General features: G+C 36.6%; 9 protein-coding genes, 1 long non-coding RNA gene and 1 other non-coding gene across 14 annotated transcripts; 5 read left to right on the plus strand and 6 right to left on the minus strand.

Moving 5' to 3' along the window:
• Positions 1-746: 746 nt before the first annotated feature.
• Positions 747-10,074, plus strand: LOC108872282. The gene is made up of 2 exons (XR_004451013.1): positions 747-5,129; positions 5,226-10,074. It is a non-coding gene; the product is annotated as an uncharacterized LOC108872282 (long non-coding RNA).
• A 393-nt stretch (positions 10,075-10,467) lies between these two features.
• Positions 10,468-20,700, plus strand: LOC103873706. 3 transcript variants are annotated; one of them, XM_033275218.1, is made up of 2 exons: positions 10,468-20,438; positions 20,509-20,700. In XM_033275218.1, the coding sequence occupies exon 1, from the start codon at positions 11,782-11,784 to the stop codon at positions 12,430-12,432; it is 651 nt and encodes a 216-aa protein (XP_033131109.1). In that variant the 5' UTR covers positions 10,468-11,781; the 3' UTR covers positions 12,433-20,438; positions 20,509-20,700. The 3 variants fall into 3 exon arrangements, with proteins under 3 accessions (XP_033131109.1, XP_033131102.1, XP_033131104.1); XM_033275211.1 differs by having other exon boundaries at positions 10,468-20,209; positions 20,290-20,700; XM_033275213.1 differs by having other exon boundaries at positions 10,468-19,353; positions 19,706-20,700.
• LOC103874390 lies at positions 15,902-16,768 on the minus strand. The gene has a single exon (XM_009152806.1). The coding sequence runs from the start codon at positions 16,766-16,768 to the stop codon at positions 15,902-15,904; it is 867 nt and encodes a 288-aa protein (XP_009151054.1).
• Positions 20,701-21,583: 883 nt separating the features above from the next.
• Positions 21,584-25,857, minus strand: LOC103873698 (actin-12). 2 transcript variants are annotated; one of them, XM_009152092.3, is made up of 5 exons: positions 23,933-25,857; positions 23,392-23,463; positions 22,917-23,310; positions 21,992-22,605; positions 21,584-21,895 (listed from the first exon to the last, which is right to left on the minus strand). In XM_009152092.3, exons 2-5 carry the CDS (start codon positions 23,449-23,451, stop codon positions 21,830-21,832), a joined length of 1,134 nt encoding a protein of 377 aa, XP_009150340.2. In that variant the 5' UTR covers positions 23,452-23,463; positions 23,933-25,857; the 3' UTR covers positions 21,584-21,829. The 2 variants fall into 2 exon arrangements, with proteins under 2 accessions (XP_009150340.2, XP_009150339.2); XM_009152091.3 differs by having other exon boundaries at positions 23,392-23,467; positions 23,933-25,856.
• A 10,131-nt stretch (positions 25,858-35,988) lies between these two features.
• LOC103873693 (U-box domain-containing protein 13) lies at positions 35,989-38,753 on the plus strand. The gene is made up of 4 exons (XM_009152087.3): positions 35,989-36,453; positions 36,594-36,710; positions 36,796-37,236; positions 37,310-38,753. Exons 1-4 carry the CDS (start codon positions 36,184-36,186, stop codon positions 38,456-38,458), a joined length of 1,977 nt encoding a protein of 658 aa, XP_009150335.1. The 5' UTR covers positions 35,989-36,183; the 3' UTR covers positions 38,459-38,753.
• On the minus strand, positions 38,495-59,925 carry LOC103874380. The gene is made up of 5 exons (XM_033275596.1): positions 59,891-59,925; positions 51,913-52,034; positions 51,723-51,820; positions 49,683-49,792; positions 38,495-49,591 (listed from the first exon to the last, which is right to left on the minus strand). Exons 1-5 carry the CDS (start codon positions 59,923-59,925, stop codon positions 49,516-49,518), a joined length of 441 nt encoding a protein of 146 aa, XP_033131487.1. The 3' UTR covers positions 38,495-49,515.
• On the plus strand, positions 53,665-70,226 carry LOC117126712. Its single transcript, XM_033275599.1, has 3 exons — positions 53,665-53,675; positions 68,383-69,887; positions 70,209-70,226. Exons 2-3 carry the CDS (start codon positions 69,111-69,113, stop codon positions 70,224-70,226), a joined length of 795 nt encoding a protein of 264 aa, XP_033131490.1. The 5' UTR covers positions 53,665-53,675; positions 68,383-69,110.
• Positions 60,794-60,900, minus strand: LOC117129083. Its single transcript, XR_004452653.1, has one exon. It is a non-coding gene; the product is annotated as a small nucleolar RNA R71 (small nucleolar RNA).
• A 5,084-nt stretch (positions 70,227-75,310) lies between the features above and the next one.
• Positions 75,311-79,536, minus strand: LOC117128530. Its single transcript, XM_033281177.1, has 4 exons — positions 76,590-79,536; positions 76,411-76,510; positions 75,933-76,316; positions 75,311-75,846 (listed from the first exon to the last, which is right to left on the minus strand). The coding sequence occupies exons 1-4, from the start codon at positions 79,175-79,177 to the stop codon at positions 75,577-75,579; spliced, it is 3,342 nt and encodes a 1,113-aa protein (XP_033137068.1). The 5' UTR covers positions 79,178-79,536; the 3' UTR covers positions 75,311-75,576.
• A 10,449-nt stretch (positions 79,537-89,985) lies between these two features.
• Positions 89,986-92,514, minus strand: LOC103873673 (2-oxoglutarate-Fe(II) type oxidoreductase hxnY). The gene is made up of 11 exons (XM_009152073.2): positions 92,109-92,514; positions 91,835-92,030; positions 91,656-91,754; positions 91,380-91,431; positions 91,136-91,257; positions 90,960-91,057; positions 90,828-90,886; positions 90,668-90,724; positions 90,495-90,540; positions 90,328-90,407; positions 89,986-90,243 (listed from the first exon to the last, which is right to left on the minus strand). The coding sequence occupies exons 1-11, from the start codon at positions 92,274-92,276 to the stop codon at positions 90,156-90,158; spliced, it is 1,065 nt and encodes a 354-aa protein (XP_009150321.1). The 5' UTR covers positions 92,277-92,514; the 3' UTR covers positions 89,986-90,155.
• A 1,392-nt stretch (positions 92,515-93,906) lies between these two features.
• On the plus strand, positions 93,907-95,319 carry LOC103874349. The gene is made up of 3 exons (XM_009152765.1): positions 93,907-94,089; positions 94,163-94,241; positions 94,337-95,319. The coding sequence occupies exons 1-3, from the start codon at positions 93,907-93,909 to the stop codon at positions 95,317-95,319; spliced, it is 1,245 nt and encodes a 414-aa protein (XP_009151013.1).
• Positions 95,320-103,129: the final 7,810 nt, after the last annotated feature.

A 103,129-nucleotide genomic window follows, 5' to 3' on the forward strand; every position in this document is an offset into this window, starting at 1 on the left:
ACTTAACTCCACTGAGCGGTAGAGAAGGCGAGAGCCACCACCGGTCTCCTCTCTCCTCTCTGCCATGCCGGATCTCTCTCTCTCTCTCCCGTGCCTCGCTCTGTCACGGTTACATGTCTCTCTCTCTCTCTCTCTCTGTGAGTTTTGATTTCGATTTGTTTTTGTCTTGGTAATGAAAGTTGGAGGAGGCAGAGAAGCTTGATGTAGGAGGACGGAGAAGAAGCTTCACGAGGTGGAGGAAGCGAGGTGGAGGAAGCTGGACAAACAGACAGCGGAAGAGGCGGGATGAAAAGGCGGAGGAGGAGGCATGACACTCAAGTTTGCCAGCGGTGGAGAGTTCAACAAGAAGATGGCGGCCTCTAGATTAGGTTTAGTGTTGTATTTTTAGTTTTTTAGTTTTTTTTAATTTTGTTTAATGGTATAAACCGGCTCAAATATTTTGTAAACCTGTTTTAATATATACATTCTATGTTTATCTATATTCTAGAGTGATGAGAGGACGAGATCTTTGTAGATGCAGTTTTGAGTGATGAGGTCTGACACGGAGGCCAAGCCGTGGACGTTAATGGCAGCGTAGAAGCTGGAGACAGCTTCAGAGTTCAGACACAGATGTGGGAGCTGTTCGGGACGCAATGTCGATGGCTGTCTCCCACCACACAGCTGCTTTTGCAGATGGACTACAGGATGTGAACAATTGCCACCGAGTGACGATTGTTGGTTTCAAACTATTGCCAGAAAGGTGAGTGAGAAGTTTCATCTCGTTGGTTACATATATTCTGCAAATATATCTTTTTATTCATCCAAGTATGCATCTTTATGGAGTTTTGTAGCTTGTGATTAAGTGTTTAGTGTAGCCAATCTTAAAGCTTCATTCGTGAAGGAGTTTAAATCTGGAGTTTAAGTCTGAACGTTCTTTAAGATTTGAATAGTTTTCATTTTTGAAGGATTTGGTAAAGATCCCAACTTTTTAACGTTAACATGTGTGGATTCACAGGTTTATTCTTTGGACTGGACACCTGAGATGAACCAGATTGTCAGTGCATCTCAACAAGACACGCTCAGTTAGAAGAGAAAAGTGATGGAAAAGGGAAAGACACAACCAAAGGGCCAATTGATAAAGTGCTGAACATGCAATTGTTTAGATCTTGAAAAGGTCAGACTTTAATAATACGATTAGTTAAATTCTATTTTTATATACTAATATATATCTAAATTGGTATATCACTCTGCCCACCTGCACCAAACCAAACTCACACGCTCACAGGTTTATATATACTCTTTATGTATAATTTAGATACTGAAAATGTGGGAGATTGGCACATTTCTCCACTAGAGTTACTCCACAGTGGTCCTTTGATTGATTTTGATCTTCTTCCAGGATGTTGTTCTTCAATGGCTGCCTTGAGTTTACCGTCTCTACCAAATGTCCTTATCTCAGACACTTGTGGAGAAGATTATGGTCTCTGTGAGTAACCAACTTGAACCGTAGATCTACATAGATAGTTCGTTGTTTGTCTCATATAGTTTTGTTCATCAATTTCCAGGTCAAAGCTGCAGAGCCTTTTCCTTCAATCGTTGCAGCATCTAAAAGTATTGCAGTGGTTTCATCTGGATTGTGTGGAGATCACGGAGATGCCATACATTTGACAACAATAATGCTACCGATATCAATGAACATAAATTTTTCTCCAACTCTCTTTTTCATGTTACCACCACTCCATTATAAGAAGCTATCTAGAGATTTTTTTTTTCTGTCAACAGCTATCTAGAGATTTCATACTTCATAATAACTTTAAAAATTGAAAAATAATCTACATTTTCATCTTTTTAGTATCTAGATCAAAATCTATTAACGACACATTTAATAATTGATGAAATATTTCTAATTATTTTCAATCGAACCAAGTTCTTTTCATCAAACTTTCTTTGAACATATAATAATATAGTAAATAAATATAATTCAAAAATATATAGAATTCTGAAAAAAAAAATAAGAGTAAGAGATGTAAAGTTTTTTTTTTAACACGAGATTAAAAGGTGCTTCCTACATTAGAAAAAAAACAATAGTTTGTTCCCCAAAAGTATACATAAATTAACAAGAAATTAAAAAAAAACACAACTAATGACTAATATATAAGCAGAACAGAAATCTAATTAGAAATTCTGGAAAATGAAAAAAAAATATAGAAAATATACAAATGAAACTATAAAACATATAGTGAAAGTGCACAATATAGCTTGAATTTTTAAAATTAGTCAACGATTAATAATTGTGAAAAACATCATATCATTTTCATATATAAATTTCAAGCATACATAGAGAAACTCAAAAAGATTTAAAATGGAAATCCATTTATGATATTGTTTTTAACGTTTATCAAACCAAAGACAGCAAAAATAAAAAATAGTGAATCTTACATAACTTTTTTTTTCTATTTTTAGTAACCAAACTGAAGTTTATAGAAATTAATTAGAAAAAATGATGGATAAACAAAATTTAAAATAAAAAGAAACACTTAGAAAAATAAAAATTCCCAACATGTAAAGGATAAAAATTAAAATTATTCGAACTAAATAATATAATAAAAAATTCACAATATAACCTAAAATATATAACTTCAAATAATACATAGGAAAAATTCATAAAATCAAATATTATTTATGATAATGATTTTCCACGTTAAATCTAACCAAGCGGAGCCAGAGTTTAAAAGGAAAGTAGTGGATCTTTTGGAATTTTCTGTTTCTTATGGTGGCATTTAAGATAATGGAAATTAAAAACAAACTCTTGGAAGACCGCAATCAAGAATTTGTATATAATCAAAACCAAGAGTTAAAAAATAGTAGGAAAAATAAGCAAGAAAAAAATAAAACAATAAACTTGTGCTAAGTGCATAAAAACTGTAGAACAATTGCAAAAGAAATGTGTGACACCAAGCACAATTTTAAGGCTATTACATCCTATCAAATACTGAAAACACATCCAGCTTCCTTACTGAACGAATAAAGAAAACAACGTGTTAAATCAAAACTTTGATAATACTAACATCTTCAGAAACAAACACGATAAAATTTACATGAAGATAAAAGTATAAACATATTTTAGATAAGTCAAATGAAAATGGTTTAAGCAAAAATACACACTACTCTATTTTTACTTGAATATATAGGAAATAATCAATCACATATGAGGTTGTCTTTCTGGTAATCAAATAAACGCAATACTAATGAATTGCGATAATTACAAATGAAACAATATAAGGATATCTATATGATAGAAAATCAAACGTTCCTTGCGCGATGTCCTTATTATGAAGAACAAGACAAATGGAACTAATAGGATCTTTATAATGCCACCAAGAAGTTGCAAGTTCAATGATCTTGAAAATAGATGCAGTGATTGTTTATATTATAAGCAAATAGGGAAATTCTTGGAGACAGTTAACTCTCTATAAGAACAGCCTCCATTTATGGATCCATTTCCGTTCTTTTCAATTTTCCATTCCAATGGTTTCAATTTTTAATAGTTTTGCTTTGTTGATCCCATCACAGACGGTGTTTGAGTTTCCATTACTTTTTTATAAGAAATGCAACATCAATTTGTTAATTATGAACTCTGATTCAATGAACAAATCAATTTGATTGGTATGCTAAAAAATAAGATTATAAACAAAAAAAAAGTAAATGACAACAAAAATTAAAATACGTATTTCAAACAGTGATAGTCTAAAAATACATTTCTTCTTTAATAACACCTACTTATTTTACGGTACACTTCCGTTATTTAACTCAGCTTTTCAATAACATCTTCAGCATACAGATAAACTGTTACTAAATGCAATCATCTAAACCCAATTCCGTCATACAAACGATAATCATGCCAATTACATACTCAGCTTTGAGAGTCCAAAATATAACAAACCACAACTAGCCAGTCAATCATGGCTTAAAAACATACAACTAAAATACCATTTAAACCGCATCTAACCTATATAATATGTTATACGTAGCAACCTATTAATATAAACACAAACAACGAAATCAAACATAATTAACTTTCGTATACATAATCCTTCTACAACCTAACATTCTTACAAACCATAAACATTGTTATACACTTCTCTTGAAAATGCTAATATGAAATACACATAATAAGAATATACAATAATAATATAATTATATATATGACACAAAAAGCATATCCTGCGATAAGCATAAGATCATTTTCTTTCGACGTATTTTCATTTTCATTTCTGTGAACATACTTCTTTTACTAAGACCATAAAATGAATTGTAAATTTAAGTAAGAATAAAACATACGAACCCGGTACGTAGCGCCGGAATACCACTAGTAGTTAATAAATTAGGGTTTCGTATGCCCTTAGTAGTAGAGTATTAACATTGATATCTTATATAATAAAGTAGAGTATAGTCTCTCCTTATCCCTCCACATCATCTAGGAGCATGGGGCAAATTGAGACACGTGGACGCTTTATGTTTTTAGATTTACGCCTATTGCTTCTGCAATCAATTGAAATGGACCTTTCTATAGCCCAGCAGAAATATTCCTCTAATTATACATGTGAATTAAATCAAATAAATAACCTTTCACTTTCTTGCCGGCCATGGAAAAATCAAAACCTTAATTTTCATTCATAAAACTCCACTTTACGCACGTTCTACAAGAGTAAATCCCCTTTCAGTTAAATTAGCAAACAAAATCACTAATCTCTTCAGATTCCCTTGAAGATTCCAAAAACCTGCGTGGTGAAGCAACCATCTCTCTTCTTCGTTTATACGTTTCTGTACCAGGGCGAGATTAACTAAGAAACTGATTATTATTTTATCCTTCCCCAACTCTTTTATGCAAGGTAAATTGTCACTTTTATTCTCTCTTTACAGCCCACTTTCAATTACTGAAGGAAAGCAATTTACAAGCTTTAATCGGTAATTCTCTCTTTTTGGCTTCCATTTAATCAGTTTTCTCGCAACAACTGTAATCGAGAATCAAAAGAACACAATCAACGAAATCAAGCCTAAGAAGAGAAGAAACATTGTATTTCAAACAATACCCTTTATCTAGGCATGCTATATTTTTGACTGCTTATCTTCATCCCTCGAAAGTGGTCGTAAGTATTACTACTAGCTTATCCATGTGTTTTCTTCTTTTTTGTTTCCATGTACTCCTCTGTCTTTTTACTTGATGTTTCCGGTGTTTTAATCAGGTTAGACTGTAGTGGGTCTGGCCAAACTGCACCAGCGGGATAATTAGTTGAACTTCCAACAGAAGTTACATGATCAAAAGTTTTCTTTAAAGAGGTTATATTAAAAGATGGTTTATAAAGAGGATCTACACTGGAAGATACTACGCTAGATCAAAATTTCCCATTATTGGCTACACCGGATGGTTTATGTTACTCAAGAGAGGTGTTACTGGGGAAGAGTATTCAGCAGAGTTGAGCTTTGTTTGCTGTTCTTCAGGAACGCAGTACCTAGAGGTAGCTTCTGGCTTTTTAAGAGTGATGAATAAAGTTTTTTAGTTTGATTTGAGGATTTCATGATTTGCCTTTACCATATCTTATGAAGAAGCTGCAATGGTGCAAGAAGCTGAGGATCGCGCTCATTGGTGAGAAAAAGTCTTAATACTGAATCAAAGCAACTTCGTGAATTAAAATGTTTTTCTTTTAGTATCTAAACCCATGGAATTTTGATTCAGCAGTTTATGGAACTACAGAGGAACTGCTAGAGATGAGGTTTACACTCTCTGTCTCCGATTCTACTGAACAATGAATCCATTTATTAAAAACATGTCGCTAATTATTTGCAGCCTAACATGGACAAATCTAAATTGGATACGAGAGTTTTACAAAGGATAGTCATGCAATTCCACCATCAGGTTATATATCCCTTTTGTAAACTGTTTACAGACATTTTTGAGTCTTCTACAGATATAGCAGTGCACAATGGGATTTACAAAAAGGAATTATAGCCAACCACCCGAGTTAAAGATCAGTTTCAGCATTAGAATTTGGAGTGGACCCACAGTAAGCATCTACTTCTTGGTCGAGAATAATTTCACCATCCTTTTCTCTTTAAATGACCTCCATCATAATATTTGTGGGGGAATTAGAAGATTCCAGTGGAAATAAAAGTCACGTAAATCTCCAAAATTCTACTATATTCTTATAAAGACTCTTTATTGTTGGATTGGAGCAGACTAAAGCAATTTCAGAAAAATGATGCTGGCCTACTCAATATTGGGACACAAACGGTACAATCAGATAAATATAATTTGCAAGTTCATCTCTTTCAATCCTTTTCACTTTTTTGTCTTCTTTGTGATGTAGGCACAAAAATGTTCAAGTGATCATTTGATCTTTAGGTATGAGAAACCGTTTTCTCTTTCAACAAAATGGAGACTCTGTGACCTTTACTATTACTCTTCCACTAACAGCAATAATTCTATCATTAGCTTTCTCCCCGTTTTCACGTCAGGTTTGCAACACCTAACTCACAAACCAAACACAATAAACCAACTCTATCACTTTATGCTTACGAGTTATTTTTTTCTACTACAAACCTGAATATAGCAAACTATTATATTTGGCGGCCAGGAACCGTGTCTAATTTGTAAGCTATTTCGTAAGATTTTATGTTGTCTTCTCAGTTTCTTACAAGTTAACGATTACGGCCATATTTTTGGTATGATGTTGTTGACTAATCGAAGAATGTAATGAAACAGTGTTCTAAACTTATGGGGAGCAGCGTGTTCTCTGGTAGCATCTATTAGCCAAGAAAGTAAGCAAACAAAATGGTTACCCCCATCATAATTAAATTACCAACCAATATCTTTTCTGACAAGATTACAAAGGTAGTCCTACTTATTTCATATTAAATAGCCTTTGTGTTGTTGATGCATGGCTAGGGATTGAGAAGTTGAAGAACACTACATAAGAAAAAATAATACAATAGGAATCGATGCTTCCTACTATCTCTTTGTATTTGTTTAATTACACAGATCCATGTCTAAGTTCTAATCTTTCGACGTTTATATTTTTTTCCTATGCGCAAGATTTAAAGATAGATGGAGTGATGACCAAGAGAAATCCTACGACATGTTCTCCAAAATACTGAGTCGGTTGGTTAAAACTCTTACATTTGTTTCTTCTTGCTGGTTATCTTGCCTACTTGAGTAAATATAGGCGTTTGATCTCTTTGTCTTTGATTTCATTCTTATGGCACACAGATAATACTTCTGTCAGTTTTATATAATTTGTTTCCGACAATTCTTCAATTGTAAGTCATGCCAGCACTTCCTAGAACAATCAGTCCAAAGGAGGGACGCTGAAAGAAAGATGATGGTCTTGGACAGGATAACCTAAAATGTTAACTACAATTCTCGGGTTCTCTTTGGGGATAACCCAAACTCGGAGGGATCATAGATTCATAGTCACATCAATGATTCTCCAAATTTCAGTATTTAAATTTGAACATGCAAACCATACTATTTTGGTGTCATTTAGTCAACATGTGTATCGTATCTTAATTAGTCTCACATGCATATTGTAAAGTCTGTTATGAAAGGATGGTGTAAATACAACACTCAAACTAGCAACTTAATAACAAAAATAAATCAATTTTTCATGTGATTACCTACCATTATAATCACATAACAACCTAATACACATCATTATAATCACCGGGTCCTACCCTATTATTTTTGACATAAATGTAAATTTTCAAATGTTTTTATAAACTAAAATACATTTTAATAAAAAAAATTAGTTTAATTGTAAACTTACTCGCCCGTAGGTTGAGAAACATGTGTTGAAAGAACACAGCTTGAATATGTGTTAGTTGAGAAATATATCTCTAAGAAGTATGTGTCGATTAGGGGTGTCCTTGATTCAATATATAAAGCCTTCACTTATATATGTAAAGATACAAACTCATTTTATTATCCAAATTATATTTAATTTGGTGCAACTGTCACCTATATATTATATTATCCAAATTATATTTAATTCTTACTTCATTCAAATATGAGATACAACTTACGATATTCATTTTTTGCCTGGACAATTACCAAAAAGACAAATATATTACTATCACTAACCAATACCAAATAGATCAACAAATCCTTAACAATTTATTAGCAACAAAACGTACGAACCCGGCGCGTAGCGCCGGAATACCCCTAGTATTTGTATAAAGTCCTACAGTTCTGTCAGACACTTAATACGATAAAGATTTATGGTTAACTATAATTTATTAGCAGCCATCACAGAAACCATATTTAGTGTGTTAAATCTATGTGAAAACGTAAATATTTAATAACAATTTCGTTTACATATTTGGCAACATAATATCGATAATCACTAATTGAAAGGATAGTATCAATGAAAATAAAGGACAAAATCACAGACTTGGTCACAAAATTTCAAATCAAATTAAACTATAAGATATTATAAATTAAATTTAACTTACCATATCAGTCTATCACGATAATTTTTCATAACATATTTAATTATCTTGTAATAATTAGTAAAACTGACCATAAATTTATCCTTCCCGTACAGTTCTATGAAAATCAAATCAACCACAAACCGACTATAAATGATTACAAACCGAAAGTACACAGTGATTCACATTTTTGTTTAATATTCTTGAAATAAATTTGAAATACATACTAATTCATTTTGATATTGAAAGATTGAGCAAAGCTACATACACTAACCTTCTAATTAATAATCATACTTATTCTAAACATAAGAAATTCTTTTGCCCATAAAGATGTAAGAAGGTTAGTGTATATAAACGTAGGAAAATTATTTTGCTCAATAAACATAGAAATTTTCTTGCAATAGAAGTGAACTCATATACACATAAGGATGCATAATAATACACATCTTGAGAATGGCAAAAAAAATAAACAATCGAAAAATTAATATTTCTTAGGAATGAAATGACCCACATAACAACTTAGAGAATATATATATATCAGAGAATAAAGTGAAAGATTTTTTTTTTGAAAAAGGGTTTTTATTAATAATATATATAAATATATATATATATATATTTTACATATATATGATATATATACTGATAATAAAAACCCAACTAAAAATCAAATGGGCATAATTTTACAGACCCAAGAAGAAAGCAAGTCTAAAAACAAAGAAAACCCTAGGACTCCAAACTCTATAGACAAAGCCGCCATAGCCGCTAGAGAGACCACGGCGAGAAGGCCAGATTCCGGCCAATCGAAGCTGCTGCCTGATTTGAGAACATCTCACCGTCAAAGGACTGTCGAGGTATAGGTGAAGACCAGAGGAAAGGGAAGAGAACCCAAGAGGCAAGACCAATGCAGAACCGACAGAATTCGTTGCCGAAGTCAGTCGCCTCAGGGATCCTTGTTCACGCCTGTCCGCCGCCCTCAAACGAAATGCTTACTGATGTACCCGAAAGTTCATGCAACCATTTCACGCCTCTGCCTTGAAAGCCTCCTCTCCACCGAGATCCACCACCCTTGTTCGCCTGATCCATATCGCTCATCACCAAAAAGCGGGCTCGAATTGCAAGATATGTCCACCAAGTAATGAGTTCTCGACTTGCAAAAAAAGATTTTAAAGCAACTGTTGCTATGATATTTAGTAATGGACCAACGTTATATTTTAAAACTATGGTTTATATAAAGTGCTCTAGAATTCTTTTTAAATATGTTTAGAAGACATACAGAACTGCCACATAGGATGTAGTTTTTGTTTATTAATACAAATTTAAGGTTTTAATGTTTTAAAAGATTTTCAATTAATATATAGGGGATTAGCATATTCACCCTTTTGTTGGCCAGTTATATAACTTTTATGTTAATTTCCTTGAATATTATGAGAATATTGTTAAGGTTGTTGGTAAAATTTTTAATTTAACTAGAGATGCAAATATATATGAGTTATTCTTTGGTTTACCCCCTAGGGTGAATCTATAGGTTCACCAACCAATCAGATTTAGTTATTTCAAATTCGATATCTTTTAAAAAAGGAAACAAAATATTGTCAAATTATATTACGTTTTTAAAATTAAAAAAGTATAAATAAATAAAAATAATAGTAGTTGCAAAAAAAAAGTTTTCAAAAAAACATTAATACGATAAACAAACACTAAACTCTAAATCTAAACCCTAAACCTTTTGGTAAACCCTAAACCCTTTGATAAATTTTAAATTCTTGAATTTTTAAAAAAAATATTTTTAACACAATCAACAAAAAACTAAACTCTAAATCCTAATCCTAAACCCTAAATCCTAAACCCTAAACCCTTGGGTAAACCTTAAACCATTGGGTAAACTCTAAACCCTTGGATAAATCTGAAACTCTTGGATCAAATCTTAAACTTTAAGATTTATGATTTATTCAAGAGTTTAGAGTTTACCTAAAGGTTTAGGGTTTAGGGTTTAATAATTGTTGGCAGCGTTAAAAATACTTTTGAAAAACAATTTTTTTTTTTTGCGGTAAAAAAATCTTCTTTTTGTGATTAATACAAATTTTATTTTTAAAATATAGTATAATTCGATAATATTTTGTTTCTTTTTTTAAAAGATACTGAATCTAAAATGACACAATCCTATTGGTTGGTGAACCTGTAGGTTCACCTAGGGGTGAACCCAAGAATAAGTCAATATATATTTAGCGGAAAGAGATAACGAGTGGCAAGAATCAATAGAATAAAATCATTTGGGATACACCATATTAGATGTGTAAATTTTTCTATAAATATTAGTTCATTACAAGGTTACAAATCCACTAAACTTCTTGAGTTTATACTGGAAACATCTTACTAAAATTATAAAATTCGAGCAAAATATTTTAATTTAAGTGATTAAATCTATAACAAACTCAACGATCATTTCAAACATAGCATTAGAAATAACTTATTTCGTCTTATTCAATGATTATCTATTATATAATACATTGATTTTAACCTAACTTTCAAAGATAATTTACAAACATATCATTGTAAATTATATTTTAAATTTACTATGGGTTTGAATCCTAGTTTAATTAAACCAAAGTAAATTATTAAGAAAAAACAAATATTTTTCAGTATGGTAAAGTATAATACTTCTAGTTTATTAAAATTATTTAGAGTTATTCTAGTTAAAAAATCTTTGTAATTATTTGATCAAAATTAGTTTATAATAAAGAAGTATTTATAGTTTCCTTTTCTAATATATATTATCTTGCTCAAAAAAATTCTTTTGAAATTATTTAAAAAATTTAAATTAAATAACAATTTGGGATTTGATATTTAAAAATCAAATAAGTAAAAAAATTAAAAAAATAATAGATATCTTTTATTTTTATAGTCTGATAAGGATGTAAAGAAAGCGTGAATATTTTTTTTGAAGAGGTTTGTTGTGATTGATAAAATTAAATTAATTATTGATTCACAGAATTTTTGCTAGACAATACTTAATTTAATTCTATCAATCACAACACAACTCTTCGAAACAAGGTGCATTTTCTCGGGAATCTGTAACTACATTTGACCTTTTCTAGGAAATATACACATACACTTAATCCTTGGGACATGTATTCACATTCATACTTTCATGGGAACACGCAAACGTTTCTACCGTTGTGTGGTTTCACTGACTCTTCATGGTTATATAGATAGAGTTGTAACCCTAAGTTCCTGTGAAATTCAAATTTGATACTTAATATACACAACTACTGGTCTACTTTTCCCTTTTATTTCTCTTTTAACTTTCATTTTCTTCTGATGGCAAATTCTGCTGCTAAACCCAAGTTTAGTCTGAGACTTCTCATTGACGAGGAGAAAAACAAAGTTGTATTGGCTGAAGTTGGGAAAGATTTTGTCGATGTACTTTGTAGTATTCTTACACTTCCTATGGGTACCATTGTTAGGTTGCTGGAGAAGCATCAAACTCCTCAGTCTCCCATTGTTGGCTGTTTCCACAAGCTTTACAAAAGTGTTTCAGACATGAGCGTTGATCATTTCGAGACACAGGTTTGCAAGAATCAGTTGCTGTATCCACGGAGTGTCAGGGAGAGTTATTGCGGAAATCTAAAGCTGAACATAGATGACACCGCGGCGACAGGGTTCTTTATCTGCCCGCATTTTATGTCCAATGATTCTTGCTGTAAGGTATACAGCAACATTAGTACCTCAAGATGTCGTTATTGTGGAACCTCGATGAATCGGTTCATTCCGGTTCAAGAAGGAGTGCAAGCTGATGGAGTATTCCTTAGTTGCAGAACGTCATTTATCATCACCGATGATCTGAAAGTGTCATTGAACTCGATGGGTCTTGTCCTGAATATCCTCAACGATCTTGGTTATGCGGGTTTTGATAAGCTGCAAGAAATGGTCATTGATGTTGGTTCTGAAGAGGTACTTGAATATCTTTAATTTTACCGTTTTTTTGTATGTTTTTTTCTAACCTGTTTATTTATCTGAATGCAGGTGCTAACTTTCCTGGGTTGTTTATTCACTTCAGAAGCTCCTTTGACTGACACATTCCTGAGGAAACATTGTACAACAAGGAAACATAAAGCGCTGACACCACTGGTGCAAGAAAATGCTGTTGCAGGAGATGCAGACAAATTGGTAGCTATTAAAGTTTATATTAGAAAGACCGACAGGATGATTCTTTATGCGGAGTGCAGAGAAGATTTCATTGATCTTCTATTCACTTTTCTTGCTATACCGCTTGAGTTTGCCTGGGACCTTTCTGTTGACATTGTAAATACGGGATGCATTGGAAATATGAGCAGAAGTGTGAAAAATTTGAGCTTTGAGAAGCAGAAAGAAGCCACAGTTTCCCAATGTGTGCTTCCTTATTATTATAAGTTCAGGGCTCAACTGCTTGATATTGTCATTCAGGAAGAAGATTGAGAATATGAATGTTTGGTCCCCCGCAATGGATATCCGAGTTCAAATTGCAAGTTCTCCAAGAAGATTAAGAAATATGTGTTTTCTAATGGTGAACGGATTGTGAAGTTCACCCAAATGCATTCAAACACAAGTAGTTACGCTGGGGTTGGATTTGTTAAGGGAGAAACAAATTTCATAGTGTCAGATGATCTGCTTATCACACCGATGAGCACATCATCAACAATCTCATTACTAAGCAAGTTGCAGATGAACATGATGAGAAAATGATTAACATTAGAAAGGCAGAGGTATGCTTTTGAATTTTCTTTTTATATACTATTTTCTTTACTTGATAATTTTATTTTTGGTTCTTCTTTTGAATATATACCTTTATTGCAGGCCGTTGGCTTGCTGAGAGCTTCCTTGATCACAACTTCTGCACTAACCAATGTTCTCTCCAACTTCCTCTCAAAGATGAAGCCACAAGAAGCAGCTCAGTCAACATCGAAGATTCAGAAAATCTGAAAAATCTCTTTGAAAGCATGGCTCTTGTTACTTATGGCCATTTGAATCCGCAATTGTTGTTTTTGGCTTCGATTATTATCTCCATCTTTACTTTCCACATAATAATTGAATAATAAGTCAATAACCTTTTATTAAATAATAAGTTTGTTTAATTATTCTAAGTGACTCTCAAAGACTATAACTAGAAACAGAGGCTATTGGAATTTATCATGGTTCTGTCGAAAAATGTTCTCACAAACCTTCTGTCTAATTAATATTTTTTCATTCTCTGATTTGCAATAACCATTTATCACTATAATGGTGAATATAGTTTGGTTTCCAGTTACTAGTATAATAATAGCAGGCTCTTCAACATGTTTGTAGAAGGTGGAAGAACTTTGAAGTTAAACTAACATTGATCTAAAATCCGAAAACACGTCAGATAATCTGCTGTTCAGTCCTATGAACTCATCCTGAATTTTTTTATTATTTAAGCAAGTTGTGTAATGGGAAATTGGGGCACATATACATAAGAAAAATAAAAATTAAGTTTATACACATAGCATCACTTTGGCTGTGATATATTTCATATTGTTAAGAAAATTCCAAAAATATCCATCCCTACGCGTGTAAACGTAAACGAGTGTCTCTCCTAATTTTGAAAATTAAAAAAAAGTTGTTTTTATTTTTCATACTCTTGCTAGCGATGAAGAAGAGAAATTTTAAGAGAGTGCATGGAAATTTGAGTTCGAGAACAGAAAAGTTGAAATTAACGATGAACGGTTCGGTCGTGCGGTGTAAGTAGGATATTGAAAGTTAGGGCCTTTACTATACCACCTGACATGATAGTATAGTGTGATTTATATACATATGCACTTCCATGATTGTCTTGGATGGTGTGAAAACTCACTATGAATCACTTGCAGTTGTAGCGAAGACATACAATGGCAGCCTTCTCGACCTTCGCCCCTGACCAACTCCCGTAATGATATGTTTGATGGAACCCCTTTTTGCTTTCTCTACTCATATGCTACTTATAAGTTTTCGGTTTTACTAAGATTTGCTACTAATATCCCCATTTTTACTGTGGCGGACATCTCAATTTGTTTATTATTTTGGAAGTTATGTATGGTTAAGTACAACGCTAAAAACTTGTTTATCAATTGCCATTCATTTATAACAGTGTTTTTATTCCTCTTCCTATTGTGCGTCTAACTTATGCTTTTCAGCAGCCAAATTAGACTTCTACATAAATGTTTTTGTCTCTTTTCCAATGCTTATTCGAACACCATACCTAATTTTAGGTTTCCTATGTATTATATATCAGTTGTGTCATTTCTATACTATTATCTTTGGTAATATATAATAACTTTCAACTACTTACGCAACAACTAGCTTATATGTGGGTCTGCTATACTAAATTCCACAATTGTAATCCCCTTACGGTTCGAAATAGTTTCTTGTGTTTCTTCTGTCGGCAGATAACACATTCGACCACCTTGTATGACACAATGGCAGTGTCATTTATGTACCCCAGTGAATTAAGTAGGTAGGATGTTAACGTAAATACTATAATACATACTTTTATAGTATAGTATCGGCTAACCTTCTGTCCCGCCTTGGGTTATTATATATCCCAAATTGTGCAACATCATATCTAACTCGCTTATTTTTTTCTTCATTCACCTCGATCCTATTATTATCACTATCACCATTACTGATTGTTTGGTTGCCGCTGCCATCTTCTCTTCGACCATTTTCACCATTTGTCATCTCTTCCACCTCCAGTGTAGGTTATTTTCCTCCTCCCACCACATATTATTCACTTTTACTTTACGTAGCAACAACATCTCTTCATCCGCCGCTCTTATTTATACATTCACTTTTACTGCTTTCAGTTACAAAATGACCTAAGAAGATAAACTAAATTGTATATTTTTTGGTTTCATTCTATTATGATTGGTAGCATAAGAAATTCGGTAGATGCTCTGGTGTATTTCTGCTTCGACTAACCTATACATTGTATAGTCTAGAATGTTATTGCTGGTGTGGTGCTTTTGTTAACGTTTGTAACATGTTTCTCTTTTCACCATGCATATTTGCATTAATACTTCGACTATATTATATGGTTTATAGTATAGTATATTTCAATCATGTTCGCTACACAATATGACGTGCATATACTCACGCGCACGAGAGTGGAATGAGAGAAATGTCAAGGTTTGGTTCTAATTGTCACATCAACTATTCAATGGCTATATTCTTAATTTTTTGAGCTCTTATGAATATTGGGCAAAATCGCCCTTGTGTAATCAATGATCAAACAAGTGATTAATACTAGCAAATGAGATGTCTATATTATTCTTGACTCTATATTATTTTTGATTCGTGAGAAAATCTCATTTTCTCTTCTTTTCTTATTATCTTTTTTTTGTGCGACGAAATTATATTAAAGCAGGAAAAGATATAGGGCCGAAAACGAGGCCCAATATCAATAGGTTCAAACAAGTACAGAAGCAAATGAAAACAAAGCCTGTTTAGCTAACAAGTCGGCTTTTCGGTTCTCAGATTGTGGAACAAAAGAGAAAGAGATAGAGGCAAACGCAGAGGAGATCTGCATGATATCGGAGACGATACCGAAGATTTCCTTAATTTGGTGCCTATTTTGGATTGCTCTGATGAGCGTTTGGCAGTCTGAGCAGACCCTGATACTAGTAATGTCGAGAGCTGCGGCTGCGAGAAGACCCGATCGAAGCGCTAGAGCTTCGGCCATAAGAGGAGAAGTGACGTTTTCTGTGCACAGTGATCCTTCGTGGAGTTGATTTGCTGTCGGTGTTGAGATGATCCACGCTAAGCCTGCTTTCCTCGTGGTCGAGTTCCAAGATGCAACGGAGTTGCATGTCGTGCGTTGATTGCTGCCATCTTCCTTGTGGAACTGGATCCCTTGAGGTTGTCGCTTGTTTTCCTGTGATAAATTGTCTTGCGCTTGAATCCATTCGCGGGCTGAGACTAATCCTCTAAGCATGACTTTGTTAGGGTTAAGATTCTTGTCTTCAAAGATCAGTCTGTTTCTCACCATCCAAAGCGACCAGCAGATCCAAGGAAGGACGGGGGATGAGATACTTGACGGAGGAAGACAAGATATCTTTCGGAACAGCACCAAAGCTGATTGGAAGTCATCAACCGCATCTATGAGGATTGGTGTTGTGAGGGCAACTTTCTGCCACACTTTCTGCGCGAAAGAACAGAGGAAGAAAACGTGCATTGGTGTTTCCACTTCTCCACATCTTGGACAGGCTACATTGGTGAGTAAGCCTCGTCTTTGTAGTTTTTCACCAAGGGGTATTGCTCCTTTGATGATGGCCATAGAAACACTCTTAGCTTTGGGAGACACTTTGCTGACCAGACCTCTTTTACCCAATTTAAACCTCCCAGATTTGCATTAGGTGGGGCTTGACGAGGGGTATTTGCTGCGAGATTATACCCAGACTTCGTGGAGTATATCCTGACGGTAGCGGTTGCCAAATATAAACATCTTCAGCACCTGTTGTGCTGGGTTTTAGTGATTGGATTTACTCACTCAGCTGAGGTAAAATTTCTTCTATCCTCTGTTTGTTCCATCGTAGATCGCTTGTAAGCAGATCAGAAACCCTGAGGTCTAGAGTGTTCTCAATGATAGGTCCATAGGTTTTAGGTTTGAGTCAAGAGAGATCCAGGAGTCTTTCCATACGCTTGTGGTCTGACCATTTCCAATTGCCTTGCGAATATTGTCACGTAGGAGATTTCGGCCATGTAAAATCTCTTTCCACCCGTGGGAACAGGCAGAGGGTAGTTCCACATTGAGAAAGCTCCCCTTATGGCAATATTTACATTTTAAGGCTCTTGCTATGAGGCAGTCTGGAACTGTTATGATTCTCCAAGCCAGCTTTGGGAGTAGAGCTTGGTTGAACAATTGGATGTCTCGTAATCCTAGACCTCCCGCCGCCTTAGGTTGTGCCAAGTTGTCCCAGAGAAACCAACATATACTTCTTTTCTCACTAGAAGAGTCCCACCAAAAACGTGTTAATGCTGATTGTATTCTTTTACAGAGGCTGAGAGGGAGCTCGAAGCAAGACATCGTGTAGGAAGGAATAGCTGTAAGAACAGACTGCATCATTGTAAGCTTTCCTGCTTTGGAGAGGAAGCATGTAGACCAGTTAGCTGCACGCTGTCTTTTTCTGTCAACAATTGAGGTAAATAAGTCCCTCTTCCTTCTGCCAAAATGTTCTGGCAACCCTAGATATTTTCGCACTCCTCCCTCTTTTGTGATTCCTAGGATCTGTTTTGCTGCTGTCTTTACTTCTTGTGGCATCTTACTAGAGAAAGTAATAGCTGATTTAGCCGTGTTAACTTTCTGACCTGGCAATGCTTCATAATCCAGCAGGAGCTTTGATAGTGCGTGGCAGTTTTCAGGGGTAGAGTGGCAAAACATCATTGTATCATCTGTGAAGAACAGATGATTGATACGAGGACTACCCCTTGCAACTCTGATGCCCCTTAAAGTTGCCTCTCCTTCCCGCCTTCCTACAGAGACCAGAGAGGACCTCTCAACACAATATCAATATATAAGGAGAGAGGGGATCTCCTTGTCTTATCTCTCGGTAAGGTTTCACTAACCCGTAGACTGTGTCGTTGATTAGAAAGGAATAGGAGACTGACTGGATGCACTGCAAAATCAGATTAATCCATTTTTCATGGAAACCTAGTCTTTGTAGAACCTTTGAAACAAACACCCACTCAACTCTATCATATGCCTTAGACATGTCCATTTTCACCGTCATAGAACAATTTATCTGAGCCTGAGATGTTTTGAGATAATGGAGCATTTCATGTGTGATTAACACATTGTCGGTTATTGATCTCCCAGGGATGAAGGTCGATTGGTTTTCCGAAATTATTGAGTCCAACACTGTCTTCAGGCGTAGAGAGAGAAGCTTAGAGATGATCTTACAGAAGACATTGCATATGGAAATTGGACGGTAATCCGCTACCTTCTTTGCATATGAGGTCTTTGGTATGAGTCTAATATGAGTTTGATTCATTGTAGGAGGCAAGACACATGTTGTGAAGAAACTCTGAATTTCGAGAACAGGGACCAATCACATCCCAATGGGATTAGAAGAAACTGGCTGAAAAGCCATCAGGGCTAGGAGCCTTGTTAGGGTGAATCGTGAAGAGAGCCTCTTTGATTTCCAACGGTGTTGGATCCTTTATCAGGGCCTCATTGCACTTTGGTGAGATTTGAGGCTCAAGTTCACTGGAGATTAGGGTACTATCCATCCTTTGATTTGCTGTGAATTGCTGCTCATAGTACTTACAGATAAGTTTCCGCTATCTGGTCCTCTTCAAACTTTGGTTCCCCTTCATCAATCTCAATAACTGAAAGACAGTTTTTTGCTTTCCTTCCTTTAGAGATCGCGTGGAAATAACCAGTATTAGAATCTCCAAGGGCGAGCCACACTTGTCGACTCCTCTGCCGCTAGTATTCCTCTTCAGCCTTGCAGGCCTTTAGAAGTTTAGCATTGATATCATGGAGATGGGCCTCATCTGAAATTGGGTTGACCATTGCCTCCTCAAGCTCTTCCCAAATATTATCAATAGCTTTTCTACTGTTTATCTGATATTCTTTGCTCCATTTGCAGATAGCTCTCCTACAAAGGTTGAGGCGAGCTTCAACACAGAGATGAGTGAACGCTTCCCAAACCTCTTTTATAATTGCTTGAACTTCGGTGTTATCTCTGAGTCTCCTGTCATATCTTAAGATCCTCTTTCCTCTTTTCTTTTTTGTATCCAGAAGGAGACTAGAGGACGGTAGTCTGAGCCTTCGAAGTTGAGATACTAGCTTCTGCAGAAAGGGAAGAGCTCAGCCCAGTCGCTGTTACACATAGATCTGTCCAGTCTGCATTGGACTACGTGAGTCCACCTTTTTCCCCTCCAAGATAAGTAGTTTCCAGAGTGCTTTATGTCGAACAGATCTAGTTGTGAGAGAAAGGAACTAAAAGCACATAAAGACCCTTCTGATCTTTCTGGTCCTCCGTTTTTTTCATTGTTTTCCACAATCTCGTTGAAATCTCCCATTAGGAACCATGCTTCATTTGCGTTAGGATGTAGATCTGGTAGGGTGTTCCAAACCACTAGTCTTTTTGAGTGATCAGGTTCTCCATACACGAATGTAGAGTGGAAAGTGATTCCTTTGCTAGTCATTGTAGTGTCAATGAAATTATGGGAGGTTGAGCGGATGGTAATCTCGATGTCTTTTTTCCAGGTTAGTAGAAGCCTCCTCCTCCTGGCTATGTGGAGATACAATGCAGTACTTTTCCTCCATGATGCCTTCCAGTTCTTTCAGTACTACTTCATCGGGGTTTTTTGTGTCTGACAAGAAGATAATATCAGGAGCATTCACCTTACGAATCTCTTTTAAAACGCCGGATTGTTATGGGATTCCCCAAACCACAACAATTCCAGTTTGCCACAACTAAGGAGCCGGGTGTTGAGGTACGTGAAAATCCTTTTTTTCTTTGAGATAGCTGGAATTATTCTGATGTTAGGTTGGTTGGTTAAACTGGAAGGACCTGCAACGTTCCTTTGGTTTCCATCTTGTTGCGTGTTTGTGATAGTTGTATCATTTGCAGGTGATTTGCGGCCTGGTGATCTCTGTCCCCTAGTGAAATCTCTTTTTCTTGAGCAAGCTCCATGAAGGGTTAGTGGACTGGTCCCTGTTGACCTTAGCCTGGCAGGTTTAACTTTTCTCCTATTAGTCCTCTGTAAGGTGGTTTTCTTTTCTGCAGAGTTATTCTCTTCTTGAGCTTCCTCTGGTTGATCTGCTGCTTCATTATTTTCTGCTCTCAGGGAGGCAAGGTTTGACACAGGCTGGGTAGTTCTAATTGCTGCCGCTGTCTCCTGAGGAGGCGGAGAGGAGTGCATTGCCTGATAGCTTGCCACAGCTGCTGATAAGATACGGTCTACTGTCTCTTCCATCTGCCATTGTGTATCGCTATGTAAGACTCTTTGTCTTCTTGCCTCCGCTTCGATAGGGCAGTTCATATACTGACGTGTTACCTCTTGCAGATCTTCCATTATCGCTTCCCTTGAAGGGAGTTGGGCTAGAGGAGTATGGACTTGCTCTTGTAGTTCTTCAGTAGTATATGGGGCTCGCGGTGTTGGTGTCTATCGCATAGCAGGGGAATTGACTTCCTCCTTTAGTGTTTCTCTGGGCTATTTTTCTCTCCACTGCATCATTTCCTTTTATTATCTTCTTTGAGTAGAAAAAGTTGTATTGATGAATCTAATGAAAATTATTGAGTAGACTGATGGCTTGCTTGCTCCATTCAAGAATCGTCTTCTAGTGATTTACCGCATAGCTCTTTATCCTTGAATCTGTTTTTATATACTTTGATTACAGTAAGTTACATTAAGAAATCATTTGATCATTGCCAACGTCAGATATAAAACTAATCATGTAAATCAAGCACAAATAAAACGTTCATACAATTCGTCTCACAGCCGTTGGAATTGTTTGGATAAATGACAATGGTCAATATTTCAGTGTCTTTGCCGGGTAAGTCGATTGTCGGAATGAATGATTTTGGAAGCAATAGATCCCTTAGTATGAGCACTATGAGATAGTGTTTTCATGTGTTAAAATCCTAGTTCGTTTGAATAAATATGGAGGTAAAAGTGGATTGTTTATAAAACATAAAATGGAAAAAATTCTTAAATGTGCCACATTGAAAATATGAGGTTTCGGTACCTTTAGACGCAAGTCTCTATCTATTTCTAAGTCAGAGAATGAATCCTGAGTCTAAAGGAAATGCAATTCCAGCTTCACCAAGTACATTGAGAATAAGAAAGAGATCAACACACTGTTTTCCTTCTAATGAAACTGGCCACTTCCCTCAGCCGTTAAAGATCGACCCAAACGAGGAATCTGGGAGTAGTATGAAAGAAAATATAGGTCCTGAAGATGATGAGAACACAGAGATAAACCCACTTTTGTGTTCTGATAAAAGGAAGGGTCAAGATCTAGCAAAAGAAGATGAGAATCATCCAATGGCAAAAGTAAGCATAACGTCTCATTGCTTGATGAGAACACAAACTAAATACACTTGATATGAAATCGCGGTCAGTATAACACAGCTGAGAGAGAGAAAACTGAGAAGATGATAATGTGTGTATACCAATATGTATACAATATAAATAATAATAAACACTCTGTGAATGGATGATCTGTTTTTGACTTTATTTACTTCAAAAGCAAGATTATATAGTAATAAACAATGAGGAAGAAGAATAACAAAAACTCAGAGGTTAGGAATGATGACAACTGGCTTCAGCATGAAAAGAATGCTATCAAACTTTTTATCGCATTTGTATCACTTGGTGGCTGTGATCAGAAGCACTTTCTGTGGACAATGGACGGTCCAGATTCGTCATACTCAGCCTTGGCAATCCACATCTGCAAATTTAAAACATATTTGTGTAACAATTTATCACAAATTATACACATAAACACAAACAATGGACTATGATGTAAGATTTGTATGTGAATTACCTGCTGGAAAGTGCTGAGGGAAGCCAAGATAGAGCCACCAATCCAGACACTGTACTTCCTTTCAGGTGGAGCCACCACTTTGATCTTCATACTACTCGGAGCCAAGGCAGTGATCTCTTTACTCATCCTATCACCAATCCCACCGAACATTGTGGTTCCACCACTAAGCACAATGTTACCGTAAAGATCCTTCCTGATATCCACATCACATTTCATGATTGAGTTGTAAGTAGTTTCATGGATTCCCGGATTTTCCATTCCGATCATCGATGGCTGGAACAGGACTTCAGGGCACCGGAAACGCTCTGCCCCAATGGTTATCACTTGACCGTCTGGCAGCTCAAAGCTCTTCTCGACCGAGGAACTGGTGTTGGAAGTCTCGAGCTCTTGCTCGTAGTCCAAGGCAATGTAAGAGAGCTTCTCCTTCATGTCTCTAACGATTTCACGCTCAGCAGTTGTGGTGAAGGAGTAACCACGCTCTGTCAGAATTTTCATGAGGTAGTCAGTCAGATCACGACCCGCAAGGTCCAGACGCAGGATTGCATGTGGCAGAGCATAACCCTCGTAGATTGGAACCGTGTGGCTCACACCATCTCCAGAGTCCAAAACAATACCTAAGCAAAAGAAAATGCAAAAGAGGACAAGTCAATAGAAGAATTATAGCTAGTTATAGAAATAATAAATCTAACCAAATAGAGATTTATTTAAATCCAAACTATAACAATCTTTATGTACTCAATAAACCGAACCGAACTCACAGAAAACAGAATGCACAAGGCCTAGTTATCGCAAACAAGCAAGCTATCTCTTGATGTATCATTGAGAACAACGCAAAATATTTGTGATGTGTTGTACGCAAAACAACTTAGACAGAGTCTTGTTCAAGAAAGAAACATAAGGGTTTATGACGTATGAGTGTACTAACCAGTAGTACGGCCACTGGCATAGAGGGATAGAACGGCTTGAATCGCAACATACATAGCAGGAGCGTTGAACGTCTCAAACATGATCTGAGTCATCTTCTCACGATTTGCTTTTGGATTAAGCGGGGCTTCGGTAAGCAGAACCGGGTGTTCTTCAGGAGCGACACGGAGCTCATTGTAGAAAGTGTGATGCCAAATCTTCTCCATGTCATCCCAGTTGTTGACAATACCATGCTCGATTGGATATTTGAGAGTTAAGATACCACGTTTGGACTGAGCCTCGTCTCCAACGTAAGCATCCTTTTGTCCCATTCCAACCATCACTCCCGTGTGACGTGGACGGCCAACGATACTTGGGAATACAGCTCTTGGAGCATCATCACCAGCAAAACCGGCCTACACGCAAGTTGAAAGTTTAATTGATTCACTTTCAACTTAATGACATATGATAAAACATTTAAATCTTGTTTTTGTTACCTTGACCATTCCGGTCCCGTTATCGCAAACGAGGGGCTGAATATCTTCACCATCCGCCATTTTCAAATATATCTAGCTGATCGCATGAACAGAAGAGACAAGAATTATACATCTAAAATATGAAAATATTAAACATCGCGTAATCAAGAAAAGGGATCAGATTATTTTTTTTTTAAAAAGCACCAATGGTTAAAGCCAAATTCGCATAACCAACACTATTAAAAAATCAAACACATTGGCCCAAATCTACAGACCAGAGTTATGCCCAGTTACATATATAAATATTTTGACTTCTTCGATTCTTGAGATGCAAAAAGAGAAAGATACCAACAACATGTTCGCCAAAGTTTTGTCAAAAAAAAAAAAACATGTTCGCCAAAGTTCTCTAATAATCAACACACTAACATTACGATTACTGAAAAAAAAAAAAATTCTTCGACCGGTCATCGAATCCAAATGATCCACGACAAGAATTTTCGAATTCTCTCTCACAATACATATATTTTCCAAACTAATAAACAAAATAAAAAATAACATTTACCTGATGAATTTACGTATAGACGAAGAAGAGGACAAAGAGGCTCTCTGAAATGGGTGCCTATGAATTGTGTTTTTCAAAATGTCTAGAAAACGGAAGGAAATTTTGGCCCTTAATATCGTTTGACAAAAAACGGATCTAAGCCGTTAGTTTTGTACCTGAGCACGATATCTCAGCCTGTAATGACACGTCTTACCTATTTTTGGGTCGAGAAACGCCCCTCTGACCAAAAATACGGTTCCAGGCTCTGGTTACCGGAAGAATAGGGTCAGGGGAAAGCTTTGGGCCTTTTATAATTTAGGCCATTCACTAAATAAAAACCATCGCTTGGAAATTTGTCATTCTTCAACCTAATTATTAACTTTTTTTCCTTGTGTTCTGTTAATGATCTTTTAAAGCTAATATACCGAAAATGTTACATTTCATTTTTTTTTATATTTTAGTGAAATAACAAAAATAGTTCTAAACGGTGAAAATTATAATTGGATGAATATAAAACATGAATATATTTTTCTTGTAATTATACTTTTTTCGAAATTCAAGTGTTTGTATAAAAAATAGCGACCCAAATGAAAGATATTAGGGGGACAAGATACAAACAAATTACTGAAAAGGTTAGGAGTAAATGAGAGTAATGATGTAGGCGCTGCCAGTACTGGAGAAATGTGGTAATTATGATGGGGATATGGGTGGAGCTAAAATAATGAAAGCATGAAATTTTATTATATAAACTTCCCTAGTTGTCACTCAGCTCTTCTTTATTTTCTTGTTTGGAATTATGCTAGCTGTAATGCGTGCGCTTTCGGATTATGCGGTGAATTAACCAGGATGAAGTTCTAAAACCATTATTGCTATATATACGTTATATATGTGTAGAATCAAAATTTTGACCAGTTGAATTGAAACCGAACGGATTTTCCCAACCATATCTGCGAGTTTAAATATCAGTTACGATAACAAAACATATTATAAATCCAGATGCAATACGATAATATATCTGGAAGTTCTAGGTTTGTGTTTGTAATCACTTAGAGATTGTCAAACAGTCTAATTATGATTGTAGATTGATCTTAGGAACAGCCGTGATGACTTCATCAATAATAGTTGGTGAGATGAAACGAATGAAGAATGAATTATCAATTATCTTGTACATGCTTGAGCACCTAGCAACCTCAAAACGATCGACTTTCACAATGGAGCCGACTTTCAAAGATGACATGTAATGATTAGCACGTCCGGCGGGAATAAACTCATGAATCACGGATTCTGTAAATAATATTATTTAACAAAGAATCAGGAAATCAATTAAAAACAATTTTATTAAATAAGTGATAAATTGAAGATTAACTTACCTTTTCATCAAGGAAGAGAACCATGATTCCCATAAACTCATTGTCTTTCTTGAAGTTAAGGGAATCGCATAAGCGAGGAGGTTAGAGGCTATGCTCTGACTACTACGACCAACACGAAGAGACTCGAAGGTTGAGTGATGCATGCCGGGAACGCCGGTTTGAGGAACTGGAGAGGCAGAGAGACATTTTCTAGAAGATCGTTAAAGCTAAGAGGAATCAATGAGTTTTGTGGAGATACAGATTGGGTTCATCAAAGATGAGAATCATATATGTATGTTTTATAGAAAGGCTACAAATCAGGAACATTTAAGATCAAGCGATTTAAGATGGGGAGATGAAGAGTTCACCGGTAAAAAAATAGATTACGAACAGACACACGGCGCAACTTTGTAACTCAGACTTGTCTACGATAATGATGAAAAAAACTCTAACTCATGTTAAACGAAAACAGTTTACAATATGGAAAAACTATAATTGTTTTTTTTCATATAACGTGATGAACCTCATTTAAAAATAAAACTCATAATACACTCATAGGCCCGGGACACAGAAAAAACCAAAAAAACAAAGGTTTCCGACATTCATAAATATATATTAGTTTGGCCATCAATATACAAATTATTCTTTAGTTTGGTGATATAAATGTTTATATTATAGATTATATGGTTATCGGGGTTACTACGTGAACCTAAACAACCAAAACACCGAAGCAAAATCGACCGGAATTGCATAAATATATTAACAGTTTTTGTAAATGTATACTCTTGTTTCTTTTTTACTAATCAAACATCTGTTTTGCACCATAATGTGTTTCACTAATTAAACATAATCATGTACGCATATTATAAAAATCGCAATTATCCTACATAATGTATGTCCGTATAAACAAACACAGGGGCTAATAAATTAGTAATTCTTTTTGGATAATTGAATGTACGGTGGATGAATCGCAATCAAGTTACTAATAAACTGGGTGGATGAATCGCAATCAAGTTACTAATAAACTGGCATTTTTGTATAGGGATTAGAGATATTGGAAGAATTTTGAGATTGAATCTTGACTTTTCAGCGTAATTGGACCTTTAGCCCCCACTCAAAGCAAACATTCATCCATGTTGTCATGTTGATCGCTGCACTTATCTACCAATAATAATTTCCCCTTTCCAGGTAATCACGCTTTTTTTATATAGATTTCTATAAATAAACAAGCATTACAGCATGCATCTTCTAGTACATAGCCTGATATCAAGAAAAATGTATTCTTTGTTTTCTTTTGTCTGTGTACAAACATGTTAAGAAAATTAAAAGTATCTCTTTTTCTATATCAGGGAACATACTCTTTAAATTTTTACGAGTTGACGAATTTCTAACCCAATTGACTTATGAGTTGACGAATTTCTCGAGCGAAATTGGCAACCCAGCAAGGAACAGAACAAGAGTCTGAAACACCTAAATGGCACGTTTTTAGAATTTCAAAGGTGAAAACTGAAAACGTACTGCAAGAGGCACCTAAGCTATATGTTTTTAGGCTAAAAACGGCATGCAGTTTTCTTGTTGTCTTAAGTTCTTGCCCACCAGTCACCGTTTCTACAGTTGACTGAGCTAATGCTGTTGATTGTAATCCAATGGCCACATTTATTCGTAGCCGAGCCATATAAGCCTGCTCGATATTAGGCATGTGAGCTGCTTCTCAATCACTTTGATTGGCCACCCGTAGACTATTCTGGCGGCAGCATTTTCATGTGATATAAATTCCCACGTCCAATTTAAATTTTTAGTCAAAAAGAAAGCATAATGATTTTATATTTAAATATGAGTCATTTTTGGGTTCATCTTCTAAGGTGAACCTAGGTTTCATATTTCACCTACCAATAGGATTTCATTATTTCAAATTCGATATCTTTTAAAAAAAGAAACAAAATATTCTCAAATTATATTATGTTTTTAAAATAAAAAAGTAAAAAAAGATAATAGTTACAGAAAAAAGAATTAAAAAAAATATTTTTTTAATGTTCTCAACAAAACACTAAACCCTAAATCCTAATCCCTAAACCCTAAATCCTAAACCCTAAACCCTTGGATAAACCCTAAACTCTTGGGTAAACCCTAAACCCTTGGGTAAACGCTAAACCCTTAGATAAATCCTAAACTCTAAATAAAAATACTAAAACCATAAACGCTTGAATATTTTAGTGTATAGTGATTCTGATTTAGAGTTTAGAATTTATCCTAGAGTTTAGGATTTATCCTAGAGTTTAGGGTTTATCCAAGGGTTTAGGGTTTAGGGCTAAGGGTTTAGGGATTAGAATTTAGGGTTTAGGGTTTAATGTTATGCTGACGACGTAAAATATTTTTTTTTGTAATTATTACTATTTTTTTTACCTTTTAATTTTAAATATATAATATAATTTGAAAATATTTTGTTTTCTTTTTTAAAAGATATCAAATATAAAATAAAACAATTCTATTGGTTGGTGAACCTAGAAGTTCACCCTAGGGAGTGGACCTAAGAATAAGTCTTTAAATATAAAGTGTTTTTTGGTGACAATATCGAAGTTTTATTACCATTTTCAAGTTTTAGACAGAAATACAAAAAATACAAAGAACATAAGATAAAGGATACAAAGAACATAAGATGCATGAAAATAAACTAAACAACAACTCAATCTAAGCTAAATAATGCCAACAACAACTACAAGCAAAGCAACAGCAAGACCTACACCAAACTCAGCAAAAACTCTTGCCACAAATTGAAACCACAGTTAATTTGAAAACTGAATCTGGTAGATTTGACAGTATCCGATGATCAGTTCTTAAAGATTAACTTTTTAAGAACAACTAGAGAAAGGCCTCCTTTTTATCGGCAATAACCATAGACAGTGAGCAACTCAATAGTGTATGGCGATCTCAGGTGGTTCTTCTCTCTAATTAAATATAAAATTGTAAGACTACAAACTGATGTTGTTAAAAGAAAAACTACAAATTGTAAATTGAGAGACCAAAAAAAAACAGAACAGACAATCTAAATGACCATCGCATAATTTAATATAATTGTGAACTTATATAGTTACAACAAATTTACAATTTACATATGCATTTTATCTATATATGTTATACTTAGTGATTTCTATGCAACAAACGATTGTCATTAATATTATTCAACTTTTTTCAATATACATTATTATTTAAAAACAAGTACAATAAATTAACTTAGAATCTTATGTGACAAATAATATAATTTTCTATTACATCGGTTCCTAATATAAATGAAACTTATACAGCTTAAGTATATTAATTAAATATAAAATAAATACTTAAAATTAAATATACCTTATTTATTTCTGTCATATAATTTACAATAACAACTAATATTTAACTAATTCTGATATTTTAAATTAATATTTTTAACGGTTTACAGCTTGTTTATAGCAATTTATAAAAACATCAATAAAATCTTAAACATGTGTTTTTCAAGAACATAGGAAATATTTAAAAGAGAAATTGCTTGAAACACACTAATTTGGATACCAATTTTCAAAAATACATTCAATCAAAAATCCTCTAAGATTTGAGTTTAGGGCTTATTTATTATTGTTTAGGGATTAGTTTATAGGGATTGGGATTGAGTTCTTAATATATTATAAATAATTTTTTAACTATTTGTAAATGATTTAGAATGATTAATTTTGTATTTTTCATAATAAACTTAAGGTATTTATGAAAATAATTATCATTTTAAACGTCATTTGAAAATGGTATCATGAGGTAAAGCTAGAATTTTTCCTATTTAAAAGATGAAAAATAAGAAATTTTTACCATGTATGTCAAAAGCTAACCACTCATTTTTTTGCTAATTATTTTTGCTAAAATGACACGTGATATATTAACATATATATTACTGTCCAAGTTAAAGTATAATATAGTCTGTTTTGTTTAGTTTTTGTTTTTAATTTAATTTAATAAAAAAATTGTGTTCATATAAATATAATATCAACATAAACAAAAGGAAAGTTACCTTCACAAACCCTCCATTTAATGTATATGTATATACTTTAAGTCTTTAACTATCAACAATCAGATTAAAATATTGTGTTTGGAAATATTTTCTGTTTTTATCATATTAAAATTTTATTTGTCAAGCTTTCTTTTTTCACAATTGTCAGTAGAGATGTCAAAGGAGGGATTGGACCGCGGGCTGGGTTTGTGAAGGCCTGCTGCGGGGCGGGTTTGGGCCGGGGTTTAGTAAGCCCCTTTTTTGCGGGACTTGCGGGCCGGGTATTGTGCGGGATGGGCCAAAATAGGGATGGGCCAAGGATGACCTGTAGGTTTTGTAGAGTCCCGCAACCCTAATTCTCCATTTTCCTTTTGTGCCTCCATCTGAAAAAGAGAGAGAGAGAGAGAGAGAGAGAGAGAGAGAGAGAGAGAGAGAGAGAGAGAGAGAGAGAGAGTGGACAAGAAGGCGATGCGGTGTGAAGTAGCTCCGGTGACCGTGTTGCAAGGTCGATGATGCTTCTGGTTTACCATTCGCCTTCTATCTCCCCCGGTGAAGCTTCTTGGAGCCATCACAAGAAGTTTGCGAAGTAACTTTCCACCGAAGAAGAAGATCCAGCTCCGGCCATGGTTTCTTCATCGACGATGCTACTGGGCTCTCCTGCGGTCCATGCATGTCACATGTAAGGAAAGATTCTTGTTGTTTGTTGTGGATCTATATTGTCGGCACTAAGCAATTATTTCATCTTCTTTTGCAGGCGGGTCTCTTCTGGAGCTTATCTGCTTCGATCCACCACCGGAGCTTCTTATAGATCCACCATCGGAGCTTGTATTCTTCTAAGATCCACCATCAGAGCTTCTCCTTTGCTGCATGCATGTTTGTTTCCTTCTCCATTTCTCCTCTTTATTTACTTGTTTTGTCTCTGATGTAGTTGTATTGCATGTGATGTCTGTTGTTTAGCTTAGGTTGATGTCTTTCGAGTGTGTTATGTCTCTGTCTCGGTTAGGTTGGTTTAATTTGTTTTTAAATTGTGAATGTGTCCGTTGAACTCGTTAGAATATTTAGACCAGATTAAATCCATGTGAATGTGTGTTGTCTCTGATTGTCTTAACAATCTATAGTTTGTGTTAGCTCTTATTAAGAAGACCAGCTAGCGTTTTATCTGATATGGTTACAGAAGTTGAACAAATATGAGAAGTGTTCAGTCTCTGATATGTTTTCTTGTCGTGTTGTCTTTGTTTTGTGTTATGTTTTCAGGCGATTAAGTGATGAAGAACAAGGAGGCGACTGGTTCATCCTCTTCTCCTTTTATAAGATAAGACATTACTTGTTTGCATTGTAGTGCTGATATGTTCCATGAATTGTCTCTGATTTTTTTTTTGTGTGTCATGTGTATGAATATGTGTTGTTTCGAGCTGTTGGAGTGATGGTGAACAAGGAGGCGTCAACACGTCAGCTTCCAGCTTTTCATTCCCAAACAGCTTCAGGAACTCAGGTTAGTCACTCTCTTACGCAAAACTAGTAAAATTTTGTTGAGCTCCAGTAGTAGATGCTTCATGTGTTCATGTATCTTCATTATGTGCACTTTGTTATGTAGTGGAGCAGCCTGCAGTGTCGAGACGTGTCCTGCTGCACTCCTTTTGCGTTCAGCCCGCGGGATGGCTTGTAAGGAACTGTGGGCTTGGGCGGTACAGGATTGGGCCGACCATTTGGAGACCGCATCCTGCGTGGGACAGGCCCGCCTGGGCCCGCGAGATGACGATCCCACCGCGGTACGGGACGGACCAACCTGTTTGACATCTCTAGCTGTCAGGTGTTTTATAATATGCAGTAGCGCTAATTAATAATAATATTATTATTTTTCAGTAACGCTAACTAATGACATCTCCAAAACATAATAAATAGTATCTAAAACACCTATATACCATAGCTCAAAATGGATAAAATCCATGGTATATCAAGGGCCGAAAGAACACAAAGGCTGAGCGAATGGTTACGAGTGTAAGTCGCATCATTTCAGCCCTTGGCCACTGGTGTACCATCGACCATTTCCTCTTGTCTATAATACCCATCGACACTTCCTCCTTTGGCATATGAAATCAAAAGGGAAACCTTACAAATTGAGAGACAAAGAGAGAGAGAGAGAGAGAGAGAGAGAGAGAGAGAGAGAGAGAGAGAGAGAGAGAGAGAGAGAGAGAGAGAGAGAGAGAGAGAGAGAGAGAGAGAGAGAGAGAGAGAGAGAGAGAGAGAGAGAGAGAGATAGAGATAGAGAGAGAGAGAGAGAGGGTTAACCAGTGAACGGTTGTAACTGAGTGGTCTACTTGGTTTAGGAGAGTTGTCCGACGATACTTAGGGGCAGTCCGATGAGCTTTGGGCGGTTGTAAAGGAACTGACCGAAAGAGTGATTTTTGTGTTTGTGATTTCTCTTCTTTTCATTTCTCCTTGATTAGCTAAGGTGAGTGTGTTGACGTAGAGTTAGAACTGATGGTCTATGACTGGACGAGTATTGGTCATGGCTTTTAGGTTGATTATGGATTGATTGAGTGTTGTGTGATCGATACACACGACACTGAGATTGAGTGTGTTACCTTTGATTTGTGCATTCATATAGATTACTCAAACCGATTATAGGAATATAGACCCTAAAAATGGTCGTATGCTTGGGGGAGGCTAATGGGCCGATCGGTTGTATGAAATGCTAGGCGATTGGTTAAGACAGCAGACATATGGGAGAAATTCGCCAAGGCCTTTCCTTGGGAATGAACCATACCTAGCGGACCTAAATGATGAGGCCGACTATGCGTTAGATTGATTTGGTTAGGAAACTTTCATCGCTTATAAGAATAGGATCATTCCTTGTTAGGATTAAGTTTTCAGGACTAACTATGTACGCGGAATGATTTGCCTCACTAAGAAATTGTATAGTTTCTTAAGCCGCACTAAGTAAGAAGGGCGGTCAATGGGTGTGAGTGCTATTTAAGTCATTTGTGTCTAGTTTTGTATAAGATTGATAGTATTCTATTTAAACTACAATGTATCAAATCCTTTATGATTTATTCAATGCGGCCATTTGATTTTTTTTGCTAGTTAAAGAATCGTTGGTTAAGAACTTCATTTGAATATTACACGTAAACTAAAAATAGACTGGTTAGACTTGGGTCACCTATCGGTTCGAGTTGTGCGAGATCGGTTTGGACTGGTGTCCGGGTCGAGTCTTACAAATATAATATCAGTCTAAACAAAAGGAGATGATGAAATATGCATCCAAGACATGACATCAAACCAAACCGAAAATGGATAATTGCAAATGAACAATAAGTAATCTTAAACTCACAATCCAAACCACAAAATATACAATTATTCTCAATATCTAAATCTCATGCATATAAACGGTTCATGGTAGGATTACGATTTATGGTAAATACTCAAGTAGTAATAACATGGTTGGGGGTACCATCTTTGTTCCAAACAAGAAGTCCCCAAGATGTTACCATCTTTGAGATACAAATGACACTACACTGCTTTTGAAGATTGGGTTTTGTAGTTATTACCATTAATGAACCAGATGAACAGTTGTAACTGAGTGGTCTACTCGGTTAGGGAGAGTTGTCCGACGATACTTAGGGGCAGTTCGATGAGCTTTGGGCGGTTGTAAAGGAAATGACCGAAAGAGTGATTTTTGTGTTTGTGATTTCTCTTCTTCTCATTTCTCTTTGATTAGCTAAGCTGAGTGTTTTGACGTAGAGTTAGAACCGATGGTCTATGACTGGACGAGAATTGGTCATGGCCTTTAGGTTGATTATGGATTGTGAGTTGGATTGACTGAGTGTTGTGTGATCGATACACACGGCATTGAGGTTGAGTGTGTTACCTTTATTTTGTGCATTCATATAGATTACTCAAACCGATTATAGGAATATAAACCTAAAAATGGTTGTATGCTTGGGGGAGACTAATGGGCCGATCGGGTGTATGAAATGCTAGGCGATTGGTTAAGACAGCAGACATATGGGAGGAATTCGCCAAGGCCTTTCCTTGGGAATGAACCATACCTAGCAGACCTAAATGATGAGGCCGAGTGTATGTTAGATTGATTTGGTTAGGAAACTTTCGTCGCTTATAAGACTTAGGATCATTTCTTGTTAGGATTAGGTTTTCAGGGCTAACTATGTAGGCGGAATGATTTTCCTCACTAAGAAATTGTATAGTTTCTTAAGCCTCACTAACTAAGAAAGGCGGCCAATGGGTGTGAGTGCTATTTAAGTCATTTGTGTCTAGTTTTGTATAAGATTGATAGTATTCTATTCAAACTACAATGTATCAAATCCTTTATGATTTATTCAATGCGGCCATTTGATTTTTTTTGCTAGTTAAAGAATCGTTGGTTAAGAACTTCATTTGAATATTACACGTAAACTAAAAATAGACTGGTTAGACTTGGGTCACCTATCGGTTCGAGTTGTGCGAGATCGGTTTGGACTGGTGTCCGGGTCGAGTCTTACAAATATAATATCAGTCTAAACAAAAGGAGATGATGAAATATGCATCCAAGACATGACATCAAACCAAACCGAAAATGGATAATTGCAAATGAACAATAAGTAATCTTAAACTCACAATCCAAACCACAAAATATACAATTATTCTCAATATCTAAATCTCATGCATATAAACGGTTCATGGTAGGATTACGATTTATGGTAAATACTCAAGTAGTAATAACATGGTTGGGGGTACCATCTTTGTTCCAAACAAGAAGTCCCCAAGATGTTACCATCTTTGAGATACAAATGACACTACACTGCTTTTGAAGATTGGGTTTTGTAGTTATTACCATTAATGAACCAGATGAACAGTTGTAACTGAGTGGTCTACTCGGTTAGGGAGAGTTGTCCGACGGTACTTAGGGGCAGTCCGATGAGCTTTGGGCGGTTGTAAAGGAAATGACCGAAAGAGTGATTTTTGTGTTTTTGATTTCTCTTCTTCTCATTTCTCTTTGATTAGCTAAGGTGAGTGTTTTGACGTAGAGTTAGAACCGATGGTCTATGACTGGACGAGTATTGGTCATGGCCTTTAGGTTGATTATGGATTGTGAGTTGGATTGATTGAGTGTTGTGTGCTCGATACACACGGCATTGAGGTTGAGTGTGTTACCTTTGTTTTGTGCATTCATATAGATTACTCAAACTGATTATAGGAATATAAACTTAAAAATGGTCGTATGCTTGGGGAAGGCTAATGGGCCGATCGGGTGTATGAAATGCTAGGCGATTGATTAAGACAACATACATATGGGAGGAATTCGCCAAGGCATTTCCTTGGGAATGAACCATACCTAGCAGACCAAAATGATGAGGCCGAGTGTGCGTTAGATTGATTTGGTTAGGAAACTTTCGTCGCTTATAAGACTTAAGATCATTTCTTGTTAGGATTAGGTTTTCAGGGCTAACTATGTAGGCGGAATGATTTGCCTCACTAAGAAATTGTATAGTTTTTTAAGCCTCACTAACTAAGAAAGGCGGCCAATGGGTGTGAGTGTTATTTAAGTCATTTGTGTCTAGTTTTGTATAAGATTAATAGTATTCTATTTAAACTACAATGTATCAAATCCTTTATGATTTATTCAATGCGGCCATTTGATTTTCTTTGCTAGTTAAAGAATCGTTGGTTGAGAACCTCATTTGAATATTACACTTAAACTAAAAATAGACTGGTTAGACTTGGATCACCTATCGGTTCGAGTTGTGCGAAATCGGTTTGGACTGGTGTCCGGGTTGAGGCATAGAAATATAATATCAGTCTAAACAAAAGGAGATGATGAAATATGCAGCCAAGACATGAAAGCAGACCAAACTGAAAATGGATAATTGCAAATGAAGAATAAGTAATCTTAAACTCATTGTCCAAACCACAAAATATACAATTATCTCAGTATCTAAATCTCATGCATATAAACGGTTCATGGTAGGATTACGATTTATGGTAAATACTCAAGTAGTAATAACATGGTTGGGATACCATCTTTGTTCCAAACAAGAAATCCCCAAGATGTTACCGTCTCTGAGATACAAATGACACCACACTGCTTTTGAAGATAGGATTTTGTAGTTATTACCATTAATGAACCAGATATGGTAATTAATTTTTTTTTGTGGGATTATAGTTAGGAAGGATAGAATCTAGAGTTTCTTATCTGACCATGCAGGAAACAGACGCCAACCATTTGGATCCTGAGTATCGGCAACTGTTGATGACGAATGCCCATCTGAGAAGGAGCATGTAGACCCAAAAAAATGATATAGACTGCCAAAGAGAATCCAAGAATTCCACCAAATGCCCATTTGATTTTATTTTTATATCATTTTTAGATTCTAACAAAGGTAAATCTCCAAAATAGCACATTTCTAAGTTTATATCACAAAAATAGCACTCAAAAATTAAAATGAGCAAAATAGCATTTTATCTTTTGAAAAATTTAAATTTTTTTATTTTTCAAAATTTGAAATCTTATCCCCAAAACCTCACTTCTCAACTCTAAACCCTAAAAACTAAACTCTAAACCCTAAACCCTGGACTGGTGTCCGGGTCGAGGCATACGAAAACATCACTTTCCTTTCTACCGTAGATCAAGGAAAAGAAAAATGGTTACAACCACTCCCGGTCTGAAACAAATGGCTTCGTGATTGAGTTAACCAATACTCCGGTTTAGAGGTTAAGCCGATAGAAGAGCAGAGCTTGGTATGAGAGCCGACGACGCCAAGCGAACGCCGTTGGGGAGAAAAGTCCTCGTCTTCTCTCTCTCTCTCTCTTTCGCACTTGTGCAAATGGTTCCGTTCTTTGTTTGGAGCTAAATCTCGGCTCAAACATTTATTCTTTCTTCATCGGATAAAGTTGAACCGGATCCGTAATCGATGGAGGAAGAGAAAGGTGCGGTTGCGCAGAGCTTAATTGATGTAGTGAACGAGATTTCGTCCGTTTCCGAGTACCGTACAACGGTGAAGAAGCTCTGCAGTAATTTGGCGAGGAGGTTGAAGCTGCTTGTTCCGATGTTCGAGGAAATCAGAGAGAGTAACGAGCCGATCAGTGAAGATACGTTGAAGACGTTGGTCTCCTTGAAGGAAGCCATGTCCTCGGCCAAGAATCATCTTAAATTCTGCAGCCAAGGCAGCAAGATTTATCTGGTTCGTCTCTCTCGATTTTAGATCTCTGCTTAGAAGAAACTAGAAGCTGATTGATGAGATATAGTTTGAGGTTGTGGAAGCTTTATGGTCTGTGATCACGTTTGATTTTGATATGAGAGATCTTCTTGCTCTGTCTGTAGGTCATGGAGAGGGAACAAGTGACAAGTAAATTGCTGGAGGTTTCAGTTCAATTAGAGCAATCTTTGAGCAAGATTCCGTATGAGGATCTTGACATCTCCGATGAAGTTAGAGAACAGGTAAGTACTACTATAACAGAGAATAGGATCTTCAGCGGACATGTGCACATTTTGATGGCGTTTTTTTTTTCTTTCTTTTTTGCAGGTTGAGTTAGTTCTCAGCCAGTTTCGGCGAGCCAAAGGAAGAGTAGATGCATCAGACGATGAACTGTATGAAGATCTTCAGTCACTGTGCATCAAAAGCAGTGACGTAGATGATTATCAACCTACCCTGCAGCGGGTTGCTAGGAAGTTACATCTGATGGAGATTCCTGACCTAGCTCAAGAATCAGTGGCTCTGCGCGAAATGGTTGCTTCGAGCGGTGGTGAAAGCATTGAGGAGATGGCAATGGTACTTAAGCTGATTAAGGATTTTGTGCAGATTGACACTGACAATAGCGAGGACCAGAGTGCTGGGGTAAACTCGAGTAGCAATGGGCAAACTTCTACGGCTGCTAGTCAGAAGATACCGGTGATTCCTGATGATTTCCGCTGTCCAATATCTCTGGAAATGATGAGAGATCCAGTTATCGTTTCAACAGGGCAGGTAAAGTTGCAGTTTCTTCAAATTTCTTTAGGTTCTATAATCTTTGAAGCATGTTCTCCTCTGTGTATAATAGACCTACGAACGCACCTGCATCGAGAAGTGGATAGAAGCTGGGCATTCGACATGTCCAAAAACACAGCAGGCGCTAACAAGCACAACCCTCACACCCAACTATGTTCTCCGAAGTCTGATAGCTCAGTGGTGCGAGGCCAATGATATCGAGCCTCCAAAACCTCCGAGCAGTTTAAGGCCCAGGAAAGTATCATCCTTTTCCTCCCCAGCAGAAGCAAACAAGATCGAAGATCTTATGTGGAGGCTGGCTTACGGAAACCCTGAGGACCAACGATCTGCAGCTGGAGAAATCCGCCTCCTTGCAAAACGAAATGCAGACAACCGTGTGGCCATAGCTGAAGCTGGAGCCATACCTCTTCTCGTTGGCCTCCTCGCAACTCCTGATTCTCGTATCCAAGAACATTCGGTAACAGCTCTTCTAAACCTCTCCATATGTGAGAACAACAAAGGAGCCATTGTCTCTGCTGGAGCTATCCCTGGTATAGTTCAAGTGCTCAAGAAAGGAAGCATGGAGGCTAGAGAGAATGCAGCGGCCACACTCTTCAGTCTCTCCGTGATTGACGAGAACAAAGTGACTATTGGTGCCTTGGGAGCAATCCCACCGCTCGTTGTACTGCTCAATGAAGGTACACAAAGAGGCAAGAAAGACGCGGCTACTGCACTTTTCAACCTCTGCATATATCAAGGAAACAAAGGAAAGGCCATACGCGCAGGAGTGATTCCCACATTGACGAGACTCTTAACAGAGCCCGGAAGCGGAATGGTCGATGAGGCGCTTGCCATTCTGGCGATTCTCTCGAGCCATCCCGAAGGGAAAGCAATCATAGGATCATCCGACGCTGTCCCGAGTCTAGTGGAGTTTATCAGAACTGGATCTCCTAGAAACAGAGAGAACGCTGCTGCGGTTCTAGTCCACCTCTGTTCTGTTGACCCACAACATCTGGTCGAAGCACAGAAACTCGGTCTTATGGGTCCATTGATTGATTTAGCCGGAAACGGGACAGATAGAGGGAAAAGAAAAGCAGCTCAATTGCTTGAACGTATAAGCCGTCTAGCTGAACAGCAGAAGGAGACGGCAGCACAAGCACAAAACACAGAAGAAGCTGAACCAACACATTCAGCATCCACCACAGAAGCTGCTGATACTTAAAAGAGTTGTTTTTGCTTTGGTCCCTATGGTCTTTTATTATTCCCACTTTTCTTTTCTTTTCTTGTCTCCTACTCGGTCTTCCTTCGAGGTAGGCTCCAATGTAGATGGCAAAAGCAGCAAATGGCTTCCTTGTCTGTCCGACATGTTTTAACTTTATGGTGTTACCTCTGCAAGGACGGAGCTATCCGGTCCTGAGGAGAGAACAGCAAATATGCATACATACACGTCAACTTGTATCATTGTAACACTTCAATGTTTGTAATCGTTTCCACCAGCTTTATTGGTTTTAATACAAGAAATGGGAATTTAATTAGAATAGGGTTCGGATCAGTAAGCTCAAGCTTATATTATATGGCCCGAAGCAAATGTTTCTTTGCATTATAGAAGGGACGTGCCTGGTCATAACCTTCCTGTACATACGCATACACACGTAATTCTATTTTATCTTGAACATATGCACAACATTTGTGTTTTTTTTTTCACTGAAAGTTCATTGCTGGTATTAAAAGAAACGGTCTTGAGTCTTACAAAGCCAAGGAAACAAAGACAAAAACAGAACCCAAGCAAACACATAGCTTACTTGTGACTCTGTCCATAACAATTCCACTAAAAAAACGATAGAACCCCATAACTGTACGAACTACGCGATCAAAGCTCTACATCTGTCCACTTCAATCACTTCCTTCAGCCAAAATGGAGCACCAGAGGCCACATATGATTATACTCTCTGCTCTGATGTTACACTCTTTGCAATCAGGAAAGCACATTTATTTGCCACTCTAGACACAGCTGACCGCTCCCAATCTTTACATCTGCTCAGAGCCTCACGAATTTCCACACCAAAAGCTCTAAAAGAGGGTCAAGCTTTCGGTCTTTTCGCTGCACCTACCATCTCAGAAGCCTCAGTTTCAAAAATTACCTTCTCCAAGTGATGAGACCCAATGCTCTCTGCTGCCTACACTATTCCAACAGCTTTTGCCTCTGCAGATGATCTAATCCGGCTAAACCTCTTCTACTATGTACCACAACCTCTCCTCTGCAGTTTCTTACTATCCACGATGCCCCAGACATTTGATTTTTTCTTGACCACGACACACCGGTATTACATTTCATAAAACCAGTTGCCGGAGCTCTCCAAGGTTCCTTTCTTTGTCTACTACTCAAACTTCGTTCCTCTTTTAACCCTTTTTGCGCCTCAAACCATTGTCTCGCATCATCTTGGGCTTTAGCAACTGTCTCATCAGCTGAGAACTCTCTCCCTTTAACACAGAAAACATTTTTGTTTTTCCAAATTATCCATAAGATCCAAGGGAACACACGAGTTAACTCCTCCCTGATGGATTTGTTTTTTCCCATTGATCTAAAAAAGGTGTTTATGTTGGTGTTGTTTGTTGGAATCATACAATAAAAAAATCTAAGGATAAAGATTAGATTATTGAGGCTTAGAAGAAATCTTCATAGAATCAAATGAGAAAAAGAACATCCAAAAGATTTTATTGATCAAAGATTGCATCACAAGAATAATTTCTATTGTAAAGTGAATCAAATAATGTATAAAATCCTTGTAGGATGTGTTCTAGGTCTAAAATGGAAGAAGAGAGGATTAAGCTCCCTTGCTAAACAGAGGTGTCTCTTTATCTATATAAGGAAGAAGCTAGGACTTCAGAGTAAAACATGCCTAGTTTATTGTCTAATAGGCCTTCAGAGCGGATGTAAATCCACCCCCAACACCCATCCTCATCAAATAGTCAAAATTCTCAAAACAAATTTCTGTTCTCAAATCCACTGCGTGGAAAGGGAAATCCCGACTGTGCCCAAACCAGCCGAGCTACTGGACACTCGAAAAGAACGTGGTTAATTGATTCATCTTCTCTCCCACACCTTTGGCATCTAGAATCTGTTTTCATTCCTCGTGCTATCAGCTTTTCACCCACAGCTAAGGCATTGGATAAAGCTTTCCACATAAATTTTTTTATCTTCGGAACAGTGTTACCTTTGCAGACCTCACTCCTCAAACCGTTCACTGATGGCTGTGTTAACGCTTCTCTCATCACCTCTGACTGATCAATGTTACAAGCCAACTAGTATCCGATCTGACTGTGTAGGCTCCACATCTATTATTGACCCATTCAAAAGAGTCCTCCCCATTAACAGATGGTTTCAGTTTCAAAATTAACTCTATGTCCTTTGGAAAGACATTTTCTTCTAACTTCTCACGATCCCATGTCCTTGTTTGAGGATTAAGGAGGTCACATACTCTTAGATCAATGTTGAACAAAATCGGCTACCTCATAGGTGCTCTTGGTTCACTATCAAAAATCCAAGTATCCAACCACACATTAATGCTTTCACCCGAGCCTACTGATCTGCTTAACCCCTTAGACAGAAGCTCGCGACCGAACAATATGCTTCTCCATGCATAGGATGGCCTTGACCCTAGATTTGCTGATATAAAAACACCATTTGGATATTATCGACTACGCAAATCCCGAGCACAGAGAGCGTCTGGTTCCATCAATAGTCTCCAACCTTGTTTAGCGAGTAGAGCCTGATTAAATTTTTCAAGATCCCGAAAACCCAAGCCGCCATTCTTCTTTTCCAGACACATTCTCTCCCATGAGACCCAATGTATCTTTTTTATTTCCTTCCTAGGTGATATCAATCAAATTACCCTAAGGAGTGATTTATAGTCTCTGAAATAAGAGGTCGAGTTGTAGTACTTAGAATTCACAGGGAGCTAGGGAACCAAATAAATCTAATTAGATTGATTAAGCTATGTTGATTTAATGATTAAATATAAAGTTGCATGTTTTGTGAGCAAGTTAATTGCTCGATTGATTGATTTGAGGTTTGATGGAAGGGTGGTTGCTAGATCTAGGGTTTGTATTCAGGTAATCAGGATTGTAATCCTAAAGATGCCTAACAAGTTGTATGCATGATATTATAGAGCTCAACACTTATAAACAAACCATTAGACTTTCGCTTTCTAGGTTTGTCTATTGACCAATGTCGATCGATTATTCTATAGGAATATCGATCGATATACATGTTGAAACGTCGACCGATTATTCGATTGGAATATCTGTCAACGCTCTTGGTCAAGCGTTAATGCGCGGATTGAATGTGCTCACTAAGCTCACTAGATCAGCTCTCGCCTTACTCTAGCAAGATCTTAGCTCAATTAGAATGGTTTTAGGATGAGATGAAAACTATTGCTTATATCTAACAATCATAGGGCAAGTTCTAGGTAGCTAATCTAGAATCAGGCATTAATGACAATTCTAAAGATTAATATCACAACTTAGCAATCTATAGTTGGGGCTAATCCCTCATAACCTATTTGAACCTTAAACCAAATAGGTGGATATGTTCAGACATGAAGTTTGTCACATAAATCATAGATGAATAGATAAGAAATTGCAATAGATATTATAAAACTAATGGAGTTCCAAGAGGACTCTCAAGGAGTTTCTCCCTTCTCTCCTAACTTAGAACTATGAATAAAATAAAGCTTAGCCGTCAACAATGGCTTAGAAAACACATAAATAGGGGTTTAGGTCGTCCACGAGTATTATGGTAATTTGTGGTTGCTTCTGAGCTTCTGTCAGTCAAAAAATATGCTCAGCCCATATTCTGGCATCACTGTCGACCGACACCAATGCTGTTTCATCGATCGACAGTCCTTCATCTCCTCGACAGCTTCCTCTCGCGAGGCAGACTTACCACGCTTCAGTAAAATATGCATAACTTCTGCTACAGGATGTTGATTGACCGCAAACCGGTGACATTAGAAAGCTAACTCAAAGCTATGTCATGTGCCAAAATATGGGCTCAATCTAACGGTGGAAAATTCTTCATCCATAGCTAAATATCTGACGAGTATGTGCAGCTCTGCACTCAAAAAGGCTCCAAAAGACACCAAAATCACAACATTCCTCCAAATCGTCCTTGAACCTGTAAATAATCTAAATAGAATCTATATAGTAGTAAATATATATATTAAAACACTTATAGACCATGGCTAAAAATGGGTAAAATCCATGGCCTATCACTGGGCATTCCACCAAAAGTTGGTCATTGCACTGGTTAGATTTTTACAGGTCATCTTCAAAAGCTTAAAACATGACATTGCAAAAACATGCATCGCCATAGCCACAGATTTCAGCAGAACCTCCTTCCCTACAGCCGATAGGAACCTTTCATACCATCCATTGAACCACCCTACCATCTTTTCTTTGATATAGTTAAGCATTTCAACCTTGGACCTACTAAAATATTCGGGTAGTCCAAGATATTTTCCAGTTCCTCCTTCACCAATAATGCCAGTGATCTCCTTAATCTTTAAAATCATGGGTTATGCTACCTTCTTTCCAAAAGTTATGGCTGATTTGTTGAAGTTTATCATCTGTCCTGACGCTTCCTCATACGTTTTCAAGATCTTAAACATCGCTCGGGCTTGAGCTTCATTGGCTTTAAGCAGAAGAAGAGGACTATCTGCGAACAACAAATGATGAACAGAGGGTCCATTCTCAGAGAAACTGATCCCGCTAATCTCTCCATCATGTTCTGCTTTCTGTAACAAATGTGAAAGCCCTTCCGTACACAGATCAAACAAAAAGGGCGACAAAGGGTCTCCCTGTCGTAGTCCACGCTTTGGAGCGATGAGACCTTGGGCTTCACCATTGATCAGAACCGAGTAGGTGACTGACTTTACACAAAACATGACCCAATCACAAAATTTTGCATGAAACCCCAAAGACTTCAATAATGACTCAAGATAATTCCACTCTATGCGATCATATGCTTTAGACATATCAGTCTTAATAGCCATGAAATCTCTTGAAACCCGATCATGAGTTCGCAGTCCATGCACCATTTCATGTGCAGTAATAATGTTATCAGAAATTAAACGCTCAGGGACGAAAGCCGACTGAGTTGGTGACACAATAACCTCCAGTAATGGCTTCAGTCTTGCTACCAAGATTTCTGAGACAATTTTATACGAAACAGAGCATTAACTTATGGGTCTCAGGTCCACCATATCAGTAGGCTCTATTATCTTCGGTATCAGGCTTATAAGAGTGAAGTTCCATTCTGGCTAGAAAGAACCGGTTTTAAAAAAATCCATTACTTCCCTTGTTACCTCCTTCCCTAAGATGCCCCAATACTGTTGAAAAAAACGGCCATTCAAGCCATCATTCCCTGGAGCGCTTGAAGCTTTAATGGCAAAGACGGATTCTCTGACTTCCTTCTCTGTTGCATCCCGAATGAGTTTCTGATTCATCTCCTCTGTAATTTTTGATTCGAAACCCTGAAAAAATCTATCCAGATTTGCTGGTTCCGTAGATACAAACAGCTTGTCAAAATACAAGGTAGCAACCTTTCCCATCTGCTCATTGGAAGAAACCACACGTCCTTCTTCATCAGTTAATTTGGAGAGTTGGTTCTTCTGTCTAGTTGACTTCACTGAGGCGTGAAAAAAACTCGTATTGTTATCACCAACCACTAAACATTTATCACGGGATTTTTGCTGCCAAAATTCTTCTTCCTCTCTAAATGCCTTGCCATCTCTGCCTTCAGATCACGAATGTGATCAACACAGTCAGCTACATTCTTATCTCCAAACTTCACTTCCACCTTAACCTCTTTTTTCCAAAGAAGGGCCAAACCTCCACTGTAGCCATCAGGCTCCACCGCAAATACTTTATCATAACCTAAAGAATCTTGTAAATCAGTAACCGAAACTCTCTCTTTCTTTGTCTCCATCAAAAACAAAATCTCTGGGAAATATTTTTTACGTATTTCCTTAAGACGGGGAATTGTCAAGTCTTGAGACCGTCCCAAGCCTTGGAAATTCCAGCTCAGAATCCGCATTATTGATTCGACAGTCCCCCATTTGGGACCACCTCTGATTTTGTTTGCCTTACAATTCTCGAAAAACTCCCGCCACATCTTCTGCCCGTCTTTTTGATGCCCTGATCTTGTTTTCTTTGCCATCCTCCACTACATCTTGAGCAGGATGGCCCAAAGGCTTTGTCTTGAACTTTCTCATCTTCTTTGAAGGCCTTTTACGTCCTCCCATTCCCTTAGAAAAAGATATCCCGGAAGATTTAGCACTGACCATCCCAGTGCTAAAACCCATCGGACATTCAAAAAAGGACTGAGAAGATGAACCACTGTAACCAGATTCTGCCACTTGAAACTCTCTGACTCCTCCTGGCGTGGATCTACTTGTGTTTCTCGTACCATCAATTGAGTCATTTTTCTCTGTTTTCTTTTGCTCTTCCTCGTACCATCAATTGAGTCAGTCGGGATCGTGACCACCAGTCTCTGTTTTTCGTTCTGTATTCTCTGTTTCCACTCTGCTGCCTTTTCTCGTCTCGCCTGAATTAGCAGGGGGCATTTTTCCTTCTCGTGTGTTAACCTCTGGAAATTATAGCACCGCTTTTGCAGACGTTCAAAGTCATACCAGATTGTTACTGATCCACCACTAGGTAGATTGACCACTTAGGATCTCCTCACAGGCCTCGATACATCAAAGAAAACCCTAACCCTTACATAATCATGACTTTTGGGTTTGTCTGGATCAAAAGCAACTTCATCAACTTCCTCAACTAGATCTCCTAGGGCAGTAATAGATTCTTTGGTATAATGGTTTACTGGAATGTAACGAATCCGAACCCATACCAGCAGATACTTCAAATAATCTTCTGGAGGTTGCTCCATCCACCTATCAATGATGATGCTCCACTCATTAAAAATCTACACTCTTCTCCTCATAACTTCTTCCAAATCTTGTTTGTACTTAAAAACAGACTGGAACGTTGTCTTGCATAAAGATATCCCACAAACCCTATCGTACACTTGCCACTTCCTAGGCATATCCAGAATAAGATCACTGATCTTCTGTTTCTCGGGGTTTAGAACTCTTCCCATAATGCTCATCTTGTTTCTCTCAATAGCGCTAAACTGTGGGAGATCAGGGAGGTTAAAAGGAACCTCTTCCTCTTCTAAAGACATGGATTCAAACACCTTGTCAATATTCATCTTCAAAAACACTCAATAACCACTCCAGCGCCAAACTTTGTTCTTCGTGTTCTTCAGAGGAAAAGACGGCTACACATGAAAGCCCTAGTCAAAGCCTCTAAAAACAAAATAAACTCAAATATTTCCACCCAAAACGAAATATTTCCTGTTTATTTTCAAACAGAAGAGGAAAAAAATCCCAAAACTCAAGCCCTACTTTCCTTAAAGACAGAATTCCTTTAAGCGATAGAGAGAAAACAATCGCCCAAAAAAGGGAGCCCAGCGCTAGGTGTTGAAATGATACATAAGGTTATACTTGCACAACCTTTGTGTTTATCAGGATATAAACACACAAACAAACAAAAATATAAAGACTTACCCGAATTAGGTTTTAATCTTGATTTTAGACATAAGTCCTTCTCTTTCTCCTACCACCAGAGTTTCTTATGCCCCATTTGTTGATTTCTAACTATCACAATATTTTTCCCTTCTTCTTTGGGTACTTCTCAAGTACACTTTGGGGCCATGTATTATCACCAAAACAAATAAACTTGTTCCAGAAAATTGATAACTAGTTTAGTCCATTATGAAAATGTTATAAATTTTTAATAACATAATAAAAGAAATTAAATAAACAATATCAGTGACTCTTTTTCTTCTTCTTTGAAATGCTAAAATGGATAAAATGGCAAAGCTAGTACTTTTCTAAAATAAAACCATAGAAACAGATTTGTAAACTACCCGTTTTTGTATAATAGACTTGAGTGATTACTATTACATTTACTGCTGACAAAGCTTTTGCCATCATTTATCGAAGAATCAAGCTTTGAAACATGAGTACATTCCATTTACTACTTGAACTCTGTGAAAATGATTATTAACTGAAAATAAGAGCAAACGGAATCTAAAGTAAGAGTAATCATAAACCATAAGTCTCATACACTCTTCAAGACAAAAAAAGTAATCTCTCATACTCTTAATGAATTTACCATATTCTTCATTAAATAGATACTCTTGAGAGGGATGGTAAAAGTCAAAAATAAAACCATAGAAATCAACCAATCAAATGAGAGAATTCACATGCGGGCCCGCTTTCTCCTTTTTCTTCTTTCTCTCTCCCCGACAATCGAAATTGGGTTATTCGAATTTGAGCAATTCCGACTCTTGACCTCCATTGTTTGAAATCAGCGTCCCTATTCTTCAGGTATTCCCATTCTTTGCAATCAAATTGAAGATTTTAATTCAAACCCATCATCACAATGAAGGCATTGGCGAAGAATAAGAAGTGTAATCTTCAAATTTAGGTAAGTTATGGTTTGTAATATATGGTTTGTTAATTGGATTTGAAATTATTTCATATAGGTTTAGTAATTTAGTACTTGAGGATTCGGGAACTACGTTTAGTGGATCCATCGAAGAATTTAGTTTAATAATAAGTCTAACACTGGTTGAATCAAAATACATCGTGTCAGATTAGTGTTTTGGTGTCTTAATAGGAGGAAGAAGGGATGAAGAAGGTTGAACTAGTGACACTTAGTATAACTTTGTTAAACTATAATCATACAACCTGTAGAACTAAGTAAAACAGTAACCGTAAAACCGTATAAATTTGTCTAAACTGATTGGTAAAACTATATAACTTGGAATAACTTTGTTTGTAAAAATGTGAAACTTGGTATAACGTGATAAAAATTTATTGGTGGAAATGTAAAACTTGGAATAACTTTATTCTTAAAAACGTATAACTTGGCATAACTTAATTTTTGTCATTTTAATTTGTCCATGAGATGATGAATTCTTATTCTATAACATACACTTTGATTATTAAAGATACTATTCAAAGAACAGCAATGATTATGAATGAACTCCAAGCAACGGTCGATTGTATGCTTTATTGTTTAGGACATCATCGATGGAATAGATTACTTATTTGGCATTAGTGGATAAAATATGCAGGAAGATGACCATATATCCATGCAGGAAGAAGATGAACCTAAGAGGAAATTATATTGTAATGACCCGGAACCGGTCTGGTTTGTGTATTAATTATTTTGCAAACCATTAAATAATCAAGTGCATCCTCTCCATAAACCTAAAATAAAAAGAACGTGACATGATTAGCCGCTACCAACCAGACCATGTCCTTCTCCTCTCTTAGTTGCTTCAACTCCTTAATCCTTCAACTGATCGTAAGTAACGGAGGCATAGAGAAATAGCCACGACCTCATCTTTGACCTTCATCTTCTGGGAGAAAGTAGTCAACTCTTTTCTCTACGTACTAGGGAAAACGGATCTTCAATTGGAGTTGTAGTTTGCAAGTTATGTGTGTTTTCTCTAGGGATATTTTTGCAAAACGCATCTGAAATCAGTAGAGATAAAAGGCAGGGACGGATGATAAAATCATTGAATTTTGACACCAAACTTTCATGGTAAGTTCTCCACTCATGGATATATCTATAGCAGAAATTGGATCGTCATTTGAAATTATGGTTTAAGAATTAAGGCGAGACTGGTCTCTGCAGATCGAATCCATGAGCAGCAACTTCATCAGTATTTTCCAGTTGATCTAGAATGAACCAGAGAAGGAGTAAGATATCATTGGAAATATTTTGATGTCAGGTTTCCCACGGGAAATCCGGGCCCAAATATGATCCCATGATCCAGAACCTACAGGTTCCAAACAAGATCTCAGGATCTAAAGGAGAACCTCCGGGTTCTAAACGAGATCTCAGTATCTAAAGGAGAACTTCCTGGTTCCCACACGAACCTCCGGGTTCTAAATGAGATCTCGGGATTTAAAGGAGAACCTCCGGGTTCTTGATAAGATCTCAGGATCTAAAGAAGAACCTCCAGGTTCTCATACAAACCTCTGAGTTCTAAACAAGATCTCAGGATCATAAGAGCAACCTCCGGGTTCTAAGTCCATATTTTAGAAATCTTAAACCTCCGGGTTCAAAGTTAATCTTGCAGGTTCCAGCTACAATCTCTGAGCCCAGGGCCACCCCAAAAAATCCTGGAGAAGTCTGCTAGTTCTAAGGCAGCGCTTGGGTTCGATCCACTCCCAGAACCCTGATACCTAACCTTTGAAGAGGGTAAGAAGCGATCTTATCCTACAAGTCCTACCACGACAAGAAGAGTCCACTAACAGAGGCTACCTCGTCCAAGAAGCAAACATGGAGGGTCCTCATTAAAGATTCGAGTTGCTACCATTAGAGCGTGCAAAACGGTTCGATGGAAAAAGAGTGCATAAAAAGAAAAATCGTAAAGAGCCATTATTTCAAAAAATCAAGAGGAGCTACAAGGAGCCATTATTCAAAAGAAAGAGAAATTCAGCAAAAAAGTAGCGTTTCAAAAACAAAAACAGGGAAGAATCATTCAAAAGGAAGGCTCCTGTGTGAATCGCGACCCCACAACAGACTTCAGTGGAGCCACGACATGGCCATGGGAATAACCCCAGATGGTCTGTGGCTTATGCTTTACGTACAACCAAATTTCACATAATGATTTCGAAGTCATCTCAAACGACCGTTTCTAAATTATACTCCCTCTGTTCCTGAAAGTAGGATTTTCTAGATTTATTTTTTGTTCCAAAATTATAGATTTTCTAAATATTAAGGTACTTTTAGTAGTTAATGTTCAAAAGTTGTATACTTTTAAGAAATATTAATTGAAAATATTTGAATTAGTTGAATACTATTGGTTTGATATTTATTGGAAAATGTATAGTAAAATAAATAATAAATTCAATTGTAAAAAATTAATTATTTCTTTAATATACGTGAATACTCTAGAAAATCCTTCTTTTGGGAACTGAGGGAGTACTATTTTGTAAATCGGATTAACAAGCAGTTCTGATTCGAGAAACACAAGTTCTTTTTTTTCCTTAATGATCTTCATTAATCCAATTAATTAGGTATAAACTTTGGCGAGAGAAAACAGAAAGGAAGTTTCGGCAACACATACAACCAGTAAACCAAATAATTTATATAATGGGAATTATGGGTGTGGTCCGGGTGGATGATAAACTTCGCCTAGGTCTGCTTGTGGTGTGCATGTGCGGCTTTGTAATGTTGGGAGAGGTACGTTGAGCATTTGATCGCAGGATATATATATACAATTGAACACAACACAACATCTTTTAAGACACTGAAACGGTAAAAGGTCGTAATGTAACAAGGTGAAGATGCTAAAGTCTTACTTGGGTGGGTTGTTTTCGGACTGGCAGGTAGGAAGACACTCTATTATACAGTCGTGGCTCGGTTTTACGAAGAAAGGAATCTGCGACGAGAACACTTTGACTTTGATTAAATAAAAAGGTATAGTTTTCCGAATTCATTTACGAACATGTTCAATAAAACCTAGATTTTGAAGAAACAGTATCAATTAAATGCAGCATGTGACTGATTTGTTTTCCAATATTAACACAAGAGACTTACTGAATATCGGTCCTGCCCATTCCCAAGTACCCGATGCAATGTCGATCTGTATGATACAAGAAAATGTGAAATTCATGACCAAAACGAAAACCTTAAGAAATTATGCTAAAATAATATATTACTTGAAAAAGCCGTTACTCCAACGCTCCAACAAATTACCAAGATTCACAATATAGGCTCTGTAGAAGAAAAAAAACAAAACATATAACAGTGCCAAAACCAAAACTAATATAATGGAATATAAAAAATGGTAACGGGAGTCAATGTAGCATGGACCCAATAAACAGAAGATATCTCATTATAATACCCCCTTTAATCGATGGTACATATTTCCATTTTTGAGGCTTCAAGTCTTTATCCTACATATCTACAGTTAGATATTGCAAGTTTTCATAACTTGACCGGTCTCATCATCAGAAGTTATATGAGACTAGCAAAAACTTTACCGTATCCAGGGTCGGCCATGACCTAAAACCCGTAAAGCAAGGGCTTTAGACGCCAAATAAATGTAGTTTTCTTTAGTGTAGTGGTCTCTGCACCAAATTTTTTGACTTTTTGTCTATAGGTAGTAAGTTCGAGAACTCACTTCAGTGTTTTGACTTCTTTCCTTTTTCCTTTTCTTCCTTGTCTTTTGATAATGATAACAAAAAATTTAGTATTATTCTTTCTCATCCGCAAGTTGATCTTAGTTTATTCTTTTTTAGTTTTTAACTATTGTTGTTTTTTTTTAATAACAACAATGTTTATAAAATATTTCTGCCTTCATATTTTATTGATTGATTATTGTTCTATCTTGTACATTTTATCTTCTATAATTTTGTGCGATGATTATTTGTTTTTCAAAATTTTAAAATATTGGACGATAAAAAATTCTTAAAAGGGCAATTGTCAATAATAGCACATTTTGAAGTTTATGTCTCAAAAATGTCACTAGAAGGAGAAAGTCACAAAAATGACATTCATTAAAGGGCAAAATATCCATAATACCCTTGGTTTAAAATTAAATAAACAAACAAAAATAAATAAAAATAAATAAAATAAAAATAAATAAAATAAAAAATAGAATTTTTTTTTATAGTTTCAGATTATATGCTTTCAGATTCAAAATTTTTATAATTTTTTTTTTGAAATTTTTTTTATTTTTTTTTCAAATTGTTTTTTTATAATTTAAAAATACTTTTTGAAACTGTTTTTAAATTTTTTATTTTTTATTTTAGTATTTATTTTTTATAAAATTTTAAATCATAATTCCAAAACCCCACCCCTTAACTCTAAACCCTAAGGTTTGGATTAATTATCCCAAGGGGTATAAGTGTATATTTACCTCTTTAACAAAACATATTTTTGTGACTTTGAACCCTGAGTGCTACTTTGAGAACAAAAACTTGGTTTGGTGCTATCTTAGTCTTTTTCTCTTCTTTCTTAAAATCTAAACAAACATTAAATTATTATGAATTGGGTTCAGCTTTCTCAAATTTTTTCGAAACAAATCAATGAAATTTTCCAAGTTGAATAAATGATTGTTATCCAAATATATAATAGATATATCCCATCGTATATAGTAGTTCCAACTTTAGTTACTGCTTGCAAACCTCATAAAATAACTATGTTCAAGTATGAAGTATGTATCATACACAACAAAATGAGTTATTAATGATATCAAAAGAATATGAACTGGATAAAAAAATTAAATTTTGTATGATTTTGATTCCATATTGAATATTCAAGAAAATTATAATGGGGGCAGATTTGTTTTGTTCGCTTTAGGCACCATTCGGATCCGGACCAATACTCATTCGTACCTGAAGTCCCATCACATCATCAGTTGCTAAGAGAGACAACATTCCGAAATCACAATGTGCTCCACAAGCATATATTCCTTTTGAGGGATTAAACACCCCTAAAAGGGTACAGAAAAAACGAAGATAATTGAAAAGGGTGAACGTAGAGAGCACTGACATACAAAGCTAATGTGATTAGAAAACGAATCACCTTCATAGTGAAACAATATCATATCTGCAATTGGATTTCCCAGCATATCAGGTGTATCAAAGTAATTCACATCCAAGTCCAGTGCCAAAGCCATTATTCTCGCGATAGACTTACAAACCCTCCTGATCACGCAGAACGGCTCATCGAAACGTTACCGTTTGAAAAAATTTCTCCATTAATGGTTCCACGTAAAATAATACAAGTCAACTTGTATACTTAAGTAATTACAGAATCGTCAATTTTTCATTATTTATTGTGAATTGATTTTAAGATGTACATTAATAAATTTTGACATGATGTTAGATTTCGAAATATCAAATATGTACAGAAACTTAATTTATTTTCATGATTATTAATCTATTACACCCAACATATATATATATATATATATATATATATATATATATATATATATATATATATATATATATATATATATACTAGGGTCGGTCCGTGTTACACGCGGGATATGGTGTATTTTTTTTTTTTGAGGTATACTATATTTTGTTAGCTAATTTTATTTTTATCTGTACGTTGAGTTTGCATTTGGATGTAATAGTTGTGTAAATGTTCTAAGATTTTGAAAACGTTGTTCGTGAGAAGGTGATTGCCATTGAACAAATGTAGGAGAAATTTATGTGGGTGTGAGTTCGACAGATTGTGAGGGTGGTTTATTTTTAAAATACTGGTGGCCTTAGTAGCAAAAATCGGTAATGAAATTTGTTATTGTCACCGACAATTTAATAGTATGAGATGTGTATGAAATGGTTTGATTATTGGGGTAATTTCATGTTTACCAATTTATGATATCACTTTTCATCTTTACTATTAATAAATGGACATTTTCAAAAATATCTTCTTCATTAAGTGGCAAAAGACTCTTATATCCTTGTTTTCTGTATATATATATAATAAATCATTATTTAAATAAAAAAATTTATGTTTTCGAATTATATTTTTTCAAATTCGAACTTTTTATAAATTCTTTTTTTTTTCTATAAATTCTTTTTTAAATTTTGTTGTTTTGAAATTTATTTGAATTTTTTTTCAAATTTTCATTTTGAAAATCAAAAATTATATTTAAAACTATTTTAAAAAAAAAATTTATATATTTTTTAGGTATTTATTTATATATTTATTGGAATCTTAAATTTTATATTCCAAAAATCCTACCTCGCTTCACTCCTCAACGATAAACACTAAGTCTAGATTAGTTAACTCTATAGGTTTTCCCTTGATTATTTGTGGAAAATCATGATCAGTAAATTCACATATATGATTTACTTTATAGTTATTTATTACGAAGAAAGCAGTAGACTAAATTATTAAGTTACATACATGGCCAAGGATATTTGTTAGTCAACCAGGTAATTATAAAATGTCATACGCTAAATGAATGGCTCGTTAATCAGTGGGAAATATTTGAAGGAAATTCAACCCGGTAATTAGCACCAATATGGATACCTACATATTACACATAACATATCAGGTGCAATATTCATTTCCTTAACGATATTTATTTATAGTTATTTTGATACTGATTTTCATATTTTTAATATATGGAAGTTTGGTATTTTAAGATTTATTAAATTTTAAAAATATATTTTGAGAATTTTAACTAAGATGTCAACCTAATTTTTCTGATAGTTTTTAGTTTTTATATTAATTTATTTTATTTTGATAAATGCAAAATTTTGAAGTTCTATATTTTAAAAACAAATAAATATGTTGTGCTGATAAGGTTGAGAATTTAATGTAAAATCGTTATATGTGTTTATACGTTTTAAGTATATGTGTTTTGATAATTGTTAGCAGTCTGTAATTATTTTCTATGAACAGCATATATAACATTTCCTCGTAAAAACTTAAACCTTAATGTAAACATTATAATTGTATCTACAATTTTTTGGGGGTCAAGAAGAGGATCTCCTCTATTCGAATCTCCCTCCGCTAGCTAAGCAATTGACTCAGAAGACTTGATAATCTTGAGAGCCGAGCTGTTTCGTCTCCTCACTTTCCTTCTAACTTATCGGCTTTCCATGCAAAGGCCCAACCTTCACTAACGGTCCGGTTATGGATCAGAGAATCAATCCAGAAATGATTTATGTCGGTGGTTTGCAGGTCTTGCAATGAAGTCTAGCTTCCCTGTTTTCTGTACCCTGTTGCTCTTGCTTGCTTGTTTTTGTCTAGCTTGCTTTGTCACCTTTTCCTTTGTCTTACTTTTGCATGCTTATAGATTCTTTCACTGTGATCGGGAAGGTATCTGATTATAGGAACATAGATGGATCTCTTGCCATTGATTTCTATATTTTCATTCAAGCCATTGTAAATCCTAGATTTACTGTATTGTTTTATAGAGGCATGACCACGAAGACCAACATAATCTGTCTGATCCTCTCCAGGACTTGAGCAGCATTGAGTTCTTAAGGGATCTCAAATTCGTCTAAGTCCCAGAAGACTCATGATTCATTCACTGACAAAGACAGGGTCAGACAAAGATGCAGTTACTATACGTACGGAGACAACAACAACAACAAACACACTCTCGAGACAGAAAAGAGAAACCTTTAGATATGTGTATACATTATCTGTAACATATGAAGTTCCAAACTAATGACCAATGAATCATATCAAGTATAATTATATGTGAGGTGGAGATTTTTCTTCACGTCTATCGCTCTTGTTGTTGTTAAGAGGTTCTTGTTCATCTTCCCATGACAGAATATCTCCCAGATTTTTAGATTCATTTAGACAATTCTCCGATGTAGCCACTTCGTAATTTGAAATCTCATCAGATTTATATTATGAAGAATTTCAGATGGAGTGAATGCAGTTGGCAAGTCCTTGGCTTCTCTTGTCACAATCAAGTCCTCTTGATTGCAATGGCTAGAACATTCAGCATCATCTAAATATTCTCTTGGAGATTCCTCGACATCTCTGTTTATCTTAAGATCACTACAAAGCCCACCATCATCAACCTTACCGTTTCTGTCTTATGAGGACTTAGTTTATAATTCCTTTGTCTGCTTTCATATACCGACTCACAATGGTTGAGTTTGACATATATTTCACAGACCTTTCACACCAAGAAGAACTTCTCCTGGACCGGCATGCCTTTATTGACATATATGTCCTTCAAGACATGATAATAGTTATCCTTGTAACAAACTACAATCTCAAAAAATTCACAGACTCATTCTTGTCCATATAAAACACATGATAATCTGTCTAAGAGAACCACTGTTAGCATTGATGTTATCAACCCATAGCTTCTTTCCAGCCTCATTAGAATCTCCATGAGAATGGTTTCCATCATTCTCTTGAGCCCATTAGTTGCCGGTTCTTGTATCATAGAATAACTCACACCAGTTGTTATCGTTCTTTCTAATTTCTGGGATCTTTTGCTCTTCATCTTCCGGATCTCTATCGAGCTTCCAACGGTATGATCATTGTCTGAAAATTGAAACTGCAAGATCTAAAAACATGTAACGACCATCAAAAACAGTTTGAAAGCTACAAAGCAGAAACCAGTAAAGGATTCACCAACTAAAAAAATTCAAAAGCTAAAGAATTTAGTTACCTGCTTTCATCCTTTTAGAAGAGTAAATTTTGATAAAAGAGAAGTCAGTATACCAGAGGTATATCTTCAAGGCTTGAAGCACCAGTCAAAAAACCAATCTACATGTCCAAGCAGAACATTTATATCAATTAGATTTACACAAAAAGAAACAGAAAACAAAGAGAAGAAAAGTATAAGATAACATCTTAGCTAAAGCAATCAGTTATACAACTTACATAAGCGTGGCAAGGTATACAAAGAATGAAGAACCTTTTGCAGTTACAGAAAGAAGAAAAATCACACAAAAAAAATAATAATAAAGCTTTAAACTTTATTTGCAAAGCTTTAGTTCAACCCAAAAAAATACCAACCAGTCGCGTGTTCACAGGTATATCAATAAACGATATGAATTTGCAGGGTATATGAATCTAGAACTCGGAATCCAGGGTATATATATAGGTTCATGGTTTCTGCAATTTTGATGCAGTTTTTAGAGTGATATGGTTAGAAAGGCAGATTAAGAAACGATGAGCTGCGGCGAGGATTCACTATGGATGCATAGATGCATATATAACTGAATGAAATTGTTAATGAAGCAATGGAAGATGAAAGGATGAGCAAGCAGTGAGCTGCTCAGATTGAATGAAATCATTAACATGTACTTAATCGCGTGAAAGTGAAGTATAAGTTTAACGTTGACGGTTTCGCACAGGCAACTCTAGCAGATTCGAACCGACACAGAGCATCTGAGAACCGACTTAGTAACGTCTCAGGCTAGAATTCAATCAATGTAATTAATGACCCTTTTACATTACTTAATTCTTGATGCATTCACTTAAACCAAGAAGAACGATTGGCTTCCACTACCATGCATTCAATACCCCTTCTTCCTCCATGGTTACAGAAGAAATCTTCTCCTATAAATAAGACCTTCGATGGATCACATCACTCATCCCTATGATTAGAAAGTGTTGGGTTTCATCCAGGGATATTAACGTGTCTTTGATATTGATAAGTTTTTTTCCTTCTTTTTTATTTATTCATATTTCCCAACTATGATTTATTGATTCTTTGTGTTTGATTTGATTCGCTAGCTTGCATTGATCACAGAGGTACACCAGAACCTCCTGCAAGGACTTTCACAATCAAGAAAGATTGATAAGCCAACTAAAGTGTCTATATGATTCAAGGATCTTAAAGTCTGTTCATGAGGCCTGTTATCACACATCACTAACAGTCTAATACTTTGAACGGTGGGGTGCTGCACATTGTGTCCGTCGAGGACCAGAAGAAGAATGTTTGGCTATGGAGGTATGTTTCAGCATCTAAAAACTAAATGATTTATCTTTCACGGCTCTCACACTTCGGAAGCTCCAAATCTCTCTTACTCTCTCTGATATTAATCAGACCTTTTTAGGGTTATCATCTTATTAAGATTCTTGATTTTTGTTTCAAATCTATCTATCATTTTCAAGGTTGTACTTAGTCTCGAGGTGTTAATAGTCTAGTTGAATTTGCTTTATTCTTCCTGCTATTGAGTAGTACAAAATAATAAGATTTTTTTATTTTGTTGTTTTAATTTCTCTGTGAATGTGACACTGTAAATGTCTTCATTTGGTATCAAGGTTGGTGACAGAATGCTTATACGAGCTTCTTGTGGAAGTGACCAAAGCCAACACTCCTGGGATACAAAAATGTTATAATCTCTACACACTCAGTCAGACTGATATTGGACTCTCTCCTAACACCTTTGATGTATCAGATTAGCTAGCTGTCAAATGAATCTCAGCCAATTGTTTCTTAAATAGGGTGCACATTCGGATGCAAGGCAAGTTTAATTAACAATCAATGGAATTGGCCAAAGAGCTGGAAACCCTCGGTAGAAGAGGTTAGATCAGAAGAAGTTTAATACTAAGTATAGCATTCAAGACTTGAGATTTCTTTGAGAAACAGTGTATGCAAACATAGATGCAAACAACAATGAACCAATCACATATGACGACCTAAACTAAGGATTGGCCATATTTCTACTAAGCTCTTTTCTTCTTTACCATCACATATATATAAGCAAGAGTCTGAAACCTTTGCTTTTGACCAGAACGTTTGTGCAAATACATTCCGATAGAGAATTATAAGATTCTTTGAATAAATATGGAATGAGAGATGATGCAACAATCAAGAGGTTCCCTCAGACGACGATTCACATAACGTAAGCAAAAACGATTTATCATCTCATATCAGGCTGCCGTTTTTTAACAGTGTCTTTCCTATTTAAGAGTTCCTCTCGCAGTAGTGCGTTACTTTGATTGAAGACATATCATCCATTTTTTAACCTATTGTTGGCATATTATTGGCAGACAGAAGAAAACAACATGATTAAAATCAAGTTTCATGTTAATCTGTGATACAAAAATCATTGACTCATTATTATATCAATGGAAGAAACATGTCTAACAATAAAAACCTTTTTAGATAATGTTTCAAAATATAATGTTGATTATTTAGGAGTAAGAGGACAAGGAATTAAGAGATATCTAAGATTTGGTTTTAGGTTTAGGTATAATGCAAATTGTTATTGAATAAAATAGTTGGTAATAATAATATAAACAAAAACTAACATTATATATATATATATATATATATATATATATATATAATTTCTTTTATTTATTTGTAGCTTGATTCAAGTTAAGTGATGAATGTTGATAATACTATCAGAAAAGCTGTTAACTGATTATAAAACTTGATCAAATATTTGAAATAGAATGTGGTCATTTAACTTAGTAACATTATGAGTTGAAACTATAATATTTGAAATATGGTTACTATTGTATGTGATACTTCTTCAGATTCTTTTGTGATATGTGATACTTCTTCAGATTTTTTTTGTGATGTTGTAGAATTCAGAATTCTCGAATATTATTACAGATAGAAAGATCAGTCACATAGCTTAATATAGTATTTAGTAAACATAAAATACAATTAAAGTATTGATCAGAATTATATAAATGATTGTTTGAGATATTTGTTAAAATAAATCAAGTTTATCTTAGAATTTACACAATTTTATTCTAGATTTCAAATTAGTTAATCTTTTAAGTAAAACAATTATAAATATTATTGTAATACCATATTTTATACAAAACAACTAAATTTATAAAGATTATTCGAACTTTGTTAACAAATACTAATCTCGGATTACAACTTAGGTGTTGTCAAAGAAAGAAGATTACAACTTAGACATAAAAGGTTAATGGTTATGAATTTTGGACAAATGTTGTGAAAGTAACAATGTCATGCCTACGATAACAATGTCAAAAATAACAATTTCATGCCTACAATCTCCGGTACGAAAACTTGCAATTACATCCATCGCAAAAGCATCATGTTAAATACTGGTTGCAACCAAACATTCACAACCCGATAAAATTTAGAAACTAACTTCAAAAATAATGTTGCTTAATTAAAACATAAGAATCCTGAACAAATTTTAAATAATATTTATTTTATTAATAAAATGCAAAGTCAATATAAAGAACATATTATGATGCTCTCTTACAAATCCACACAAAATATAAAATATTATCGATAATCTTGATAAAACTTAACGAAGAAATAGCCTCGATAAAAATTAACGAATAAATATTTTAGATTCCAACTAAATTAACTTTGTTACGACTATCGGCTTTTTATTCTACTTTTATTGAATCGATTATTCACAACTACTTATGCTATTCCACTTTGAACTAAACAACTTCAAAAAATATTAATACAATACGATCGATAACTACTATCAAATGGATCGTAAAAAAAAAATCATTCTCTTTCAACATATTTTAATCTTCATATTTTTTAACATATTTTCATCATCCTGAACCCTTTGTTTCTTATTCTATTTCTTATGCAGTATTATTCAGAAATCATGTTTTTGATGTCTTGCATCATGATTGAGTAGTCGGCTAGCTCACTTAAGGTATTAGGGTGTTTATTACATGAGCTAAACATATATAAGTGATTTCCTTGTGTCTTCATTCATATAACTATTATTGCTTGCATTAAATTGATCACCTAATGTTCGAACTTAAGTTTAATCAACTCACTAACCGTGTGGAAGATAACTTGACATCATATGAATGAGCTTAGCAACCCTAGATAGAGAAAGTAGATATTAGGGTGTTGAGTGAACTTATCGGACGTGATCTCTAAGCCTTGCCATCGCATCTTGTTCCAAGCGAAAGCTGAGGTAGCAAGATCGATTCGCAAAGGGAACAGCACCACGACATTGGGCTGTCCCAGTTGAGTGATCCGAGTTCTAGATTGTATCCTAACGCGCTTGAATAATTGTTTGGCTCAATATCAGCACCCAATGAATTACCCTAGGCTGGCTTCTTGTTTAAATCGAATACAACCTCTTGTTACTTGTTTCCTATGTCATCATTGAAATCAAAACCCATAATTGTTTTTAACTTAGTATTGAACTCATAGGAATAAATTTTGAACTGGTCCTCTGGATTGAATCTCAAATATTACAATTACAATTGTTAAGCTTGACAGTAGCAAGGATTCATTTTCAGCGTATCAAGTTTTGGCGCCATTGCGGTGGGGATCAGATCTTTTACCTTTATTTTTATGTTCAATATTCAGTCTAAGATATCTAACTTGCTCTAATCTTCCTGTTGCAGCTAATGATCAAGGTGTATGACCAGTAGACATAATGGGAGAAACGCACAAGGACCATTACATACGCTCAGCATTGAAGAACTCGCAAGATTAGAACGAACGAACAGACAACAACCAAGACCGATGAACACCACAATGGGTGATCACGATACTCAAGACGATCTCGCTGCAGATATGGCACTCATGCAGCAGCAAATGCAGCAAACAATGAACGCACGCGAACAAGCCGCTCAGGCTGCAGCTGAACTCGCCGCACAGCAGCAACAACAACAAGGCGTTCCGATAGGAGAAGTCAACCTACCTCGAAAATTCCCTACTACTCGCTCTACCATGAACCTTCCTCCATGTCAGATGCAAGACTTCGAGATTAAACCCGCTTTCATCACCTTAGTGCAGAGGAAGATGTTCAATGGTCTCCCGTCTGAAATACCAGTGGACCATATTGAGAACTTTGAAAGGGTTTGCGGATTTACTCAAGCGAATGGTGTGCCACCAGACTACATTAAGTGCACATTTTTCCCATTTTCACTTGACGGGAAGGCCGCTAGATGGTTTGATTCTCTCCCGACTGGCTCTCTGACTACATGGGAGAAGGTCCGATCAGCCTTTCTGAGAAACTTGTACACGAAGGCAAAGACTGCTGCCTTGAGGAACAAGATCTCCACGTTTAAACAGATCCATGATGAACCGTTCTATGATGCATGGGAGCGCTTCAACACCTACCGTAGGGAATGATCTCACCATGGGTTCGACAACGAATACCTTTTGGGAGTATTCTATGATGGAGAAATCTTAGAAGCGCAAAATTAACTCGACTCCTCGAGTAATGGAGATTTCATGACTCTGACGACTGAAGGAGCTTTCGCACTAATCGAGAATATGGCTGCAAGCTCAGCTAATAAGAACACAGACACTGACCGCTCCATGAAGGTCAGCAGTGTCGGCACTTCAAGGATGGATGAGCTATCAGCCAAGATGGACCAGTTGATTATGAGCAATCAGAATCTGATTTTCGTCATGGAAGATTCATTATTAGAGCAGAGCGTCAAGGACACTGCATTGGATACTGATAAGCCCGCAGAGGACCATCAAGATGTGAGTTTTGTCAATGGGCGAGGATGGCAGTTTAACAACTATCACCCAAACCCTAACGTCAGGAACAATCCACATTTGTTTGGTCACAACACCAAAGCAGACAATCCTGACAGGGCATAAAACATGGGATATCAGAAGTCCTACCCTCAAAACTTCTCAGGACGAACATTTGTACTCAGCAACTCAGGAAATCAACGTCAGAACTTCAAAGTGTAAAAAACCCGCAGACTGCTCCGCAGGATGAGCTGAAAAGCCTAGCCATGATGATGCAGCAGCGCTTGCAAGGTCAGCAGGTTCAAGGCATGGCACTGAATCAAGTAACAACGGACATCAACGCCAGGATGAATAACATGTTCAACGACCTGAGTACCAAGTACGACAATGTCGCCAGCCACATGAGGTGGATGGATGTTCAGATTGCTCAAACTGCCAAGAGTGTTAAGAGGCAGCAAGGCAGGCTTCCTGGAAAGATAGACAAAAAGCCTAAGGAGTGCAATAAAGTTGGGTTGAGGAGTGGGAGACAACTGACTGATCCAGTACCGAAGAAGTTCACAGCAGCCGAATAAGGGAAACATAAAGAGTCAGAGCAATCGCCTTCAGATGCTCCAGACGCTGATAACGATACGGAACAGTCTGTCGAGGTTGATCCTTCTAAAACAGAACAGCCTGCTGAGGTTGTTCAACCACGCACTGAGCCTGTTCCTGTTTGCAAATACACACCCAAGGTGCCATATCCTGTTCCGGCAAAAGCTACTCGTAAGGATCGAGAGGAGATGAAATGCAAGAAGATGCTGGAAGACTTGACCATCAAGCTTCCCTTGATTGATGCGATCCAAATGATGCTTTATATGCGCAGCCTGATGAAGGGATTGATCTTCGTGAAAATATCGGAGGACAGTGATTTCATGATCGTTTCTAAGAAATGCAGCGCAGTGCTTCAGAACAAGACAATCAGGAAACTGGGTGATCCGGGCAAGTTTGTTCTCTCGTTGCAGATTGGGAGAACAGTCTTCTTGTGCTCTCTGGTTGATCTTGGATTGAGCGTAAATCTCATACCATACTCTATAGCAAGACGTTATGTTCCAATCTCATACCATACTCTGTGGAACGTTATCATAAACTTGACAGTAGCAAGGATTCATATTTATATTTGTTACGGTTTATCTTTTATTCTTCATCTTGATTGTTTTCAATGCTAGATTTGGATTAACAACCTTGATAATCTAGAACATAGGATAATTGGTAGACACGACAATGTTATTGATTGCCTTAAATAATCTTTATGAGCTAAATAACAATTCGCCAAAAATTTTTGTTTAGGGATTTAGTGAACATATCAAACATGATCTTAATTATTTTCTTAATTGTTTGAATTCGCAGAGAAATTTAGGATTCTAGAATCTATACATAAATAGTTTCTACTGCTAAAACTGATTGATTGATTGCGGTGATTTGAGTTACACAACTATTCTTCATAAACCTTGGAATCTGTTAACTACAATTCTAAATTACCTGATTGATTTTCCTAGATATAGTGCTTTTATTCCATAGTTTTACTGTCTTTCATGCATTCTATTTGTTGCCTAGCTTTAATCTGATAGCCTATAGTCTATTGTGTAATCAAGTCCATGTGGATTCGATCTCTAATTATTACAGCTGACGCTATGAAAGGCTTAATTGGAGCATATCAACCAGCATTGTGTCATATCGGTCAGCGCAAGAAGGAAGAAAATGATGTCCCAACAGCTTAAGGAGATAATATATTGGCTCTTCCGTGGGAACCAAAATTCGCACTGTCAATTTTAGTTAATAGAGAAAAGTAAAGAAATCTCAACTTTTTCTTGAGGATCCAAATTTCTACGAAGCCAACGACAAGTGATCAAATTATGAATGAAAAAGAAAGCAAAGACGAAATCGAGAGAAAAGCGAGGATGATGTTATTTCTAATCTGTGTAAGAGCGTAGTGATTGTTATAACATCTTGTAAAAGCTTCGGCCGAAAGAGCTGTCAGTGAGTTCTCTAGTTCTAACCACCTAGAACCTTAAACCTAGTTGAGTCTTAGTTCGATAACAAAAACGAAAGTGCTAAAGTTGCTAAAAAAATTCTGTCCCCTTGTCCTCTTCACCCAGGTTCTCTTTATATATGCCCCCAAGGCCGGCGGTCTATTATTTTTTTGCCATGATTATAGTTTATCTGTTTGGGGAAATCTTTCCAAAATCCATGTTTATCTTGGAAACTTTACATTATACTACAGGCCTGTTCGGGGCCAGTTACGGGCCCATTCTTATTTTAATTCAAGTCAAGTAAACCGTCATTATATTCCGGGCCTGTTCTTATTTCAATTCATAAATGGTCATTTGTCATGTTTTAGGTTGCTACGAACCGTTTCACGACTAATGTGTTTTTACGACTTTTCCGGAAAATCGTTGATTTCTCCAAAGTATGTTTTTATAATGTTGGTCTTACGAAATGAAGAGTTCAATTTATTTTGTTGAAAATTTGATGGTTTTGGGTAAACCCTTTTTGACACGGCGTTTAACTCTAAGTTTTATAAGAAAACAACTCCTTACTTGTTTTCTTCATAAAAACTTAACGGAAACTGCGATTGCAACGAAACGAAAGACATTTCGAACGAGATTCAAAGGAGAACATGATGAGAGCCTCATGGGCTATGAAGATACTTGAAGGGCGACATGTAATGAGGAGAGAGAGAGAGAGAGAGAGAGAGAGAGAGAGAGAGAGAGAGAGAGAGAGTTGCAACTTTACCTCAAAGTTTTCCTTATTTACAAAAGTCCCCAGTACATGACCTAATCCTATATAATATATATATATATATATGTTTTCTAAGCCATTGTTGACGGATACGCTTTCTTTTATTCTTTGTTTTAGAGTTAGGAGAGAAGAGAGGAGCTCCTTTGGAGTTCTCTTGGAACTCCATTGTTTTTGGTTTGATTATATGATATCTATTCTTTCTTTGATTATGTCTTCTCTAATCATGTCTCAGTAGATCACCTGTTAGATTTATGGATTTTCTATGGCTTTGATGAACTTTCGATTTATAGAACTGCTAGGGTAATCATATTGAATCATTCACATGATTGTTATTATTGCTTGTTTCTAGAGTAATTAACTAGAAACATGACGATAGGATAGTTAGGCGCCCGCCATAGGATGGTCTATTCCTAGAACTGAATCCGGCTGAGCTAAGTTGTTAGGCGCATGCAAGAGCTGGTTTAGCTAACTTAGTGAAAAATCGAATTAGATCTTAACGCTCGTCTGAAAGAAGCATCGATCGACACTTTTTCTGAATTCGCATACAAGAGTTAGAATCACATGATTTAGACATCAGATTAGTAAATGCATGTGAGAGCTAGATTACTTGCTTATTGAATTTGATTTCTAGGATTGATCTTCAAAAAAAGCTTAGCATCTTTAGATTTGAGTTCTGATAATCTGAATGAAACCCTAAGTCTAGAAGCCTTCTTCCATTGTTTACAAATCCTATGTACTTTCTTATTATTTACTGCCTCATATTATTTATTGTCTAGCTTAATCTTATAGACATAAGTCTATTCAGTGAATCATAGAATCTATGTGGATTCAATCCACAAGTATAGTAATTTGAGCGTATAATTGACCAATACACAAGGAGTATCGATCAACACTACTTTAAAATATCGACTAAGACTTCAACACTTCGGGTTTTCTTCACTTAAAACTCCAAATGGCTCCATAATCTCTATAATGCTCCAAAACATACCTAGACCTGAAAAGACATTAAAACAGACTCGAAACATAATGTAAAGACCAAAGTATATCACAACCGGTAAAAACCAAGGTATAAAGATAAATAGTGTAGAGATAAATAGACTTATACCATGGTTAAAACCGATAAAACCCAAAGTATATCACAACTACAAGATTAGTTGCGACAATCAAATCAAAGATTCCAATAACATAGGCGTGGAAATTTGATTGTGGTGATAAATTCTGGGTATTCAGAAGGGGAAAGAGTTTGGTGTTAGGGGAAATAAACTGAATTTATAAACACAAAAGATAAGTGAATTGTCACTAATAAACTAATTCAGTTTTACTCTTTGTTCATATTAATGAAGACGAACTAGCACATTGAAAAGGTGATAAAATGTGTTTGTAAGTGTTTCTAACCTTTTTGAGTCTTTATTAAGTTTTTTTCTCATCAAACGGTTATTCTATTACTCAAACTCGAACTGGTCTGGAGCACCAGACATGAACAAAATAACTAATGTAGTATAGGTCACTAGGAAAGGATCTTACTATCTTAGCTAATGAATCAGACGATACATTTCAGTACGAGAAATAAATACAATCGAGAACTAAGGGAATCTATTCTTTAGCTTCATCAACTCCTTTAGCTCAGTGGAAAATTTAGGCCATGCCCCGGGATCTTGAGTCATCGAGACTAGATCCTTACAATCAATGCCAAAAACCTGACAAGTCGATAGATGTAGCATGCACTCCATTCACCATGAATGGGCATCGAGCTCCAAGTGAAGTGGTGAGATTCTTCGCCGTTGGTTCCTTGCTCCAAATAACTGAGTTTGTCCTCTAGAGTTTATCCATGTTCATCCATAGCCATTGAAGAGTGTCTCATGTGTTCATGATCCATATATCATACATCTCTCAAAGATTGTTACTTGTTCATGATGTTGTATTTCTACTGGTTCTTCCTGTTTACAATTACGTGTTTTATCAAGTTAAATTATGTTTTTAGACTATTTCAGATATTTATCAAGTTTACATGTTTTAGGTGCAAGTGAGAAATTAGGGATGCAGAACTGTGCAGATGTGTCATAAGTTTAGTAATGACTGTAAAACTTTCCTTCCATGGATTGAGATCAGCTCTGTACACAAGATAAAAAATTGAGTGCGATTAACTTTCAAGAGGAGTATATGTTCCACAGAAAATTTGTGAGAGAATATTCCCTAGCAAATTTGCGAGGGAAAATATTCTCTCCCTTGCAAGAAAGTTGTGAGCTTTTTTTTTGCGAGTACTGATTAGCGAGAAAAAGGTATTTTTTTGTAATTTTCTTGCAAATCGTATTTTTTCTTGTAGTGAGACTTCTGATGCCATCTGTAAAATCTGAACATTTTACTGAAGCTTGGTCTGTGTACCTATTCAGTACGAGAAAAAGGGCAGTTGTCCTTATTTTCAATTTAGTTGGCTCTAAAATTCGATTCTCACGTGATTTTGACATATATATATGCTGCTTTCAGCCATCCTCTATGATGTGTTTTTTTAATTAGATTTTACATTCTTCTCGAGATTTGTAAGTTTTGACTAAGACCATTTCATATTATGCCTCCATAGAAGCTTTTTGAACCCCCTTATTTATAGATATTTTTTTGCTGTGATGATTTAGTCAAGGATTTTCTGTGTTGGTGGTTTTACGCCTGAGTAATCTACAAGTTAGGCTTAGTGTTACAGAGGAATAATGGATTTATGAAATTGATTTGTTAGATTGGAAAATTATGAACTCGGTTTTTCTTAACGCTTGAACTTGGTTGTACACCATTTTCATGATATCTAGGCTGTTTAATGCACCAAATGGATTATGTAAATGTCTGAAACAAACCTATATGAGAGAGATAATCTTAGCCAAGGGGAGTTGATTTCTAAGAGTTTCATGAACCTCTAAAACTCGATCGTATTGAATGTCTAGAATCCAAAATTCAACGTAAGTTAGTCTCTAGGATTCTATTACATAGGGTTTATCACTTCAGGAGAAAGTTAATATAATCACGTTGTTTGAATTCAAGAATGATATTTAATGAATATTCTCTAGCAGTTGTTTCATGATATTTGTTTACAAAGAATCACCCGATGCATGCCGCTTTTAATTCATAAGTTTTAGTCGTTTTATTTAGAGAAATTATTTATAATGACTCGGATCATACTTGAAACTAGGAGTTTTGCCTGCACATACGGGCATAATCATCTTAGGACTGCTTATTATTTTATGTCTTATTAATCCAAAAATTGGCATTATAAAACTCTAACCGGTGAACATGTTGAAGGAAAAAAATTATGGTGAATTCTTTATTCCTCAAAATTTATACCAGTTATGTTGAAATTTTAGTCAAATTATTGAAAAGTAGTTTCCACTTTTTTATTCTAAATTTCCCATGGAGAATGAATTTGTAAGAAAAAAAATTTCCCTATGCAATTTTGATAATGAACAAATTGAACAAAAATTCATATTTTTATATTTTTTCAATTCTTCAAATGAAATTTATTTTTTTATTTTGTTTATTTTTTCATTTTTCTAGTGGCGACCAACTGAAGCTATAGTGTTTCACGGATTAAACCTACACTGGTTTAAATTAAAAGCAAGAAAACTTGTTTTAAACACAGTCACAAGTTAAGTAATTATTTATGATTTTAAATAGTTAAATCAAACATGAAATTATTTATATATGTCCAAAAAACTTTCATCAAACTATGTATTTATTACTGTGTTAAAAGTTTTAAAACACTCATATTTATAGAAATAGTTTAGAAAATATCTTTATATAAATATTTTTGTTTGACTGATATTTAATTATAAACTGTTTCATATCTTAGTTTTGTAACTTTATAATAAAAATATTTTTTTCAGATAGCAACACAATATATATAAGAATTCTCTTAATTTTTAAATATATTTTCACAATTTTATTATATTAGTTTATAATTAATTATTTAATATAACATATAAATTTAATATTATTAAAATAAAATGCGTGCTTTATTATATATAAAATTCATTACGGGTTCTGTGAAAATTAATAAATACTCAGTTAAAAACTAATAATAAGTCAATGACCTAAATAAAAGTTTAAAACCTAATAAAATATGACAAGTAAGAAAATAAGAAAATAAGAATTTTAATATAACATACATATTTAAAAATTATTAAATAAATTTCGTTTTTAATTATATATAAATTTTATTACGGATATTTTTTAAAATTAATAAATTAGTGATTCAGCTAAAAAATATTAATAAATAAACGACTAAGCTAAAAACTAATAAAAACATGACAAATAAACAAAATTACCTAAAATCATGGAAATCATGACAAATAAGCTATATCACTTCATAAATAATAGTATAGACACTATAAGAAAACAGTGTAATTCTGACGGACATTCTGACGGAAAATGAGATCTTCGGAATATTCCGACAAATTTTCGAGGAAATACCGAGGAAATCCAAGTTTTGGGTTTCCTCGGAATTTCCGAGGAATATACCGATGAAATACCAAGGAAATCATATTCCTCGGAAAACACCGACGAATATCCGAGGATATATTATAGCCGTTAGAGAGCCGTTGGGAGATTTTAAAAATTCCAAGGAAATTCCGAGGAAAGAGCCGTTGCCGTCGGTATTCCATCGGAATTTCCTCGGTACTGTCGGCAGCATTTCATCTATAAATACCCGCACCCCCTCCCCCATCCTCTTCATTCACGCCATTTCTTCATCCTCTCTCACATATTATATTTACACACGAATTTGATTGAAAAAAGCATGTCTTCTTCAAATTATTATCACCGCATTTGGATCCGAACACGTGATTGCTTACGGAAGAATACCAACGAGGTATAACCGAATTCATGGGGTTAGTTCAGCGATAACCGGAAGCAAAAACGGGTATGTTTAAATGTCCTTGCTCTAATTGTAAAAATAGAAAGATTATTAAAGAGTGGGATGTTTGGACTCATCTATATTTGAATGGGTTTACCCGAAGTTACAAAATTTGGTATCATCATGGAAAAACTGATTATGAATATGGTAGTACTAGCAAACCTCAACCTGCGGTTAGGTTAGAAAGAACCAATTAGAATGGATGTAGATTATCGTGTAGGTACTGAGCAGATGGTAAATGATCATTTTAGAGGGGAAGATTTACCCAATGCAGAAGCTATGAGATTTTATGATATGTTGGATGCTGGAAAGCAACTCTTGTACGAAGGTTGCAGAGATGGTCATTCAGCTTTATCATCTGCAACAAGACTGATGGGCATTAAAACAGATTATAATTTGGCTGAAGACTGTGTGGATGCGATTGCTGATTTTGTAAAAGGTATTCTACCTGAGAATAATGTAGCCCCTGGTTCATACTACGAGGTTCAGAAACTGGTAGCTGGTCTTGGTTTATTGTATCAGGTAATAGATGTATGCAGCGATAACTGCATGATTTATTGGAGGGCGGATGAACAGCGGGTTGCATGCAAATTTTGTGGAAAGACTCGTTATAAAGATACAAGTGGAAGAGTTCCAGTGCCATTTAAAAGGATGTGGTATTTGCCTTTGACGGAAAGGTTGCAGAGGTTGTATCAGTCTGAACGCACAGCGCAACCAATGAGATGGCATGCAGAGCATTCAACAAATGGTAAGATTAGACATCCTTCAGATGCAAAAGCGTGGAAGCATTTCCAATCAACATATCCCGACTTTGCGTTTGAGAAAAGAAATGTCTACCTTGGATTATGTACTGATGGTTTCAGCCCATTTGGCAAGAGTGGAAGACAATATTCTCTATGGCCAGTCATTCTTACACCATACAACTTACCGCCAAACTTGTGTTTGCGACGAGAGTTTTTGTTTCTCTCCATTCTCGTTCCCGGACCAGAGCATCCTAAGAGATCACTTGATGTGTTTCTTCAGCCACTAATATATGAGTTGCAACAACTATGGGCTCAAGGTGCTGAAAGAGTTGCAACAACTATGGGCTCAAGGTGCTGAAACATACGATGTTTCATGTAAAGAAAACTTTCAAATGCGGGCAGTACTTATATGGACAATAAGTGATTTTTCAGCATATGGTATGTTATCTGGATGGACAACGCATGGGATGCTATCATGTCCATATTGTCAAGATAACACTGATGCTTTCCAACTAAAACACAGAAGGAAAACATGTTGGTTTGACTGTCACAGGAGATTCCTACCACCTGATCATCCATATCGTAGGAATAGAAATTTGTTTACGAAGAACAAGAGGGTGTTTGACAGTCCACCTCCGGAAATTAGTGGGGCAGCTTTGTCGACACAACTAAGAGATTTTGGTGCAGAAAGGACGCCAGACCAAGGTGGACATGTGCATTATCCGGTAGATGCTGTTGGAGAACTACATAACTGGCACAAAAAGAGTATTTTATGGGATCTGCCAACTGGAAGGATCATCTGCTAAGGCATAATTTAGATGTCATGCATATTGAGAAGAATTTTTTTGACAATCTCATGAACACGTTCCTTAACGTTCAAGGTAAAACAAAGGATAATTTGAAGTCAAGACTGAATTTAGTCGATATATGTGCTCGTTCAGAACTTCATGTTGATGAGAATGGTAGGGCTCCTTTTCCCATATACCGACTTGATGCAGAGGGAAAATATGCGTTCTTTGATTGGATTTCAAACGATGTGGAATTTCCAGACGCTTACGCATCTAATTTGCGTAACTGTGTCGACAGAAAGGAAGGAAAGTTTATCGGCTTGAAGAGTGACGATTGCCATGTAATGATGCAGCGCCTCCTTCCGTTTGCCTTCAAGGAACTATTACCACGGAATGTTCATGAAGCAATTGCAGGGATTAGTGCTTTCTTCCGCGATTTATGCACGAGATCAGTGACTCTTGAAGGTATTGAAAATTTGAAGACTAACATAGCTGTGATTCAGTGCAACCTTGAGAAGATATTTCCACTCTGGGGGATCGCTTGATAAGTTGAATCTCTTTTTTTTTTTAATTATTTAAGCATTTTTATTTTATTGTTTATGCATTTCTTCTAATTTCTAACGTTTGTTTAACTTTTGTTTTTTTCAAGGCAGATGAAAATGATGGCGAGCCGGTTGATGATTGCGTCCTAATGAAGACGGCGCATACCAACAAGAAGACCGGGGAGATTGATGATGGTGTTGTGAAGGATGTGTTCAGCCTGATCGAAACTCAGAAGGAAGACGAAGAGACCCATCTATCTCAGCTTCAAACCGATCTGGACGCCACTTCGACGGCTTCGACCAACTTGTCCCGGATTCTAATCAACGAAATCGTTGAATCGGTATGTTCTTTATAAAAAAGTTCAATTCATTTATTTCTTTATTTTCATTTTATCAACGTTTCTATTATTTAAATTTGTTTATTTTCTATTTCAGTCGGTTCCAAAGAAGAAGGGACGTTTGGTCGGTTTGGGTCGTCGAGCCCGGTCGGTTCCTCCTTCTGCACCACAGCCCTATGTTGATCCAGAAGGGCTTATCACTACAAGAAAACAGAGAGATTATGATGGCCAAAATCGTCGGAAGTTCGTCGGAATAGGCCTATTCCGACGCATTTCTGACGAAGGCGTTCGTCGGTATCATTTCGTCGGAAAAAAGAATTCGTCGGAATTTCGTCAGAACTTCCGACGACTTTCTGACGAATACCGAGAAATGACATTCTGACGAACTTCCGACAATATTCCGATGCGGACACACGAGACTAGAGTTCATCGGAAAAACTATATACCGACGGAGACGGATCCTCCGAAGATTCCGACGAACTAAGTTCTCGGTAAATACCGACGGAGTATGACTCGTCGGTAAATACCGACGGAGTATGACTCGTCGGTAAATACCGACGGATTACGATTCGTCGGTAAATTCCGACGACTCACCATTCGTCGGTATGTTCCGACGAATCATAATCCGTCGGTATTTACCGACGAGTCATACTCCGTCGGTATTTACCGAGAACTTAGTTCGTCGGAAAATGTCAATTTTAATACGAATTAATTTTGCATTTTTATATATATTTTTTATTTGAAAAATTAATAAATAAATAAATAAAATCTGAAATTTAAAACTAATAATATTATAGAATTTAAATTCATACAAACCGAAATAGAAAAAAAACATTCAGAAAATTTAAAATTCATGCAAAACGAAAGAAAAAAACATTCAGACAGTTTTAAAAAGCTGAAAAAAACTAAGAACTCGAAGACATCAAACGATCTAGCTTCTGCATTATCTCGGCGTTGAACTTCTTCTGGGATGCCAGCTCAGCAAGGATAGTGGCATTCTCCGAACGGATAGTGGCATTCTCCGAAAGGATAGTGGTGTTCTGCTCCTCCAATGCCCCAATCCGTTCATCTTTGTCATGTAGCTCCTCGAGAATCATGGGATCGGCATACGGAGCTTGCGAAGAAGACGCCGGATACGAAGAAGCACGGCGGGCCAACCCAACTAAACGGCCTCCTTTCCTTTTAGGAACCGCCTACAAAAATATTTAAAGTTAGTAAATATAGACAAATTAGTAATCGACATTATAAAAAAAATATATTAATAAAAAAAATTACCTTTTCAACCATCTCATTTATTTGCAATAGGGACAAGTTGGTTGAAGCTCCCGTAGAATCGCCGTCATCAGAGAGAGGCTGAGATTGAGTTGCTATTTCAGCTTCCACCAAATCAACGACACCTTTGATCACGGGATCCTGAATTTGACCTGTCTTCTTGTTAGTGTGAGCCACCTTAATGAGTTGGAGACGATCAACGGGATTACCGTCATTTTCTTCGATCTAAAAAACCGCCATTATTAGCCAAGGAATATATAAAATATTTATTTAAAAAATATAAAGATAAATAATTAAAAAAAACTTACAAGTTCATCTTCCTTAGTAGACATAGAGCAAGCGCCGAGGTTGTGCACATACATACCTTTCCCGCCACGATCGCTCTTCCGGTTCTTGGAGTTCCTAGAAGACGTCTCTGCAGTTTCTTCCTTCTCCCAATGAGCTATCAACTGCTCCCACACCGTCCCGTTGATGAACCGTGGCCTCTTGTTCTTCTGCCAAACTGTCTTCCACGCGTTTATCTGCTTCGTATAAGAGTCCATGGCTTTTTCGTTGAATTTCTTACGGACTGTTTCCGTGAGATCGGAGTGCCAGTTGAACTCTTGCTACAAAACAAACATAATTTAATAAGTAAATATATTTTAAAAAATGTAAATACTTTAAAAAAATGAAGAGTTTACCGCAAACTGACGAAACCACAACTCTCGTTCTTCGAAAGGAATCACACTCCACTTTGAATATCCAAAACGAAGCATGGAGTACATCATCTGGTTGATGCTCCTGCTAATGCCATTTTTCGACTTGGTGAACCTTTAAAAAAAATACAAGTTAGTTAACAAGTTAATTAATGGAAAAAAACATAATACTACAAATTAAAAAAAATACTAACCAAGTGCTATGTCCTCGTCGTGGGTTGGGATGGAGAACCGGGAGATGCTCTCGACCTGGTTGTTGAACCAATAGATCAACTGGCATGACCCCCGGATCCTGTTGAGCAGCAGCGGGAGGGGCAGCGGGAGCTGGAGCGGGAATATATGCGGGAACCGAGTTTTGTTCGTGAGACGATCCCGATGCACGGGAACTGCTCACCGAACTACGTCGAAGACGGGCTGCGGGGCGGGGTACATCCTCGGACCTAAAAAAAAAATTAATACATCAAAAATCTTTTCAAACCATTTCTATTTTTAATGTTTTCATTTATATATTTACAAAAGGTTTTATAAACGTTTAAAAAAAACAATTAAACCTTTTATTATACTTAGTTTATTACTGGAAACTTATAAAAATTTTATAAATTTTTATAATTATAGAAAAATGTTGTTAAATATTTTTAAAATTTTTAAAAAACGTTTTATTATACATAGTTTATTACTGGAAATTTGTAAAAAATTATTAAAATTTTAAAATTTTTTATTATACATGATTTATATATATATATATATATATGTATACAAAATTATAAATTTTTATAATTATAGAAAAATGTTGTTAAATATTTTTAAAATTTTTAAAAAACGTTTTATTATACATAGTTTATTACTGGAAATTTGTAAAAAATTATTAAAATTTTAAAATTTTTTATTATACATGATTTATATATATATATGTATACAAAATTATAAATTTTTATAATTATAGAAAAATGTTGTTAAATATTTTTAAAATTTTTTAAAAACGTTTTATTATACATAGTTTATTATTGGAAACTTGAAAAACGTTTTTAAAAATCAAAAAACGTTTTAAAAACAGGAAAACGTTTTGAATTTTAACAAAAACACAAAATAATTCCAAAAAAAAACTTAAACAACAATCCAAACAACAATCCTAACTTATATATCCTAAACTATCCATTCAATCCTAAAATTTTCAATCAAACAACCTAAAATCCGAGATCTAACTTCCAAAACCCTAAAAAATTGGGATAAAACAAGGTTGGGATGATTCTTACATGATTTGGGGTTTGGGGAAGAGATATGAGGGTGAGAAGATGATTGGGGGCCGGAATGGGGGCCGCCGGTGATGGGGGCTCGAGAACGGCCGGAATCGCCGTGAAAGGGAGAGAAATCGCGGAGAGAATTGAGAGAGAGCCGGAGGCGGAAATAACGAAGAAGGAAGAAGATGAGTAATTATATTTAACAATTCCGACGGACACGGGTTCGTCAGTATTCCGTCGGTATCATTAAATATATATCAATTGGCGGTCCGCGAAAATTTCACGCGGTTTGGTTTTCCCGGGTAAATTACAATTCCGACGGAATTAAGTTCGTCAGTATATTCCGACGGAATACTGACGACTCATTCCGACGGAATACTGACGACTTAGTGTTTAAGGGTTGGTTACAAGTTTCTAAAAGCAAAATCCAAATCTTTGATAATATATATAGTATTTTCATAAAGATTTAACAGTAGAAATGTTTTGATAACACGAATTTATACAACAACATTTTTTGTAGTGTAAGATTAGATGAATGTGATTGTATAAGTATATGAGTGTTAAGATGAGATGTTATGAAAACATGTGATATGCATACATAAATATTTTTATGAATTGTTATATTTAAACGGTTGCGATCTAATACTATACTTAACACTTAACACTTATTATGTATTATTTTCATAGTTTTGGCATATAAATTTATAGATTTTTATGTTGAAAATGTTTTAAAAACACATGTCCTCGGTAATTCGTCGCAATGTACCGACGACATCCCGACGAACTAACAGAGTTCGTCGTAATGTCGTCGGTATATTGCGACGAATTACCGAGGACTTTTTAAAAACACATGTCCTCGGTAATTCGTCGCACTATACCGACGACATTCCGACGAACTCTGTTAGTTCGTCGGGATGTCGTCGGTATATTGCGACGAATTACCGAGGACATCTCCAGACTTTCATGAAACTCTTTATCGTCGCTATCTCGTCGGTATTTTGCGATGGATTTCCGACGGACCAAATGGAAAAAAAAAAAAAAAAAAAAACTAATCCGAATCTTCTGAATCTTCATCAAACTCCCCAACCTCAGCTTCTGGTTCCGAATGTACAACAGCATCAAGTCCAAACTCAGTCAAATCCTCAACGAGTTCAACATTTGCCAAATCTTCAACTGCCTGGGCGTTGCTGGTAGACTCTGGTTGCAATGGTTCATCATCATCAGAAGTTCCATCCACTCGTCCTCTTGGGTTGATTTGCGTTACAGTGACCCATGGATCATCTCTGTACGTCACCCGAGGGTAACTGATGTAACATACCTATACATATCAATTATACAAATATTAGTAAAATATATAGCATTAATTAATTGTATTGGAAAAAAATTATGAATAGATTGACATACCTGATCAGCTTGCGAACCAAGAATGAAGGGATCATAGTATTGAAGTTTCCGCCGCGAATGAACTGATGTAACACCAAACGCATCAATCTTCACTCCTCTATCTGGGGTGGTGTCATACCAATCACAATAGAATACTACACAACGCAATCCAACCATTCCAGGAAATTGGATTTCCAATATTTCTTTTATGTTGCCGTAGTAGACATCGTCACCGGAAGAAGATGAAACACCAGCATCATATGTTGTCTTAGAATGACCTTTCCTTGTGAATGCATATCCTCGCGTACAAAATTTTGGATATGATTTGACCACATAGTTTGGTCCCTGCACAAATTCGCGTATCCAATCATCGAACACAAAACCTCTGGCCAAACCATCATTCACCTACAAATTAAAAACATATATGAGTGAAAAGTTAATTAGTTTATATTAAATTTAAACTACTCATTTGCATAGGGTAATATGATATATGACTCACATAACTACGAAGCCACACAGCAAATCCGTTATCTCTAAGTTGTTGAAGCTCATCTTCTGTTGCATGCCTGTGAGTCATACGCAACTCCGCCATATATACACTATATACAAAAATATTATCAATATGAAATAAATTTATTGAATATTAATCTAACAATGTAAATGAAAAAATATTTTTACCTCTCATATTGTAGAACATCTTCACAGTTGGTGAGCAAATATGTTTGCAAATGAGCGTGCTCAGTGTCCGTAAGTCTGCGCTTCGTGAATTTTCCGCTAAGTCGTCCTATTTCCTTGAACATGCTTGGGACAGTAACATGATATGTTGCTCTCTCCCCTCTGTCATCATGCCGAGCAGGTCTTCGGTGTTTTGTATGCACTTCTGGTGGAAAATAATTTTCAGCAAAGATTGCAGTTTCTTCATTGATCACCTGTGCCACTATAGATCCTTCCACCCTGCTTTGATTTTTGACCATCTTCTTCAGATGATGCATATAACGCTCAAAAATATACATCCATCTGTACTGCACAGGACCACCAAGTTCCAATTCTCTTGCGAGATGAATAGCAAGATGTTCCATTACATCAAAGAATGATGGAGGAAATATCTTCTCAAGGTTGCACATGCTGACTGGTGCGTTTGTCTTCAAATTATTAATACCCTCTTCAGTCACTACTCTGCTGCATAAGTCGCGGAAGAAAACACTTATCCCTGCAATTGCTTCATGAACATTACGTGGCAATAATGCTGAAAAAGCAAACGGGAGGAGGCGCTGCATAATTACATGACAATCATGACTCTTCAAGCCACTAAACTTTCCTTCGCTTCTATCAACGCAGTTCCCCAAATTTGATGCATATCCGTCAGGAAATTTCACTTTATCTGTAATCCAATCAAAGAACTCTTCTTTTCTAGCACCATCCAGCCGATAAATGGGAAAAGGGGCCGTACCGTTCTCATCAACGTGAAGTTCAGAACGATCACAGATATCGACTAAATCCAACCTTGACTTCAAATTATCCTTCGTTTTACCTTGGATGTTAAGGACTGTGTTCATCAGATTGTCGAAGAAGTTCTTCTCAATATGCATGACATCTAAATTATGCCGCAATAGATGAGTCTTCCAATATGGCAGATCCCAGAAAATACTCTTTTTGTGCCAGTTATGTAGCTCTCCAACCGCACTGACTCGAATGTTTTCATGTCCACCTACATCTGGCGTCCTTTCTGCATCAAAATCCCTAAACTGCTTCAACAAATTTTCCCCACTAACTTCCTCAGGTGGACCATCAAACACCTGCTTGTTCTTCGTAAACGAAGTCTTACTCCTGCGGTATGGATGATCAGGTGGAAGAAATCGTCTGTGACAGTCAAACCAACACGTTTTCCTTCCGTTCTTTAGTTGGAAAGCATCGGTGTCATCTTGACAATATGGACATGATAGCCTCCCATGTGTTGTCCATCCAGATAACATACCATATGCTGGAAAGTCACTTATTGTCCACATAAGTACTGCCCGCATCTGAAAGTTTTCTTTGCACGAAACATCGTATGTCTCAAAACCATGCGCCCATAGTTGTTGCAACTCATATATCAGTGGTTGAAGAAACACATCTAGTGATCTTTTAGGATGATCTGGACCGGGGACGAGAATTGAGAGAAACAAAAACTCTCGTCGCATGCACAAGCTCGGCGGTAAGTTGTACGGGGTCACGATAACTGGCCATAGAGAATACTGTCTTCCATGCTTTCCAAACGGGCTGAAACCATCAGTAGATAATCCAAGATAAACATTTCTTCTCTCTTCCGCAAATTCTGGATATGTTGACTGGAAATGTTTCCAAGCCTTCGCATCTGAAGGATGTCTAATCTCACCATTTGTGGAATGCTCTGCATGCCATCTCATTGCTTTTGCTGTGCGCTCACACTGATACAACCTCTTCAATCTTTCCGTCAAAGGCAAATACCACATTCTTTTGAACGGGATCGGAACTCTTCCCCTCGTCTCCTGATAACGAGGTTTCCCACAAAATTTGCATACATTTCGTGTCTCATCCGCTCTCCAGTAGATCATGCAGTTGTCAATACATACATCTATCACTTCGTACGGTAGTTGAAGACCGGCTACAAGTTTCTGAACCTCGTAGTATGAACCCGGTGCAAGGTTATCCTCAGGTAGAATACCTTTGACAAAATCAGTAATCGCATCCATGCATTCTTCAGCCAAATTATAGTCTGTCTTAATACCCATTAATCTAGTTGCAGATGATAAGACTGAATGACCATCTCTACAATTTTGATACAAAGGTTGTTTTCCTGCATCTAACATATCAAAAAATCTCCTAGATTCGGGATTTGGTTCTTCCCCTCTATAATGATCATGTACCATCTGCTCAGTACCTACACCATAATCTATATCCGTTCTAGGTTCTTCTAACCTAATATCAGGCTGAAGTTCACTAACAGGCTGAGGTTCGCTAGTACTACCATATTCATAACCAGTTTCCCCATGAAGGTACCAAACTTTATAATTACGTGAAAACCCTTTCATATACAAATGAGTCCAAACATCAAATTCTTTTATAACCTTATTATTATTGCAAGTAGAGCAGGGACATCTTAACATACCACTTTTTGCATCCGGTTGCTGTTGAACAAGCCTCATGAATTCTCCAATTCCTTGAACGTATTCTTCCGTAAGCAAATTAGTGTTGGGATCCAAATGAGGTTTATCCATCCACGAACGATAATAAGCTCCTGAAGACATGATTTTCACGGAATTGTTATGACTAAAGAGAAAGAAGAGAGAATGAGGTGTGAATGAGATGAATGAGGAGGGGTTGCATTTATAGGAAATTGCTTACGGACATCCGACGACTTTCCGACGGAATACCGACAGATATAAAGCATTCCGTCGGAATTCCGTCAGTATTTTCCAATCTCGAACGGCTATAAAACGGTCATATTTATTTGTCGGCAACGGTCACTTGGTTCGTCGGAAATTCGTCGGAAAATACCGACGGAATACCGACGACCGTAACGGTTATATCTTTTCATCGGCATATCGTCGGAAATTTGACGGAATATTCCGACGACTTTTCGACGACTACAACGGTTATATTGTTTATCGGAATATCGTCGAAAAGTCGTCGGAATATTCCGACGACCCTTGTTTTCTCGGAAATTCGTCGGAATTAGCCGACGGAATTCCGACGACTTCAGATTTTTTGTTTTCGTCGGAAATCGGTCAGAATTCCGTCCAAAGTGTCCGACGGCTGTGTCGTCCGTCGGAATCTCCGTCGGAATTCGGCGTGTTTTCTTGTAGTGTATGGACCAGTTGAAGGACAGAGATGACCGCATAGCTGCGTTGGAGTAAAAGATAGCGGATCAAGAGGCGGGATGGGAGGCAACGAGGAAGCAGAACGAGCAAATGATGGAGATGATGAGGAGGATGTACCCGAACGAGCAGTTCCCGTAGTTTCTTTTTTTTTTCAAAAACTCTGAATGTTTTATTTTGGTTTGTACAACTTTGAATATTATCTAATATATTTTTTATTTCAATTTTAATTTTATATTTTCAAATTTCAAATAAAAAAATAAATTTTTATTTTTTAAAAAAAAATTAGTTTTGGGAATATTCTGAGGAAGTGTATCCCTCGGGATATTCCGACGACTGCTTCCTCGGATATTCCGAAGGATGTAGGTCCTCGGAATTTCCCGACGGATACAGTTCCTCGGAATATTCCGACGGCTCAGGTATCTCGGAATATTCTGAAGAAACGTCGAAGACGAAGGAGGGTTCTCTTCATGACCGTCTCAGGTGAGCTCTCCTCTGGGACAGGCTCCTTCCGTTTCGTCATCTCCACCTCAACTCGCCGTCGTCTGTCATACAAAAAGAACCCTAAATCCGATTTCACTTTTGTCAAAATCCACCTTTCAATCTAAGAAAATTGAACCTGTAAGTCCTAAATCAATGCAACTCTAAGTTTTTGTTTCATGTTCTTATCATTTATTGTTTGAATGAGTGTTAGATTTCAAAAACCCTAAATTTCCCAATTTTCTCATCCTTTTTCCTGTAGTATTGTGTTTCTCTACCTCGGGTTTATAGAGTTTGGTTATGAGTCATATTGTGTTTTTTTTTCTCACTGTTTGATGTAAAGAACTTACTTCTAGAAATGAGTGTGTTAAGACTTCTAGACCCTAAAGGCGTCGACTTTCCTCTAGAGAAGTCCCAACAAACCAAGAACAGAGGATATAGTTTCAAGAGAACTGAAGAAACAGAGTTGTATGAAGAAGATGAAGTAGTAAACAGAGGAAAAAGAAAAAAGGGAGCACACAAGCAAGTTTATCCAGTTCACTCCCGTTAACGAGGGTAGCTACGTCTGGCCGAGTCGGTAACTCGGAATCCACTAGATTCAGATAGAGTTTACAATAGGAAACTTAAGTGACCCACCTCAATGCCCTTCACTAGCACTTGAGATTCACTCTAACGATTCCTATGACTGAGAAAACAAGCTAATCAGTTTATGCTATTACAAGTTTTCTCTCTCTATCTATTACACCGTATCACTCTCTCTTGACACTTCCTTCTCTTTATAGAGAAACCCTGGAGCAGCTCGCTTCATGACCTAACGCAGACGCTTCCTTTGGACGCTAAGACAGCTCACTGATTGCGTTTGCAGGGAGGGTACAAGCACGCCTTGTTCCTTCTGAATCCCACATGAGGACAGCTTGTGTGAGCGCCGAACTCGCAGTGTAGCCGTTTCCTCCTGTTGTGGTCCCAAAAGTATTCTTAACCGTAGTACAGTTTACATCGACCCCGGTTAAGACATGAGTTAAGTTCTTTAGCGTGTTTGCCCACTTCTGTTACTTGGTCATCACGGCTTCACCTTCACAAATCTCCACCTGAAACTGTGATGACAAAACCAATAGCGTGTGCGAGCTTGAGAGAAAGAGAGATACCATATACCTTGAATCTAGTTGCAGGATTCCCGACTCGGATCTTCTGAGTCTTACTACTCAGACTTGACATGTAGGAAGTTCAAGGCAGTCTGAAACTTCCCTACAGCCAACGTCTTGGTGAATATATCAGCAGGGTTCTTTTCCGTAGATATCTTCACCACATCAACATCTCCATTCGCAATAACTTCTCGAATGAAGTGACATTTCACATCAATGTGCTTCGTGCGTTCATGATGCACATTGTTCTTGGACAGTGCAATAGCACTTTGAGAATCGCAATGGATATCAACACTCCTTTGATCATATCCGAATTCTCTTAGCAGACCTTTCAACCACAGTGCCTCCTTCACAGCTTCAGTAAGAGACATGTACTCTGATTCAGTGGTTGAGAGAGCAACAACTCGTTGCAGTCCAGACTTCCAGCTTATAGTATTTCCACCAAGTGTGAACACTAAGCCAGTGATGGACCTTCTTCTATCAGGGTCTGAGGCGAAATCAGCATCACAGTACCCGGTTATGCTGAAATCAGTGCTTCTCTTGTAGATGAGTCTGGTTTGCTGAGTTCCCTTGATGTATCGCAAGACCCACTTTACTGCCTGCCAGTGATCCTTGATAGGCTGACTCATATAACGGCTGATGACTCCAACAGGGTGAGCCAGATCAGGGCGTGTCCCTATCATTGCATACATAATGCTTCCCACAGCATTGGAGTAAGGAACTTCTCTCATGTAATCTTCATCTCGAGCTATCTGTTCCTCAGTACCAGCACGCAGTTTGAGATGAGCTCCAAGGGGAGTTGATACATGTTTTGCCTCCTTCATACCATAGGTCTCTAGAATCTTACTTAGGTAACCTTCTTGAGACAAACACAGAACTCCTTCTTCCCTCTTTCTGGTAATCTCCATCCCAAGTATCTTCCTGGCAGCTCCCAAGTCTTTCATCTCAAACTTGAGACTGAGTTCCTTCTTTAGTTGAGATATAGCTTCTTTGTCTTTGGCTGCCACCAACATATCATCAACATAGATAAGGAGATACATCAACGAACCATCCAGCAACTCCTTCACATAAGCACAACTGTCATACTCGCTTCTAACAAAACCAATCTCAGACATGTAGTTATCAAACTTCTCATTCCATTGCCTCGGAGACTGTTTGAGTCCATAGAGAGATTTGTTGAGCAAGCAAACTTCATCTTCTTGGAATTGAGACTCGTAGCCTTCAGGTGGAGTCATGTAGATCTTCTCTTTAAGTTCTCCATGCAAGAAGGCAGTTTTAACGTCGAGTTGCTCCAGTTCCAAATCTTCTTGAGCAACGATCGAGAGTAGTATCCTTATGGATACATGCTTGACTACAGGGGCGAAGATCTCATGATAGTCAATTCCTTCTCGCTGAGCATACCCCTTAGCCACTAATCTCGCTTTAAACCTTGCTTCTTCTACTCCTGGAGTTCCAAGTTTATACTTGTACACCCATCTGCTCCCAATGATTCTTTGGTTTCTTGGCCGCTTGACTATGGTCCAAGTGTTGTTTTTATTCTGAGATTTCATCTCTTCGTCCATAGCCAGCTTCCAATCTCCCCACCTTGCATTAATCTGAGCTTCTCTGTACCCTGCAGGTTCAATCTCTCCACCATCTTCTGCGGTACAGTGAGCTTCAGCGAGGTAGTCTTCATCATCAAAACGTCTAGGAGCTCTGGCTTCTCGCCTCTCTCTGTCTCTTGCTAAATGATAGCTTGGAGGTGTAGGATTTACGTCAGCCTCCAAGTCATATTCATCATGGTTCTGAAGAGGAGACATTGGGGCAGAGCTTGGAGTTGGAGTATGGTGATGCTCTTGATCACTCGTACGTTCTCCACCCGAGATGGTATCCTCTTCTGCTTCCAGATCCAAATCCAAATGAGAACCTGTGTGATCATCATCTGATTCTTCAGGTTGAGCTTCCTTTCTCTTTATGAGATCTTTGTAAGAAGCATTTTCCTGAAAGATAACATTCCGGCTCACAACACACTTTCTTTCATCAACCAACCACACCTTGTATGCCTTTACTCCAACGGGATAGCCAATCAGAATTCCCTTCTTAGCTCTAGGACTGAGCTTTCCATCGTCAGTGTGTACAAACACCACACACCCGAATCTTCTTAGATAGCTGTAGACGGGGTTTCTCCCAGTCCACTTCTTATCAGGAATGTCGAAGTTCAGAGATGATGAGGGAGTCTTGTTGATGAGGACGGTTGCAGTGTGTGTGGCTTCTGCCCAAAACTTCTTAGGAAGGCCAGAGTCGCTGAGCATAGTCCTCACCTTCTCCATAATGGTGCGGTTCATGCGTTCCGCAACATCGTTCTGTTGCGGAGTGTATGCACAGGTTCGATGTCGTTGAATGCCCTTTGAGGCGCAGTATTCATCGAACTGTCTGTTACAAAACTCGAGACCGTTATCGGTTCTCAGGGTCTTAACTTTCTTCTCACTCTGATTCTCCACCAAGCTGATCCAGTCTACAAACTTCTCGAACGCTTCATCTTTAGTTTTCAGAAAGTAGACCCACACCTTCCGAGTGTAATCATCGATGAAGGAAATGAAGTATTGACACTTCCCAAGCGATAAAGGCACAGACGGCGCACCCCACAAGTCTGAGTGTACGTACTCAAGTTTCTCCTTGGTGTCGTGCTGTGCAAGATTGAACCCAACCCTCCTGGCTCTTCCATAGATACAGTCTTCACAAACCTCCAGAGTAGACACTTTCTTTCTGTCCAGAAGACTTTTTCTCAACAAAAGATTCATGTTCTTCTGGCTCATATGGCCTAATCTCCTATGCCATAGTACAGTATCATCTTGCCTTCTCTCGATGGCTAATGATTCCGCAACTGCTGGTCTCCACTGCAGCAGATAGAGAGTGTTGTATCTTCTTCCAGTGAGCAGAGTTTGTTCTCGAGCTTTGATGCTTAGAACACCATTCTCTGACTCAAAACGGTAACCAGCTTTCTCAAAGGTTCCAAGTGACAAGAGGTTTCTGTCCATCTCAGGAATGAACCTTACGTTTGTAAGCAAAACGTTCAGACCTGCTTCATTCTTGACTCTGACGCTACCAACCCCTCTCACCCTAGACACTGTCTGATTACCCATCCTCACAGAACCGCCAGCTTCCTCATCTAAGTCTTCAAACCATTCTCGGTGGTGACACATATGGTAACTGCATCCAGTATCCATTATCCACTCGTCTTCAAGATGAACGTCAGTGGAGGACAAAGCTTCTGAGACGTAGAGGCCAGCTGCCTCTGCAAGATTATTCTTTCCTCCAGATGATTCTCCTTTGTTACCACCATAGTCCTTCTTTGACTGAGACTTGTTCTTGTTAGGACATGCGCTTCTGAAGTGTCCTTCCTCACCACAAGTCCAACATCCTTTCTTAGTCCTCGATTTAGATCTAGACTTTGTGGACTTGGAGTTCTTCTCACGGTTGTCTGACCTTCCTCTAGTCTCTACCTTTTCTCTTGCGTAGAGACCCTCAGCTTGACCTTTAATGCTCTTCTTGATAGAACCAAACTCAAGTTCTTTAGAGTATATCGCAGCAATCACTTCATCTAGCGTTAAGATGGTTCTACCAGTACCATACTTCAAGGTATCTCTCAGCTGATCGAAAGGTTTTGGTAAGGACATCAGCAACAAAATGGCTTGGTCTTCATCTGACACCAAGACATTTGTGTTCTCCAAATCTGTTATTATCTGAAGGAACTCATCAATGTTACCTTCAATAGACAGATTTTCAGACATCTTGAAGCTGTATAGCTTCTGTTTGAGGTAGATCCGGTTAGGGAGGGCTTTAGACATGTAAAGTTTGTCTAGAGCACTTATCATCGCAGCGGCTGTCGTCTCCTTCTTGATCTTCCTCAACACTCGGTCTGTAACACTCAGTACGATAGTACTACGTGCCTTTCTCTTCTTCTCTTCTAAAGCTTCTTGCTTTTCTTTAGCTTCTTTCTCTTCTTCTTCAGTTTGTTTTGGATCTGGAGTTTTCTCTACCGTAGCTTCGGCTTCTCTGAGAACGACGCTCAGCCCCAGTATATCCAGATGGGCCATGAGCTTCTCCTTCCACATCGTGTAGTCTCCACGTCCGTCAAACTTCTCAACCTCTATTCGAGCTGAAGACATGGTTCACTGAACCTCAGCTCTGATACCACTCTGTTAAGACTTCTAGACCCTAAAGGCGTCGACTTTCCTCTAGAGAAGTCCCAACAAACCAAGAACAGAGGATATAGTTTCAAGAGAACTGAAGAAACAGAGTTGTATGAAGAAGATGAAGTAGTAAACAGAGGAAAAAGAAAAAAGGGAGCACACAAGCAAGTTTATCCAGTTCACTCCCGTTAACGAGGGTAGCTACGTCTGGCCGAGTCGGTAACTCGGAATCCACTAGATTCAGATAGAGTTTACAATAGGAAACTTAAGTGACCCACCTCAATGCCCTTCACTAGCACTTGAGATTCACTCTAACGATTCCTATGACTGAGAAAACAAGCTAATCAGTTTATGCTATTACAAGTTTTCTCTCTCTATCTATTACACCGTATCACTCTCTCTTGACACTTCCTTCTCTTTATAGAGAAACCCTGGAGCAGCTCGCTTCATGACCTAACGCAGACGCTTCCTTTGGACGCTAAGACAGCTCACTGATTGCGTTTGCAGGGAGGGTACAAGCACGCCTTGTTCCTTCTGAATCCCACATGAGGACAGCTTGTGTGAGCGCCGAACTCGCAGTGTAGCCGTTTCCTCCTGTTGTGGTCCCAAAAGTATTCTTAACCGTAGTACAGTTTACATCGACCCCGGTTAAGACATGAGTTAAGTTCTTTAGCGTGTTTGCCCACTTCTGTTACTTGGTCATCACGGCTTCACCTTCACAGAGTGGTTTATCGCTTTCAGGTAATTGATTGAGTTTTGTGCGTTACTTAACTGATGAAATTGATTTGCTTTTGTTTGTGAATTATAGGAATGTTTCAGACAGAACATAATTGGCGTTACTATCTATGCTTCCTTAGGAGAGGATGCTTTGATTTACTCACTCAATGTGGTTGATGTGTAAGTTTGTTTTTGTTACGTGAATTACAGGGATGTTTCAGACAACCCAATGCCTCGAGGGGAGATTGTGGTAGGTGATAACGGTGTAACAGCAGGTTACTTCAACAATCAAGCAAAAACCGATGAGGTTTACAAGGTAGTTAAGCAGAGGCAGCTTTGTTTCAAGTAATTACGTTGTCAACATTATGGTACACACAGACCCAATGAACAGCTACTGTGTAACTCTTGTTGTAGCATCATACGGAGCATTAGAGAAATGGGGCAGAGCAAGCAGGAGTTAAATACAGCGACTTCTCTGAGCTATGCGAGAATGGTGATGCAGTAATCGAGGTTCAACAATCTCTTACCAAGGCGGCAAAGCTAGAAAAGTTTGAAATTCCAGCAAAGATAAAGTTATTGCCGGAGCCGTGGACATCAGAGTCGGGACTAGCACAGCTGCTCACAAGATAAAGAGGGAGAAAATAAAGGCCAAATTCAAAGATGAACTCCACAAGCTGTAAAAAGTCTTATATATTACTTATGAGTTGTGAAAAATTTCATGTACTTAGGGTTTTGACTTTACTTTTACTAATAAAGTTTGATCATGATGGGGTTGTTTTCTCCCCTTTTAATACAATAATTTTCATTCCAACTTGATATAACGGAGCAATTTAAGAGAGTAAAATCAGTGTGGGTACTCAATAAATATATGCAAGGACATGATGAAGTAGTCACCATCAATCGAATTGTGATAGTGAGCATTGACATTTGCTATTTCGGTCAGATGGTGCAGAATATATGAGAGTAATCATCAATCAAATAATCCTACAAAGAATTATACTCATTCATGCGACTGCGACAACAGTTAGTGCAGTAGTTACTTTTAATATCTGGACATTCAAAGGTCATTGTCCAAGTTCAGACACCTCAAAAGGACAGGCGAGTTTTACAGTAAAACTTTTACTGTAGAATGAACGAAAGGGATAAAAAAATTAGCCTATATAATGTATACCGAGACTGCAACTCTCTATAACTCCGCAACAACGGAAGCCATTTGAAATGATGATGGGTACAAAGGAAGCCAACTTGATAATAAAAGAAAAGAGGGATGAAAGAGATGACAACAATAACAAAAAAAATTAGACCTAATTCTGATCTGAATAACACTAAAAATAAACCAGATTCAAAATTAAGATAAACCGGATTTAATTTAACATTAAATTATGTTTGGTTTATACAAACCAAAATTTCTGTCAAAAAGTCTGCCACCACGTAAAATAAAAAGTCTCCCAACCATTTTAAGTCGGATATATAAATCTGTCATAAAAAAATAAGTCGTACATAAGAAAATAAGTCTGTTCATAAAAAATAAGTTGACCACAAAAATCGATCATTTGTAACAAATCTGCCACTTCATTCGCCAGACATATTCTTAAAAATATGTTCTCTATTCAAATCGTACAATTAACTCTATCGTGGCAGTAAATCTGACGTTTCTAAGTAAGTCTGACACCACTTTAACGATAGATTTATTTTTCTAAACAGATTTTATAAACAGATTTATTACTCGATAGATTTATTTTTTTGAAAATAAATCTGCCGACGACCAAATGTAAGGGTACTTTGGTAATATTTTTTTTTGTTATAGCTATGGATAAGGACAATTTCGACCAAAAAATATTCTAATAATTTTAGAAAAATATGAGTCATTCTAGTAATAACACAATTAATTTGAGTCATTTAAGTAAACTTCTCTTTTATTTATGCTAGTTATCTTAATGCAATTTGAAAACCAAATATATATTTTTTCTTCTACCTCTACCTCGAAGAATCATTGTTGAACCTTAGTATATGTGGCTTCAATCCTTGTCTACTACTTCACATTGATGTGCACTTGTAGTCTTAATTTATGGTTAGAAAATGATCATATCGAAAGGGTATTAAGAAAGCTATTAAATGTGAACTATGTTCTACTACAAAATGTGCATGGTAAGGGTAAAATGTATGTGCTCTTTTTCGGGTATGGTAAATCCTTAATTTTGGTTGATCTTCAGGTAAAAAAATCAAATATATATATTTTTTTCAAAAACAGCATTTATCAATCACATTATTCTTTTTTTCAGGCCATATTGTAACGACCAGGTTTCGGTCTCGAAACTTGTTAGCTCGCTAAGTCCCAGGCATGTATCCAAAGACTACTTATTTTGTCTATAAATACTCACTTCCACATTGTTTTTTTCCACCTCCAAGAATAAAAATTAGATGTAAGAAAGAAAAGAGAGAGAGTTCTAAGAAGAGAGAAATGGAGAAATGTGAAACCTTAAGTGGAGCCACTGGAAGAAGCTCAGGCCACGCCACTTCTACCACTGCACCAACATGACCACACCAGCTTTATCATCACTGTTCGCAGCCGCAGGAACCACCGGAATCGCCATGCATTTAAGCTTTGTTTACATTCGTTCAGTAAATCGGCCATATCTCCCTAACCGTTGATAATCTCACGCATTAAAAGCCACCATCGTGTTCTTCTCCTCGGACAAAGCCGTAGCCACCGACCACACCGCAATCCGAGCCCGGACAAAGCCGCTAGAGCCTCCGGAAGTTTCGCCTCCGCGCGTGAGTGCCGGCCACTCACCACCGTTGGCAATCATCTCAGCAGCTTTCGCCGCCGTCTCCTCCGCCAGACCGCCGCCGCCGGACCGCCGCCATACTGTCGCCTCGCCACCCCCGGCCTTCATGACTCGCCAGTGACTCGGTGTATCAACTCGTTGACCAGTCAAACCGGTTTGGTTTGTTAATTCAAAATTGGTTAGGGTTAAACGGTCGGTTAGGTCAAATTGATTTCTGGTCAAGAGTTGACCGGGTAGACCTTTGACCAATGGGTTAACTTTTCGTAGACCTTGACCAGACCCGTTTTTAACTGTTCGAAGGGCGTTTTTGACTCGATTTATTCCCCTGGTTTCAGATTTGGAGTCTATTTGAGCATCCAGAGTTCATAGATACAACTTCTCTTCTTTGCTAAGGTGAGGGCTACTCCGTTAAATCCCGAGCTAGTTTTGTACTACCATTATGAAAAATTTAGTTTCGCATGATCCGTTTCTGTGAATCAAGTCTGTTTGAGAGTCTTGCTGTTCATTATTGATATTAATTGTTAAACCGGAAATAAAGGATTCGACAGTTGATTGAGATGTTTGATGTTAAGAACTGCTATATATATATATATATATATATATATATATATATATATATATATATATGTAAATATGCGAGTCCATGTTTGTGAGATTTCGGGGTGTAGAGGTGTCTGCACTAGGCCGCGGGATTTGTGTGGTACAGAGATGTTTGTACTAGGCCGCCTGTTTGTGGAGATTGCGGAGGTAAATAGTGAACTAATGTACTTACGACGCCTGTAGTATTATATATATATATATATCCTTATGAGGAAATGCGGTATGCTATCATTGCGTTGGTTGTAGCATGTCTATATTGTTATTTATATTTCAAACGTTTATTTTATTTACTAGATTTCCAGCGTAAACGCTGATTTTCAAATATTTATAAATAGAGATTTCCAAAATTATTATTTATTATTTTATTTCGAAGTGACGGGTGTCACATATATAGCCTTGGTGAATAGCAAAAGAAGCCAAACCCAAACCGACTCTGATAATATTGAAAGACAATCAACTCAACTTGAAAACCAAGGATAGTGGAAAGACAGTGGAGAACAAACTTCACTCAAGTTTGTTTTTTGTAGCTGCTGAACTTCAAATGCGATTCTTCGTAACGTTGGGTGAGATACGCCGAACATTTGATAGCTGGATATCTATTCATTAAACACAGCCATAAAGATATTTAATGCAGTATGGATGACCATAGTTCTGAATATAAAACAAGGTTAAACCCTTACTTGGGAAGATTGTTTTCGGACTGGCAAGTTGGAAGACACTCTATTATGCAGTCGTGATTCGGTTCCACGAAAAATGGAATCTATGACGGTAAACATTATAAAACTAATGTAAAGTGATAACACTGACAAGAACATTAATGTAGAGTCGAAATTAGTAAAAGACTTACGGAATATCGAGTCTGTCCGTTTAAAATAACCCGGTGCAATGTTGATCTTTGTCGTGAAAAAAAAAAAAAAAACTCGTGAAACAAATGTCAGCTAGAAAAATTTACTTGCAAATTAAAGACTGACATAATGAGAAGCCTAAGTGTATCAAGTATGCCTAAGAGAAATTTATTACCTGAAAAGACCGTTGCTCCAACGCTCCATCATATCACCAAGATTCACAACAATTGCTCTGTAGAGAAAAAATAAACCATATGTCCACCAAAACTGTTAATTAGGGAATTATAATTTTACGAAGGATTGGTGTAGCGGAAAACTAAATTCTCATGTTGTACCCTTCAATCGACGGCACATATTCCCACTTTTGAAGCTTAGCGTTCCTATCCTTGCATATCTGTCAAGGTATATACTATTGCATAAAATAATAGAATGTGATTTTGAAAAAATAATTATGCGCAAATCAGTACCTGGAGTCCCATTACACCATCTGTTGCTAACAGTGTAATCATCCCATAATCGGAATGTGCTCCAGTTCCATATACTCCTTTTGAGGGATCCGATATTCCTAAGAAGTAAACATAGTATGGTTGGCATATATACAATGCTTAGAAAAATTTGGAGTAATTTTCTTCCAAATTATCACCTTCATAGTGCAGCAAGCGTAAAGTTGAAATAGGCTTCCCAAGCATCTCAGGGCTATCAAAGTAATCTGCATCCAAGTCAAGCGACAATGCCAATAGTTTTGCTATAGCCTTACAAACCCTCCTGGTACAGAATATGAACATTCAGCAAACCCCATGGAACCAAAATTTTAACTCTATAGATGGAAGGATCAAACGCAACACTTAAATCACAATGTGAAAAAAAAAACAACAAATGAGAATTACAATGCTTCTTGATGGTATTCCTCCATTGTCTCTCGCCACCCAGGCAAAACATCTGCCGAAAAAGACATAAGTTCCATTAAAGGAAATTGCACTAACTTTTGTATGCATTGCACTAAAGTGTTTGAAAAGCTATGTATATACAAGAAAAATGAAAAGTATAAAAGCAGGAAAGAGATTAATCTTATAAAACAGAACAACAGAGTCTATTTTTGTTCGACTATACCATTTGAAATCATAAGAAACTCATAACTAATAAATAAAACTGAGCTCACTAACCAGGATTAGGCCAAGTGTTGAGGCCATAAAATGGCCGATCCCACTGAGGATCATCTCTGGGAACTTCGGATCCAATGTAGTAACCTTCTTTGTGATCCCCTAAAACCAAAAAAAAAAAAAAGACATGATTGGAGAGCACTTTAAGAGAACTTTTTGAAGTGAAAACTGGTTACACATACCTTTGACTTGATTCTCAGGATCAGGGATTTGATCATACAAAGGTGTATAGCCACGATGCTTTTCGTTTTTCAACACTTTCATCTTCTCCTCCAAAGGAAGAGCAAAGAACTTTTTGCTCTGCTCGAAAGCCTTGTCCGTGACTTCTTTGCTTATTCCGTGGTTTATAACGTAGAAAAATCCACTATCCAGACATGCCTGAAACAAGAAACTCCCCAAATAAAATCATTGGTTTCTTACAAAATAAAAAAGTAACAAAAATAAATGGATGCACACCTTCTTGAGCAAAAGAGCTGATTGGTGAAGATCAGAGTTTGCAAGATCAATGCAAGTAAGCAATGATTCCTGGATAATCGAATCCTCCACCTGATTTTTAGTCTGCATTTCGCTCATTTCTTTGTTTGAGTTATTGACTAAAATGTCTTTTGCGTTGCTTCCTTTCATGATCGAGTGGGTAGCTATATAATTGCATGAATATGCAAACAAAAAGTTATAATAATATTAATTAAATAAACGATGATTTTAATAAGGCAATAAATTTGCTGTCTTCTTGAACAATGAAAAGATGACTCATACCACTAATATAATAAAATTAAATCAATATTTTGTCGACATTTAAGAAAAACTTTTGTCTTCTTTCTAGATCTCGTTTGATCTTCCCTGCTAACTCTGATAATCAAGTTTGTCTCTACTTAAAATTACAAAAAAGAAAAGTTTACCTCTACAGCCATAAGTATTTCAATAGTTTTTATTCCAACAAGTTTTGGATTCACGCCTCTAAGATGAACATTTAAATTCATCTCACCTTTAAAAACCAATTAGAATGCCACATAAATTAATGAATAAAAAATATTAAATATTTTTAAAATAACTAAAATAACAAAAAACAAAAATAATGTCAATTTTAACGATGTTAAGCCACTAGCTAAACTCTAAATCTAAACCGTAACCCTAAACTAAAAAGTTCTATACCCTAAATCCAAATCCTATACCCTAAAATCCAAACATCAACCCTAAACCCAAACCCTAAACCCAAACTCTATATCCTAAACCCAAACACAAGACTCTAAATTCTAAACCCTAAATCCTAGATTATAAATCCTAGACCCTAAATTCTAAACCCAAATTCTAGACCCTAAACTCAAATCCTATACCCTAAACCCGAACCCTATATCCTAAATCATGAACCCAAACCGTAGACTATAAATCCAAACCTTAAATCTTGATTTGGGTTTAGGATTTACAGTTTAAATTTAGGGTATAGGGTTTGAGTTTAGGATATAAAGTTTGGGTTTAGGATCTAGGGTTTGAATTTAGGGTCTAGAGTTTGGGTTTAGGATTTAGAGTCTATGGTTTAGGGTTTAGAGTTTAGAGTTGAGAGTTTAGGGTTTGGGTTTAGGGTATAGAGTTTGGGTTTAGGGTCTAAGATTTAGGCTTAGGGTATATGGTTTAAATTTAGGGTATAGGGGTTCGGGTTTAAGGTATAGATTTGGGTTTTAGGGTATAAGTTTTGGATTTAGGGTATAGAATTTTTTGTTTAGGGTTACGGTTTGGATTTATGATTTAACTGGCGGCTTAACGTAGTTAAAATTGACATTATTATTATTACTATTATTATTTTGTTATTTTGGTTATTTTAAAAATATTTAATATTTTTTATTCATTAATCTAGGTGGCATTATGATTGGTTTTATAGATGAGATGATTTTAAAGGTTCACCTTAGAGGGTGAACCCAAGTTTTATTCTTTTTATTCAACCATTTTCAGTGTAGCATTTTATAACACGCATAATGCAATGTCATTTCTAAAAAAAAAAGCCTACTTCTTTTCTTTATTTTTAGAAACTATCCAATCTAACGGGAAAATGGATTTCCCCTCTGGCAAAAACTGAATCGAGTGAAAGTTTCTCTCTCTCTCTAGAAAATCCTCTCTAGAGCCCCGTTTCTCTTTTGTGGTTTCTTCAACCAAAAAGAGATATAGATCCCAAATATCTCAAATCCAATCTTTAAATCATCTCTAAACCAGTTCAATCTTCTTCTTCTATGTACGTTGAATCCTCTAAATGTCTTCAGAAATGGACAAAGCTCTTCTAGCTTTATCTCTCAAGGATGATGATGATGCCCCTTTCGACTTACCTGATCTTCCTCAGTATTTCGCCACTGATCGTAATGCATGCAGCATCATCGGACGCCTTCTCAACCCAGAACTACAGAGGATGGCTAAATTGATCTTCGATCTGCCTAGGAAATGGCAAAAGGTGAACCGGGTTCATGGATTTGCCTTAACCAAAGAAATATTTCAGTTTGTTTTCGCATGAACATGATCTTCAGGAGGTTCTAGATAAGGGTATGCAGACTTTTGATGATTGGGGTCTCGCCATTGAACGCTGGATTAAGAGGCCTCCTCTGGGTTATCTTCAATATGTGTCAATTTGGGTCAGGATCAGCAATATCCCCGTGAATCACTTTACCAAAAAGCTTTTTTAGACCTGGGAGACCTTGTAGGACATATTGAAGAAGTGGCTTTCGACCCTGATAAACCGCAAAGACAAGATTATGTAAGGGTTAAAATTCGCTTTGATGTTTCCCAGAAATCAAAGATTCTCAATCTTCCGGGTGGTGGTCAGTCAGTGATCTACTACTACTATGAAAGGGTTCAAAAGCGCTGTTACCATTGGCAAAGGCTCACACATGCAAAGGAGAGATGCCCTTTTCTAGCACATGCTTTAAGATCTAATGTCATTTCTTCTTCTGGCATGGCTGTTTCTCGGCCTTCTTCATCTAATCTTCACCTGTCGGAGAGTGATCCTCTGTTCAGTGTTTTGAAAGAAGATCAAGTAGGAATAAACTCCGCTTTGGGTCGTACTCGCATTGCCCCTGAAGTTCTCGAAGAAATGCGTAATTATCTGAGAGCTTCGATTTCTGAAGATCGTCATGTGCGTGAACAGAGAGTAATTTCCTCAGTCAAAGAAGCAGAATCAAATCCCATCACTCAGAGATTGGTTCTGCAACTCGAACCTCCTCCAGTGTTTACTACAGATTTAGATAAAGGCAAAGGGATTGTCTTTAACTTCGATAAAAACGACAAGATGGATTGTCCTTTCTCTACAAGCTCTCAACCAAAACTCATGGCTTCTGCAATCTCTTCTGGACATTCGCTTTTCAGCTCTACTACTGACGTCTTCTGTAGACTCTCCATTCCGTCCTCTCAAAGCTTGATGGACCAAAGTTCAAGCTTCCCTATCTTCTTCAGCGCTGGAGATTCTGAGTCTAAAGATACGGGCAAAAGGAAACCAGGTACTTTTAAAAGAATGTATATCTCCAGGAAGAAGGCTCAAAAGGCTCAGATCTCTCTCGAAGTTCATGACAAATCGGAAGGAACTGTTAGCAAGAAAAGGAAGGCAGAAGTTGAATTGGTGGGTGCATCGAAAGCTGCTAAGAGCAATGCATCAAAGATGGTCCCGCGTGAGGGACCGTCCAACTCTTAAATGAGTATCATAAGTTGGAACTGTCGGGGACTGGGACGGCCTCATGAACTGACAGTTCATCGACTCACAGAATTGCGACGTACGTATTTCCCTGAAGTCTTATTTCTTATGGAAACTATGAATAGTAGAAACACCTTAGTAGATCTTCAGTCTTGGTTGGGTTATGACCGTTTGTACACTGTCGACCCTGTAAAACCTAGGGGGGTCTTGCTCTTTTTTGGAAGGACAGTGTTGATGTAACCATTATGTATGCTGATAAGAACCTTTTGGATGTACATATTATATATGAAGATAAGGTGTTTAACTTGTCTTGTGTATGGTAACCCCAACATCAACTTTAGACATATAGTTTGGGAGCACATAACCCGTTTCGGTATAAATAGGAAGACTAGTTGGTGCATTGTAGGAGATTTCAACGAGATAATCGATAATTCAGAAAAGTCTGGTGGTCCTCGTAGAAGTGATGTGTCTTTTGTGCCGTTTAATGATATGCTTGACTGTTGTGGAATGAATGAACTCCCTGGATCGGGTAATAGTTTTACTTGGGGTGGTAGAAGGGGAACTCTTTGGATTCAAAGTAAACTTGATCGTGCTTTTGGGAACAAAGAATGGTTCAATCACTTTCCAGCATCTAATCAGATTTTCTTAGCTAAATGAGGTTCTGATCATCGTCCAGTTTTAATCAGGCTTCTCTCTTCTCAAGAATCATATAGAGGTCCTTCACTTTTGATAAAAGATTCCTTCATAAGCCTTTAGTTAAGGAAGCCATAATTCAAGCTTGGACTAGGGATGATCTTCAGTCACCATCGGTTTCGTCTCGTATAAGAAATTATAGGAAAGCTCTTAGTCGTTGGAAAAAAAAGAAAACAAAGCAAATTCTAAGGAAAGGATTGTTCATATTCAAGATGAGCTTGAGTTTGAGGAATCATCTACGAACCCTTCCCTTCATAAAATCAACTCACTCAAAAAATCTCTTTTGATTGCCTATAGAGATGAGGAGAATTTTTGGAAGCAGAAAAGCAAGGATGACTGGATTCTTTATGGCGATGGGAACACTAAGGTGTTTCATGCTGCAGTCAAAATCTCAAGGGCGAAGAATGAAATTGTTAAACTTGTGGACAAGAATGATAATGCTCAAAGATCAGAAGCTTCTAAGGCGCAAGTTGCTATTCAATATTTTAGGGATCTTTTCAAATCTTTCAACTCAGAAGATTATCCCTCCATGCTTCAAGGTCTCCCCCACAGAGTGACAGATAGGATGAATCAACTTCTTATAAGGAAAGTAACTCCAGAAGAAGTTAAAGAAGCTGTTTTTGCAATAAAACCGGACAGTGCTCCAGGAGCCGATGGTATGTCTGGTTTTTTCTTCCAGTCTTATTGGGATATAGTCGGCAACCAACTCACTAATGAAGTCTTAGCTTTCTTTGAAACTGGTATCATGCCTACAGAATGGAACTACACTCAACTAGTGCTGATTGCTAAGAAGTCGAATGCTTCTTTGATGACTGATCTCCATCCAATAAGCCTCTGTTCGGTCATGTACAAGACTATTTCAAAGATTATTGCTTCAAGACTCAAAATCCTTTTGCCAGATATTGTATCTCCTTCTCAGTCTGCTTTTGTTTCAGACCGGCTTATTTCGAACAATATCTTAATGGCCCATGAAGCTATTCACAGTCTAAGAACTCATGACTATGTTTCCAACAACTTAATGGCTTCAAAAACAGATATTTCTAAAGCTTTTGATCGAGTAGAGTGGAATTTTTTAAAAGCGCTTCTACTTTCTCTTGGTTTTCACTTTACTTGGGTTTCTTGGATTATGGCTTGCGTTACCACTGTTCAGTACTCGGTTATCATTAATGGTCAGTCCCATGGTTTGATTTCTCCTCAGTGTGGTCTGAGGCAAGGAGACCCATTGTCACCTTTTTTGTTTGTGCTTTGTACTGAAGGCTTAACTCATCTACTTAATAAAGCTTCTGAAGAGGGTCTTCTTCAAGGCATTCAATTCTCCAGTGAAGGTCCTGCTATTCATCATTTATTTTTTGCAGACGACAGTCTTTTTCTCTTCAAAACTGACCTCATCCACTGTCAAGTCTTCCAAGAGATCTTCCACAAGTATGAAGAAGCTACAGGACAGACTATCAACTTAGATAAGTCGTCTCTTACATTCGGTAGTAATATTGATGAAGAAGTTAAGCTTCAAATTCAATCACAACTTGGGATATATTCAGAAGGAGGGGCAGGTACCTATTTAGGTTTACCGGAATGCTTTAGTGGATCTAAAGTTCAGCTTCTCAATTACATTCAAGACAAGCTTAAAGGTAGAATGTCTGGATGGTACGTTAAATTCTTATCTCAAGCTGGAAAAGAGATTATTTTGAAGTCAGTAGCTCTTGCCATGCCCATTCATGCCATGAGTTGTTTCAGATTACCGAAAACTACTTGTAAAAATCTTACGTCTGCAATGGCTAACTTCTAGTCGAACTCATCAGAAGATAAAGGCAAAATACATTGGCTTAGCTGGGACAAGCTGTGTATTCCTAAAGAGCTTGGAGGAATGGGTTTCAAAGATATTGAAACATTCAATCAAGCTCTTCTAGCCAAACAAGCCTAGAGAATACTGTCTTATCCATCTTCTCTTCTCAGTAGATTTTTCAAGGGTTGGTACTTTCCTCAATCTTCCTTCCTCTCTGCTCCATTAGGTTCTCGACCATCATATGCTTGGAGAAGTATACTATTCGGTAGAGAGCTTCTGTCAAAAGGTCTCCGGAACATGGTTGGCAATGGTCAGTCTCTATCTGTTTGGACATCTCCTTGGTTAGTTGATGGAGATAGGATGCGAATTCCACTAATGAAAAACATTCTGGTTGATTTGAATCTCAAAGTGAATCAGCTCCTTTTGAACAATTCGCATTCTTGGAATCAAGATTTGATTGATGATCTCTTTTTTCCTAGTGATAAAGAGATCATTCTAAAGATCAAACCAGTAATTTATTCTCCAGATTTCTTCATTTGGAACCATACCCGGTCTGGAGAGTACTCTGTAAGAACAGGATATAGGTTAGCTGAAAGAGAAGCTAAAAAGGAAGCTTTTACTAAAGGTGAAACTCGCCCATCTCTGAACAGCATCAAAGATTACATTTGGTCTTCAGACACTGCCCCAAAAATCAAAATTTTCCTTTGGAAAGCAGTTAGTGGAGCTTTGCCGGTTGCAGATAATCTCATTGGAAGAGGAATGAAAATAGATACAAGATGCCAAATATGTGGTCTTGAAGGAGAATCGATCAACCATGTCTTATTTGTGTGTTCAGTTGCAAGACAAATATGGGCTTCCAGTAACTTTCCTTCTCCTGTTAATGGCTTTGATCCGGAATCTATCTTCTCCAACATCTTCTATGTACTAAAATCAAGGAAGAATCTTCTTATTCCAGAAGAAATCAGAAGAACTGGAGCATGGATCCTATGGGCAATTTGGAAGAATAGAAACACTTTCTTCTTTGAAGGTACTTTATCCGTAGGACCATCTTTTATAAAGTCTATCTTAGATGAAGTTGATCATTGGTTCTTGGTAAAATCTATTGAAAAACAAGAACGCGCAATAGATCTTGAAAGAAAAAAGAGGATACTTTTTGGATGGAAACCACCACCTAGTTCTTGGCTCAAGTGTGATATTGGTGTTACTTGAGATAAAAACCAGAATCAAAGTGGTGCCTCCTGGGTTCTTAGGAATAGTGATGGTAAAGTCCTCCTTCATGGTAGACGTTCTTTTGTTGTTATTGGTTGCTTCCGTGAAGCATCTCTAGAAAGTTGGAATTGGGCGTCTGAATGTTTGAAGACTCTCCATTTCAACTATATCATATTTGCTAGTGCTGAGCATGACATGATTGGAGCTATATCTAAACCTGCTTCTTGGCCTTCTTTGATGTTCTACTCATCAAAGATTTTGCCTTTATTGAATGTCTTTACGATATGGAAGGCTCAATTCCATCATCATAGTCTTCTCAAAGGTGCTGAGCTCATTGCAAGAAGTGCGCTTAAAAATTGTTTCCATCAATCCTACATTGCTAGAGGTCACCCTCGTTGGCTTAGCCATTTGTTTAAATAGTTTGATATTTTATACTCCTTTTGTCCTGTAGGAAATGGTTGTAGAACTCGGTTACCTTCTATCTATATAATCCTAGTGTTTAAAAAAAAAACGGGAAAATGGACTTTTTATTCTTCAAATATCTGCAATCGGCACTTTTAATATTGACAATCATCTGTATAAGTCACATCGAATAGTACCAAGATCAGATTTACCATCCATGTACTTATTCTTTATAAGATCACCTCTAGATAACATTAATTCTGTACTTAAGACGATCTATGTTGTACATTAGCAAATACAATGCACATGTAATCATTTTGTAATATTTATATGTTTGTGTTAAAAATTCCATTCTCATTCCGAGTAAATAATTTGTATATTGGTTTTATCTAACATGAAAATCCTTTTAACTAAGATTTTTTTAAAGGATTGTTGCTCCTACTTTAAAACTTATATGGAGCATAACAAAAGTGAATATTTTTCTTCATGTATTTGCAGTCCACTTATTTAATACTCAAGTATTGTTTATGTATATTTATTTATTCTCCAACTAAATATTGACTCCACAAATTAGGATTAGAAAAGTCAACCTTAAAAATAAATTCATTTGTTAATGGTTGACTATTTTGTTCTTAATTTTGCACAGTTAACTGTTAGTATGACAATAATTATGCGGAAAAAATATTTGAATATTAAAACAGCCAATTACAAATAATTTGAGAATCAAAAGCCTATTTTCCCCAATCTAACTCTTATTTATGAGTTATTTACTGATCTAACTCTCAGCTATCCATACATTAGAGTGGTTTAAGACAGATTAACCATCACTGTTATCAGTTATTACGAAATTGTCATTTCATTTAGTTACATCAATACCATTAAAAAAGGATCATTCTCAAATTATGCTTTAATGAAAATTGTATTTTGCCAAAAATACTCTTCTTTTTACAAAGAAATAATAAAATTCATTAATGCATCTAAGTCTTTTGGTTTTGAGCTTATTAATCTCTACTATATAAAAAGAACTAAATTGAAGCAATTTTAGGTATACCACATAGGACAAAATATTCATAACCAATCATTTGTTCATGTCATCAAAGATGTTAACTGTTAAGCTGTTGGGTCACGAATCTGTGCTACGTAATAGACTAATAGGCCCATTAATTTTAATGACCAGTTTGTTTTACTTTCCTCTTCCTGTAACCTAAGTTGTCACGACATCTACATCTACAGACCCTCCAAAACTCATCGTCTTCCCATCTACTCTGTATAACACATGTGACGGCAACAATGATGAATCAAAGCTATCCTCCAAATAAATCGGTGTGTAACTCTCCACATCCCTCCTCTTACTCAATGATATCAATGCCTCTTGAAGATCTCTTAATTAATTACTTAAATGAAACGCATCTCATCTCTCTCCTTTCCCTATTGAAACTATATATATATCCCAACCCAACAATCTCTTCCTCAGCAAACGCATCCCAGCACTTTGGCAAATCAAACGACAGTCGCCACCGTGCAATACAAGCCATTCTCCACTTTTGTTTCAGCAGGATCAGGAGATTCCAAGTTGATGTTTAGGCTAATCCATTTTTGGGAAGCTTGCAATAATTCCAAAGGAAGCATCCTTATCGGAACCAAGTACATGACAGTCGATTTCTTTAATGATCATCATCCACATCGGCTCTCTCATGTTCCCTTTTCCCACTACATTCTTAGAGTTCCCTGCTGACGAGTTCTACCGAAAATTCAGTGAAATGTGTAGTAGGTACTCACTTATCTTTTTTCCTCCATTTAAACCATGATTAACTCTACTTTCAGATTCTCATTTCTTAAATAGATAAAGACACTTACTTAAGCTTGATTTAAAGATAGATGGAGTCTCTAAAACTGATAGGAATCAAACGTTCATAAGTTGCTAATCTTCTTATGACATTTACGTTTTCCTGTTGCTTAGGATGGTTATCTCTCAAAAAGACATGATTGCTTACCACGAACATGCCGGAGAAGCCTCAAATTCACATCCGCCTATGCTCGATGCAGTGTCAAATGAGTTCTGGGAACAGAAAATTGTGAGGAAGAGCAATGGAGCGGATATCTACAAACTACAGAGGAACGTTAAGAAACAGGACAGGTTAGGTTCATATAAAGATGGTTTCGAAAGAGAAAAGGCGTGTGTTTTTAAGCTAAGACTCAAGAATTTGGTAAGATTTTTAGCAGTAACTTGATCGCTTTGGTTACAGAATCGACCGGTGGAGAAAATATTAGAGACTTACACTCAATTCTTCATTGGTTTCGTCATGGAGAAGAAGATTAGGAGTGGTTATAGGAGTTGTAGAAGGTATGTTTTATCTATTCAAACAATGGTCTGAGATTTTATTTGATCTGAATGCAAGTAGTGTTTTGTTATCGTTGATGATCAAGAACCATTGATTTCTCAATTCAAGATTGGAGATGAAACCTACTCATCAAGTAATGGCTCTTTCTTCGAAAATATAAAATACGAAAATTTCAAGTTACGTGTGTTTTTGTTTGTGTTATCATCTACAGATATATTTAACTTTGGATTGTTTATCTTGGAAATGATTACAAATCTAAAACCTGGTGAGGAACAAGAAGATCCAGAAAGGAGGTATGTTGAGTAAATAAGAGTTTATGGTCGGATAACTTAGAGAGAGAGTGGTTGATGAGAATATGAAGATTGAAGAGAGAACGTTGGGGAAAATTAAGCAAGTAATTACACTTGGACTTATGTTCACTGACAAATCGCCGTCAAAGCAAATCAAGCTTCTACGCAGATTTATGACATGCTGTTTCTTCGTATGAGTCTAGCTCAAGGCATCAATCAGATATGTAATTAGGTTGTGTGTATTGAATTGAAGCTTTACTCTTTTGTTTTGATTTTAATAGATAAGATAGTTCTGTTACAATTTCAAGACATATTTTGTATACAACCAATAAAATTGCACCTTACTTTTTAGGTAAGATTTGCACGTACACGAATAAACATATTTGTTAGCGGGATTATTATCAGTCACCATTCTCAGTCTAATGTAATCTTTTTTATATAATTAATAGGCAAAACACTCTGTGGATACGTAAAGGGTTCTAACGAGGCATCTAATGAATCTAAGGTTATAGGAAAACATGGATGAGCTGACATGATGAAGAGTTTTGCATAAGTGTGCGGGATCAAAACTTCTTCTAAAAAACATACGTACGTATTATTTGTATAACTAGGTACTGAAAATATGAAAAAAATGTCAACATACAAAAACAAATGCGGTAAGATTCCTAGATAAAAAAATTATATTAATATGCCTATGATCAATAAACAAAACTTTCAATAAAAAAATAAAAAATTTGTACATATACAAGAGAAAACAACAAAACATACATTTAATCGTTAAAAGTCATGAATTTGAATAGTATTGTTTTAACATGAAAACTCAAATATTGTACCAACACAACATATATACACTCACCAAATATAATCTATACATTACTATGAACTGAAAACCAATCAAACAAATATGTTAACTATGAGTAATAAATCAATCAATTTAATATTGTCAAAAAAATCACAAATAAAATCAACCAATTCTTAGCCATATTTGTGATTTTTGGTATAAAATAATGTAAATTAAACTTTAAATAGTTTTTTAAAAAACTAAATTTAAAATTTATAAGATACTATCTGCGCGTAGCGTGAAAAAGAAT

Source organism: Brassica rapa, chromosome A01 (genome assembly GCF_000309985.2).
Source record: "Brassica rapa cultivar Chiifu-401-42 chromosome A01, CAAS_Brap_v3.01, whole genome shotgun sequence".
NCBI classification, from domain to species: Eukaryota; Viridiplantae; Streptophyta; class Magnoliopsida; order Brassicales; family Brassicaceae; genus Brassica; species Brassica rapa.

Excerpts from the sequence above, each read along its gene's own strand:
- LOC103873706 (XM_033275218.1), top strand. The coding sequence starts at position 11,782 with ATGGCAAATTCTGCTGCTAAACCCAAGTTTAGTCTGAGACTTCTCATT.
- LOC103874390 (XM_009152806.1), bottom strand. The coding sequence starts at position 16,768 with ATGGCCATCATCAAAGGAGCAATACCCCTTGGTGAAAAACTACAAAGA.
- LOC103873698 (XM_009152092.3), bottom strand. The coding sequence starts at position 23,451 with ATGGCGGATGGTGAAGATATTCAGCCCCTCGTTTGCGATAACGGGACC. Across the intron at positions 23,311-23,391 it reads ACGGGACCGGAATGGTCAAG|GCCGGTTTTGCTGGTGATGA; the intron begins GTAACAAAAACA and ends ACTTGCGTGTAG. Across the intron at positions 21,896-21,991 it reads CCCTCAGCACTTTCCAGCAG|ATGTGGATTGCCAAGGCTGA; the intron begins GTAATTCACATA and ends TTAAATTTGCAG.
- LOC103873693 (XM_009152087.3), top strand. The coding sequence starts at position 36,184 with ATGGAGGAAGAGAAAGGTGCGGTTGCGCAGAGCTTAATTGATGTAGTG. Across the intron at positions 36,454-36,593 it reads AAGGCAGCAAGATTTATCTG|GTCATGGAGAGGGAACAAGT; the intron begins GTTCGTCTCTCT and ends CTCTGTCTGTAG. Across the intron at positions 37,237-37,309 it reads TTATCGTTTCAACAGGGCAG|ACCTACGAACGCACCTGCAT; the intron begins GTAAAGTTGCAG and ends TGTGTATAATAG.
- LOC103874380 (XM_033275596.1), bottom strand. The coding sequence starts at position 59,925 with ATGGGTTTTGATTTCAATGATGACATAGGAAACAA. Across the intron at positions 49,793-51,722 it reads ATGATGTGATGGGACTTCAG|TTAATCAAAGTCAAAGTGTT; the intron begins GTACGAATGAGT and ends ATACCTTTTTAT. Across the intron at positions 49,592-49,682 it reads TCCGAAAACAACCCACCCAA|ATATCCTGCGATCAAATGCT; the intron begins GTAAGACTTTAG and ends AATTGTATATAT.
- LOC117126712 (XM_033275599.1), top strand. The coding sequence starts at position 69,111 with ATGGATGTAGATTATCGTGTAGGTACTGAGCAGATGGTAAATGATCAT.
- LOC117128530 (XM_033281177.1), bottom strand. The coding sequence starts at position 79,177 with ATGTCTTCAGGAGCTTATTATCGTTCGTGGATGGATAAACCTCATTTG. Across the intron at positions 76,317-76,410 it reads CTGTGTGGCTTCGTAGTTAT|GTGAATGATGGTTTGGCCAG; the intron begins GTGAGTCATATA and ends TTTAATTTGTAG. Across the intron at positions 75,847-75,932 it reads TTGGTTCGCAAGCTGATCAG|GTATGTTACATCAGTTACCC; the intron begins GTATGTCAATCT and ends TGATATGTATAG.
- LOC103873673 (XM_009152073.2), bottom strand. The coding sequence starts at position 92,276 with ATGAAAGGAAGCAACGCAAAAGACATTTTAGTCAATAACTCAAACAAA. Across the intron at positions 92,031-92,108 it reads CAGCTCTTTTGCTCAAGAAG|GCATGTCTGGATAGTGGATT; the intron begins GTGTGCATCCAT and ends TTCTTGTTTCAG. Across the intron at positions 90,541-90,667 it reads TGGAGCAACGGTCTTTTCAG|ATCAACATTGCACCGGGTTA; the intron begins GTAATAAATTTC and ends TTCACGACAAAG.
- LOC103874349 (XM_009152765.1), top strand. The coding sequence starts at position 93,907 with ATGGACAAAGCTCTTCTAGCTTTATCTCTCAAGGATGATGATGATGCC. Across the intron at positions 94,090-94,162 it reads TGCCTAGGAAATGGCAAAAG|GAGGTTCTAGATAAGGGTAT; the intron begins GTGAACCGGGTT and ends CATGATCTTCAG. Across the intron at positions 94,242-94,336 it reads GATTAAGAGGCCTCCTCTGG|GACATATTGAAGAAGTGGCT; the intron begins GTTATCTTCAAT and ends GAGACCTTGTAG.